Source organism: Herpailurus yagouaroundi, unplaced genomic scaffold, assembly GCF_014898765.1.
Source record: "Herpailurus yagouaroundi ecotype Mexico unplaced genomic scaffold, PumYag 141, whole genome shotgun sequence".
NCBI classification, from domain to species: Eukaryota; Metazoa; Chordata; class Mammalia; order Carnivora; family Felidae; genus Herpailurus; species Herpailurus yagouaroundi.
The window spans coordinates 10727820-10871998 of record NW_024412396.1 but is presented as its reverse complement, the minus strand read 5'-3'; the positions used below and the strand labels follow the sequence as shown (position 1 = coordinate 10871998).

The following is a 144179-nucleotide window of genomic DNA, read 5'->3' as shown; positions in this document are numbered from 1 at the left end:
AGGTACACTTGTATTACATATGTCACTGATAAATCACAGAAGACATAGCTGTTTTTATTAAACCAAATTATAAAACTAACCAGGTGTGCCACAAGTATTTACCTAAACTATGTGAACTTGAATTCTTAAAATGTTTCTGAGCTGGTTTCCCTTTTAAAATACTTCTTAAATCTAGAATTTTTTATAATTTTTTTTAATGTTTATTTATTTTTGAGACAGACAGAGTGCGAGCAGGGAAGGGGCAGAGAGAGAGGGAGACACAGAATCCGAAGCAGTCTCCAGGCTCTGAGCTGTCAGCACAGAGCCCAACGCGGGGCTCAAACCCACAGATTGTGAGATCATGACCTGAGCTGAAGTTGGCCGCTTAAGCGACTGAGCCACCCAGACACCCCTTTAAATCCACCACTTTTTAAATCTTAGAAGTTATATTTTATTTTCTGAGAATTATAGAAATATTATACTTATATAAGCGCTTATCTCATAAGCCAATCAGAACAGGGCTCCTTTAATTTTGGAGATTTTATAATCTAATTTATTAATACCACCTAGATTTAGAAAAACATTATACATTCATACAATGAGAGGGAAAAGCCTTTCTGAATTACAGACACACATCCACAAAGATACAGAGCTTATAGCTTTAGTTCCAAATTTTCAATTGTCAAGAGTAAACACGGAAGCACAAAAAATTTACTGGTTCAGATTATCAGAGACTCTTTTCCTTCCTGGTGGAACACAACATTCTTAATTGGTTTGAGCCCAAACAGATGAACAGGAAGACAAAACTAACAAACTACTTTCTCTGTTTCTCTCACCCACAAGGACTAGATCTCTACAAATCTTTAATCCATGCACACAGCTCACCAGACAGTAATACTATATTCCCAATCACTCTACCAACAGTAGGCAATGACTTATTGCTGTAAGCAAAACAAAGACAAATCAAAAAATTAATAGAGAACAATATTAAAGTTTGAAAACACAGACACTCAGCAAAGTTCTAGTGGCATTTTGAGAATATATATATATATACATATACACATATATATACATATATCCCACAAGCTACACTTACATGGTAAAAAGTATACCTGGTTTTGTTAGGTAAATCCATTGGGCATCTCAGTAGAAGACCTACAAACTGTTAAAAGATGATTTAAAAATTTTAAATACATCTAAATGACAGACAGCCATATCCTGCAAGACCTAATTTCATAGCAACATATGCTACAGACATCTTCCCAAAATGTACAGTGGTGGATGGTAGATTGTTAAATCCTGCCATTTAAAGGAATGTTCTACACTTGAGTTTTAATGACTGGAAATGTGTTACAAAGAGCTCATCTTTGGAACTAACTTGTGTGCAAGACCAGCCAATTGAATAACTTGGCCTGTTCAGACACGAGAATACTGAAAATGGCAGAATTCAAAGATGAACTCAGGAAGTGCCATTCAGATGATACTCTAGACCCATCCCACCACAGTGTGGTGAAGAGTTCCAGAAGCCCCCTTTTCACTCCTGGTGAAGAATTTAACTTGACAACAAAAAAGTGCCCATATTTGGCAGGTGTCCTGCCTGCATATGTTACAAGCCTGCAGTATCAAGAAGACCCAGATGGTGACACTGTTCAACATGAGGTCTTAGGTAACTGGTTCTTAAAATACCTGGAGCACAGAACTGCATCCAGAAATTACAGCTGGGAAAAAGGAAAAAGGAAAAAGGAAAAAGGTGAGGTTTAGGAAGGATTTTTTTTTTTTAAAAAGGTAAAAATCATGCCTTTCATACAGATATAAAATGAATATGTACTAAAGACATTAGAGTATATTAATCAATGAAGGTAGATGTTGTAACCCTTTCAAAGGAGAAATTAAAAATCACAAATATGTATGAAGTAAATGGATATTGAAATGAATGTGCAAACGGTAGCAAAACTAACTTCTTCCATAGTGATTGAAACCAGAAGACAGGAAATAGAGATGCCTGTGTATTTAGGTAAATTTGCAGTAAGGACAAGAAATTAAGGAAGCTCATCTCTGATAGTCTCTCTTGTTGTTTTATTTATTTTTTCCTTCAGTGAAGCAGAACATGAGGTTATCTGCTACAAATAAAAGGAACTGGCTGCTGTGAAAGGAATTCATGCATAAAAATATCTCACGTCAGCCTTACCACAGTGACTTTCTCATTTCATTTAAAGTAGCCTGTAAAACACAGATAAGTCATCTGGAAGATAGGCCGGATCATCCTTTTGATGCGTCGGCACAGGCTAATCCTCTGGACACTGTTAAGAAGTTAGGTCTAGGAATCTATCACTAGGCAAGTTTGGGAAACAGTGCTCTAGCATAGTTTACCTTATCGGGTTCACTAGCAGAGCCCTGAAGAAATAAAACCCAGGAGTGGTGAGTTTTGAAAGATCCACGGAGTTCCTTCCAGGTGAGACATTTAGGAGAAGTACTGAGAAATACTGGGCAGTCAGTGAGTGCAACATGAGGGAAGGGGGTAGAGCCATAAAAGGGAGGGAGTAGCAAAGGAAGGGGCCTGGCGGGGAGCTCACACAAGCTTCAGCTGATGCACAGTGTGTCTGCTGGAAAAGAAAGGAGACAAGAGGCAAGAAAGAAGGGTGCTGATAAGCCTGAAGCAGATCTGTGAAGGCTGAGATCTCACAGTAGAGAGAAACGGAGAACAATTAAATCAGTACCTTCAGGGGAGGGCTCTGGCACTGGTATTTAAAAAGCTCTTTGTGGTTTATAACCTGCAGCCTAGGTTGATAACCCCTGTCCCCCAGCTGGAGTTCACCAAGTGAAGCTGATCATTGATGCCATGGTTCTAAGTGATTTCTCTGTTCCCTACTCAAGAGGATGTGAGGATTTGGGTTGAGTTTCTTCTTGATAATTAGAGTAAAATTCCTGAAGAGGAAATGACTTGTGGTTTTTTCCCTGTGATTTCAATTGTGTCATATCACTGAATGTTCTCTTTCTGTGAATAAAAAGAAAAAGAATAGGTCGACTTTCCATTTATCAGTGTGTACTATCCTATTGTTGCAGTCAAACAAGAATTCAGAAGTGTGGCTGTAAAATGGCAGGCTTGAAGTCTTTTACTCTTTGCATTGTAACCTACTGCAAACAGTATGGCCTAGTAATACGACAAGTGGTACAGTGGAAACAGCAATGGGTTTGGCCTCACAAGACAGGGCAGCCAGTGCCAATAATGCCCAGAGAAATCACTACACACTTACCTCAGCTTCAGTTTTCTTTTCTCAAAAATGAGATGCTACATCTCTTTGGATCTAAAATGCTACTGATTATAAGACACACCATAGTTTTACATACCACTTAAAAAAGGAAAGATAATCGTTTTATTCCACTGCTAATATATACACTTGGAATGATTATGACAACAGTTTGGGTAATAAATCCCAAATGTTCCAGAATATAAAAATAAAACTCATTTTTCTTATTAAAAAATTCAATGAGCTGAGAAAAATCTTCACTTTTAATTTTTTATAAGAAAAATGCTTTAAATCAATCTCTCCTAAAGTCAATTGGTTAACAACACCTATTGAAACTTTCTTCTTTTCTTAATAGTCAATTCTTAAGATACAAAAGATATCTAACTAAAAGGCCACCTGCCTTCTAACTTTTCTATAGAACTTCCAAAAGATGTGATGAGGAACACTATCTCCCCCTAAGAAAGTGACTGGACATTTACACATGCCAAACCAGTGAAAAGAGCAAGAATTGTTTTTGTCAAAATGTAAACATGGGATCTTAAAGATTCTTTGGTTTAGCAGAAGCCAATAGTGTTAGTGTTACAAATTTGTATTGTGATGACATGAGAGTGATTACAAATGTATACATGAACTGGATAAATGTGTTCAGTTAGTGAGGTATGCAATGTAGATGGGAGGAGTTACGGGGGAAGACGAAACAAGAGGAACAGCACTGTAGGGGAACACAAGAGTTTGGGGGGAAAAGGGCAACTGTGTAAAAGAAACAAGAGAATAGAGTAAGGAAATCGAAAATGTTAAATTTGAATGTCTTTAGCACATTATTTACTGGATGAGGCTATTCAATTAATGGATAGCCTGACAGAAAGCAATGTTCAGAAAATAAAAACACATTAGGCTGCGTTCAAACAGAGATGAGGCTCGGTAGAGCTGTATCTCTTAATCCAACTGATTGTACACAAGAATCCTTGTAGCTGACTGTGAGGAACAGACACCTAGAGACCCAGCACTCAGGACCAACATTAAGTGGTTCCAGAAGAGTCTCTTAGGAAACAAAAACACAACTTGAGTTTAGCCCAAGAAAGGTAATTTGTTGGCACACTTAAATTATGGAAAGGGTAGAATGATCCAAAGACTCAAACATCAATACTCTTCCTTCATGTCTTCTTCCAGTCTCTCAATTTTCTTCCTTGGGGCATATAATTTGGACACCAGGGGCCTGGGGGTTATTTAGATCCTTACAGCTCATGAGCCAATGGTTAAAAACAAACTGACAAACAAACCACCAGACCATCTAACTGGACTTTCATCACGGTACTCTAAAATCATGACGTAAAGATTTCTGGGAAACCATCATGGAGGGTCAGGCTGAAGACCTCCCCTGAACCCACTGGTTCAGCCAGGCATTACATACCTTAGGCTGAGATGCAATACGAAGTAAACGCCAATGAAGACCACAAGATTAAAAAATGGAACCAGGATTTAGTTAGGCCTTTATATCTAAATTTTCAAGAAACATGGAGGAATGAAATATGAGTTAAACCACTTCATCAATAAGAAACGAGCCAAATGCAAGAATTGTGACGATCCCCAGGGTAAATATCCCGTTTCGCCAATAAGTAATGGCATGAAGAGAAATGGGGAGTCCTTGGGATAATAAAGACCTAGAAGCATAGCAACCAAATACAATGTGGGATGGGGCCTCCTTTGGGTACATAGGACAAACCAACTATAAAATGCATCATCGAAAAAGTCAAAGACATTTGAACCTAGAATGGATATTAGGTAGTATTAAGGAATTACCTTAACTTTCCAGGTGCTCCCTTTTTTTTTTTTTTTTTTTTTTTTTTTTTTTTTTTTTTTGAGTATTCTTCAGGGAAGTTTAAATGGGAAATGTGCTCTAAAAGTGTGACGCCGGCACAGCCCTGCCCAGCCCACCCCACCCAACGCACCACGGCGGCCTCACGGCCCGTTCGCCCGCCGCTCGCCCGGCCCTCGAAGCGCCGAACGCACAGGGACTTTCTTCGTGCTCGCCCCTCCCGACATGCTCCGCGGGGCCAGAGCGACCGCCACAGGACCCACGGTCCAGGGCCTGGGTCCCACGAACGGCCCCCTTACCCAGGGTGCTCCGGGCGCGGCTCTCATTTGCATGCCCCACCCGGCAGGTAAACTCGACAGGTCAGTCGCGGCCTAGCCAGCAAAGCACCAAACGTGAGAGCCTCACAAGTGGCTCCTGTCATCACATTTCCCCCAAACGTCCCGAGGTCGCCGGGAAGACGCGCACATCAGTCACCCTAACTAAGAGAGGCTTGAGGCTGCCGTGCCTTATATAACTGGTGGACGAAGGCTGTAGCGTGCTCGCTTCGGCAGCACATATACTAAAATTGGAACGATACAGAGAAGATTAGCATGGCCCCTGCGCAAGGATGACACGCAAATTCGTGAAGCGTTCCATATTTTGCGCAGTTCCCTGGCGAGCTTCTACTCTGACGATTAACCCTGAGGAAACGGTATCATGTCAGAAGACAATGTACGGCACTGAATGATAAAATTGTGACATTTCACTAAAAAAACACTCCTGTAAAGCAGTCTATGACTTGTAAACGAAGCTGGGTTACAGCTGGAAATCTATGTGCAAATATGTCGTTTCTACATATCACGGAAACAAGATGTGAATTTCTTTATAGAACTAAAAATTCTGAAATTGGCTTATGTATGGTCTTGTCTCCTTCAACAACACAAATTCCAGAAGGCCCAAGAGTATTGGCTCCGGTGGAGTAGAACACTAGCACATAAATTGGTCCATGAATCCTTACCAAATCATTCCTAAATTATTAAGCTGCTAAATCAATGAATCCTTACTAAAGGAAGTAAGCAACATCAGCGCACATTTCTTGCGCCTACGTTGTGACATTCTTCAGTCGTTTTATAACTGAGTCCATACACCCTCTGTCACGAGGAGGTGCACTAAGGCAGGGACTGTTAACTGTTTTACAAGGGGTGGTTACACCGGATTAGATCAATGTTGGCTGCGGCCTGTGGATCCTAGATCTCCAGGACCAAGAGAACTGGCTAGAAGCAGCAAGCCCACTGGGATCTGCTTTCACACATCTGTCTGAGACAGCTTTGTATACCTGTTAAAAAATCAATGGCATCTAAGGAGTATTCAGAAACGCCGGCTTGTCTAAATCAGACGGATTCTGTGATGGGAACTTTGATTCAGAGGAGAGTTAATTACCCAAACCAAAAGCAGACTTTAACCAACGAGAACAAGCGTTTGGATGCAAGTACCAGGATTACCTAGGTAATTCAATAATAGTAAAGTGGTGGGCGCCCACAGAATGATGTCAGAGGGCCATCAAGGTGGCCTCACCTCCAACCACACAGGGTTCGGTGGAACGGCAGAACCTCGAAGGTGTGCTGGGCTGGTAGCTGCTAGCTGCAATCCTTAAACTCCGAGCGGGCCTCCAAAGCTACCCTCTCATCCCCCATTTTTGTGCCGGTCTTCAAAAGGATATCGATAGTTCGCCGGGGAACTGCGCAAAATATGGAACGCTTCACGAATTTGCGTGTCATCCTTGCGCAGGGGCCATGCTAATCTTCTCTGTATCGTTCCAATTTTAGTATATGTGCTGCCGAAGCGAGCACGCTACAGCCTTCGTCCACCAGTTATATAAGGCACGGCAGCCTCAAGCCTCTCTTAGTTAGGGTGACTGATGTGCGCGTCTTCCCGGCGACCTCGGGACGTTTGGGGGAAATGTGATGACAGGAGCCACTTGTGAGGCTCTCACGTTTGGTGCTTTGCTGGCTAGGCCGCGACTGACCTGTCGAGTTTACCTGCCGGGTGGGGCATGCAAATGAGAGCCGCGCCCGGAGCACCCTGGGTAAGGGGGCCGTTCGTGGGACCCAGGCCCTGGACCGTGGGTCCTGTGGCGGTCGCTCTGGCCCCGCGGAGCATGTCGGGAGGGGCGAGCACGAAGAAAGCCCCTGTGCGTTCGGCGCCTCGAGAGCCGGGAGAGAGGGCCGTGAGGCCGCCGTGGTGCGTTGGGTGGGCCGGGCTGGCGCGACTGAGGTTTCCCTGAGAGACTGCGAATTGGTTGACTTGCTGGGCTACCTTGGTGTAGGGTGGAGCACGGGTCCTCCCAGCAAAGTACGTAACTTGTCACCGATATTTCACCCGTGACACAGGGACCTTGTGCCACTTTCCAGAAGGGTTTGTTGAAATGAGCCCAGCGTCCAGCCCTCGGGGAGATTACCGCCAACGATTTGACCACTCACTTCGGAACACGGAGCACCACACTCTAGCTTGTCCTGGGGCTTGTGAGAACCAGCACGTGTCTTGGCCCCAGTCCATTCTGCGCAGGCGCCAGTGGGAACCGGGAAGGTGGTGCGGAGGAGCCCGGATGGGTGGCCACGCCCTTCACAGGTGCCTTCCTCCTAGGTCATTTGCAGCCAGCAACCCGATGGAACGCTGAAGAATGCGGTTAAGCGCACCTGTTTGACCTCAGAGGCGGATTCGAGGAATCACACTATTAGAATTGAACTGGAGAATCATTCTTGTACTTACTTATACTTCACCGCACCTTAGCCCTAGCCCTGTTACGACAAACAAGCGCAGCAGAGCTTTTTGCAGGGAATACTGGAATGTTAGTGTTAACTATTTTGATTTGAACTACTGCAAAAGCCATACTGCAAAAACCATACTGCTCAAGTCACGGCCTTGTGAAATGAGGGCCAAAGGTCTTGAAATGGCCTCAAATGGTTACAGTACTACATATATTGAAGTAAAATGAAGGGCAGAGGTTTGCCTGCATTGTGTTAAAATGGCATCCTTAATAAGGATTATGGCATATTTATATATAATAAGTGGAGTTTTGCTTCTTTTTTAAATGTGTTTATTTTATTTTATTTTATTATTTTTGAAAGAGAGCGTGCGCGAGCGGGGGAGGGGCAGAGAACGAGAGGGAGACACAGAATCTGAAGCAGGTTCCAGGCTCTGAGCTGTCAGCACAGAGCCAGAGGCGGGGCTAGAACTCGCAAACCTTGAGATCATGACCTGAACTGAAGTTGGACGCTCAACGGATTGAGCCTCCCAGGTGCCCCCTTGTTTCTTTTTTCTTGCCTATCGTTGTCCTACCCTTCCTCTGAAAATATGACACAATATTTTGAAGTACAGACCTGAGAAAGATCAGTAATTTTGAGAAGTTTTTTAATTGGTACCCAATTTTATGATGTACAAAAAGAAAGTAGTGTGAAACCGTATGAAAGTTTCTGGTATTTCTGAGACAAAAAATAGAGAAGAAACAGAAAGCCTACAGAGATTATTGGTAAACCTATTTTTCCCTTTGTCCATTGTAATTCTTTTCTTTAACAGCTTTTGAAAAGTAATAAAAACACTATGTTCTTCTCCCCCTCAAAAAAAAAAAATAGGCAAAAACGACATGCTTATTGAGTTAAATTGCCCAATTACAAATAAAATATGCTTTGATATATTTTTTCTAATGGCTTGTCTTTCCAATAAGCCATTTCTGATTTCAAAGCTATTAAAAAAAATTGTAGATTGGGGGCGCCTGGGTGGCGCAGTCGGTTAAGCGTCCGACTTCAGCCAGGTCACGATCTCGCGGTCCGTGAGTTCGAGCCCCGCGTCGGGCTCTGGCTGATGGCTCGGAGCCTGGAGCCTGTTTCCGATTCTGTGTCTCCCTCTCTCTCTGCCCCTCCCCCGTTCATGCTCTGTCTCTCTCTGTCCCAAAAATAAATAAAAAACGTTGAGAAAAAAATTTAAAAAAAATAGTAGATTGATGTTCAATTATATGATTTGAAGAAATATATCAAAACCCTTTCATGTTCTTGCTCTCTTTAGAAACCTTACAACCAATTTAAGAGATACATGGTTAGAGGAGTCTATATTTGGAAGGATGGTTCCAGAGTCATGAACTTCAGGTCTCTACTGGTTGTAAGCTCTTCAGTCAGGCTACACTCCTGGATGACCACGTTTAAACCCTTTATATTCTAAAAAAAGAAAAAAATATTTACTTTTACAGAACGAAAAAGTTGAAGCTATACAAGACATCAAATCTTTTGGGAGAAAAAAATCTTTATAATGGTTTTAAATTATCAGATGTCATGGCACCCCTGCACAACGTGCTGTCGAGCTACAGCAGAATTTCTCACAGGTGATTTATGTTTGACCCCTTTTAAAGCAAAAAATTCTAGACCGCTAGCATTGCTGAAATTACTTCTATTTTTTTTTTGTCATTTAAATATGTATAAACATAAAACAGGGTAGAAACCACTTATTCATATAGCTGTTATAAACTCTAAAACCAAAGCAGATTTACATATTAAATACAAAACTACAAGTCACTACAAGTCAAATTAACAACATTAATTTATTGCAGTAGATGATGTTTGGCTGAAACAAAATCACCACTGTTGGGTTTGATAGTGGAAAGATGTAGCCTCAGGTTCAGTTCTCTACTTAGTCTGTTTCTGTGCAGTTGCAGAGAATACCAAGAACATACATATGTTCTAAAAACACTAAACCTTTATTTACTACCAAATTATATAGATACTGGAACAGACATTTTGTTCTTATTTTAACATCTATGAAATCAGGACACAATAGACAGTACATGGGCACTCAGAGTCTATGAAATAGCATAGTTCAAGAAAATCAGACCTCATACTTAACACTCTGTTAGTGAGAAATCCTTAAATGCCAATATATTACTTGATGACTCTGTTATTTATTCCAACTTGGAGTTAGCATAATAATATAATTGAAGTCACCACTAAATATATCATCAAATTTTGCTGAAATTTGAAACAAGAAAATAATATCTGAAGTTATTTTTAAATTCTTAGAAATATTTTTTAAATATTTTGTTTGTTTTGCTTGTTTCAGCCCTGAGCTCATAGTCAGACTGTTGAAGATAAAGACAGAACTAGGCTTCTCATAGTGTTTTATTTTATGTATGCCTGGGACTCTGGCAAATATTTCAACAATTGCTGGCAAGATAGTAAAGAATTAACAGAGAATTTGTATAATCAGAAATGCCCTCTCACTCCCAAAACAAGGCAGACAGTTTCCTAAAGCAAAACAAGCCTAACGCAGGCATCACAGGCCTTGTGGTTTTTCAAACACGCTCCATGTTTGCCATGAATGAGGCTTGAGAACGAAGAGTTTCACAGAGGCAATTAGTATCTCATTTACACCATTTCAAAATTGATCATAAATCAGATTTTATTATTATTGCTTCCACTGTTTTCAATTTAGAATATTCAAATTACCATTAAATCTTTATTTGTATAGAATGTCCTGAAAGCATTTGGCTTTCGCTTGGTACAAATACATCATTTATATTATTTAGTCTGCCTCTGTTCATTTCCCATTAGCCTCTACAAAATAGTGCATTACTCAGTGGCATGTCATTTTCGTGATGTGAAATCAAAGTATTGATTTGTTAAAAACATAAGAAACTAAAATCTTGGTCATTTAAAATGCTGTTTATATGAATATTATCCCTAGGAACTAGAAACATTGCCTTCAATGTTCAATGGCCGTTGCTGTCATTTAACTAGTAGGACACAACAACCAAACAGCAGCCAGTCACATTGATGGCCCCTCAGCTCAGTATGATGAGATGGCAAACGGAAATGCAAATTCACATTGGGATCTCATGGCAATGCTTTAGTTATAAGCTGAATATAACTTATTCCAATGTGTCATACTCTGCTTATTTCAATATTTTGAGACAAGCATCTCAAAAAAAATTCCCGTAGAAAATCCTTTGATCCCTAAGAATCTGTCTGAAGAATCCAAGAGGTTCTAAATACCACTTTGGGAAACACTATAGGCTGATATAGAAAAGTATAATTTCTGGAGTTTGTGTAGTTTTATATGTGTTCTTTCCTTGAAATAATAAGTCAAGAATTTGAAGTTTCTATATTCTCAAATCAGTCAACATGACACATCATGTCAATAAGAGAAAGGATAAAAGCTATATGATCATTTTAATAGATTCAGGATAAGCATTTGACAAAGTACAACATTGATTCATTATAAAAACACTCAACAAAGTCAGTTTAGAAGAAACATACCCCAATATAACAAAGGCTTTAGGTGAAAAACCCATACCTGTTGTGATCAAAACAGTATAAGAATATGCAATGGGAAAAAGACAGTCTCATACCCCTCAGAATGGCTTAAATAAAAAACACAAGAAACAAGTGTTGGTGATGACATGGAGAAAAAGGAACCCTTGTGCTCTGTTGATAGGCATGCAAATTGGTCCAGCCACTCTAGAAAACAGTATGGAGGTTCCTCAAAAATTTAAAAATAGAACTACCCAATGATCCTGCAATCACAGTACTGGGTATTTACCCAAAAAAAACAAAACAAAACAAAAACAAAAAAAACCCATTAATTCAAATGATACATGCACTCCTATGTTTATTGTAGCATAATTTACAATAGCCAGATTATGGAATCAGCCCAAGTGTCCATCAATACATGAATGTATAAAGATGTGAGAGATATATAAATACACACACACATGCACACACACACTGGAATATTATTCGGTCATAAAAAAGAATGAAATCTTGCCATTTGCAACAACATGAGTAGAGCTAGAGACTATAATGCTAGGTGAAATGAGTCAATCAGAGAAAAATAAACACCATATGATTTCACTCATATGTGGAATTTAAGAAACAAAACAAACAAGCAAAGAAAAAAAGAGAGACAAACTAAAAAGCATACCCTTAGCAATAAAGAACAAACTGGTGGTTGCCAGAGGAGAGGTGGGTGGAGGAATGGATGAAATAGGTGAAGGGGATTAAGAGTACACTTACCTCAATGAGCACTGGGTAATATATGGAATTGCTGAATCACTGTATTGTACACTTGAAATTAATATAACACTGTATATTAACTAAAATGAAGTTAAAATAAAATTAAAAAAAAGAATTAGAAACAGAAAAGGTAGGAGAGGGGTATATTTATTGAGCACCAACTACTTGACAGGCACTTTACATACAAGATTGCATTTAATATTTGCAATTATTCTGAGAGGTAGGAATTATCCCATTCTATAATGAGGAAAATAAAGCTCAAAGGAATTGTGTACCCTGCCTAAATTCATATGGGTAATAAAAAATGGTTTGGGGAGAGACAGCATTCAAACTCAGGATCCTCAGAATCCACATCCATGCTGCTTCTATTATTTTGTAATATGATTTAACATTAGAGGTATTTTTACATAGCTTTAACCAAGAAAATCTTTATGAACTGTGTTGAAATTCTTGGGCAATCCATACACAGAACATGAGAAAATGAAAAACTTCAGATAGTTCTAGATATACTGTTTCTAGATTATGAAAGAAAAACAGTCAATCTCAAACCAGATCACTTCTATCTTCCAAAATGCTTCTGGGGTACCTCTGTTAGACTACTGAAACTTACTAATGAAATAAAAAGTAATACAATTGTTATAGTCAGAAAACAAAAACAGAAGAAAAAAACCCATGACTTTAAAAAAATAATACAATGACCTGAGAGAGGATTTCTGTGCCCATGTTGTCCTCCATTAAAACAAATGATTCATAACAATTTAGTGTTTGTGTCTTTAATAAAAAAAATTGATAAGTTAAAATGTAGTTCTTGAAAAATAATTGGACAAAATAAATACTAATTCACTATTTGAATGCATGTTTTGTCAACTAAAATCAGTCAAATAGTTTTCATTAAAGAATCCCAGTTGATTTTACACAGAGTTCTAGCATTTCTAAGAGCTCTTAAAAACGTAGGTCAAACTCAATTATTGTTTTTAAGCATGCAAAAAAATTAATTAGAGATGAAGTTTCTAAAAGGAAACAGGAAAACATTTTTGCAACTTTGGGATTAAAGATTTCTGAGATAGGACATAGAAAGCAGCAACTATTAAAAAATTGATAAATGGACTTCATCAAAATGATAACCTGCTTATCAAAAGACACCTGTGGGGTTTTTTTAAATGTTTGTTTGCTTTTGAGAGAGAAAGCTCATGCACACGTTGGGGAGGGGCCAAGAGGGAGGGAGAGAGAGAATCCCAAGCAGGCTCTGTGCTGTCAGTGCACAGCCTCATGGAGGGCTCTGTCTCGCCAACCTTGAGATCATGACCTGAGCCAGAATCAAAAGTCAGATGCTTACCCCGACTGAGCCATCCAGGTGCTCCCACCTCTTTTTTTTTTTTTTTCAATAGGCAATCCAGAGACAAGGAGAAAATAATCAGGAAAATTTCACAATCAAATATCAGGAAAAGGATGTACATCTACAATAAATCAGGAACTCTTCACCTTGACAATAAAGTGAACAAAATCCCAAATAAAATATGGGTACAAGACTTGAACAGGCACTTCACACCCAAAAAAAAGATACGTAAATGGCTAATAAGGAAATAGAAAGATGCTCAACATCATCAATTATCAGAGAACTGATAGTTAACACACAATTATTACTATTTCAAAACTATTAGAGTGGCTAAAATTTAGAAGATTGACAATATCAAACATTGGCAATTATGTGGAGCAACTAGAGCTCTTACATTGTTGGTGGGAGTGTAAACTTGTATAACTTTCATATAACCGTTTGGCAGCTTCTTATAACGATAAACATACACTTACACTGTGACCCATCAATTCCACTCCTATGTATTTGTCGAGGAGAAAATAAGACATGTGTCTGCGGAGATTCATATGAGAAAGTTTACAATTGCCTTATTTATAATAGTTCCAAGTTGGAAACAGTCCAAATGTCCATCAACAGGAAAATGGATAAGTTGTGGTATATTAATACAATGAATACTACTCAGCAATAAAAAAGGAGCACAGTACTAAAAAGCACAACAACCTGGATGCACTTCACAGGCATATTGCACAAAAGAAGCCAAACACGAAAAGGTACATACTGAATGATTCCTTTCGTATGAAGTTCAAGAACAAGCGGTAATGATAGAAATAAGAACAGAAGTTGCTTAGGAGAGAGGGGGAAATGGGGAACTCTCTAAAAGATGGTTCAGAAGGACTTTCTGGAATGATGTAAAGATCTATTATCTTGATCCGTGTGTGGGTTATATAGGTATATGCATTTGCCAAAACATCAAATATACACTTGAGAAGCATATCACCATTACAAATTATACTGCAACAAGACAGTGGGCTTCAGTGAAAAAGAAAAAAGCATTAGTAACAAAAGACCCGTTGCTGAGATCTAATGCTGAAGGGCTTGCTGTTTCTAACAAGTGCAGCATCGTTCCTGGAACTTTATACCCTAGCTATACTCCTTTACTAAACATGTTAATTCCATCTAATAACAAGGCACTTAATAAAGCTGGTAGCTTTTGCCACTGTGGAGGCTTCATCAAGTTGATTCGAGAAATTCATAAATATACTTCTGAAGTAGTACATTGAATGTTTTCAACTTATATTAATTCCTTCACTTAATAAACATTTATCGAGCACTAATTATGTTCCAGGCAATGTTGTAGGCTGCGGGGATACAGCAGTGACCAAAATACTACACACCTTGCTTCATGGAGTTTCACTTGAGTGTGGAAGAGACAAAGTATACAAATACATAAATGAGGTGATTTCAGGTGGTGATAAACGCAATGAAGAAAATAAAATATTTGACCAAATTTTATTCATTTCTGAAAAAACGTGTATTACGTATTTACATGTCAATTACATATCATGTTTAGCTCCATTATGATTTCAAAAACCAATTCTTGAATGCTTTTGTGCCCACTATATGATGAGAACACATTTTTAAAACATGAAGCCCTATTTCATCCACCCACATTTATGTATATTTTAATTTCTTACACACTCTTTTAAAAAGGACAGATTGGGGCACCTGGGTGACTCAGTTGGTTAAGCATCCACCTCTTGATTTTTGTTCAGGTCGTGATCTCATGGTTCATGAATTTGAGCTTGTATCAGGCTCTGCGCTGACAGTGCAGAGCCTGCTTGGGATTCTCCTTCGATCCCTCTCTCTGCTCTTTCCCAGCTCATGCTCTCGCTCTCTCTCTCTCTCTCTTTCTCTCAAAATAAATAAACTTTTTTAAAAAGGACAGACTGACAATTCACCAGATCATTACACACAAATAATAGAGCATATGGACTGTGCATTTAAGTAAAGTATACCACACTGTTAAGATCCACCATCATAATTTCACTGGGAACTCACTTTCTCCTTAAGGCTTGATTCTTTAAGGAATTACACTAATAAGTGACTGGGAATTTTGTAAACCTACAGGCTTGAAGTGACCTGTGAAAGTCAGACCACTTACCAACGGCTCGTTCATCATATCAAGCACAGTATAGAGAGTAAACGTTTCAGACTCTTAAGTCAATTAGCATCTCGTCCCTTGGAAGTGTGGCACTCAGGCAGTTGTGCCACATGATTTCACCAGGTGTAAGCATGGTGCCATACAATGGTATTGTTACTGTTAATCTTTTAAAGGTTATTTTGGTTCTCATAAGTGGAGGAACAGAAAGAGATGCTAACTATTACTGTTTTAGCTTTGTTTGACATCGATGAAACACTAGAATTGGAGTAGTCTCACCTATGGCAGATCAACTTCTGTCATAGAAACAGCTCTTGCAAAGCCAGGTAGACCTGTGCACCAGCCAAAATGTGGGTGAGACTATTTCCTTTATTTTAGTTTCTACAGTGGTTTATACCATTTTGAGAAGTGGTGTTATCTTTCATTAGCAAACCCTATCAACACTTTAGGGAAAACAATAGGTGAAACCATGGTTAGGCGTCATCTGCTTAGAAACAGAAACGGTGCCAGAAGGCAGCGTGCTCTCTCTGTCCAGTAGCTTGCTGGCAGAACTGAAATTAAAACAGAGAGCGCCAAAGTGTTCATTTTTGGCTAATCTTCTAACATCCCTCCATACCCCACAATTCATATGGAAGAAAAACCCTGATTGTCAGCTGAGTCTACCTACACTTGATGAAAATCTATATTTATGTTCATTCACCTTGCAAGATAACAATGATAACAGTGACAGCAGCTCTTGAGCAACTATGGAGCAAGTATTCAACTAAAGAAAAAGACGACCAGGGCTGCATCATCACCTGAACCAAGAAAAATAATTAAGAATCAAAATAATCATTTATACAAATAGTAATATTAAGAAGAGCGAAAATGGACCCCTACAATTGATACGATAGAGTTGAGTACTATTTTTTCCTAATTTATGAAAATACATGCACGGTATTGGCACCCACAGGAACAATACAACTCAATTAATTTTATCGTTTAAAAGCAGGTTTTGAGGAAGATTGGCAGAGACAGGAGAATGCCTGTTGATTAAATCTTGTTCTATGCCTTCCAGCTGAAGTGCTTTATACTTTACACTAAGAAAATATCCAAATCACCTTTGGATGGTGTATATAATGTTATCTGACATCATCCTAAAATGTCTCATCCTCCTGGTTCCTTTTTTATCATTTGAGACACATGGTCAGTAAGGACCTCTTTTCTATAGGTCACATGGCTCTTAACCTGTGAGGCTGTGAGGAATATGCTTCCAGGCAGGCCTATCTGGATTTGCATTTCAGCTATGCCATTTACTAGTGTGATCCTGGGTTAGTTCTCTGAACTTATCCAGTTCCTTGAACTGGGCATAATACCAACCTCTTCATGTTATTTTAAGATTAAAAAATGATATATGGGGGCACCTGGGTGGCTCAGTCAGTTAAGCATCCGACTCTTGATTTTGGCTCAGGTCATGATCTCATCATGGTTTGTGAGTTTGAGCCCCACGTTGGGCTCAGCACTGAAAGCATGGAGCCTGTTTGGGATTCTCTGTCTCCCTCTCTCTCTGCCTCTGTCTCTCTCTCTCTGCCTCTCTCTCAAAAATAAATAAATAAACATTAAAATATATATATATATATATATATATATATATATATATGCCTGGCTAATGAAAGGTACACCATTACTGGTTCATTTGTTTTCTGCTTCTTTCCCTAGACCTTATAACACATGGTTCATATAATCAGTGATCTGTGTATCTCTTATAGTTTACCCCTCCTTAGACTATAACCTCCTTATTAAGGAGGATGGCAGATCATTCATCTTTGTGTCCTTTAGAGCCCACCATACAATGCCTTAAACAGAGTAAGCACTTGAAACTATATATTCAATTTTACTTCTTGTAACTCATATATACTCAGCAATTTAATGAAATAAAACCATACTAAAAATGCCCAGTGATGTTTCTTTTCTTGAATAGGCAGGCTGCTTTTATTTTTAGACATGTCCTTCTGTAGCATTCACTTAGACTGATGGCCTTTTCCTTCAGGTGGACAGAGTCTTTGTAGGTTAGATGGGCTATCTGTTTTCACGATTCAGCTGAGGCTTTGCTTTTGTCCTGAATTAGTTTGTGACATATATGGTTAGATGAACTTCCCAGTGAAACAAGAGGAGCCCAAGGAATAAATCTGCCAAACTATTCCAGTTTTTGTCAACTGAACATCCACTAGTTGCAATTTACAGCACAGTTGACCATATACATATATAATACATAAAATATATAATATGTATTACATTTTTAATGACACTAACAAGAATTTTAGTGAGCACTAAGTGTATTCAAAATGCTTTGATCCAAGGAAATTTATTTTTTCAAGTTCTCCACAAAGTACATGCCAAGTATATAAAATTTTTTAAAAGGCAAATCCAATTAGTCAGATGAAGCCATGCCTTGTACATTTTACCTTGGAAAAAGTGTACGTAAATTAATAGTCTTGAATATTTATGAATTAAGGGCAACTTTCCTTTATCTTTCTCTTTGGCCCTGCGACTTTAGAGAACATCAGTTTTCTCACCTCAAGTGGCTGTTTTGAGGCTTAAATGAGGTAAGCATACACAATGCGCAGTGTAGTGCCTGCTGTACAGCATGGGCTGAAGTGAGGACAGTTGGGTAGCTGGTATTGACATTCAAGGCACGGCATAACCCTGGGCTTCCCTTTCAGGAAGATGGGACAATCCAGCAAGGAATTTCCCAGTCCCCTTTTCTCTGAATCCACAGGCATTCCAAAGATCTTTGACTCAAATACTGTTTTCACAGTAAATTTCATCAAAAACATTAATTGGAGGGATGGCTCAGTTAGTAAAGCATCCTACTCTTGGTTTTGGCTCATGTCATGATCTCCTGGTTTTGTGAGTTCAAGCCCCGCATAGGGCTCTGTGCTGACAGTGCAGAGTCTGCTTGGGATTCTTTGTCTCCCTTTCTCTCTTCCCCTTTCCCACTCGTGTTGTCTCTGTCTCTCTAAAAATAAATAAATAAACCTAAAAAATATTACCTTGAAAAAAAAAAAGCAAGGAAGTGACTACCATATTTGGAGAGGAGAGAGCACTGGGCGGTTTTCTGGGAGCTGGCAGTGTTCTGGATCGAAGTAGTGGCTACCTGGTGTGACTTTAGGATAATTAAGCTATACATCAAGGTTTTATGCACTTTTCTACATGTGTGTCATATTTCAATGGAAAAAAAGGTTTAAAATGTGTATGTGTATGTGTCTCAAGAAAACAGAAAATAATACCTGCTTGGATTTTTAGAGTGTTGTTTGTTTTTTTTTCAGATTGCTAACAGGTGACACACTGTGAATCCAAAGGACTCCTTCCATTTGATCCAAACATATTTAAAAGTTTGTCTGAAACTGGTGCAGCTGCTCTGGAAAACAGTGTGGAGCTTCCTCAAAAAATTAAAAATAGATCTACCCTATGACCCAGCAATAGCATGCTAGGAATTTACCCAAGGGATACAGGGGTGCTGATGCACAGGGACACTGGTACCCTAATGTTTATAGCAGCACTTTCAACAATAGCCAAATTATGGAAAGAGCCTAAATTTCCATCAACTGACGAATGGATAAAGAAGATGTGGTTTATATATACAATGGAATACTACTTGGCAATGAGAAAGAATGAAATCCAGCCATTCATAGCAACGTGGATGGAACTGCAGGGTATTACGCTAAGTGAAGTAAGTCAGGCAGAGAAAGACAGATTCCATATGTCTTCACTCATATGTGGATCCTGAGAAACTTAACAGAAGCCCATGGGGGAGGGGAAGGAAAAAAAAAAAAAGAGGTTAGAGTGGGAGAGAGCCAAAGCATAAGAGACTGTTGAGAACTGAGAGCAAACTGAGGGTTGATGGGGGGTGGGAGGGAGGAGAGGGTGGGTGATGGGTATTGAGGAGGGCACCTGTTGGGATGAGCACTGGGTGTTGCATGGAAACCAATCTGACAACAAATTATATTTAAAAAAAAAAGTTTGTCTGAGGTTTTGTTCCTGTCTTTTTACTTCCCCAAACTTTTTTTCCAAAGCAGGATGTGCAATTTACACCATGTTGATATCAATATGCAAACTAATTAAATCTTAACTTTTAAAATTATAAAATATTTCAAATATATAAGTATTGAGAATAAGAAAAACCTATATATAGAATCTTAATTTGCCCAATTTGCTTCAAACTTTGCAAAAATAGTAAAAATTACAGATATACCTTAGGCCCATTATGTGCCTTTCTCAGCTGTCATTCTTCTTCCTCTCTTCCCAAATACCAATTTCCATGAGTTTTAAAATAAATTATGTATACACACACACACACACACACACACACACACACACATATACATCCATAATCAATATATAGTGTTCTTTTGTGGGTTTAAAAACTTGGTTTAAACTGAATCATATCGGGGCACCTGGGTGGCTCAGTTGGTTAAGTGTGTTTTGGTCTCAGCTCAGGTCATGATCTCACAGTTCTTGGGTTCAAGCCCCACGTGACGCTCCATGCTGACAGTGCAAGCTTTCTTCAGATTCTCATTCTCTCCCCCTCTCTCTTCCCCTCCCCCACTTGTGCTTCTCTCTCTCTCTCTCTCGAAATAAATAAATAAACTTTAAAAAATGTATCATATTATGCTTCTGCAACTTTTTATTTTGGCTTAAAATTATATTTTTGATGTTCACTCATGCTAATACATGTAGTTCCTGGCCAGTATTCTTGCCTGAACATACCACTAATTTTTTAATTTATTTACTCTCCCATAAAAAACACTTTGATTTCATCAATTATTTTGCTACTGAAAACATTCTTATGGAAAAAGAATTGGCAAACTACCACCATGGGCTAAAACTAGCATTCATCTCTTTATCTTTTCTTTTCTTCTTCTTTTTCTTCTTCTTCTTCTTCTTTTAACGTAATCTCTATGCCTAACGTGGGGCTTGAACTTACAACTTCAAGATCAAGAGTTGCCTATATACCAACTGAGCCAGCCAGGCATCCCATTACTACCTATTTTTGTATGGCCCATGAGCTAAGAATGGTGTTTACAATTTTTAATAATTGAAAATATCAAAGAATACTAATATTTTGTGACACATGAAAATTATATGAAATTCAAATCAGTGTCCATAAATAAAGTTTAATTGAAACATAACAATGGCCATTTATTTATGTATTTTCTAAAGCACATACAGCAAAATTGCATAGTTGTGACAGAGACCATAATATACTCCATAAAGCCTAAAATATTTACTATTTGTCCCTTTACCAAAACAATTTGATGACCTATTACAAAGGTCTCTTCATGTACATATGTGAAATTTTCTCTAGGATTTATTTCCAGGAGCTCATATAGTTCATAGAGTGCTAAGTTCTTCAGTCTTACCAGATTTGGACCACGAACTGTGAGATCATGATCTGAGCCGAAGTTGGATGCTTAACCGACTGAGCTACCCAGGTGCCCCTATATTTTCTTATGTTATTATTATCTAAAAACTTTATTATCTTACTTTTCATATTTGGATATAGATTCTATGGAATAAGATTTTTTTAATGTAAGGTGTGAGGCAGAAATCAAGACTTGTTTTCTGTATAGATACACTAGCAAACCAACAATATTTATTAAACAAGTCATCCTTCCTTCTGACCTTCAACGCTACCTTTGTGTATAGCTTTGACCTTTAAAGCATGGGTCTCTCTTTTGGCTCTTTTGATCTATTGGTCTATCCTTTGTGCCAATACCACGTGGTCTTAATTAAAAATGTATAGTTTTTAAAGGCAGAGGAGAGCAGGAGAGGTATCCCCAGCAGGAAAGGTGTGTAAGATATGGATATAATTTGTTCATGTACAGAATCCAGAGGGAACAGCAAAATAATTTCTTTTAAATTGTCAGCATGTTGAATTCACTTTCCAATGCCCTACCGAGGAGCCATAGTTTCATGTTCACTAGAATAAACACCCTTTATCCCTCATTTCAAAAAATGTTTCTATCCATATAGGAGCTGTGAGACATCTGCTCTAAGATCTTTTTCTCTAGTAAGGCTGAAAGTTTGATGGATCTATTTACTCCCTCTTGCCTAGGCCCTTGGTTGTCACCAGGCACGTGAATTTACAGGCAATCTGATCAGGGCTAGGATAAGTTAAGAAGCTTCTGTGGCAAAGAATTTATCTTTTTGCTCTCAAAAACAACTTATCCCAATTGATCAAATCAAATCTTGTTAACCATGGAGCTTTTTTTTTTTTTGCACCAACCTGGTCTTCTAGGAGTCATCCCATTTTACTGGGTTAGGTGACCTTTCCTGAGCCTTCGTATTCCCTGGGGAAATTGTCTTCAAAGCTCTTGTAACACTGAGCTGTAATTGTTTCTTTACTGATCTGTCTTCCCCTGTAGATCATGAAAACCTTGGGGTTAATATCTCAGTTCTTTTTCTTTTCTTTTTTTTATCTCTACTTCCTAGAAGAGCACCAGGAACAAAATTGATATATAACAAATATAACAGAATTACATATTTAAATGAAAGAATTATTTTCAGGCTCAATCAGTCATACACATTACTGACTTAAATAGGCTCCGTCGTTAAAATTTAACCATGTCTAGAGGTTAACTATTAACTCACAAATCTGAATTTGTGGTGAGGAGTTTGCTAGTACAATTAAACTGAATATCCTGGAAGCAAAACATCAGAGAGTATTGACTATTAATTGTATAATATGATTTCTGGTAATATGAAAACCAGATACCCTGAGGAATTGTCTCAGTGTATCGCACATATTCACACGTACGCATGCACACATGAGGGGAGAAAGAGGGAGGGAGATATGGATAAGTCTTATTTAAAAGTCTCCACAAATGCAGAGCTGGGCCGGCAAGAAAGTTACCTCCAGATAATGAGCACTGGGGCTGAGAGCTGCCTGAAGCATCTGACAGGCCCCAGTGGTATACAGCTTTTGGTTTTAACTGGTTGCATGCAAGAGGCAGGAGATAAAACTGAGGGCTTATGTAAAGTGGCAAATCAAAATAAGATAGTGGCATAAAGCTAAGACTCTGAGAGGCATCATTCTTTTTTTTTGGGGGGGGGGGGGGACCAGAGAGAGACAGAGCATGAACGGGGGAGGGGCAGAGTGAGAGGGAGACACAGAATCGGAAACAGGCTCCAGGCTCCGAGCCATCAGCCCAGAGCCGGATGCGGGGCTCGAACTCACAGACCGCGAGATCGTGACCTGGCTGAAGTCGGACGCTTAACCGACTGCACCACCCAGGCGCCCTGAGAAGCATCATTCTAATGGAAGGATGAACTTGGGGCAAAACCCATCTACATAAAGGGAGATAATTAAGAAACATGCCAGTCTCAGCTTTATTTCTGAGCAGAGTGGGGAAAAATGTTCTCTTGAGATTTCCTAATCACAAATCCACCATCCTCTGGGTACAGGCCAGAATTGACATTAGATAAACTATAGTTTTAGTTTCAAGTGATGCCAGATTGTAGTGACTTGTTTAAAAAACAAGAGAGTATCAACAGTTCTGCCCAAAGAATGAGAGACTATAAAAAATGATCAGGTTGATCTGGTACAAAAAAAAAAGAAAAAAAAAAATCAAAGGCAACATCTAAAGATGAAAAGTGTAACTAAGATAAGAAATTCAATAACTGGGTTTAAATATCAAATTGTCCATAATTAAAGAGTGAGTTACTAAAATGGAAGATGGAATTAAAAATCACACAGAATATAGGGGCAACTGAGTGGCTCAGTAGGTTGAGTGTCCAACTCTTGATTTTGGCTCAGGTCATGATCTTGTAGATCGTGGGAATGAGCCCCACGGGAGTGAGTGACAGGGTGAGGTCTGCTTGGGTTTCTTTTTTCGCCCCCTCCCCATTTCAAAATAAATAAACATTTTTAAAAATTACATAGAATATAATTGTGCTGGTTAATTTTGTGTATCAACCTGACTGGGCTACAGAATGTCCAGATTAAACATTATTTTCAGATATGCCTATGAGGGTGTTTGGGATGAGCTTAGCATTTGAATCTATGGACTCAGTAAAGTAGATTGCCCTCCCCATGTGAGTGGCATCATGCAAGCAGGCAAGAACTTGAATAGAACAAAAATCTGAAGAAGGTAGGATTTGTCCCCTTCTTGCCTGCCTCTGCGCTGGGACATTGATCTTCTCCTGCCTTTAAACTGGGATTTACACCACTGACTCCCCTGGTTCTTAACCTTTGGACTCAGATTAGAATTACCACCAACTTTCCTGGATCTCCAACTTACAGATGGCAGATTGCAGGACTTCTCAGTCTCCATAGTCATGTGAGCCAGTTCTTCATAATACATCTCTCCTTTTCTTTCATTGTCTCTCTTGATAAATATAGATATGGACATAAGTATATCTTATTGGTTATATATGTAGGGAAAGATAGATACATCTTATTGATTCTGTTTCTCTGGAGACTACTGATGAATACAGATATTAAAACATGTAAAGTTTTGGAGGCTAGAAGTCCAAGATAAAGGTTTGGTTTCTGGTGGGGTCTATCTTCCTGGCTTGTATATAGCTGTCTTCGTTTTGTGTATCTATAGCGAGAGAGACCATCAGTCCCGGTCTCTCTTTCTCTTATAAGGACAAGAGTCCTATTGGATTAGAGCCTCACCCTTTTGACCCCATTTAACCTTAATTATATCTATAACAGCCCTATCTCCAAATACAACCATACTGGGGGGCTTGGGCTTTAATGTACGAATGTTGGTGGGACACAGTTCAGTCCATAACAGTAGTCCATAAAAGTAGGCAAGACTAGGGATGCCTGGGTGGCTCAGTCAGTTGAACATCCACCTCTTGATTTTGGCTCAGGTCATGATCTCATGGTTCATGGGTTCAAGCCACATATCTATGCTGTTAATGCAGAGCCTGCTTGGGATTCAGTCTCTCCTCCTCTCTCTACCCCTCCCCCATGCTCTCTCTCTCTCTCTCTCTCTCTCAAAAATAAATAAATAAACATTTTTTTAAAAAGTAGGCAAGACTAGATAGAAGGAGGAAGAGACTATTCAAAGACATAATAATTGAGAACTTTTAGAACTGATGTTCAGTAAACTTAAAAAATCCAAAGCAGAGGGGTACCTGGGTAGCTCAGTGGGTTAAGCATCCGACCTTGGTTCAGGTCATGATCTCACGGTTTGTGGGTTTGTAATTTTGAGCCCCACATTGGGCTCTGTGCTGACAGCTTGGAGCCTGGAGCCTGCTTCAGATTCTGTGTCTCCCTCTTTCTCTGCCCCTCCCCTGTTTGTACTCTGTCTCTCTCCCTCTCAAAAATAAATAAACATGAAAAAAAATTTTTTTAATCCAAAACAGTATAAATGACAATACATACATACTCAGACATATCATACTAAAATTTCAGAATACCAAAGACAGCAATAATGTTAAAGGCAGATAGAGAAGATAGATTATCTACAAAGGAACCTCTATTATACTGAAAGCTAATTTCTCAGCTTCAATGGCAGAAAAAGATAATGGAATGATGTCTTTAAAATCAACTATGGGGGCGCCTGGGTGGTAAGCGTCCAACTTCGGCTCAGGTCATGATCTCACAGTTTGTGAGTTCGAGCCCCACGTCAGGCTCTGTGCTGACAGCTTGGAGCCTGGAGCCTGCTTCAGATTCTGTGTCTCCTTCTCTCTCTGCCCCTCCCCAACTTGTGCTCTGTCTCTCTATGTCTCTCAAAAAATAAATAAATGTTAAAAAAAATTTTTTTAAATCAACTATGAACCTAGAAACATTTATTTAGTGAAACTCTTTTTAAATAATAAATTCAAAATAAAGATGTTTTCTGAAAAATTTAGACTGAGAATTCTCATTAAAAAAAGTCATACAGAATGTATTCCAGAAGAAAGAAAACAAACTCAGAAAGATCTAAGATGAAGGAAGGAACCATGAGCAAAGGAAATAGTAATAATGTGGATAAGTAAAACCAAATGTTTACTGTATAAAATAATAATACTGGGAATTAATTTATTGGGCTATAAATTAAATTACTGGAAAACAATAACACATAGGTAGGGTGGCGGATAATCAGAGTTATAAAACAAACATTCAAGCTCCTGTGACAATCTAGAAAAGGATAAATGTATTGGCTAATTTTAGGATTTGTTAAAATGCATGTGAAATTTTTGAGAATAACACTGAAAGAATAGAAATAGACTACAATTTCCAATTAGTAGAGGAGGAGAAATAAAATAAAAAACTCAGTTAAAGCCAAAAAAACAGTCAAGAAACAAAGACAAATAGGGAGAGAGGAGGTGAATCAAATGGAACACACAAAATAAGATGGTAAAAAGAAATCCAAAGATCTGTATGATTACAAAGGGCCACTCAGGTGGCTCAGTCAGTTAAGCTTCTGACTTTGACTCAGGTCATGATCCCATGGTTTGTTGGTTTCAGTCCCATGTCAGGCTCTGTGCTGATAGCTCAGAGCCTGGAGCCTGCTTTGGATTCTGCGTCTCCCTCTTTGCTCCTTCCCTGCTTATGCTCTTTCTCTTCTGTCTCTCAAAAATAAATAAACATTGAACAAAAATTAAGAAATATGGTAGAACTTTCCAACTGAAATGCAAAACCTGCTCTCAGATAAAAAGAAATCCATCTCTATGTCATTTACACAAGAAGTATCTATAGTTTGAGATAAAGAGTATGTGAGTCTTGATCTCAGGGTTGTAAATGCAAGCCTCATTTTGAGTGTAGAGATTATTTAAAAATAAAATCTAAAAAAATAAATAAAGGATTAAAAAAGAGAGACACCCAGTAAATGCTAACCAAAAGAAAGCAGCAGACGTGTATTAATGATAAATAAAATAGATGTTAAGGCAAAAAGCATAAACAGAGATGAAAGACATTCTAAGATGATAACATTATCCACCAAGAAAGTTTAATAATTATGAAGTTTTATGTACCTAATAAAAGGACTTTAAATTATGTAAAGCTAAAACAGACAGGACTTAAGGAGAAACTGCCAAATTTAACATCATATGGAAGGTTTTTTTTTAATGTTTATTTTTGAGAGAGAGAGAAAGAGAGAGCAAGCGCATGAGTGAGGGAGGGGCAGAGAGAGAGAGGGACAGAGGATTTGCAGTGGGCTCTACCCTGAGAGTAGACAGCCCGATGAGGGGCTGGGATTCACGAACCATGAGATCATGACCTAAGCCAAAGTCAGATGCTTAACCAACTGAACCACCCAGGCTCCCCATATGGAAGATTGTAACACACTTATCTTAGTAACAGAGAGCAAAAGATCCCTGAAAAATCAGTAAAAGTATTAAAGATTCAGGCACCACAATTTAATAAGCTTAGTATAATGGACACATACAGAATATGAGTTGTACCCAAGAATTAGAGACTGTGCAGTCTTTCTAAACACCTATGGAAAGAAAACTCATACTGTCCACAAAATAGATCTCAACTAATTTCAAATTAGTGTTATTAGAAAGACTATGATCTCTAATAAATTCAATTAAATTGGAAATAATACAAAAACATAACTATACATATTCTGTATACAAAATATTAAAAATACTTCTAATAACACATAGATTAGAAAGTATTTCAAAACAATGATTAAAAACACTGTACATCAGAATGGGCAAATTTCCCCACACAGAGAAACGTATAGCTTTAAATGCATATTTAAAAAAGAGGAAAACTAAAAATGAATGATTTAAGCAACCAAGGGGAGAAATTAGAAAAATAACACAACAAACCCAAAGAAAGTAGAAGGATATAAGAGATTAAAAGTAGAAAATGAGGGGCACCTGGGTGGCTCAGTCGATTGAACCTCCAACTCTTGATTTCGGCTCGGGTCATGATTTCACGGTTCATGAGTTCGAGTCCCACATCAGGTGCTATGCTGAGTGTGGAGCCCACTTAAAATTCTCTCTCTCTTTCCCTCTCTACCTCTGCCCTTCTCCCCTGCTCACACACTCTCTCTCTGCAAAATAAAAAAAATAAAAGTAGCAAATGAAACAGAAGACAAACACATAATAAAAGAACCAATAAAGCAAGAAGTTTTCTTTGAAAATACTAACACAACTGATACACTTTGGACAAGAATAATCAAGACAAAAAGTGAAGAGGTATAAACAAGCCATGTTTGGAGTGGAGTGGGGGGCACATTACAGATAAAGCAGGAAATAAAATGACAAAAAAAATGTGAATAACTGTGTCAAAAGATTTGAAAGTTTAGATGAAAGGAAAAACCCAGGAAAACATTAAATTATATCAGACTGATACTTTTACAGAATGGTATAAATTCGAAATTCACTAAGAATTCTCAGGCTCACATGAAACAGAGATGATATTTTTGATGATCTTTCCAAGATTGTTTGGATATTTCCTGACTAGAGAAAGGAGGACTGCCTGAATTCTCAAATTACATGCTAAATCTGTGATGGTAGAGTAAAAAAACAAATTAAGTATTATTTAAGGGTGGGAATGGGGTGCAAAAAGGCTTAAATACCAGAACCCTATAGACCACGGAAAGCAATATCAAGTGTGGAATTAAATGAGTTCCTATTTAAAAAATGCCTCTACAACTCATTTTCTGTTCGTTATTTTGTGCAATCTCACAAATTCAAGTTTTAGGCGATAGAGCATTAACTTTGGAGTTGGATGTTTTCCAGTTTGATCAAAACTGGAGTAATATCAACTTTTCAGGCTCCCCCTCCACTTCCTGGTGCAATAAGAACTCATCACACTATATGGACTTCTTCATCACCTGACCGAGAGTTTGCACCATCTTCGCTCAATTAACTAATTAAATGACTGAGAAATAGATGAGACTGTGCAAAAACATGGGCTCTGAAGTTACAACAACCAGGGTTCAAATCCACCATGGAGTTTGCATGATCTTAAGAAAATTACATTAATATCTGTGCATCTCATTTTCCTCACCTGCCAAATAAATATGAGATTGTTCATAGATGGATTTAGTACAGGAAGTGTTTTTATGCAAAGTGTTTATTGTGGAGTTGATAGGTACTCTATAATGTAGTTCTCATCCCTGACCCTTTCTCAGTATTGGTGGGCAAAACCTATTTCTAACTAGGTATAACTTATGTACAATGAAAATGCTTCCCCCTAGGATGTGGCTTAGGGAGTTGTATGCATCATGTGTTTAATAATCCTACTGTTTGGACCAAAATGTTCAATTTTGAGAAATTTTGCATTTTGGGTTTTATCATATTTTCTAGGGGGGCTGATTAGCGTTTTAAAGTCTGGATTAGTACTATAACAGAGAATTTCCTGCTTTGAAATGGCCGTGGGAGGAGACAAGCAAAGTCATAAGGCTATCTGTGAAGTGGCTGGCTGTCCACACCAATATGCCGCTGTACTAGTGTCTTGTTCGTGTGTATAAATATATGAAAAGAAACTTTTGTGAACTGGCTTGCTTGAAACTTTTAAAGATATGTTCCCCTGGTGGGAAATCTATTTTCTGTCCAAACAACTGACTTCCACTAAGTTGTTCATATTTGACAAATTAATCTTTGAGTATATATTGCTATCAAGCTATATTTCAAGTCTAGAATTCCTAGGACAGTATCTCTCAACATTGATGTTTTGGGTTTCTTTGCTTTTTCAATTTTTTCAATTTTTTAAATGCTTGATTTATTTTTGAGAGAGAGACAGAGAGACAGAGCTTGAGCAGAGAGGGGCAGAGAGAGGAAGACACAGAATCTGAAGCAGACTCCAGGCTCCGAGCTGTCAGCACAGAGCACAATGCAGAGTTCAAACCCGCGAATCATGAGATCATGACCTGAGCCAATGTCAGATGCTCAACTGACTGAGCTACCAAGGCACCTCTGGTTTCTTTTAAAGATGGGGACCTAACCTATTACTGGATTGTGAAATCACCTGCTCTGAAGGACAGCAGTGATGGTTAGTTGGTTATGATCAATATTGAAAACATATATAGAGGGATATTTAGGAAACTTTCATTTCTGTGTTAAATGTTTGAGTGTGGATGTGTGGATGTACATACACACAGTGGGTCATGATGTCAAAAGTATTTCTTACCCTGGGTCATGGTCAAAATGAGAATGAAAGCTGCTGTTCCATGTGAACTGGCAGAAAGGTATGAGGCAGGGGTGGAGGGTAAGATTCTCTCCTGGTTCTAAAATCTGAGACCTCACAGCTCACCTCATACACATACCCACACACACAACAGACCATTCCTGGTGTTCAAGTTTGCTTTGGAAGCCAGTTTTTGAGGACTCAGAAGGCATCATGTAAAAGAAAGATTTATCAAACCAGCCTAGAAAATCTTTCACCTGCAATGTACTATACTCAGAGTACTAAATACCCCCAAAATTGGGTGTAGCAATGTTCCATAGGGAAAATGAAATCATTTTCATTTTATGAAGTGAGATACTTACTAACCTGGAGTAAAAGAGACCTAACTTGGTTGCCATAAACCTGATGATGACTTGAGTAAAGTAGTCACATCTCTGGATTCAGCTACCTCAGGGATAAAACATCGAGGATCTTTACGGTGTCTTCTTGTTCTGTAATATGAAGTTCCAATATCTTCCTTAGCGTCCCACCTTCGTCTGTGCAGCAGAATAGTAGTGGGTCGAGGGAATAGCACAAAATTTACAGTAAGAATAACCTGCCCAGTCTCTGGCTCTATGACATCAAGCATGTCACCAAATCCCTCTTGGCCTCCATTTCTTTATCTATAAAATATAAATAATAGCTTTCACCTATAAAAGATGAAATGTAAAAGCACGTAATAAAATATTCAATGTTTTCTTCGTTACTTCTCGAATGCCTCCTCTTTTCCACCTGCTAGCTTGTGGAGGTTGACTTTTGCTCTCCAATATGCCACCTGTACTTAAGCAGTGACTCTGTAGTGAGAGAAGGGGCTTGGTGGATGGGGAAGAGCAAAAAGGAAGGAGGAGGGTGAGGGCGGGGTCCTGTCCCAGCAGAACTGAGGGGAGCTGGGGAATCCTAGTTGTCATGGAATCCCTTCAGGGCCTGGCCCTGCTGCCTCCCCAGGCTCTTTCTTCCTTCAGGACTACTCACCACCCCAACCCCACCCCCTGCATCTGAAGGGCCTCAACAACCCTGAGTAGGAGAAGGAGGACTTGGTGGAAACAGGAAAGTGAAGGAAGGCTCCAAGCTGCAGTGTTGGGGAGGGTGTCTATGGCAGCCTCTGTTTTTAAAGGATGGAGTATTTGTTGTCTCCATCCTACAGTCTCAGACAAAACAAAACAAAACAAAACAGCCTCTCCACCAACACCAGTGAGCAAATGAGATTTTTATTGGTCTCATTGAGGGAGATATGTAAGGAGGCTTACCTCACAGTGTACATATTACTTGGATGACAAAAGTCGCCAGCAGACTTCTAGGTTCTTGTCTGAAAGCTCCACGGAGGCCACCGACCACTTAGTCTCGTTCTCCCTCACCCCCCCGCCCCCCACCACCACCCGCAGTGTCCATTGAGGCTGCTTTTACCTCTCCAGGGCCTCTGTTCACCACTCTCCTTTCCTGACACAAAGCATTTTAGTTCCTCCCATTTTGTCTTCTCAAACCTATCACTTGACAGCATCCTCAGTGAAAAAGTAAATAAACTGCTCCTGTTGTCCTGAATCATTCTCCTCAGAAATTATAAATAATAAACCAGTTTTTTTCCTTATCACACTTGTATACATGTCTGCAAAAATCATTTGTGGGTGGCATTGTTGTTGATATTGCACATCAAAGATATATGCTGGATGAGAAAAGGGATATGGTATGAGAAGAAGCTCCAAGTACCTGAAAAGCTGATAGCAGGTCCCAGATGGATGCAGTATGGCTGGTGGGCTATTAGTATGGAAATGACAGAGGGCACATCCTTTGTAATGGTCTCAACCTAGATGATCCCCATGCCCAGACTACCACCTAAAGTTATAGTGAAGTTCCATTACCCAATTCAACTTCTTACCACATTTATTTCATCAAGTCTTCATCTGCTAAAAATGAATGGTGAATCTCAATTCCCTTTAAAGGGATGAAGAATCAGGCTTGATGCTTAATTTCACCTGTTGTCTATTTTATAATAAGGTCTTGAAGGACAGGAGCTATGTGGTACTCATTTAAGAACAAATCCCATAGGTTTATCATGGTGCCCTCCAAATAAAAGGCAGCCAAACACTCTGTGTTGAAATGCATAGACTTTAATATCATAAAAATACATAAAAATGCTTTTATAAATAGACTTCTATAAAAACCTAATTTTAATCAAATATTTTCTTTGCCATTTTCTACCAAGCTGTAATTCAGCTTCTAATCTAACTCATTATATGATTAAAGAATGCTGTCATTTAACACTTGTGGGACTAGAGATTAATACAGAGAATGTTGTTTAAAGGGCTTTCTCTTGAAACATGGCCCAGATTAAAAATGAAGCACATTTGTACAGCTATCAATGGCATTGACCATGAGCCTCTTCCTATATTCACTCTCACTAGTTAGTACTCTTCGCTCTTTGCTCTTCCACAAAAATCCTGAGTTTTCTTTTTACCAATATAAAATATATTTCTGACTCAAGAGACTATTGCCTAATATGGAGAATAACCAATTTGGCCATATTATAAAAAACTTTTGGATAGCGATACTATAAAATTTTCCTTGTATTTGACTAAAGTTACCATTCTGGACCGGGAAAATACAAATTAAACTGTCAGGTATCAAGACTGGAAATGCTCTGTTAGCCAGGAGCTGGGAAGAGGAAGATGAGAACAAAGAAGATGAAAGAAAAATTTGCCCACCTTCTAGGCTGGTTGGTGTTTCCTGTTCGAAGATGGTTGTAAAGAGATTACAGACATACCTCCTGGATTTGTTACAAGACAGAGACATCATTCTGGTTTGGTCATGGCCTCACTGTCCTAGATGACAGACTTGGATTTTTGATATGAATTGTGTTCCTTATAAACTTGAGTCCTGGGCTCCAGACAGGGTCTGGACCTCAGACACTGTGTCACCCTCACTCTCGTGGACTAGGTACACTTAGTGCTCAGGACAAAAAAAAAAAAAAAAAAAAAAACAAAAAAAAAAAACAAAAAAACTTTCAATACTCAGTGTTAGTAGTTACCCAAATAAAGCCCTCTAAAGCCTACAGCCAGGGTCATTTAGTTTGCTCCTACAGGTGCAGATTTGCCCCAGGCTCAAAGATGAATTAAAGAACCCCATCACTAACTTACAGCAACTGTGAGTTAATCAAGTTTTATAGATTTTACTACCCCCAATTCTCCACACCTTGTAGAAATGAGGCCCATACTTGGTTCTCTGTGATTAAGCTGTGAATTCGAGTGGTATCTCAACACAGGTGTGTACCGTGTTTTGAAAGTTAGAGTTAGGCCACTTCACTTTTATCACAGACCCACCTTACCCCCTATTTTTCTAACTGAAAGAAATGCAAGGAGGACTTTTGCTTTTATGAAAAAGTCTGAAAGTAAAAATATTGCATTCTGCATTTGTTTTGCAGTGATCCATTGTACAGGCACCACGCACCCCAGCAGCAAGAGTGGTCCTGCCAAGCTCCTTCCCCTGAAACTACACTCAGCCTGTCAGCATCGGACCACCATAGCTTTGAAGGGTGTCTGTGAGCATGTGTGCTTTGTCCCAATGTATTTTGTGCATCCCTTAGCAAGATGTTTCTTAAGGGATCAGAAAAGCCTAAGAGAGGTGATTTTTGGGGGGTCTGAGAACGCTCCAATAATTTTCCTAATAAATTCATGGTAACTGCTCACTTTACACCATCTATTTTCAGACAGCAGGGGAATCGCTGCATTGTGTCCTTTCCTTCACGTTCTGCTCTCTCCTCCCTGACCAGAGTACTGTCTTACCTTCACTAATGCTCTGGGGTACTAGAATCCTGCCCTCAAATCCCAGATCCATGACTGCATCCTTGTTTTAGAAGCCTACGGCCTGCTTGATCAGATCACCATCAACAACCATCCCTGCAATCCCCAAAAGTAATCCCCAAGTAATGTGCTTACTGCTGGCTCCGCACTAAAACACCTGCCCTAACCACCAAATTGGCCCAATACCTTAAGCTTAGCCTTTTCTGCTCTAGATTACCTACTTGTTTACTAGTTAACCAGCCATTTTGGTATGCCTGGGACTGAAATGTTTCCTGAGACATGAGACTTTTCATGCCAAAACCAGGGAAGGCGCTGGGAAACCAGGACAAGTTGATCACCCTATTTTCTACCAAGTACTGATTAGAATTCGTGCCTTGACTCAAGTACTTCTTGTGCTTCGTTTCTATGTACTAGGTTATAGAAATAAATTAAAGATCTATCACTACCTGATAGATCTACATCTTTCAAGTCAGATTTCCTGGAAAGCAGATGCAGACACAGATTCATACGTAGGAAATTTAAAAGGGAACACTCTGATCAACACCTGTGGGTAGTGTTGTACTGGTAAATACTAACTTGTTTCCCTGGGATGGCATTGGTGGGAAGCCCTGATTTGTAGAGTTTGCTGATGTCTATGGTGTAAATACTCCCACCATGACTGATTTTAAGCTGACAATCTGACATCAATAAGCTTGCGAGATCTCTGCAAATTTATTTATTGGCTCCCATAATCCAGTACAAACTCACTCCAAGACACCACTGCCAATGGTGGAAGAGAAGAAAGCAGAACTGAAGAAAGGGAAGTGGTGGGCTAAGATATACTCACAACAAAGACCTCACTGAACTGCATTGTGAGCTCTAAAACTGACATGGCCCTTCAGAGTTATCCCAAATTGAGGTAAAAAGGCTGGGTATTTATACCTGCATATTTACCAATAATTGGATGCTGACTACTCCCAGGAAAGGGATTGCAACATTAGGCAAAGTAGTCCTCTTTAGCCAAGGATAATTCCTGGAGAGGACTGACGGCTGAAGCCTGTCATCCTGCATTACTCTCAGAAGTTGAGTCTTTCGCTGCTATGAGGAGGGGTGGGCAGTGTGGCAGAGCATCCACTGTAGTCCACACTTTTCACAGCTCAGAACCACTCCTTATAAATTCTAGAACCATTTTTCCTTTTCAGTAGATCTCTTTCTCTGGGAAAAACTTACAAGAAGAACGTTAGTGGGCCCTATGTACCCCCTATCCTAACAAAGAGTATAACGATGCTTTGGGATCATTAGATAACAAACATTAACTCAGACTTTGTGTCTAATATTCCTCAAAATGTAAGATCCTCCTTTCCCCCAATGTACAATCAATCATCTACTTAAATAGCCTAGGTCATTTTGGGAAATTACGGGGAAAATCTTATATACTTGCTGGGGTATTGTAGGGTCTTTCCTCCTGGAGATTTGTTCACCTTTTTAGTCAGTTGGTTTGGTTTTGTCACTGGCTCAGGTCAGGGAATTGAACAGGGATTTTAATTTTTATTGTAAGGTTGCCCTTGGCCTCTTCCTTCTCCATAGTTGCTCTTTTTTTTTTTTAATTTTTTTTTAACGTTTATTTATTTTTGAGACAGGGAGAGACAGAGCATGAATGGGGGAGGGTCAGAGAGAGAGGGAGACACAGAATCTGAAACAGGCCCCAGGCTCTGAGCTGTCAGCACAGAGCCTGCCGCGGGGCTTGAACTCACGGACCGCGAGATCATGACCTGAGCCGAAGTCAGACGCTTAACCGACTGAGCCACCCAGGCACCCCCATATTTGCTCTTTAAGAATATTTTAGATGTTGAGTAGCACCATCATTGAATGTTCACCCCCTTTGCCCAGAGGGTTAAGCTTTCACGGCTCTCTCTCCAACTTTGCAGATCATTATGGTAAGTATGGCTCTGTGGCTTCTAGAAGTTTAGTGTACCACCTGCTTTGAGATAATATTATCCCTATTGCTGTTAATGAGCTCAGTTCTGTGACCACCTTTCCTACCACCAACCCCAGCCTACACATGACAGAAGCCACCAATAAACTCCCTTTGATACTGGTGTCCCTCTCATAAAAACATTCCTGATGGTCTTGTGAAATGCAGGGTCAGGGAGTCTTTCTTGGTGAATACAGAAATGTCCAGTTCCTAATGTCTGTCCACATCCACCCACTAGTTGATCATTGGCTACAGGTGCCCAGGAACAGTGTGTCTTGAGTTTAAATGTTGTAGTGAATTCTGAAAGTACAGCAACTGAAAACTAACAGTTGATAGGGCAACAGTAGTTGATGAGATAGGGGTCAGGAATACTTGCTCATGCAAATTAATGGAGTCCTCTGGCACTAATGCCCAATCACAGACGTACCACTTCCATCTTACAATAGATTGCTGTTGGGTCCATCTGACTTATGACCTGATAGATCTGATGGAACCTACCTTATCGTAGTTCTGGCCACATGGCCACTTGATAGCCATGGTCATGGTGTCTTTTCCAGGGTGTAGAAGCATACCAAGAACTTCTTGAAAGGTATATAATTCTCTGTAGGAATGGTGTGGATTGCTCCAAAACCCTAAGAGTCTATGTTGTAATTCTCCCATTGGGGAATTTCATAAACTCCATGTTGTCTTTTCCCATTATAGATTCCTCCAATACCATTGAATGTGCTGTCATAAGGGCCTTTCTAAAAATATAGGCAACTACTTATACAAATACTTATTTGTATTATCAAAGATAGGAGTTATGGTTTTTCTCTGTACATTTTTTTCTACTTCATTAATTTTTACTTTTTTCTCCCTGATGACAATTTAGGCTTCCTAACGGATGATTCAAAGCTATGAAATTCTGCTTATAATATTTGTATGCAAAGCCATAAATCTCCAAGCATGGTTACCTCCCACAATTCAGCATCCCTCAAGATTTATCTTTTAGTTCAAAATATTTCCATTCTTTACTTTTTTTTTCACCCATGAACATTTTTACAAGTATACACTTTATTTCGAAACATTTGGAGATTTTCTTATCTTGCTATTAACTTTTATCTTAACTTTTACTATAACCGGAGAACAAATTCTCTGTGATTTTAATCCTTTGAAATTTGAGATTTCCTTTGTGGTTCAGCTTATATTCAATTTTGTAATAGTTTCATGTAATTGTCTACAGTTATCAGGTGTGGCTTCTAAAATAGGTTCCTTATGTCATGTTTGCTTATGTTGAAATCTTCAATACTTTTACTGATATTTTTTATTTGCTTGTTCCATGTGTTAATCTCCTACTTGGATAGTGGACTTTTCTATCTCTCCTTGTATTTCCAACATTTGTTTTGGTTTTATTTATTTTAAACTGATAAGAACAGATACTACACTTGATCTTAGCCAAAAGGCCGAGAAGCGATTTTTTTTTTTTTTTAATGCTATGGTACTCGGTGCTTACAAATTTAGAATTGTTCTCTTCTTGCTGAATTAAACCTTTATCATTATTAAATGTTCTCTATCTCCAGTAATGCTTTTTGCCTTACATTTTACTGTCTTATAATAGTATGGCAACATCAGCTCTTAGTATTTGCATGATGTATCTTTTTTTTTTTTTTAATTTTTTTTTTCAACGTTTATTTATTTTTGGGACAGAGAGAGACAGAGCATGAACGGGGGAGGGGCAGAGAGAGAGGGAGACACAGAATCGGAAACAGGCTCCAGGCTCTGAGCCATCAGCCCAGAGCCCGACGCGGGGCTCGAACTCACGGACCGCGAGATCGTGACCTGGCTGAAGTCGGACGCTTAACCGACTGCGCCACCCAGGCGCCCCGCATGATGTATCTTTTTTATAAAGTGCTTTATACTTATCTATTGATATAGCGGTATATTTTTCTTATTCTATAAATGCACATTACAGTGACTGAATTTTGAAATTTTGTAAACCAAATATGTATGTTCCTTTAAACATTTTGTGAAACGTACTTAAGATATTTAATTTATATTCATGACACAGCCCTATAATTATGTCCTTGTTGAATCTATCAAGATTATATTAGCCTTCTAAAATCAAGTGTTTTCTCTTTTTCAATCCTACTGAAGACTTTATAAAAAATATGTGCTATTTCTTATTTAGTAAAATTCACCAGCAAAGTCATATATGGGCCTATGAATGCATGTAAGCTTTGAAGTTATAGATTCGTTTTAATACATATCAAGCTAATGTTAGTATTTCCTACTCTTTTCATATAAGTTTTAATATGTTGTACTTTGGAGGAATTTTTCTATTTCACTCAAAGTTTCAAATATATTGGCATTCAGCTGTTTATAATACCATCTTTATCCTTTTAATCTTTCTGTATCCTTATGACTTTTGGTGGCCCTTGTAAATGTGATTTTGTCATTTTTTGAATCCAGTCGGACTTCCTGTATCATTTACTTAGAACATTAATTTTTTTTTAATTCAATGTACTTGTTATTATGTTTGGATCTAAATGTACTATAATACATTTTTGTCCTATGTGTCTCTGTTCTTTTTTTCTTTTTAAACATTTATTATTATTATTCCATTTTTTCCTTTCTTTCTTCAATGTTACACTCTTTTTACTTATCATTAACATTAGATTTACCCACATACTTACCATTGCTATTGCCTTTCATTCTTTCCTACATATCAACATTTCATCTGGAGAGTTTTATTGTCTGAAAAAGTATTCAGTACTTCATTTTACAATCATTTTCTACTTTGTCTGAAAATATCTTTGATTTTACCTTTATTCTATAAGACTATTTTTTTTTTTCTATTGAATGCTAGGGAGGTATTTCACTGCTGCTTGGCTTCTAATATTTTGACTGAGAAAGCAGCTTTAAGTGGTACTCTTTTGTAGGGAATCCTTTTTCTATTGTTGCTTTTAATTTTTTGTTTATTTTTCAGTTGTATTATGGTATGTTTCAGTATGTGTTTTTTTTTTTTTTTTTTTCTTGCTTGTCATTGATTCACAGCCCCTGAAACAGTTGTTTGTAGTCTTGATAGCTGTGGAAAGATCTCAGCCATTATCTAGTCATATATTGCTTCTTTCTCTCTCTGCTCTTCCTGGGAAATTCAATTAAATTTATGACAAGACTTTCTCTTCACTGCATTTTAATTTTTTCAGTTTTTGTTCTTTTATTGTATTTTCTATTAACCACTTTCAATTCATGAATTCTATTTTCAGCTGTGTCTAATCTGCTATAAGTCAATCCTTTGAGTCCTTAAATTCAGCTAATATATTTTTGGGTTCTTTAACTTCCATTTGGTACCTTTATGTATTTTTGTAGTCATCTGCTGAAATCCTCTATCTTGACTTTTATTTCGTTGGGCTTATACAGTCTGTGTTGTTTGTTAGTTTTAATTCAGGTTGTCTGCACACATGCCTTGTTATTTTGGGTAGGACATCAAATTTGCGAAACTGTAGAAATACTTTGAGGTCTTCAAATCCAATACCTGTCCACCTACACCTATGGCAGGCCATCAGAAGTATTGTTCAGCCTCTCAGTTACCCCTTAAAGAATTGTGGTCCCAAAGGAGAGTTTTATCTATCTGGGCCTTTTTTCTCCCCCTCATGCTGGCTGTAATCCTTCACCATCCTGTTAGCTTTTTTTTTTTCTTTAAAGGTTTTTTTTTTTTTTTTCAGTAATCTCTACACCCAACATGGGGCTTGAACACAAAACTCTGAGATCAAGAGTCACATGCTCTACCAACTGAGCCATCCAGGCATCCCAATCTTGTTAGTTTTTTGATGGCCTTCAAACTGATGTTTGGAAGCAATTTTGTCCATCTTTTTTCTAGGTTTCCTAAGCTGGAGGATTGGTCCAAATGATATTACCTGGCAATACTAAAAATGGAAATTCTTTCTTGTTGCTTTAAGCCATTTCTAACTAAATGCTTTAAGCCATTCTAACTAAATAGGATTCTGACTTCCTGTAAATGTAGCATAAGAAAGGTGAAGATATGTGGGAACTGTGGTAAAAACAAAAAAACAAAAAAACACCTTGTATACTAAATTTGGCTCCTTTCAAATTTCATCTTATGTTCATATAAAATTCTTGACTTATCTTTCTTTTGTGGAGAGATGGCCCTTGGAGCTATCTACTGTGCCAATTTCACTGAAGTCATTTATAACTCATTTTTGAATGTGAAACTAACTCCGCATCTTTGTTCATAGCATATTATCCTTTTTGTATATTGTTATAGTTTCAATTTGCTAAATTGCTGGTAAGACTTTTTTTTAATCTATATTCAGGAGACATATTAGTCTATAGTTTTCTTCTAATATAGTTTTGGTATCAGGGTAATGCTGGCATTATAGAATTAGATGACACAATGCTCCTCTTCAATTTTCTCGAAGAGACTGTAAAGTTAACATCTGGTGAGTTAATGAAATCATGTTTACAGCAGCCTAGGAATTGTGTCCAGATGAAAATTGTTAAGGCTATTAGCTTTTTGGTGAGAATAATTGCTTAGTTTAGAGCACTAGGTGACATCAATTTAAATACAATGCAAATTATTCCAAGTGGTTTTCCTTGAGTTTTGGGTTTGAAGATATTACCAAGACTGCTCAGTTGCTGTCTGCTGTCTACTCAGTCAATGCTGAGTTTGAATTGACTGAATAACCTCAATGGATGTATTGTGGAACAACTAAAGAGAGTTGAGAAAATGTTCAGTACAACCTTAAATGGAATCTGATCTTACAACTGATGGTGGCAAAATATAGGTGTAGAACAGAAAGAAGCTTTGTCCAACAAATTTATCAAGATTTTCAATATTAAGGCTTCAAATATGTGGTTACTCATTGTATTATTTATCAGCAGGTCCGTTATGGAAAATATTTGAACTATCATGTGTTAGCAGTATCAATGGTAGACTTCATCAATTTTTATAGACTTATCAATTGTAAATTCCGTGACTTTATCAGAAGAAGCCAAATGTCCTGATTTGCCCTTCCACACAGCAATTCAATTTCTTAGCAATGATAAAGTTTGGTTGCACATTTTTGAGCTCAGGGCCAGGACTGAAACTTTTCTGAATGAGAGGACCCACCCCAACCACCATTATTGAACACTGAATGTTTTTCAAAATTAGCTTATTGTTCTTGACTTGATGGTTTGTAATGAATTCAACATATTACAAGGCAAAGTAGATAACATGCAAAGTCTATGCTGCAGGGAATGCATTTCATGATAACTAACATTGTTTGAATCACAAGCAAATGTTCAGTTGCTCTATACATTTTCTGTACTATCAGAAATTAAAACAAAAAAAATAATTTCATCATTTCCAAATTTGTATTAGATGTACTTTCCAAGCTCATCCTATACTTCCAGCAGCAGTTTTTGGACCTTGATAAACTTACAAAGGAAATTTCTATATTTCAAAATATATTTTAATCATATGAATGTGAAATTTCCACACAACCTTCAATTGGAAATGATTAATTTGCAATGTAATAACACTTTAAATTTTTGCCAATAAAAATTTTATGGATTTTCCCCCCCAAGTATCTATAGAATATCCTTGCTTTTGGCCTCTCAGGCTGCAAAGCTTAAAACATTTACCACCTCCTAATGTAACACTGTTTGTCAGCTATATTTCAATTAAAAATATAATAAATATTTATCATCTGGCCCTTTATATAAAGTTTGCCAGTCCACATCCTAATATTTCAAACTGGCAAGTTTTTCCTGTGAATTACTTAAGATGCCCTTTCCTCAACACATTCTTAGATGTTCTCTTCAGAATTTTTCTCACAAATATATCCATATAATTTCTGAGCTACATAAAATCTATAATGTGTAATTACACTGATTCTGTGGGAAGCTTTCTTACTTTGAATAAATAATTTTCTCTCATTTATGAACTCTTGATATATACTGGAAACTACTGCCAAGGTCTCTGCCACAGTAAATAGTGGCTCAGGTACCCTGGTCATATCAAACAATCTGTTGGGGAAAGCTTTACACACACACAAACACATAGTTTTTTCTCCTTTGTCAATCTGCTGATGCTACTGTGGCATTTTCTAGAGAAGTTACTACAGTATGTTCTCTGACATGTATTTAAAACAAGATTTTTCCATGAAGGCACTCTTATTTAGTAGAAGCATAGTTTTTCCTCCAGTGGGTTTTCTGATACTCACATTTAATCTAGCACTGTTTTCCAACTCACTACATATATGATTTCACTGTGTGCAGTTTCTGATACACTTGGCATTGTGACTTGGAAATTAAGAAACACATAGTAGCCCCCAGTATGAACTGCAATGTGCAACTGTATTAGTTATCTTTTGCTGTGTAAATTACCCCCAAACTCAGCAGCTTAAAACATTTACTACATTTACCAGGGACGAGAATTGGGAGAAGGCTAGTTGCACAGGTCTAGTTCTGATTATCTTGTGATGTTTCATTCAAGGTGTCAGCTGGAGGCTTCCAAGCTCATTCCCAATTGCTGGTAGACTTCGGTTCCTCACCATGTGCACCCCACAATATGACAATTTGCCTCCCTCAGAGCAGGAGATCATTTAGAGTGGGTGCCCAAGAGAGGAAATCACAGTCCTTTATAGTCTAGTCTTGGATCTAACATACCATCACTTCTGCTGTTTGCTACTGGTCACACAAGACCAATCTCGGTAGAAGGTACAGGACCATACAAAAACGTGAACAACAGAAGCCAGGGCCATGCGGGCCATTTCAATGGCTGGCTATCACTCAGTAAGCCAGTTTGATTTGTTGATGGACTTTTCAAACTCAGTATGTATTAGTCTGTCTCCAGTATGAAACTCTGATGTACATGGAGTTGTGACTTCTGGGTGAATGCTTTTCCAGTTACTGCATTCACATGGCTTCTTTGCCAGTGTAAATTTTCTGAAGTGCAACCAAGACTGACTTAACAGGTGAAGGCCTTTTCAAATTTCAATACATTCACAGGTTTCTTGCTAGTGTGAGCATTACAGTATGCAAAGATGTGTGACTTTTGGTAAATGTCTCTACATATTTAATGCATGTATAAGATTTTTGTTCTGAATGGCTGCAGATATTAAGACTTGAATTTCTCAGTTACCATGTTTCTCTCCAGTATGAATTGTCTGATGTTCAAACGGCTTCTGATTGAAGACCTGCTCACATTCCATATACATATAATTTTTGTACACGAATTCTTCAAAAGAACCGGAGTACTGATTGGTGGGCAAGGTCTTTCCTACTTTATTTCATCTTGGCCTATATTCTTAACTGTTTTCCACAGGAGATGAAAGGTTAGGTTGTCTTTAAGTTCTGATCAGAGTTGCTAGAAGAGGGGTTCGAGTTTCCAACTGATCTCTTCAGGCTCAAGTGCTTTTATCCAAGACACCAAAACCTCCAAAGTTTGTGGGTTTTAGAGGGAACTTGATTCAAAAGTCAGTCTCCCAAGTACAGTTGGAAATCTCAATGACAATACTAAATTGCCTAAGGACCACTTTTGCTTTCCTTGATTTTTATTTATTGCAGCCCTACTGGTGATGAAGTATCTTTGCTTTTGTTTGCCTTTTCCTTGGCAGATACTGTATCTGCCCCATGTCTGCATTTTGAAGATGTCATTCCATTGTCTTCTGTCCTTGATCATTTCTACTGAGACATCAACTGTCAGTCTTATTGGTGTTATACTGAATATCTTTTCTCAAGCTGCTTAAAAAACATGGCCCATTTTGGATTTTCAATAATTTTATCATGGGTACCTAGGCATAGTTTCAAACAGTTCTCCTGGACTGGGATTGTCTGAACTTTAGTCTGTGCTTTTTATCAGTTTTAGAAAACGGCTGACCAGAACATCTACAAGCATTGTTTCTACCCCAATTGTGCTCTCCTTTTGTGACTCCAAAATACATGTCAGACACTTTGAACGTATCCTGAGATTATCCAGTGATAATCTAGTCTTCTGGGTCATGGGGAGTTCTAGATGTCCTTTCACACAAAACATGAATCATTCCTTGACATATTTCATGTATCAATCCTCTCCATTTTCTTCCACATTAAATCACAATCGTTTAAAAGTAAATAGCCTTACTCCACAATCTAGATCATTTAGGTTCAATTGTACATTTTTTTCCCTCTTGGTTGTCATGATTTTGCTTCACATACCTAGTAATCATTAAACAGTATGCTGGATACTGTATACAAAAGAACTGTAGAATCTCAAAAATTATCTCCAAGACAATTTCTTCCTCTGAAAATGGTTCCCCTTTGCTGTTAGGCAGTTTTGGTAAGATTTAGTCCAAAGTCCAAATTTATCCATTTCTAGGGTGTGGACCTAGAAAGTTTTCAATTGAGAAACTGGAGGGACCTTTGTATCCTCTTCAGCTTTGCCTTTCAGAAATTTTCAGCTTAGATTTTTAGCCTAAGCTTCAACATTTAACAAATATCTTGATAGAAATAAACTGGCTATTCTTTTAAGGCTTTCAAAACCTCGTTTTGCCACTCCAGCCCTGTGTAATCAGTAAAAGCACAGCTGGTTTCTCTTAATGTGGCCCTCTGCCTAGGCCATATCCAGACCCCCAGACTGAGCCCAGCTTCTACAAAGGAAACTGGAGGGTAAAAGTTTCTGATCTTCTACTAACCTCTGAATAGTTCTTCCCCTGATAGGAGTGAGTCTAGTGTAAGCATTTCCGTATCACACTGGTGCTTTTAAAAAAAGGCTTTTGAAAATTATCCTGCTTTAATAGGTTAGATTGTGTGTTGACCTGCTGTGGGCAGTAACATCTCATGTAAGAACCTGTACAGTGTTTATAACGCAAATATTTAAAAGTGGTAGAAAAACAAAAATGGTGACTTTGGTAATTTGTGAGATGTATAAATTTAGAATACTAAAAACATTCTTCAATGCAACTCACTCCTCCAATTCTTTTTATCAGTTTCTTCTTTGACAGAACCCGTTTGTTCACAAAGTTAAGACATCATAAATAGCTGAATTTTTCTAAGAACACTATAACTTTCCTTAGTAAAATGGCTAGCTCTTTGCCAATAAAATACTTTTGACTGGTTTATTACAACTTATGATTACAAAATTGCTCAGTAACTAGGGAGTCTGCATATTAACTTTAAATTTGCTTCTTAATTTTTTTAATGTTTAGAGAAACAGAGCACAAGTGGGGGAGGGGCAGAGAGAGAAGCCATGAAGCAGGCTCCAGGCTCTGAGCTGTCACCAAAGAGCTCAACGCAGGGCCTGAACCCACTAACTTCAAAATCATGACCTGAGCCGAAGTCAGATGCTTAAACCAACTAAGTCGCCCAGGTGCCCAAAGTTTAAATTTGAATATCAAGGTTTTTTCTATGTAATGAACCATTCTCATGTGAACTTCTTTTTTAAAAAAAAATTTTTTTTTCAACATTTATTTATTTTTGGGACAGAGAGAGACAGAGCATGAACAGGGGAGGGGCAGAGAGAGAGGGAGACACAGAATCGGAAACAGGCTACAGGCTCTGAGCCATCAGCCCAGAGCCTGACGTGGGGCTCGAACTCACGGAGCGCGAGATCGTGACCTGGCTGAAGTCGGGCGCTTAACCGACTGCGCCACCCAGGCGCCCCTAATGTGAACTTTTTCTTCCAGAAACTCCCATTCTGTCCTCCCCATATGGAATATATAAGCACATAACTGGGAATAAATATCTTATTTTTGCACCTCAAAGATTTGTATAGTTGGATGCCTTCTGGATAGTTTTGAGTCTTAATTTCCACTAGTGATTCTGAGATTTGGGAACCATGCCTTATAAACAGAAAAATACTCAAAACCCGGCACATTCTTAAAACTTCTAAGATTATTTTTACTTGAAGGACCTTGCTTGAATTTCAGACTGAATTAAGATTTGCTGCCTGTATGCCTCATATGGCACTTACATAGACTAAAAACAGCCAAAAAAAGGTTTCAGAAGCAGAAACCTACTATTAAATAGTGGTCACATACTTTTAGATCCATTATAGACATGATTTTGGTATTTAAGGGTATTTCAAAAATAATCACTTCATTAATGTCACAATTTACTGAACTATTTAACATTTGCTCATTAATGTACAGTGTGTGGAGATGCAATTACCACCCTCAAAAATACTAAGTCATCTTTAAGAATAGAAGGCTGTGAAAGCAAATAAATTCTTACATATATAAACAATTACTATTTTTTCAAGTTTTATTAAGTAACCTCTACACCCAATGTGGGGCTCAAACTCAAGACCCCAAGATCAAGAGTCACATACTCTTTCAAACTGTGCCAGCCAGGTGTTCCTGATATATACAATTGTATCACCAATCCTACCTACTGGATACAATGTTTTAATAATTTACTACCATCTTTTAAAGAACTATTCCACATAGTCATTTATTAAAACTAAGAAAGATGATTCCTTTTGGGGAAAAAAGGGTGGTAAAACAGGACAATTATCATCACCCTCTGCAAAATATTTCTTTGACTTGTATTATTTGGAATTAATCTATCATAAATTATTCCACCTAGTTGGAAACTTGAACTTTACTAACAATCAGGGATCATCTGGTCTGTGAGCCAATTCTAGTCTGCTGCTTCTTTTTTGTAAACACGGTTTTACTGTAACACAGTCATGTTCATTTATTTCCATACTGGTTATGGCTATTTTTGCACTGCAACAGAATTGTGTCATAGATCATATGGCCTGCTAAGATATCTACCATCTGCCCTTACACAGAAAACGTCTGCTCACCTTAATCTACATGAAAATATTTAAATACATTTTTAAGTAACTTATAACTGCCATTAAAAAAAAAAGATTTTATTAAATAATCTCTACAACCCAAATTGGGGCTCGAACTCACAACTCGGAGATTAAGAGTCACAGGCTCCAAAGACTGAGCCAGCCAGGCAGCCCTCTACCATCATTTTGAAACTAAAGAATTGGATACATTTTAGTTTGTATTTGAAAAATGCATCACTGGTAATGGTTTCTCTCTATAAACCAAAAACATTTGGCAACTAAACTTCTGAACACCAACAAAAATGAAAAATCTGAAAATGAAATTTCTAAGAGATCAATTTAACTGAGTATCGAATGACTCTGTTCTCATAGCTTCGGTTTTTGTTTTGTTTTTAAAATCTTTTCACCTACACATTTAAAATAACTCAAGTCCTACACAAATAATAACAGAAGGGATAGTGTGGATTGCTTCTAATTTTACTTGTAATTTTAGGGTATTACATATAAAGTGGCTTCACTAACCCCTACAAAGACAATTATTTGGATAAAATGAAATACCAGAATCTGAAGAGAAGAGAAAGAAAATAAGAACTCCACGTTTAAAATGGTAAGATCTTTTAAGAACTACAAGTACCTAAAACATATTAAATGATTAGGACAAAACATTTAGTTTATTAAGGTCACAAGAAAATGATCTGGTGAGTGGAGACACATAATTACAACTAACTTGTATGAACTAGTGAAGCAATGAGTAAACAGGTCAATTGTTAAAGCCCACATCACTTGTATTGGAATAAAATATAATACAAAATAATTTTGAAAAAATAGGTCACAACACTAAGAGAATCTTAACTAAAAATGAGGCAAACTTTTAGAACAGAAGAGCCATTATTAAAATGTTCATAATTTTTACACGAGGCGAATAAAATTGAATAGAAAATCAGCACTGTGGGAATTAAGTGTTTCTAAACTACAAATTCTGTGACAACTACTCAGTGTGTTTACTGTAGATCTTAGCACTACTTGTAAAATGACAACCAAAATTGCTAGCACTGTATTAATTTTAGGGTTTATAAATTTTATATATTAAACAGTAATGATTAAAATCTTAAAACTTTGACTACCATTAGCCTTCCAAAATCATTTCTATTGCCTGAAAAATTTCTATGAAATACTAATATTAAACACTTTAAGATTTAACTGATATGACATCTGTGGATCCCCCCACCTACCTGCCCCCACACCCACAGAGATAAAACTAATATTGGGGGTGGGGATGGAAATCATGCTTATAGGATGATGACAAGATTCAACTTAATAGTAAATATCCCCAAAGTTTGTTAATTAGATTTTAACTAATGTAAAGAGATCACAGTACTTGGATATCTAATGATTGGATATTGGGTATGAGATATTAATGCTTGTACAGTTTTCTCAACTACACACCGATGTTACCATAAGAAATCCATTTTGAAGAGTGGTTCCTTCCCCTATTAAATCTTAGAAAATTTTATTTTCAGACATTTGATAAACTGAAAAGGCTGCTGAGAATGTCAAGAATTCAAATACAATAAAAAAGTAAATAAAACCCATAACTGTTGAAACAAATCAGAAATTGTTCAGCCTAAGAAGTAAGGTAATTAATTAAAATTATCAATTTCAAGAAAAACAAAAAGTCAGACTTCATCAGATCCACAGAATATGAGAACATACATCCATAAAGTTTGGCTTAATATTCATAAACCAATTAAGAGAAAACAAAAGTATATTTTTCAATGTTAGCAGCTCTGCTAATAAACTAAAATAGGCTTCAAAATATTTCCAGTGGCTCAAAAGAATGTCTAGCCACAGCTCAAAATTCAGGTCCAGGTAACAGTGGAATCAGAAATCTGTGCAATCAATCTTTTCCCGAACATTTAAAAACTACATTTTCACCAGTATGTGTACATCCAAAATGAATTTTGGATCTCCTCTCATGGTATTATAAAAGCTTAGTAATATACCTCCCTACTAAAACTTTCATCATATTGAAAAATTTATTTTTATTTTCCTATTTTACACAAAAAAGAAAATAGATTTTACCAATGAAATGGTAAAATTAGAGGCAACTATAACTTAAAATTACACAGCTTCTTAATGTTTTATTCAGAGCATTCTTTATACAGAAGAAGCTTCACTGATATTTAATTTACTGCAGCATCCTGTGGGTGAAGCACAAAATTACATTAATTATAAACAAAGAAACAAAGCACTTTTGACTTTTTAAAATTATATATATATTTATATCCAGTTGACAAATAGCATCACAATTATTACCGTATAAAAAACTAAAAATCACCATGGAAGCTAAGGCCTAAATCTTATTCCAATTGTTCCCTTTTGTTTATATCTAAGAGATATTAGAAATTAAATTCCAGTACCTAAAAAAAAAAAAAAAAAAAAAAAAAAAAAGGGTCTACATTATTTACACACAGTATGGAAAATAAAAGCTGCTTTTTGGCTAAGTTAGATTGTGGTTACCTACACAGTATTTACATCGTCAATGTTGGGGGGGGAAAACACTAAACAAATACCATTTCAAATGGAAATACATTATGCCTGGAATTTTGTTCTAAAATTAATTGTATATCCTAGTGTCTGTTGAATAAAATTTGACTTCCAATAAATCTATTAAAAATTTGAAAAGGAGTACCACTATGCATCTTTATATTGCTAACCTAACCACTGTTAAGTACAATATTGTAGTAACTACAAGCACTGAAGCTTAAATGAAACAATGGCAACATGTGTGTAGATGGAATTTTATTTAAAATTGTAAAATATAATGCCTTAATGTTTACCCATAATTATGAGACTATCTATTATCCTTTTCATCCTTTAAGTCTCATATATAATATGCCCCTAAACAGTGAGACCTTCCAGTAACTTACCAAAGCAAAGTTTAATTATATTATTCTGTTCTTAGAATTATTTTTCTAATATTTAAAAACATATCTAAACCCTTGGCAAAAACAAACGCAATCAATTCAGTGTAACAGACTGAGCTTTAAACTGTACTTTAATTTTCAATTAACTGAAACCTATAGGTTAATTGAACCAAATGTAGAATTTTAAATGACCCACTACGAAGCTTTTCAATCAATTATAGAATGCATAGAAAAGTGGAGATAAGTTTTGGGGAAGGTGTAAGGTAGTTAATGTGGAAAATGATAAATGCTAGTTTTAATAACAAAAATGGTACTTAATGTACATGAAAGTTAAATTAACAAAGTATAAAAGAGAATAGCTTAAATAAACTGGGATTCACATATTACAATAGCAAAGTCATGACCAAATGAACTGAAGACAAGAACAGTTCTGAAAATTCTCTTTTCAGCCTACTTCCAAAGAAATAGTCAGGCTTTTTTCCTGTACATAGTTTTGAGCTTTGTCTATACCATATATAGTAGAAAAATAAATTCTTTAGCAACCTAGAAACAGTTTATAAAACTCTTAAAGTTTAATTTTCTTTGCCAGACATGCCAATGTTAAACTGACAGCTATAAATTAAAGCTATATAGACAATAGGTTATTAAGTAATATAGAACAAGTTAAGAATACTACATTTACCGGATTTTTCTTTTTAAAAATTACTGTACTTTCTTAATTCCTGTGTGCTTTGCAATAGGAATAATAGGGACTTTGTTTTCTTAGAAAAGATAATAACATGTAAGAGTATAACACAAATAAGATAATTTATAATATACATGTACTTCAACAGCAGCCTGGTTGATGTTGACATCTTGATTCTGAAGTTAAAATTAGAAGTACAATACCTAGGACATAACAGTTGGGAAAGACGGTATTTATTTTAGGGAAAAATGGAGCAAATCAAACTCTTAGGAGCCTCCAATCTCAAAATCATCTATTTACTATAATACACATAAGACAACCTTAAAATTGTATTATGAATGAGGATTACAACACGGACCAAAGAATTTCCTCTTTCCTACAGGAAAAGATAACCTAACAAGGAAAAACAAACCATTTTTTTTTTCCTTTCCAGAAAAAAATGGCATGGTTTGGTAATAAACAAATTTTGAATAAAGCCTAAAAAAATTTATGCCACCAGTTCCGAAATTTTTATCCATAATTTAGTGTTCTGGTTGGATCTTTACTAACATAATGTTTAACCCCCAAAGCAGCAATCATTTACAGCAAATCTGGTACCAACATCAAAAGAAAAAAATGTTTTAAAAAACGGTGCAAAAGCATTTTGGATTTTAGTACAACATATCACAGAAAAGAATATGAATACAAGTTTGCAACTTTATATATACACACTCCAAAGAGGCTGTCAGTACCCAAAGTATTTTTATTGCTATATTAGCAATGGATTTTTGGATATGTTTTTAAGGGCCACATAAAAATAGATTCAAGGAACAGATTAAATTGAAGTCCTAGATTAAAATGTTTGGTTTAAAGAATTTTCTACAACAAATTTCATGTTTATGTACGAAAAGTTATATAACCTTATATGAAAATGTCATGAAGTATTTTCTACACTATACTAAATGTATTTCCCAAGAGGGAAAAAATTAAAATATCTAAAATATATTAGATTAAGATTACAAGACCATCATAGATCTTTTGAACATGCATCTGTTTACAGAATTAACAGTATACAAGATGTTTATTTCATTATGGACCATAAAGAAATGAGTTGGTGACAACTATCCTTTGCACAATATTATCAACTCACTTTAGCCACAAGTATATCCTTGGTATGCGTGTACAAGAAATATGTTCATTTACCCCTCATCAAATCATCCACAGGTTTATTTAGAAGTAAAGATGAAGGTGCAGAAATATGATAAGTGTATTTTTCTTTCTTTCAAACAACATCCCAAGCATGGCATAAGTAGCCTGAAATTATAAAATACTTAACTGGGCTTTTAGTTATCTACACAGACTGCTAAAATGTAAATTAAGTTGCCCAAATCAGCACATCAAATAACAAAATCAGCCATAAAGCAGGCTGAAAAGCATTAAATGTTTCATATATGTGAGTTTTTAAATCATTTAATTTCTATAGAAAAATTTTATTCACAATATAATGTGACAAAATGCCACAGGAATGATATACTGATTGCAATAAGGTTGCATGCAACAGCAGCTTTGTATTTTATAGCTATTTTTGTTTATAAAAATTAAACCTCTCCAGTCATGCTTATCACATGTTAGATTTGTAATGTAAATGACTAAGGAATTATACCATATAGTTCAAAGAGAAAATGTCTCATCATTTTGACTGTGAATTACCTGTAAGAAAAATCAAGTATACTACTGAACCCTGAAACATGCATGCCTAGATTTGATTTTTGTCCAAATTCAGGCTGTCTGCAATCAATTCGTACTTATATAATACCAAGAGGATCTGTCTGTAACTGTGGTTGAATCAGCTGAGGTTGCAAAGGTGGTGGCAACTGAAGCGGTACCATTGGTTCCACCAACTGTCCTGGGTTTGAAGGTGGTGGAGGAGCCACAGTGTTCACAGTTTCCACAATTTCTCCATTATAAAAGAAAAACTGACACTGCTGAATGAATGTTTCAACAACAGACTGATGGATCTTAGTAGTAGACAGAAACTCTCGATTTTCAAAATCGGGTCTCATCAAGGTTGGCCAAAAACAGATGGATAAGTTGTCTGCTGTCATTAGGTTGATTTTGTTTTGCTGACTAACCCTGAAATTATGATAGGAAAAAACAATTAGAAACCAATCAAAATTCATGGCAATTTAAGTATCAGAGATCTCAGATGATTTAGTTTTAAAAATTTTTTATCTTAACTTCAAATTTAAACCATCTTTCTTCTTGTGCATTCTAAGATTTTCAACTACATTCTAGTAACAGGAGACAGCAAATCCATTCCTTGTGAAAAATCAAAGTCTTTAAAAAACGTGGTACCAGGGGTTTTATAATTATGTATAGAAACCTCCTTAATGTGTGTGGAAAAAAAAAAAACCTTTTTCTCACAGTAAGGAGGACACGTGACAAATTTTAATGAGTTTCTGGCAACAGAGACCAAAAATTCTAACTGCATATCCAAATTCCTTGACTATTATGAGAGATGAAAAGACAAACCGTGGTATTGTCAGCTCGTTGATCCTTGGAAAAATCAAACTTTAGAAAAATTACTCTATCATATCCTCCAACCAACATACTTTTCAACTTTCAAAAAACTTAGTTTCTAATATTGCAAAAAAGAATCTTTTCCATCATTAAATATATTGTACCTTGCTACAAATTTAATTTGAAAGACAACAGTTCACAGAAACACATTCCACCTTAAAATTCTTAGTTAGAATTTTAATAAGAATTTATCACTTAAGAATTTACTTAAGAATTTATAAATGATTATACATTGTATTAACAGATTTACATATAGCTCTTTAAATATGTGAGCAAGCACTTCTACCATTGTAATAAGAAACCAAAGAGAAAAATCTTAAATTATAAATCAAAATTATTGAATTGGGGAAGAATCTTAGTATTTTTATCTGATGCTCTTCCATACATAAAGAAATAATCCAGGATGGAAGGTAGTGGGAAAATCTCGTAATTAAATTTGCACATCAAAATATTTTAAATATAAACCAAAGAAACCCCTTCCCCCAACCACAGGAATTGTTCATCTGAGGTAAAGTAATATGCCCTAAAAATATGTGTTCTATGGTAAAAGTTATTACTATTTGTTAAGAGACAAAATTAGAATATTCAGAATAAAGTTAACTAACTATAGTGGGTCCATTCAGGTGTTTCTATGCAGTAGACAAGTGTAGATTCTGAAAAAAGAAAACCGAACAAAAAACGAAAGGCAAAAAACAAAAACACCTATCAAGTTGAAAGACATTACAGCATGGGCATCAGGTCTACAAAAGAAAGGTACCAAGTAATAGATGAGGGTGCCTAGGAAAGGCTTCCTTGAAGAGGTAATGTCTGATGTTTGAGTTAAGAGTGATGGGCAATTGGTAAAATGGTAGGAAGGGAAGGTAATCCAGTCAAAACAGTGGTTCTCAACTTCAGTGTGTATCAGAACCTCCTAGAGGGCTTGTTAAAACAGAGACCGATAATTATGTCTGGGGTGGGACCTGATAATTTGCATTCCTAACAAGTTCTGGGGTGATGCTGCTACTGCTGGTTTGAGGACTACATTTTGAGAACTGAGGCAGTCCTATTAAGATGTAATGACAGGCACAAATTGATACCTCTGATTAAATGCTATTAATCCAGCTACTTGCTGTGTTGTGTACTTAGAGGAAATGGAAAGAAGGTGTAACTGAGTAAGTTAGAACTAGACCACTTAATGTTGAACATTTTTTTCTTTAGGATATAGGATGTTATTCAATTAAAAAACATCTTTATAGAAAGATCATTCTTAGATCAGGATCACAGGAGGATCAAGAGGAAAACTGGCATGAAGAGAGCTTAATTACAATGAAACTAGAGTTACCTAAATGAGAAATGATAATGGCTAAACTAAAGCAGTGGCACAGGAACAAATAGGAAAAATAATTAGAGGAGAAAAAAGTGATTCAACACAGGAACTGACTGAATATGGAGGCTGAAAGAGAACGTAACAAAAGAGTAACTCCATGGATTCATTTCTGCAATTTGCCAATCATCTATTATATATTTATTTATCATTCATTTCTTATACTAGAACTTAATGAGTGACTGCTTTATTCACTTTCTATGTCCCTAGCACTCTTCAGAATACTTAGCACACAGAGTTCCCATTACAGTCTGGTTGACCAATCCTTTTAAAATTTAAGTCTGATGATATTATTTCTCTGCTTTACTCTCCAGTGGTCCCCCTACCACTCAGAGTGACAGGCATGCAATGCTATTTTCATTAAGAAAGTCTCATTCCTCACCTCCTCACAAATGTCAGTTCGAAGTCAACAGTGTGCTTAGCGACATACACTCATAAGCAACTTCCTTGTCAGTAAAACATTTTAAAGATTAAAGTTAGACATATTACACTCTGAGAAGTACTGTCCTATATAATCTCACACTGTCTCTCTTCCCTTTCTGACCGTAATTACCTCTTACTATGTTCTTCCTTCTCTCTACTGGAATCACAAAGTCCTCTGCCATTCCTCAACACATCATGTATGCTTCTGCTGCTGTATGGTTGTATTACTGAAGCCAAACATGGTACTGTCTAAAATAATATTGCTAGTGGACTAGTACTATGCTTCTTTGACCATGCTTTTCCCCTTGGTCTTTTTTCCCTATTCTTTTCAATAAAGTGCAATTCTGGGGTGCCTGGGTGTCTCAGTTGGTTAAGCATCTGACTATGGCTCAGGTCATGATCTCAGGGTTCATGAGTTCAAGCCCCACATCAGGTTCTGTGCTGACAGCTTGGAGCCTGGAACCTGCTTTGGATTCTGTGTCTTCCTCTCTCTCTGCCCCTCCCCTGCTCACACTCTGTCTCTCAAAAAGTAAATAAACACTAAAAAAAAAATTTTTTTTTAAATAAAGCACCAATTCTTACTTCAGCACTTTAAAATGGCCAAACAATAATATGTTCACAAACCATCTTTACACTCTATATTGGGTAAGGTCTCTAACAGTACCATGTACACATCTGTTATCATTTCAAGAACCATTTGTATGATAATTTTCAAAAGATGATACTCCACTAATTTTATGACAATACTAGTATGCTGGTATTTTCTCAAGGAGGGAGACTTCAGAGAATAGTTACTAGAAACCTTAATATAATTTTATACTACACTGACTGCAACAATAAAACTTTAAACATTTAAGAGATACAAAACTGAAATGTACTTGGGTTTCAATATTGATGTTATAAGTTAAAATAAAAAAAACTTCATTAGTGTCAATAGAAATTATAAGGAGCAGACTTTTGAAAAACTTAGCACAAATACTAGTAATTCTATTTAGTCCTAAGAACAACTTTGTGAGGTGTTATATTTCTCATTTTTATAGTTGAGAAAATGAAGACTTAAGCAAGGTTAAGTAATATGCCTAAGGTCACATAACTAATAAAAATGTTTCACATCTGAGCCTCTCTGACTCAACAGTCAGAGCTTTAAGCTATGACACAATACTGCCTTTCACTTAATAAATGGTATTGTGAAGAGAGTTATCGCTTTACAAAAAAGGATACGCTTGAAGTTTAACATATTTAAGATTTTAGTGCAGGATTAATGTCCTGCATTTCAGGTTAACAGGATGGACGGTAATATGAATTTAAGTTTCTGATAAAATTTCACTTTGTGGGCTATACCCGAACAAAACAAGCAAGATATACAAAAGCAATAGAGTGTCATACAAAAATGAAGTGAAACCTCTAAGAGACTTGGGGTCTTACTCATAAGATGTGTCACTTATTAATTATGTGACACTGAGTATCTAATTTCCCTCTTTAAACCTCAATTTTACCAACTTCAAATAGGTTCATTTGGTTAAGAGTCATTTCATACCTAAAATTCTAAGTCTATAGAAGAGAACTGTTGAATAATAGCAATATTCTTACTACTTATATAATATACTTACTATACTATTTATATAATCATTACATGTACTAAAAGAGTCACAATCATATACCTTTTTTTTTTTTTAATTTTTTTTTTAACGTTTATTTATTTTTGAGACAGAGAGAGACAGAGCATGAACGGGGGAGGGGCAGAGAGAGAGGAAGACACAGAACCAGAAGCAGGCCCCAGGCTCTGAGCCATCAGCCCAGAGCGCGACGCGGCGCTCGAACTCACGGTCTGTGAGATCGTGACCCGAGCTGAAGTCGGACGCCCAACCGACTGAGCCACCCAGGCGCCCCATCATATACCTTTCTTTAAACAAGTTGTGAAAAGTCTATTTTAAAAATCCAGAGAAGACCCAAAATTCAACTATATTTAAAATTAGTTTGTCTCCTTTTCTCTATCTTATTATTAACCCAATTTAAAATTGAAGTTTAAAATTTACAGTGCAACTGCATAAACAAAAAATAAAAATACCTGTTTAGATGTGTTATTACATATCTGAATACATCATAGTTTACAGGATGAAATTTCTTAACAATTTCTTTCAATGCATGAAGACGTTCTGTTTTATCTGGGATTTCTGTAAAATCAAAGTAGGAAGGAATTTGTTGAAACACATATTTAAAAATATTTGATAAAGCTTCCTGCTTTGCTTACTGTAAAAGACAATGAAGAATCTGTTTGAAGCATATGAGAATAAGTAAACAAAAACAAAATGTTCTAAGAAACCTGCTAAATACATTATCTATTACAATAGCCTTTTTGCATGTAAAGCTAATCACAAGGTCAAACTGACTCAGAGATGATAAAATTTGAAATGGTTATACTGAATAAGCACCTACTTTCCTACCTTACTTTTGCAAAAAATGACTTAAGATATGAGGCCAAAGTTAATTTGACTTTAAAAAACTTAAATACACATGGGTACACACCATACAAAGGTTAATATTTTACTGAAATATGTTAGAGATACATTCACATGAAGAGTTCATTTAATTTTCTTACACAGCCTCTAAGTCTGAAATAAAAATACAAATCACAAATTTCTAGTACAATGATCTTCAAATTGCTAGAAGCACTGAGTCACCTGAGAGACCAGCTACAACTAAATATTTCTGGGGATCACTCCCCCGGATTCTGATTTTGTTTACTTGCAGGAAAATAACCTTTAAGAAAGAGTCTTATAAGCTGAATTTTTATTAGCTACACATTCTAGTGCATGGATGATTTTAACACAAAGCAATCAGTACATTAAACCTACCATCATCATCTCTCTCCAAAAAAGGAGGCTTACAACTTACTTGCTGCTTCCAATAGCTCTGGATGAAGAGAATATGGAATTAACGGGTCTGGCAGATCTGCAAAGAAAGCTTTAAGAGCTCCAGCTACAGCATTTACTGTTACTTCCATTGATACGAGACTGATATTATGATCTACAAGACAAAAATTTAAATTTATAATTTATATAATAAAATTTTAATTAATTATAAGAGAGGTAAGCTAAATATAGGTACTTACAGATCCAAATGTATTAGAGTCTTCTCCTCAGCCGTGTTTCTTTACAGGCTGATTCACCCCTCCCCAAATGTGTTTGTTTTTTTTTTTTAAGTTTATTTATTTTTTAGAGAGAGATAGAGAGCACATGGGGCAGGGGCAGAGAGAGAGAGAGAGAGAGAGAGAGAGAGAGAGAGAGAGAGAAAGAAGTGGGGAAGAGAATCCCAAACAGGCTCTGCACTACTAGTGCAGCCTGATGAGGGCTCCATCTCATGAACTGTGACATGACCTGAACCAAAATCAAGAGTCAGATGTTCAACCAACTGAGATGCTCAGGAGCCCCTCCTACTCTGTTTTAATAAGTTTGCCTACATAAGGGAAGAGAGAACCAAGCAGGAAGCATCTTCTACTACAGCAAATGTAAAAGGCTGTTAGGCTTATTAGTATGTTATAGAGCATTAGCATTCACTAATACCTACCTTTTAAAATATTTTGTTTACATAAGCTATTTTACAGGGGCACCTAGGTGGCTCAGTCAATTGGGTTACCAGGATTCCCTTTCTCTCTGCCCCTTCCCCACTCTCTCTTTCAAACCAAACTTTTAAAAAGGCCATAAAAAAACAGAAAGACAAAAGATAGGAATTAAGCATATAAATTTTAGTTTAAACCTTCTACTTCTACTTGCTGAAATCAAGTGAGTTTACACCTTCTAGCTTACACTTGATTTTGTATGGAATCAAGTGTATGGAATTCCATACACTTGTATGTATTACAAGTATGTATACTTGTATGTATTACAAGTATGTAATACAAGTATGTATTACAAGTATGTAATACAAGTATGTATTACAAGTATTGTATGGAATAGTTTCATTTCAACCCTTTTCAGTGAAGTTCTGACTTAAAAAACAAGACTGGAATATACTAAAGGTGTATCACAAGGTTAATTTGCTATTAAAAGAATTATTTTTTCTTTTTATAATTTTGATTATTTATGATATCAAATTTTGATATTTATGACAGAAAATGTAAAAACACAGATCAACAACAAGAAAAAAATTACCCCCATCACCTAGAAACAATCACTATTTACATTTTATTTATTCGGGCATGTTTCCTTTCATCCCTTTGTATTCATTAAAAAAAAAAACTAGAAAAATCATAAATACATTTTTATACTGGATTTTGTTTTCAAGGCATTATCTAAGATGATTAAAATTTCACAAGCAAACGTTTAAAACCTTTCCTGTGTGTACCAGGTAACATTTAATTGTAACATAATTGAAAATTTGCAAGAACAGTACTAAGAATTCATACATCCTTAACCCATTAATAACCTTTTGCCCTAAATGGTTATAATGACCACAAAATATTCCCCAAGATTTAACAATTTACGTAATATTTTATTACTGAACATTTAGATTTTATTTAAAAACATTAAAGATGCTATGATAAACACTATTATATACTAAAGCTTATTTTCTTAGGCTACATTTTCTATAACAAGAGCTATCCGATGAATATTTGATATGGTGTGTGGCACAGAAAACTCTTCATTATCTCATTATTCATCCCAGTTCCTCTTATCACTCCTAGTCTAGATATGAAAAAGTTAGGGTTTAGAAAAATTAATTGCCCTAGGCACAGTAAGTGACAGAACGAGAAAACAAAACCATGAAGTATAATTCAAGAGGCCATAGTATTGACTATAACCTATTCCTTAATTACTGTAAGTGAAATTGCACAAATTTAAAATGAAGTCCTATATATAGAAAATACTTCCAAAGCTTTCACACCACTCAACAACTGACATTTTACCATTTTAACACACATAAATCTACACTATTTTACACAGGAATCTAGTATTCCACTTATAAAGAACGTGGATAGGTCCCCTCCTCTTTTTAAAAAAATCTGAGACAACACTGCTATAAATGCTCTTTCAAGTATATCTTGGTAAGCTTATACAAAGACTTCTGTAACATAAACATTTATAAGTGGAATTTCTGGAGCAAAGTATCTGAATTTTAATAGTTATACATGAACTACCTCTCAAAAGGTATCCACAACCAACAGTGTACAACATACCTGCTTCTCTACACTCTGTCAACAATCTTTTCACTCTGATAATAAATCAAAATCAACTCTTTTTATTTTAGTGTTTGTATCTACAAATCATACAGACAGAGCATATTTTCATATACTCTTTGGTCTCTTTCTTCTGATGTGAACTGCTTATTCCATCCAAGATTATTCCACACCTCCCTCAAGTTTATAGTTTGTCTCCCGGTTTTGTTTATGTTTTATCCACTATCTCACACAGAGATAGCAGTCCACGTTATCATCCTGTTTAGGATTTCTACATTTCATATCAAGTTTAGGCCTTGATACTCCAAGATTATAAAATATTCACTCATTTTTCTCCATAGTGCTTACAGTTTTTTTACATTTAAAACTTTGATTTCTTTTTTTTTAATTCCTAATGGTTAGCTGGCCCTAAAGCATGGAAAAAAAATTAAACTGCACCTTTAAATAAGTATTATATCTGACTTAGAAAGATGCTGATTTGTCCTAAGTCAATTGATTGCTTTTCTAATTCTGGTAACAGATTTATAGCTCTCCTATTCTTGACTGTGGTAAATATTCTATCACACATTTAAAATCCTACTTCAAGACTCTTTCCTCCCCAAAATCCCACTTCCTTATAAAAATCAGTCTTCCCACCATGAAATTTCAGTAAGGAAAATAATTTAAAAATGATTGTATTTTATATACCTCACCTTGATCAAACTGCTTTTGAATATTGTCTTGATCAGTTTTGTTCCCACTAACACGGTAAAGTCCTTCAGTACATAATCCTATAAGAATAAAGAAATATATAAGCTTTTATACATACACGCATACATACATACATACATATATACAACAGAATACACTCAACCTTAAACACATCTTAGTAACTTAGAAAAATATGGTGGTAAAATACTATTAAGAATTAAAAATTTTGGGGCATTTGTTTTGAAATTCTTAATGGACCACTTTTTCTCTTAAATCATTTTGGACATCCAGTTCCATGCAAAATGAAAAAACATGTTTCTTCCTATTTCTTCCACTAATTATAGCTAAAATTCCTGAGCACAATATATAAAAAGCAAACATCAAGATTCTGAATGGTGGAGAGAAGACAGACTGTCTAATGACACTGGAATTTGCAGAACAAAATGATAGTGAGTTCTCTGGGGTTTCTTTTTGCCTCATACATACTGGACTGGACAACAGAGAAGCTTCAACCCAGAAATATCACATAGCACAGGCAAAAAAAGAGAAAGAAAAAATAAAAGAAAACCAACCACAAGAAAAGCTTGCTCTCTCAAGTGGAAGGACTGTGAAAGGTGTAGCCTTAGAAAGCAAAAACAAAACATTTTTTTTTATTACAACTGCCTTCCTCTAGCCGAAGACCATGAAACCCACTCCTCACACACAAGTGGTAACCCAGTAGGGAGATCAGAATTCCACTTCTACCTAGCGGTAAAAATGGCATACACCCCCCCCCCCTTCCTCTTCCTGGGGTGTCAATAGGGGTGAATAGAGACCAGAATCTAGAGGTAAGATGGAAATTACCCTCCCCACCATGGTAGTGTCAGTAGAGGCCTATGGAGACCAAGTAGGGCATCAGGGCTTTCATCCCCAACTGCTGGTGCAGTCAGAAGAGGTTCACTAAAATAGAAGATCCAAAGTCTCATAGCATAATATCCAAAATGACCCGGATACAATAATAAAGCTAAAATTATTCATCATACCACAAACCAAGAAAATCTCCAACATGAAGGAGAAAAGATAATTAACAGATACCAATACAAAGGTGCCAGCTGTAGAATTATCTGGCAAGGATTTTAAACCAGCTATCATAAAATATTTCAATGAACAATTATAAACACACGAAAAAATTGAAAGTTTCATAAAAAATCAGAAATATAGTAAGACCTAGAAACTTTAGAACTAAGGAAAAGAAATAGAATGGAGATGACAGAGCAGTGAACGAGTGACCTTGAAAATAAATCAATAGAAATTACAGAGACTAAACAACATAAAGAAATTTATACTGGAAAAGGAGGGGGGAAAAAGAATGAAAAAAGAAAGGCCTCAGGGAATTATGGACAATAAAAAAAGACCTAACATTTACGTCACTGGCCAAAAGTCTATACCTATTGTCTGTGCTCAACAGGAAGTTTCTTAAAGTACTTCTAAAAAAGACTCAATTTCATAAGGAATTATATACTCTTCTGATCACAGGAGTTACAAAAAAATAAAAACAAACCAAATCAATGAAAAAGTATATTATCTCAAACTTATTCCTTGACCAATGTCACAGCTTCCATGGGACAATGTATTTTTAATTCCTTCTAATTTCTTACCTAGTTATTAGCATTATTTTAGTCTTTACAAAGAATACGTAACAATATGAAAGAAGAATGAAGTATATCTCATGCTGGGAGGAAAATGTTAATATTCAGAAATTCATAAACATATAAAAGGAAGCAAAAATCCAATCTGACAAAGTTTCATGGGCTAATGTTGCTATATTAAAAAATTTTTAATGTTTATTATTTATTTTTGATAAAGAGACAGAGGGTGAGCAGGGGAGGGGCAGAGAGAGGGAGACAAAGAATCAGAAGCAGGCTCCAAGCTGTTGGCACAGTAGGTGACATGGAGCTCAAACTCAGGAACTGTTAAATCATGACCTGAGCCAAAGTCAGACACTTAAAACCGACTGTGCCACCCAGGCGCCCCTAATGTTATTTAAATGTTACAAGGTTTTACTGACATAGCCAACATGAATTCACCTGTGATTACTGAAAGAAACCAGACACAAAAGAATTTATTTATGGGATTCCATTTATGTCAAGTTCTAAAAAAGGTAATACATATCTATAAGTGGGGGCTGGGGGAAGTTAGACGAGTTACCTTGGGTGGTTTGGAAAAGCAATTGGAAAGATACATAAAGGGTCATGAAAATGTTCTGTATCTTGACAGGTGTGTGCATTAAACAGGGGAATGAGTTTGTCACATGTCAATCTAAGTGTACCCTTAAGTTTGGTGAACTTCACTCTATGTAACTGGACCTTAAAAAATTTTGAAAAATTGTGATAAATTATTGAACTCTACTTAGCAGGTTTCAAATCTAGAGTAGTATGTATACTTTTTGCATATTTCAGACTTGAGCAAATGATTAAATATGTGAAGAATAAAAGGAGCATGGATTCTCACTGTTCAAGAAGGGAATTAATAACAAAAGGGGAACTAGAATTAAATGTACTGTATGGTGTTATATTAAAATTGAAGGTAACAACATAAATTCATGGTTTTTAACAAACTGCTACAGAAATAAGTATAGATACATACATACATATATTTCTTAGCTTTCTTAGCTTTTTTTGCTGAGATGGTCCAGAAGTAGCCCCAATATTGGTTTCTAAATACCATTCTCTACCAAAACAAACCAGAGCGTTTGGAGAAAGGTGGATTCCAAGGATGAATCAGGGAAAGTATAAGCCATGCCTGGTACATCTTGTGCCAGAAAGTTGAGGAAGTACTTAAAGAATTATAGAGATGTATCTTCAAAGGACATAGAATTCATGAAGGAGTCTAAGCTAGGATGATCTGAGTAACATTAATGCATTATAACTCATCGAATACAAGAACAGGTGAACTCATACCAATATAAATAAATAAAAAGTTACTAAATTAAAGTTTTAATTTCAATGAAGAAATATGGCAGACACCAACAAATAATCAAAATTATTCGGACAAATTGATACACTGTCTCAACAGGTTATGACATACTTAAAAAGATACAACAACCTGGATGGTATTTCTAACAAAAATGCATAATTCAAATCTAATAATGAGGAAACATGATATTCAAATTGAGGGAGACGAGTAGTTCATTTATATAGTGAAATGTCAACCAATAAACACAGGAGAAATTAGATTTAAAAAAATCAATGAAGTCTAAAACTAGTGGCTAAAAGTCTGAAGATAATCTCAAAAATTCTTTTTAATTAAAGGAGCTGAAAAAGGGTAGCCTGGGTGGCTCAGTCAGTTAAGCCTCTGACTTAGGCTCAGGTCATGAACGTACCATTCACGAGTTCAAGCTCCACACTGGACTCTGTGCTGACAGCTCAGAGCCTGGAGCTGCTTCAGATTCTGCGTCTCCCTCTCTGCACCTCCCCCACTCGTGCTCATGTGTTCTCGCTCTCAAAAATAAATAAAAACATCTAAAAAATTAAATAAATGGGCTGAAAAAGACATGATCACTAAATGCAATACACCTAAATTAAATTATATCCTGGACTGCTCCTCTCATGAAGGATTAAATAGCTCCAAATGTCATTAACTGAGGTTGACAATTCCTAACAGAGATAAGCATTTAGTATTACTTGTTTAGTGAAAATTTTAAGGTATTTAATCATCTACACTAAAAATCTTGTCTTCCATTTACTAATAATTAAATGATGTAAAAAAAAAATTAAAAAACATCCCCAACTCAATTATCAAGATGTGAATTATCAAAGTTTTACTTGGACTTAAAATCACCCAAGGTATCTATCATGAGTCTCCAAGCAATAAATAAAGGCATTAGAAATATATTCCAATATTCTGAAACTATATATAAAAATGTAGAAATTGAAAATAACTTTAAGCCAAATCCTTTTTTTTTCTTTTATTAGAAAAGTAACTAACCCTTGTGCTGTACAAACTTATTGGTATCTGAAGTTCTAAAATGGTCCAAGCTCTATCTGAGATGCTAATGAAGAAAATGGAATAAGAGTTTCAAAGCCTGTTTCTGTACCTTCAGGATGAAATAACACTAAGTCACAAAATAGATTACAGTGTGTAAGAGAAAAAGTAAAATGTGTAAATAACACATAAATTAGACAAATGCGTCCATGTGGAAATGGCATCAGTAAAGAGATGGAAATGGGAATTTCAGGGCTTGTTTCCCTCAAAAAAGCAACTAATGAGCTGTCAAAAAGTGTATCAATTTTTGCAAAAGGATGAAATCTAGTAAAAGAAAAAAAAAAAAAAAGAAAATCACAACCATTAGAAGGCTTGGTGAAGAAAGCAGCTTTTAATTATCCACCCACCATACCCTTATACTTCAGATTAGCAACAACCATGATGATGGCAGCCTGCACTCTGGGCAAAGGTTACAAGTGCCAGAGGAAGCAATACAGATCTTATTCTTAAGGAACTATGGTGACGGGTTTTGACCAGTCTCCTAGATGGAACAACACAAGGGCTTTTTACATGTTTCACTCAACTTGAAGTGTTCCCAGGGCTGAGGTGGCTTCACTGGCATGTAAAGGCACAAGTACTGGCTGCAGCAATGTGGAGACAGGAACAACAGGATCAGCGATGGGAGGGAAAGCCTATCATGGAAGATGTTGGCAAAAGGAGACAGTGGGGGATTACGGAGTTTAAAAGCGTCTACGTATATGGGGGGAATCAAGAAGCCCACATGCATGCCGAAAGCCAGATACATCCTCAGAAAATGCCTGAAAAGATCAGAAACTTTCACCTCTGGCTAACCACAAGCTCTGCTCAAGCTGGAAGTGAAGGCTCAAGCAGAGTTATAAATGGCCTGGGTAAGTGTTAAAAGAGTAAGCGAACACAATGTGCAAAGACTTGGAAAGAATTTTTTTCCCAATGACTTCAGGCATTTAAACAAACTGTCAAAACACTAGCTAACCACTAAGCTAATGGAATACAGACTTCAGTGGCCACAAATGACAAAGAATACAGACTTTAAAATAGTAGTTTAGGAAAGTCTCCAAACAAGCAAACATAGCCAATAAACAGCAACAAAAACCCTGGTAAGGGAGGGGAATCTGATATCCAGAGATAACACAAAATTCAAAACCCCTTATTTTCAACAACATATTAAAAGGCATAGAAAGAAACAAAACTGGTATGCTCAGAAACAATATGGTATGCTCAAGGAACAAAAAGAAATGAACAGAAACTGTCTGTGAGGAAACCCAGTCTTTGTACTACACAAAGACTTTAAATCAACTCTTTAAAAAAATGCATGAACAAAGAAGTGAAAGGAACCAGAGGGATGACAATAAAGTGAGTATCAATAAATACAAAGAAATTATAGTAAGAACTAAAGAGATTCTGGAACTGAAAAGTAGAGTAACAAAAATGAAAACTTCACTGGCAAGGTTTAAGAGCAGATTTTAGCAAGCAGAAGAAATAACCAGTGAACTTAAAGACTGGTTAACTGAGATTATCCAGTCTGGGAGCAAAAAGAGAAAAGAATGAAGAAAAATGAACAGAGCCTAAGACATTTCTGGGACACCATCAAGTTTACCAACACATGTGCAAGGGCTTTCCTAAATGGAAAGGAAAATATTTAAAGCAATAATGGCTAAAACTAAATATGGAAAAAAAAAAAAACCCAACAACCCACAAATGCATACATCCAAGAATGTCAACAAATTGCAAGCAGGATGAACTCAAAAAGAGGTACACTAAAAAAAACAAGAGAAACTTAACCATATCCTAGGAATCCACATTAAGATTAACGCTTATTTCTCTTCAGAAACCAGAGGCCAGAAGGCAGTAAGATGATATAAAGTCCTGAAAGTAACTATCAACCAAGAATTCTGGCAAAACAAAAATGAAGAAAAAAATTAAGACATTTTTAGGTAAACAGAAGTTGACAAAGTTTATCAAGAAATGCTAGAGTCCTCCAAGGTGAAATAATGCAGACACTAACCTGAAGTCACACCAAAAAAATAACTAAAATAAAAGTAGTTACAGATAATTTTTTTATAAACCAGTAGTATTGCAATTTTGATTTGTAGCATCTTTTTCTCTAGGATTAAAAAAATGCAAGAAACAAGAATTATAAATCTATGTTAATAAGCAGACATGTATCTTAAAATACAATAGGAACAAAATAAAAATAAATTTTATGAAAATTTACAACTTCATCAGAAACATTTACCAAGTTCACAACTTGCATCAAAAACATTATGAAGAAAGACAACCTATAAAGTGGGATAACACATTTGCAAATCATTTGCATGATAAGGGTCTAATACCCAGAATATACAGAGAACTCTCATAACCAAACAACAGAAAGACAACCCAATGTAAAAATTGGCAAAAGATACATCTTCAAAGATATACAAATGGCCAACAAGCACATGAAAAGATTCTCAACATTATTAGCCATTAGGGATATGTAAACCAAAATCACAAAGAGGTGTAACTTCATACACAGGAATGAAGGAATTACGGCTATACTAAAAAAAAAAAAAAAAAAAAAAAAGGAAAACAACAAGAGGTGGTAAGGATGTGGAGAAATGGAAACTCTCATACACTGGTGGCAGAAATATAAAATGGTACGGCCTATTCCTCAAAAAGTTAGACATACTCCTAGGCATATACTTTAAAAGAACTCAAAACAGGTATTCAAAGAAATACTTGTACACACATCTTCATAAAAATACTATTCACAAGAGACACAAAACAGAAGTAACCCAAAGAGCCATGAATGGATGAACAAAATGTGGAATATGAGGAATAACTGCATACTTAATGGGTACAGGATTTCCTTTAGAGTGATGAAATATTTTAGAACTAATTAGAGGTGAATGGTTACACAACATTGTGGATGTACTAAATGCTACTGAATTGTACTCTTCTCAAATGGTTAAGTTATAGGTTATATGATTTTTACCTAAAAAAAAAAAAAAAAAAAAAACCCACCCTAAAAAGCTCCTGTGGGGAAAAAAATGAATAATTGGTAGGATATAAGCTTATTCAAGCTTATATCAATACAATAAAAAATGTATTCTTATTGCTGGATAGAATGTAAAAACCACAGAGGGAGGTAGATGGGTCAAAAGTAGTATCAAGGCAAAATTGTATTTCAAGAAAACTGCACAATGCAATATACATTTAGACAAAACAACACATATTCTACATTAATCAGTTATTTTATTTATTTATTAAAGTTTATTTATTTTTGAAGGCAAGAGAGACAGAGTGTGAGTGGGGGAGGGGCAGAGAGAGAGGGAGACAGAACCTGAAGCAGGCTCCAGGCTCTGAGCTATCAGCACAGAGCCCAATACGGGGCTCGAACTCACAAACTGTGAGATAGTGACCTGAGCTGAAGTTGGATGCTTAACGGACTGAGCCACCCAGGTGCCCCTGGTTATTTTAAAAAATTAAATAATTTGATTATCTGGTAATGCTAAACCAACAAACTAGTCAATATAATATGCTATGTTGTACTCACAAGATTCTCTCTTCTGAGAATTTCGAATTGGCGACTAAAAGATATCTGGTTAGGTTTAATATGTAATTAAAATTAAAACAAAAAATATAGGATGTGTAAATAGACAAGGTAAGTCTAAGAGAGAGAAAAGGACACAGAAAAACAGATAATACTATTACCTGAATTCTAGTCCACTGGGGTGGACTCTTGGCTTCCACAGATGAGTATGCTTTCAATTAAGCGTATTTTTTGCATTTAGTTTCTTGCACCAAAATAATTTAAGATTTTAAAAGCAATTCTTAGGCTATGGAATTCAGTTGTTTTGATTTCTCCTAAGGGCTCAATATTTTTAAGTAGAAGAGACATCTGGGGGTAGGGATTGGAAGCAATAACAGTATACATGTGATTTTTTAAAAAAGATCTTTATATGGTAGTGACACTAGAGAAGAGATGTAAGAAAAATACTAAGGGCAATGCTTAGCAATTAATGGCATATGAGTGGGCACAAAGGGTGAAAGAGGACTCAGATTAATGAAATGCCTTCGCCCATAAAACTGGGAAAAACAAACTGGCACTATCAGAAAAAAGGAAATTAAGAGAAGGAAGTGGCTTGGGGGAAAACTAACTAAATTTTAATAAAACCCAAGATATTACACCCAAATAGAAATGTCTAGTAGGCAGTCAGGAATACAGGAAACACTGGGATGTGAGAAAAAGATCTGGCAGTTATTCTCTTAGACATGATGCCCCAAGCCTAAAACAAAATGTCTAACAGAGTATGCATAAATGAGATGAACACTAAATGGGACAGCTATATCTTCCTCAAATTAATGGTGTACTTCATGAATGCAGAAAAAATATGAACATGTGGACACCTACTATGATATGTTTTGATTTGAAACAGAATTTAATATCCCTTAATACAATGCCTACTATGTGCTATGTATTAGAATATGCATGTAACAGAAAAAATAAAATAAGACAGTATATAATTCAACATGTCAGTTGAGTCTTAAAACAAATGCTGAGGTAATATGTCCATTAATCTCAAGCTGATTTTTTACATGCTAAAAAACTTATAAATCCAAAGTATTTTAAGAAAATAAAACTGCAGACCAGTATCTCTCATGAAAATAGATGCAAAAATCCTCAACAAAGTATTAGCAAACTTAATAAAAAAATGTGTAAGAATTATACACTATGACCAAGTAGGATTTATCCCACATATGCAAGGCAGGTTCAATATCAAAAAAATCAATTAATCAATCCATTAAATCATTAGACTAAAGAAAAATCACACAATCATACCAATATTCAGAAAAAGCATTTGATAAAAATCTAACACTCATTTATGATAAAAACTCTCAGTAAACCAAGAATAGACAACTTCCTTAATATGATAAAGACTGTAAAAAACCTACAGCTGAAATCATACTTAACAGTAAGAAACTAGAAACTTTGCCATTAAGATCAGGTACAGGGCAAGGATGTCTACTCTCACCATGCCCTTCAACATTATCCTAGAAATACTTGCCAAAGCAATAAAACAAGAAAAGGAAATCAAAAGCATAAAGATTGGGAAGAAATGACATGATCATCTATGTAAAAAACCAATAGGCAAAAAATCTGGAATTAATAGTGATTACAGCAAGACTGCAGGATACAAGGTTAATATATAAAAGTCAATTGTTCTCTTTATATATCAATGAACAAATGGAATTTGAAATTAAAAACATTATACCATTTACATTAGCATTCCCCAAAATTATATAAAAAATCAACAAACATGAGTAAGATTTATGTAAGGAAAACCACAAAACTCTGATGAATAAAACTCCAAGAACTAGGTTAAGTGGACAGATATCCTATGTTCATAGATAGGAAGCCACAATACTGTCAACATGTCAGTTCTTCTCAACTTGACCTACAGATTCAATGCAATCCCAAATTCCCAGCAATTATTTTATAAATACCAACAAATTGATTCTAAATTTTATATAAAGATTAAGTCAAAACTTAAAGCAAACACAATATTCAAGAGAAGAACAGAGTTGGAGGACTCACACTACCTGATTTTAAGACTTACTATAAAGCTACTTTAGTAAACAAGACAATGTATTATTGAGGAAAGCACCCGCAAAAAGATCAAGGGAACACAATAGAGAGCCTAGAAACAGAAATCTATTAAAAGTCAACTGATCTTCAACCAAGGAGCAAAGGCAATAAATACAACACAGCAAAGATAGTCTCTTCAACTAATGGTGCTACAAAAGTTACACATCTACATTAAAAAAACAAAAACGAAGCATCTAGACATAGACCTTACAACCTTGACAAAAATGAACTCAAAATGGATTACAAATGTAAAAAATTAAATGACTTAAATGTAAAACACAGAACTATAAAATGTCTAGAGGATAGCAGAAAACCTAGATGACCTTGGTTATGGTGATGCTTTTAAAATACAATCCCTGAGGAAAATACTGATAAACTGGACTTTAATTTCTGTGCTGTGAAAGACAGTATATCTTGAGAATTAGAAGACAAGCCACAAACTGGGAAAAAATATTTACAAAAGATACATCTGATAAAGGAGTATTATCCTAAATATACAGAGATCTCTCCAAACTCGGTAATAAGAAAACTCTATTACAAAACAAACCAAAGACCTTAAGAGACACCATGAAGAAGGATATGATGATGGCAAACAATGTATGAAGATAAGTTCCACAGAATACATTACTAGAAAACTGCAAATTAAAATGAGATACCATTACATACCTATTAGAATAACACCACTGACAACCCCAATTGCTGGCAAGGATACAGAACAACAGGAAGTCTTATTCATTGTTGGTGAGAATGCAAAATTGCAGGCACTTTGGAAGAGTTTGGCATTTCTTACAAAACATGTATCATACCATCCAACAATCACACTCCTTGTTATCTATCCAAAGGAGTTAAAAACTTAGGTCTACATGAAAATTTACAGACAATGTTCATAGCATTTGTATTCATAACTGCTGGAAGTTGGAAGCAACTCAGATGTCCTTCAGTAGGTATGTGCTAAACAAACTAGCATATTATTAAGTACCAAAAGAAATGTTATCAAGCCATGAAAAGACATGGAAGAATCTTAAATTGCATATTATTAAGTCAAAGAGGCCAATATGGAAAGCCTACTTACTATATGATTCCAACTATATGATAGTGTAGAAAGGCAAAATGATGGAAGGCAATAAAAAGATCAGTTGTTGCCTACGGTAGAGTTAGGGATAGTGGGAGAGAGATGAAGAAGAGCACAGAGAATTTTTGTCCAAACCCATAGGATATACAAAATCAAGAGTGAACTCTAATGTACACCATGAATTTTAGGTGATTTTGATGTGTTAATGTAGATTTATCCTTGGTAAAAAAAATGTGCTTTTTGGTGAGTAAAGGTGGTAATGTGCGGTGGGGGTGGGGTTCACATGTGGGAGCAGGAAATATATGGGAAATTTCTGTTGTAAACCTAAAATTCCTCTTTAAAAAAAAAAAATCTATGCATCAAGCTTATAAAGAAGAAGTAACATCAATGGAGTAAGAATCTTCTAGCAATGGTAAGTAACATTTTAGGCACAGGCTACTACAGGAATAATAAGGCTAAAGGCAGTATTTATTATTATTTTATTATTTACTATTTAATTATTATAACTTCAATCTACTGAATTAAAACGTCACTATATTTCCTAGCCATTAAATCTTTAATATAGGAGAAAAAACAACAATAGTTTTCTAATCTTTCATTTTGTTACTTTCTTTACTATAATGATTAAACGTCGGAGTGCCTGGCTGGCTGAGTCGGTAGAGCATGCAACTCTAGATCTCAGGGCCGTGAGTCTGAACCCCATGTTGGGTGTAGAGATTACTTAAATCAAAAAAAAATTTAGTTCAGGCATCATTTTCATTCCATGTTCAATATAACTGACTAGAGGCCTTAATGTCAAAGGAAACAAGCTTTGAAGAGTGAAATGACTTTCTCAAGGTCACACATTAGACAAGTTACAGTAATTAGTTTGTCACATTCAATATATTATCTCCCCATTTATTTTATGTTACATACTTTCTACCATTAGGGGTTGCACATAGAAAACTTGTGTCTTAACATTTTTTCCTGAAAAAACAACAACAACCCAGAAATACAAGCATATAAACATGTATATATGAAAGGATAACTGCCAATAGTGAATGTTTGTGGAGACTTAATTCAGAAATATAGGATAATTGAACAAACTATGATTATCAAGATGTTAGAATATGACAGGTCATAAAAAGTAATTCCAAAGACAACTATCTTATTGCATGGAATGATGTTGCTTGTGTACTAAAAACATTACAGGGGTGCTTGGGGTGGCTCAGTTGGTTAAGGATCTGACTTCGGCTCAGGTCATGATCTCACGGTTTATGTGTTCCAGCCCCACACTGGGCTCTGTGCTGACGCTCAGAGCCTGGAGCCTGCTTCAGATTCTGTGTCTCCCTCTCCCCCATTGCCCCTCCCCCACTCGTGCTCTGTCTCTCTCTTTCTCTCAAAAATAAACATTAAAAAAATATTACAAAACCTTGTTTAATTATCCCCTTTTGAAAAAGCTACAGTATGTTTAAAAGTGTATTATATATTGTAAAAATATGTACAAAAATAAAACTTATCTCATGATCATAAAATTACAAGTGTTTTTTTCAGGTTTTTTTGGACTTATTTGTATTTTTTTCTGGCTATAATGAAAGAGATAATTCCTTTCCTTAACAATAAAAAACAACTCTGATTATCAAAAGTCACTTGTAAGCAGTAATTTTAAGTGGAGCTAGAATCCAATTGTGTGACCTCATATACATTAATTAATTTCTCTGAGCCTGTTTCCAACTCTGTAAAACCTGTTTCCACCTCTAGATACAGTAACTATACACACAACTCATAGAGACATGAAAATTAAATGAACAAGTTATTTTATAGAATACTAAAAATTTACTATACATATAAAGCATTTGAAATAGCTTTCACCTAAGAATAGTCTCCACAGAAAAACCAGAGAACATCTTGCACACTGTGTATCATATTGATCATGTTATTATTACAATGCAAAACTCGTGTTTTCAGGATATTATAACTTAGTGGGGGGGTTCTGCATAATGCAAATTATTCAGTTGATACATATTTAAATTAAGAAATCTCACTGTAGCACAAATGCCTCCATTTTCTCATCTTTTGCACTTATCATGCATTCTTTGTATGGAAAAACAACAAACACTAATTGTAGCTTAGAAAATAAAGACTAAAATATTATTCATGTATAACTAATGTCACAAGGACAAATAGTTATTATGAAAAAACTGTTTAAACATTAAGTAAGGACTTAATTATATGTACCACAGCCATGGGTTTTACGAGCTCAGGGTCCTTACATCAAGATTATTATCTAATGGCTATGGTATAAAAACCAACAACAACAAAGCATTACTCTAAGGCCCAATGACTAGCTACTTCAAGAAGACAAAGTTCCAGCTAACAGATAAAAACATATTCCAGAGCCATAAACCATAAAAAGTAGTATTAATATACCAGAAAATCTTAAGGATAAATGCCAATATTGAATGTTTGAAGACTCAAGGAGTTTCTGCTAGATACAACATACTAAAACTAAAGAAATTCTTTAAGGGACTACTAACTTATAATTCCTCCTTGCTAGATCAAAAATAAACAGGTCACACTTGAATCATTAAATTCAGATGTCAATGATACCAACTTTTAGCATTTCGTCAACACTACTGAGGTTAATAAAAGCCTAGACTTCCATTTTTAAAAAGTTTATTTTTGAGAACATGCATGCACAAATGGGGGAAGGGAAAGAATCCCAAGCAGGCTCTATGCTGTCAGTGTGGAGCCCAACGCAGGGCTCCATCTTGATTTTCCCAACAGAATGAGCCACCCAGGTGCCCTGAAAGCCTAGAATTTCAAAAGCAACATAAAAAGTCCTTTAGGAACTGACATCATGGGTCTCCTAGAATGATGTGTTAGGAAGGATACATCAGCCCTATGTAGCCAAAAAATGTTTTAAATTAAACCTGACCAGGCATTAAAATTTAGGAACAATCTATAAAAATAGGCTTAATGTCTTCAAAAAAGGTGTCATGAAAACACACACACAAGTCTAGGGAACTTCCTGACTTGATCTGAACTGAAAGAACAAAAAAGCTCTTAGGAGGTAATATCCTATTATATATACATATATACATACACACACACACACACACACACACACACACATATACACACATGTATATATGTATATGTATATATATATATATATATGGGTGTATATATATATGTATATATATATGCACACACACACACGACCAAATATAATGGGATATATATATGTATATATATGGGACAACAGAGGAAATTTTATCAATGTTAAGTTTCCTGAAGGTGACACTTGTGGTTATGTGGGGAAAATGTCCTAGTTCTTGGGAGATACGCACTAAAAGATTCATTAAGAGTGAAGTGTGATAATCTCTCATAACTTACTGAAATGATTTGACAAAAAAAAAAAAGAAATGTGACAAAAATAAGTGTGAAAGGTGTATGAATGTTTAGCCATACTATCGTTGTAACATTTGTGAAGATCTAAATATGTTCCAAAGTATGAGGAAAAAAATGAAGACAAAATACTTATTTAAAAAAGAAATAATCCTTTAGGAGAACAAACTAAGGAATTGTAGGATTTCTTCAGATGTGCATTTATATACTTAAAGTGAAATACATGGTTTATGTTTATCCATAGCCATAACCCACTTGCTGGTCCAAGACAGAGTAGGCAGGGGGTTAGTTTAACCAAGGTTGAGGTTTTGACAAGTGAGTAACATGGTGGGGGCTGAGGAAGTATGCAAGCAAATGAACTTAAAAATGGACTCAGAAATGTAGGCAAGTCAAAAGAGGAGAGAAGACATAGGGTAACAATATTTGTGAAAAAATGTTCAAGTGATGAAAAAATGGGAGTTCTTCCAAACAGCAAGTAGGAACGCTGAAGTTTAAATAAAAAGGCTTTTAGTTAATACAGTTATATTCACCTCAGCAATAAAACAAAGACTCATACACTTCAATTATTTCACACATCACTGACGTGTGCAATAAAACGCAATTTTCAGACCAATATTTAGAGAATCTCATTGGCTAACCAAAAGCACAACTAAGGCTAAGTCTGCCACGTTTTCCTGACTCACAGTAGATTTCTAAGCATTTCCTCCTCCCCCCCCTTTTTTTTCTTTTTCATCTCCTCCTTTAAAATGGTATTTTAATGAAAATTTTCTCTGGTTTTGAAAGTGTGCTACCTTCAGAATCTGTTGAGGCATTCCTATTAGAGACTGTGGATTTTTCCTACATTTTATAGTTTTTGAATTTCCTGCTTTATCAGTACACCTCCTCCTGCTGATAATCTTATTTCGCCTTTCCCATTTGCCAAGAATGTGGACAAATTTGAACTCTTGTGCATTGCTTGTGGAAATGTAAAATGGTGAATCCACTGTAGAAAATAATTTGACAGCTATGCAGAAAGATAAACAAAGAATTACCACAGGACTCAACATTCCACTCCTTGGTATGTACCCAACATAACTGAAACCAGGCACTCAAACAAATGTTTGTATATGGATATTTACAGCAGCGGTATTTACAAATGCTAACTGGTGGAACAAACTAAATGTCCACCAACTTATCAATGGATAAACAAAATGTGGTATATCCATACAATGAGAAATGCTACAACATAAATGAGCACTAAGCAAAGTAACAGAAGACAGACAAAAAGTCACATATTGGATCCCATTTGTATGAAATATTCAGAATAAGTCAATCCAAAGAGACAGAAAACAGGTAGGTGGGATGCCAGCCTGGGCCCAATTAAGAATAGGGAAAGGAGTGGGGCGCCTGGGTGGCTCAGTCGGTTAAGCATCCGACTTCAGCTCAGGTCACGATCTTGCGGTCCGTGAGTTCGAGCCCCGCGTCGGGCTCTGGGCTGATGGCTCAGAGCCTGAGCCTGCTTCCGATTCTGTGTCTCCCTCTCTCTCTGCCCCTCCCCCATTCATGCTCTGTCTCTCTCTGTCTCAAAAATAAATAAAAACATTAAAAAAAAATTAAAAAAAAAAAAAGAATAGGGAAAGGAGTAACTACTTAATGGGTATAGTTTCCTTTAGGGTGATAAAAATCTTTGAAACTAGATAAGGAGGTGGTTGCACAACACTGTACATGCACTACATGTCACTGAACTGTATATTTTTACATGGTTAATTTTGTGTCATATGAATTTTACGTCAACAAAAATGTTTTAAAAAGTATCATTCTAAGTCGCCTGACTTTATATTCAATGTTAATAACGATGCTTCTTTATTAAAATTTTTCTTCTCTCTGGAGTTTTAGAGCTCCATTCTTTTGCACAGCTTATTTGTGCTGAACTTTTCTTCTTACTCTGTATGTTCACCCTGAATTTCATAGCTTACACATAACTTACATTAATATCTATACAATGACAATTGCCAAAATCTTAAGATTAAACCATTTTCCAAAGATCCATAGCCACACAGCCAGTGGAGTCTTGGGGCTTTTAAATGGATTACCCAGAGGCAACTGAAGATTTAACATGTACATAATATGAATCCATTATCAAAATATCATTTCTACTCTTCATCCTACAATTTCTGTTTTCATTAATGGTACACCTACAGTTGCCCTACCTGCAATATGAGGGGCACTTTTGAGTTATCTTTCAAGCTCATTATCTATCAGGTTATCATACTAATCCCTGAGAGAAGTCTATCATTCCCTTTCTTTTTAATCTCTCTCCTCCACATACTTTTGTCTACTTTCAACTTACACTCATACTTCAAGGGTCATTCTCAACTAGACCTTAACACAACTTATACAGTACTATCAAAAAACTGTTATAGAAACATCTGATTCCACCATGAAGGACTTTACTATGCAAACTGCTCTACTTCAGCAAAGAACTAAACTGGAAAAATTACATAAAACAAGTTTTCATACATTGAGACACAGGCAATTCAAAACAGTGATCTGTGGGGGAAAAAAACAGCTAATAAGTTAAACTGTCTGAATAATCCAACTTAGTGCCTGGAAAAAGCTTTCAGATAACATACAGAAAGGTAGAATCACAACAGAGCACAATGGTCTACCAGAGTTGAGAAGACAGGAGACGGGAGTTCAAAAAGGATGAGAAGGCCAAAATTTAAGGGGTAGAGTACCAAAAAAGAAGCTGAGATACACAGAGAAAGACCCTCAGATATGTGCAGAAAAATCTTTGGTTGAATACTCCAAATGTAGGAAAGGAAATTTCCTGGGGATGGGGCAGAGAATAGTTCAAGTTCCATTCTCAGAAAACCTTTAATATACAGGATATAGGGTCAAGTTCTCACCTTATTGTAGATCTAAATAAACAATAGAATAAAAGCTGTTCTGGATTCACCAAAACAAACTTACATATATGAGCCTAGAAATTATCAAATTGATTCACAAATACTTAACACATGACAAAACAATTTAAACACTCTTTAAAAAGACCACTTAGAAAACTCACCACCCAATAATGTAAGATTCAAAATATCTGTTATCAAACCAAAACTACCAAGAATAGTTACTCATAATCAAGAAAAAAACCAACAGAAAAAAAATATATCCAGAAATGAAATACGGAAGAGTAGTAAAACAAGGACCTAAAACAATTATTATAAATTAAAAACAAAAAACAAAACTTCTTTTAATGTTTATTTGAGAGACAGAGAGACAGAGTGCTAGCAGGGGAGGGCAGAGAGAGATAAGGAAACACAGAAACTGAAGCAGGCTCCAGGCTCTGAGCTGTAAACACAGAACCCGACACAGGGCTCGAACTCACAAACTGTGAGATCATGACCTAAGCTGAAGTTGGGCACGTAACCCATTGAGACATCCAGGCATCCCTAAATTTTTTAAGTATACTCAAAGCTGTAAAAAAAACAAAAACAAAAAAAACCCCACCAACATGATGGGTAGAAAAATGACACACAGTAAAAACAGACTTAAATGGAACTTCTAGATTTGACTATACAGAAAAAAAATCAATAAACTAGAAGACAAAACAATAGATATACAGTCTAAATGAAACACAGAAAGAAAAAAAGGCTTAACAAAACAAACAGCTTTTAGTTAGCTGTGGGAAATTTTTAAAAGGTTTAACATACATGTAGTTGAGAGTCCAGAACAGAAGTAGGGGGAGTAAGACAACAACAAAAAAAGGTATCTCAATAAACATTGGCCTAAAATTTTACAAATTTCAAAATTTCAAACCAAGAGGATCCAAGGAGGTCCAGAAACCTCAAGTAGAAGTATTTTCTTTTTTTAAAAAAGCACATGTTAAGGAACATTTTAAATAAAATTGTTTGTTTAAAAGCATCTGTGAGTTTTAGGAGAAAGGAGAACACATCACACACAGAGGAACACAGAAAAGAATAACAGCAAACTGTTAGATATCATGAAAAAGACAATGAACAGTCTTTAGAAAGCTGAATGAAAAAATCCATTAGCCTATAACTGTATACTTAGAAGAACAAAGTGGGAGGACTCAATATTTCTTGATTTCAATACTTACCTACAAAGCTACAGCAATGAAAATAGAGAGGTACCAGCATATATGGATAACCATATAGATGAGTGAACTATAAGGAGAAGCCCAAAAATATTCACATTTATGGTCAACTGATTTTCAAAAAGAATGACAAGGAAATCCAATACATGGTGCTTGGATAATGGAGATCTGAGTGCAAAAGAATCAAGCTGGACCTTTTCTTTTACCAGACAAAAATAAACTCAAAATGAATCACAGACCTAAATGTAAGAGCACTAGCAAGTAAAATTCTTAGAATATACAGGAATAAAAATCTCTGTAATCCTGGACTGAGGAAAAACTTCTTAGACATCATACCATTAACAGTGACAAAATCATAAAAAATTGGGTTTCATCATGGGGCACCTGGGTGGCTCCATCAGTTGAACTTCTGACTTCAGTTTAGGCCATCATCTTGTGGTTTGAGTTCAAGTCCCTCCTAGGGCTCACACTGTCAGCGCAGAGTCTGCTTTGCATCTTCTGTCCCTCTCTCTGCCCCTCCCCCACCTGTGCTCTATCAAAAATAAACACTTTGTTTTTATTTTTAAATTTTATTTATTTGAGAGAAGAGAGGAGTGCAAGCAGGGGAAGTACAGAGAGAGAGAGAGAGAGAGAGGTAGACAGAGGATCCGACGCAGGCTCTGTGCTCACAGGAGAGAGCCCAATGAGGGGCTCAAACTCACAAACCACGAGATAATGGCCTCAGCTGAAGTTGGATGCTCAACCGACAGAGCCACTGCAGGAACCCTTAAACAAACATTAAAAAAAAAAAAAAAAAATTGGGCTTCATCAAAATTTTTGACTTTTGTGCTTCAAAAGATACCATCAAGGAATGTGTTTTTGGGAAAATATTTTTGCCACTCATACTTCAATGCAACTTGTATCCAGAATATATAAAGAGCCCTTAAAAGTAAGATAAACAATTCTATTTAAAAAGGGGCAAAAGATCTAAATAGATATTTCTCCAAAGAAGATATGCAAAGATATGAAAATAAACACTTGAAAATATGCATAACATCATTTGTCACCAGGGAAATGCAAATGAAAACCATATGAGATATCACTTCATATTCACTAGGGTGGTTATAATCAAAAAAGAGGAAAATAAGTATTCGCAAAGATGTGGAGAAATTGGAACTCATATATTATTGGTGGGAATGTGAAATGATACAGCTAGTTTGTATGACAGTGGTAGTTTCTCAAAAAGTTAAACACAGACTTACCATATTATCTAGCAAATCCATGTCTAGATATATACTCACGTGAAAAACATGTCCACACAAAAACTTATAGAGGAATGTTCATAGCAGCAATATTCAGAAAGTATCAACAACCCAAATGGAAAATTTTCACCAATGGAAAATTATTGAGCAATAAAATTTAAGTGTTACTGGATGTTATGATATGGATGAGCCTTGAAAATATTATATTAAAAGAAGCCAGTCACAAAAAGACCAGTACAGTTAAATCAATAAAAGACAGAAAGTTAAGGGTGGGTGGGTATGGGCAATAGGAAGTCATGGCTTAATAGGTATGTGGCTCTTTTTTAGGGTAATGAAAATGCTCTAAAATGGGTTGCACTGATAGTTGCATAATTCTGTGTACTAAAACACCAATGAATTGTACATTTTATTTATGTAGGTATGTATGTATGTATTTAAAACAGTAAATGGCTGCATTGAAACGTTGGAGATCACTTTTTTTATTAATTCTTTAAATACTTACTTTTGAGAGAGAGAGCGCAAGCACGTGTGCACTTGTGTGAGTGGGAGAGGGGCAGAAATAGGGGAGACACAGAATCTGAAGCAGGCTCCAGGCTCTGAGCTGTCAGCACAGAGCCCAATGTGGGGCTGGAACTCATGAACCGTGAGATCATGACCTGAGCAGAAGTCGGATGCTTAACCAACTGAGCCACTCAGGCACCCCTGCACTGTACATTTTAAATGGGTGAACTATAGAATATATGAATATTTCAGTAAAGCTGTTAAATAAAAAGATTTATACTGCAATATTTTCTTTCTTTTGAAAGAAAATATCTTTTAAAAATAACAATTATTATCTCTTCAAAGCAAAAATTATAAATATATACTGTGATGTTTAAAACATACTGTAGAATTATAGAGCAATGGAACAGAATAGAAAATCCAGAAATAAACCAATCATATGGTCAATTAATCTTCAACAAAGGAGGAAAGAATATGCAATAGGAAAAATAGTCTCTTCAACCAATGGAGCTGGGAAAACTGATCAGCTATATGCAGAAGAATGAAACTGGACCACTTTCTCATACCATGCACAAAAATAAACTTGAAAGGGATTAAACATCTAAATGTGAGACCTGAAGCCATAAAAGTTCTGGAAGAGAGCACAGGCAATAATAACATCTCTGACATCAGCTACAGCAACACTTTTCTAGATATGTCCCCTTCGGCAAGAAAAATAAGAGCAAAAATTGGGATTTCATAAAAATAAAAAGCTTCTAGACAGCAAAGGAAACAGTCAATAAAACTAAAAGGCAACCTACAGAATGGGAGCAGAGATTTGCAAATGACATATCCAATAAAGGCTTAGTATCTAAAATATATGAAGAACTTATACAACTCAACACCCCAAAATACCAAATAATCCATTTAAAAAATGGGCAGAAGAAATGAACATTTATTTCTCCAAAGACATACAGATGGCCAACACACACATGAAAAGAAGTTCATCATCGCTTACCATCAGGGAAATGCAAATCAAAACTATAATGAGGTATCACTTCACACCTGTGAGAATGGCTAAAATCAGTAACACAAGAAACAACAAGTGTTGGGGGAGTATGCAGAGAAAAAGGAACCCTTTGTGCATTGTTGGTGGGAATGCAAAGTGATCCAGCCACTCTAGAAAACAGTATGGAGGCTCCTTGAAAAGTTAAAAATATAACTACCCTATAATCTAGCAATTGCACTACCAGGTACTTAACCCAAGAAATACAAAAACACAAATTCAAAGGAATATATATACTCCTATGTTTATTGCAGCATTATCTACAACAGCAAAATTATGGAAGCAGTGCAAGTCTCCAGTGACAGATGAATGGATAAAGAAGTGGTATATATATACAATTGAATATTAAGTCATAATGAAACCTTGCCATTTGTAATGCATGAATGGAGCTAGAGTAAAATCCTAGGCAAAATAAGTCCGAGAAAGACAAATTCCATGATTTCACTCACAGGTGGAACTTAAGAAAGAAAACAAACAAGCAAAGGAAAAAAAGAGAGAGAGATAAACCAAGAAACACACTCTCTCTTTGAAGCTTGCTCATTCATTCATTCATTCATTTAAAGAGAGAGAGAGAGCAGAAGCAGGGGAAGAGCAGAGAGAGGGAGAATCCCAAGCAGGCTCTGCACCATCAGCAGAGCCTGACCTGGGGCTCAAACTCACAAAAACTGGGAGATCAAGACCTGAGCCAAAATCAAGAGTTGGACACAACCAACTGAGCCACCCAAATGCCCCAAAACAAGCTCTTCACTATTGAAAACAAATTGATGGTTACCAGAGGGGAAGTAGGTAGGGGGATGGGTGAAATAAATGATGGGGATTAAGTAGTGCACTTGTCATGAAGAGCATGGGGTGATTTCTGGAATGGCTCAATCACTATAGTGTACACCTGAAACTAATATAACACTGCATGTTAACTATACTGGAATTTAAAAAAAAGAATAAAAGAAAAAAATATATAATTAAAATGTGTAACAAAAGAAAAAGGGATCAGAAGGTTAAATATACTGTTACAAGGTTCTTAAATTATAAATGATAGTGGTGTAATATTTGATAATGAACTGTGTTTAAAGATACATATTTCAAATACTAGTACATCACTAATATAAAGATACAAATAGGCTAAAAGGATGGAAAAGACACACTACACAAACATTACTCAAGGAAAATACCATTGGCTATATTAATATTACACAAAGTAGACTTCATAAGTATTATGAAGCATAAAGAGAGTGCTTTATAATAATAACAGCTCAGTTCATAAAGAAGACATAATCCTAACTAAAATTTCAAAACACATGAAGCAAAACCTAAGAGAACTGAAAGGAGAAAGACCTATACAATCACAACTACAGGTTTCATTAGTATTCTTTAAGTAATTAAAAAAAAACAAGTCAACAACAACAAAAACATCACTAAGGATATATAAGACTTGACCGGTACTCTCAAAGAATGTGACCTCTTAACTTGCATTTACAAAACCCTTCACCTGAAATCTTAATGAACATTCTACTCAAGGTCCCACCATACACAGATTATATTCTGGGTTATAAAGCAATCTCAATAAATTTACAGTGAAATCAAACTGCTGTTTTCCAACTGCAAGAGAATTAAACTAAAAATGAGTAACAGAAAAATACCTGGAAAATATTCAGAAATAAAATACTTATAAAATAACCAATGAGGGGCGCCTGGGTGGCGCAGTCGGTTAAGCGTCCGACTTCAGCCAGGTCACGATCTCGCGGTCCGGGAGTTCGAGCCCCGCGTCAGGCTCTGGGCTGATGGCTCGGAGCCTGGAGCCTGTTTCCGATTCTGTGTCTCCCTCTCTCTCTGCCCCTCCCCCGTTCGTGCTCTGTCTCTCTCTGTCCCAAAAATAATAAATAAACGTTAAAAAAAAAAATTAAAAAAAAAAAATAACCAATGAGTTAAATTTAAAAAAAAAATCAAAAGGAAAACTACAAAGTATTCGAAACTGAATGCAAATGTAAACACCAAAATTTGTGGCATGCAGTTAAAACAAGGTTAGAGGAAAATGTTTAACAGAAAATATTATAGTAAATAAGATTGGTCAAAATCATTAATCTAGGCTTCTACTTCAAGACACTAAAAAGAAGCCAAATGAAAGCTGAAAAAGGGAATTAAAAGCAGAATTCACTCAATTAAAAAATAGACAAAAGGAAAAAAAAAATCAATAAAACCAAAAGCTGGCTCTTTGAAAAGATCAGTAATATTGACAAATCTCTAATACGAGGGGGGAAAAAAACGCAAATTAGTAATACAAAATCAAAAGAGAAGCCATCACTACAGATGCTACAGGCATTAAAATACTGATAAGGAATGTTATAAACAATCTTCTGTCACCCTGGATGAAATGGACAAACTCCTTGAAAACCAATGCTTGCTCAAGAAGAAATAAAAAATCTGTACATCCCTGTATCTATTTAAAAAATTTAATCCAGGGGTGCCTGGGTGGCTCAGTTGATTAAGTATTCCACTTTTGATTCTAGCTCAGGTCTTGGATCTCATCATGACCTGATCATGAGTCAAGCCCCATGTGGGCTCTGCACTGATAGTGTAGGGCCTGCTTGAGATTCTCTCTTTCTCTGCCTCTCCCCCAACTTGCACACATGTGTGACCTCTGTCAAACATTAAAAAAAACTTTAATCCACAGTTAAAAACCTCTTCAGAAATAAAAATCCAGGTCCAAACAGTTTCACTGGTGAATTATATCAAATTTAAGAAAGAACTATTACCAATCTTGTACAACCTTTTTAGAAAATAGATTCAAGTCTGTGGTGTCCGTTTTACTACTCTGATACCAAAACCAGACAAAGACACTTCAAGAAAACCATAGACCAATATCCCTCAGGAAGCAGAAATCCTTAACATTTTAGCAAACTAACTCCAGTGACATATAAAAAAGACAAAACATTATAACCAAGTTGCGTTTATCTCAGGGATGCAAGTTTTTAACATCTGGAGATCAATTAATATAATTTACCATTAAACAGACTTTTAAATTTTTTTTTTTTCAACGTTTATTTATTTTTGGGACAGAGAGAGACAGAGCATGAACGGGGAGGGGCAGAGAGAGAGGGAGACACAGAATCAGAAACAGGCTCCAGGCTCTGAGCCATCAGCCCAGAGCCTGATGCGGGGCTCGAACTCACGGACCGCGAGATCGTGACCTGGCTGAAGTCGGACGCTTAACCGACCGCGCCACCCAGGCGCCCCTAAACAGACTTTTAAAAGAACCATATGATCACCTCAACAAAGGAAGAAAAATCACAACAAAATCAACATCGATTTTGGACATAAGAAAAGGGAACTTCTGAACCTGATAAAGAGCATCTATGAAAAACCCAACAGCTAACACCATACTTAATGATAATACACTGGATGATTTTTGGGGTGATGAGAATGTTCTGTATCTTGCTTGTGGTGGTGCTTAAATGACTGAAGAGTTATCAAAACTCACCATTCTATTAAAATTGATGAATTTTACTGTACGTAAATTATATCAATAAAGTTGAATTTTAAAACTACTGTAATAGCTTCTTCAAGATTGTTTAAAAAGTTTAGTTCTTTAAACAAGACTTAATTATAACAATAAAGTACTGCTCATTTATATTACTATGCCTAAAGATCTACAATCAAGTTCAACTTTTAAACAGTAAGTATCTGATATATATTTACATTAAGTTGAACCTTCAACAGAAGATGGTTGTGCCACAGTGCATATTGAGAATTTGATATTGAATTCAAACAACTGAGAATTTCTAAAACTGATCAAATCAATTAGAACTACCACCACCACCAACACAAAAGAAGTGGACTTGAAACTTCTATATAACTATTCTTGTGATCTTACAGTACCTCAGTATACTTCTTTTTATTTTTTTAATGTTTGTTTACTGATGAAGGGAGAGAAAGAGCAGTGTGCAAGTGGGAGAGAGACAGAAGGAGGGGGGGAGGGAGAGGGGGAGAGAGAAAGAGAGGGAGAGAGGGAGAGAGAAAGAGAGGGAGAGAGGGAGGGAAAAAGAGAGAATCCTATGCAGGCTCCACACTGTCAGCGGCAGAGCCCTATGTGGGGCTTGAGCTCACAAACCCGTGAGATCGTGACCTGAGTCGAAACCAAGAGTCATATGCTCAACCAAGTGAGCCACCAAGGAGCCCCACCTCAGTATACTTCTAACAAAGCACTTAAATATATAAATTATCTGTCAGTTAAATGAAATAATTCAAATTATGCTAAAATATGGGATAGAGTTTCATTTTATCTTACACTTGGAACTCGTTCATTTTCCTCAAACCAAATCACTCAATTACCATGAAGATATTCAAGAAATGAGAATTTTTAATTATAAAAATAAATGTACAAAAGACTATTACTTTATTATTTTCTAATTTCTAAAGAAAAATATTTCCTAATTTCTCAGTTATTTCCATAAAGCCTAACTATATTATTAGAGCAAATAAGAATTCTTTAAGTTCAGAGCAGAAAGCTAATATTCTAAGAACCTTTACATTTCTATTATACTAAAGATGGATACAAATATAGATAAGAAATATGGCTAAAACTACACTTTGTTGAAGGAAAATACAAATGATTAAGAGTATATCCAAATGTATGCTCTATAAATTAACACTTATTAAAAGAAGGGAGAAGATTACAGGCTATTTCAACTCTAACACTAGTGGATAACAGTTAATGCCCCATATTCCACTTCTTTTTTACAACAGGAAGTCAGCATTTCTCACCAGACAACCCAATTAGTATAGAACTTAGCTAATAATCAGACTAAAAAGGCTAAAATATACACTGAAGTAAAAATGAGCCTGACATTTTAGATAGCTCAGACATCCTAGTTTTGTCTTTAAACAATGCTTATTTATCAAAGAAGATCATTAAGATCAAATAAAGCTAAGATGGGATTAGTTCATATTTTCAAACCATCCAATTTTATACTCCAGTCAATTACTGAGGTTTCATGATTAACTCATGTTCACTTTAAATGCAAATAAACATGATAATATTCTACCTTTATTCCTCAACTTTAGACTACTCCAACCCTCAGCTAATAGTTTACATTGGGCAAAGTAAACATACCACAGGCTTGTTTTTAAAATAGTGAGGATATAAAAAAATTAAAAACAAAAACAAAAAAATAAAATAGCGAGGATATCTGCACACACCTGACTTCAGCTCAGGTCTTGATCTCTACAGTCCCTCCTGAGTTCAAGCCCTGCATCTGGCTTGCTGGGGTCAGCGCAGAACCCGGTTCAGATCTTCTGTCCCCCTCTCTCCCTGACCCTCCCCACTCCCATTCTCTCTCTCTCAAAAAATATTTAAAAATACAGCATATAAACCACATAGCTAGTGCTAACAAATAAATGGTAACATCTCAAATCAGCAGTCTTTCATACGTTTATAAATATTGCTATGAAATTTAAAACAAATATTCATATGTAAAATGGGTAATAAAAATAGTACTAGACTTAAAAAATATTCAAAACTTTCAAATTACCTGTTTAAATCGTTAACTATGATTAAATAGTAGCATAATTTAATCATCAACTTATTCTAAATTCCAGAGAGAAGTTTAACATTTTAGCATTCAACTTACCCATTTATTAGACAGAAGTCCAACAAAAGCATTAATGGCTAAGAACAAAGTTTTCTGCAAATATCAGATAGTTATGTCTAGAGTGAACACTCCACACAATCAATCCTAATGAGAACTACACATCTGTTTCAAAACTTAGCTTTTATGAATCATGAACATTTGACAAACTGTTGGTACAGCAAAAGTGAAATTTTAAATTAAATCTCTGCAATGATACTTCTATCCTACCTGTATCTTCAATAAATTCCACACATTTTTCAACAAATAGTGGTATGGGCTTCTCAGCTGTCACCAGATCCTGGAGGGGCATCCCAAAGTAATTACTCTCCCAATTTCTACGTGTTGGTGGATTGAAGTTCTTAGTTTTCTTTTTCTGCTATAAGAAAACATATTCAAGTTAAAACTATTAAAATTAATTTCCTTCAAAATAGCATGAGTATTAAGCAATGTAAATAAACATTTTGTATCAAAAGATTTATTTAAAAGCCACATCTAACTAAAATGACCATCAATATGGGACTCAGTTAAATTCTGCCAGAAGCATCAACCTGAGCAACGGAAAGAGACAAAAAGTGAACAGAGGAAATATGACTAGAAAAAAATGTTCCCTCTAGAAAATAATAGGAAACTGGATAGGTAGGGAAATTAGAAAAGGTCATTTTTCTTTTTTTTTTTTTTTATTTTTTTTTTCAACATTTATTTATTTTTGGGACAGAGAGAGACAGAGCATGAACGGGGGAGGGGCAGCGAGAGAGGGAGACAAAGAATCGGAAACAGGCTCCAGGCTCCGAGCCATCAGCCCAGAGCCTGACACGGGGCTCGAACTCACGGACCGTGAGATTGTGACCTGGCTGAAGTCGGACGCTTAACCGACTGCGCCACCCAGGCGCCCCGAAAAGGTCATTTTTCAATACCAACTCAAAGGAAAAGCTCAAAGTGAGCAATGTTTAATTCAGTTTAGGTGTGGTTTACTAACTCTATTTGGTCTTTAGGGCAGGTCCAAGCGAGTTTTTCGCATATAGGTATATTTATAAAAACATAATATAACTTTAATTATTGATTATACAATGAAGCTATGTAACTTCATGACTTTTAGTCCCATCATTTGTCTTTTCTCATTTTCCCATTTTCTTCCCATGTACTGACTATATCTTAAACGTTAAAATAGTTTTCTTAAGTAACTGATAAAACACTTTCACAATAGTAAAAACAAAATGAAATACTGATTTTTAGAGTTTAACTTCAATATAGCACTGGGAGAAAATGGGTTCTTAACCAAGAAGTGAACATCTGAAAAACCTATGGAGGTTTAGAATTGCTGAGGAGATTCTGAGTCAGTTTTTCTGGAGTAGGATACTACAGGCATCACCAAAGATAATTCTATTATGCATCCCCCATTGAGAATCTCTAAAATATATGAAGATAAGTAAATTTTCAGAAATCCAAGATGTCAGAGCACTTCTATTGACAGCCCTTGTTCCCTTTTTAGTTTACCTACGAACTTTTATTTTCTGTTATAAATCATAGATCTATTCAAATTTGTCATAAGTATCATTACTGACTTATAAATAGGATAAAAACATAACATTTCTTATCAGAAAAGGGGAGAATGGCAGACGTAGGAGAGCTTTCTATCCCTAAAGCAATACTCCTCATCTTAATTTCCCATTCCTCCTGGAGGAGTCTCTCCTTTGGATGGATCCCCCAATGTATTCTTCCAAGTCTCTGGCTATTTAAATAATTAACTAAGTCCTTTCTTCATTTCAATTTTAGGCTGTTCCACCTAGCAAACTTCCAGAGCTCATGAAACCCAATTTGTAAATCCACATGTACTATATCTCAATGGTGATAGGGATTATATACAAACCTGGTGTGTACAAATCATATACAATGTAACTAGGTATCTAGGATATTGCCAAGAAAGCACTGGAGTGTTTGATCTGGGTCAAGACCTAAACCCACCGGTAGTGTAGATCCTTACTCCTTAAATAATCCTTCCACTCCCACCACCACCAAAGCAGAACATTATGCAAGGAAGTGGAAATGAAGACACTGTAATTTCAAAAATGAGATAGGATAGTGGCAGAGTCCTCTTTCTAGCCTGCAAACTATCAGCTGCAAAATTTGATTAGAAAACTGAAAACTGAGGCAAAAATGAATGTATTTTCTTTAAAGAATTAATACAACAATGAAAAAGATTATACTTAGGTAGATTAATGAAAATAGCAATGTCTAGCCTATGGTAGGAGCAACAGGAATGAAGTGATACAAAGATCTTAATACATCTTGGCCACTTAAAGAACACAGTTGTAAGAAAAGTAAGTTGGTTGGTCCTAAATGTTCCAGTCAATTCTTAAGAAATCCTCTTTTTAATACTGCCCTTTAGGAATCAATCTAAACTTTCAGATGACTCTAAAAATATTCCACCCCTTATCCTTGGAATCATAACAAAGGAGGAAAAAATGAAGTGTAAACTTCATCTAGTAAGCACTGAATACTTGACTGAAATTGGGAGGGTGAAGACAGGAAGCAAAGTAAGGTAGATTGATTCTGTGGCTTATGCTCAGGGAACATCCCCCAAGGTCTGTAAAATTTCAAGGGCAAATTATTTAATTCTGTAGTTATACCAAGATTCAGGGATAGTACTCTAAGGTAATGAAAGGCTAAATGTCTTATAGCATGGAATTTCTGGCAAACTCTAAAGGGATAATTTACTAACACAGAACTGCCCTGACAGCTCAAGTTTTAATTCATATACATTAGGAGGAAAAAGGGGTAAAAAGTTCTGTGATTTTACTAATTTTTCTACTAACTGACATGGATATAAAAGGAAATTCTATGCAGAAAAAGTTTTGGATTAGACATTCCTGTGTTAGCTTTTATGATAAATAAAAATATATACAATTCCTTTTTTCTAATAGAGATAGTTCTTAATCGTCAGAATTCAAGGATTTCTTTTAAAACATGTGAATTTTAAAAAACTTTACATAATTCTGATATACACCCCTTGGTTAAGAGTTGCTGATCTATAGCGATAAATTTATACCAATTCAAAAACGAATGTTTTAAGTTAAACTAAGGTTAGATGATTACAATTGCTATAAAAAATGCCATCAAGATTCTCTGAAATGCAAGAAAAAAAAGAGGAGTATGGTTATTTGCTAATTTATTTCCACAGCTATTAAAGAAGCATTGTCAGAAATGGCAGCCCCAATTAAATAATTACGCCAGCAGGAAAACATCTAATTTACGATAACCCAATTTTTAATTCATACTACAGTCACACATATCCTCATTTCTGCTTAAATGCAAATGCCCACCATCTTTTTTTTCTGGCCACTTAGGCAAATCTCATGTCATGTCTGCTACAAATGAATGTCCGCAATAAAATAAATATCCCATTCACAAATAATGTAAACAATGTTATCAATTAAATGTCCAGCAGATATTAAAAACTATCATTAGTGTAAGAAAACAGGACCAGGAAACGGTATATAAATAGCTTCTTCCAGGAGCTGTGCTCCCGCTTCACGAAGATCAGCAACACAACAAAGAAGGGCATCTAATAAGCAACACTGTCAAATAACTACTGTAATTAATAACACTTAAAAAACATAATGCCTCAACTGCTTCATTTGTAAACAACCAACCAAAGAAAAAAAAATAGCAAAAAGCAGTTAACTTGGCTTTCAAAGAATGAATCCAGGAAACAAGAATATCTGGTCTTCTCTACTCTCTTAAGATGGGATTCTTGGGAGGAAAACAAACAAAAAAACACATCAAGAAAATGAGACAAGAGGAAGCAAAATGTAAAGAAACTGAAGAAAAAAACCCATTAAAGAAATGAAAACCTCTTTAGTGAAGATTCAATTGAAAAGATCAGAATAAAGTGAAAAACATCATCAGAGATCCCTCATCTACTGTATCACTCCTATGACACACTCCAAAAACTACTCTTGCTTCCATTGTATTTTATTTTTTAATGTTTATTTATTTTTGAGAGAAAGAGGGAGGGCAGGGGAGACAGAGAGAAAGTCACAGAATTCAAAACAGGCTCCAGGCTCTGAGCTGTCAGCACAGAGCCCCACGCAAGGCTTGAACCCACGAACTATGACATAATGACCTGAGCTAAGTTGATGCCCAAATGAAGGAGCTACCGAGGCACCCCTTCTACTTTCACATTAAAAAGTCTCAATCATCTTCTCCTATTTGCCCCATAATGCCATTTTCTCTTACAGACAAACTCTGCAGAAGTCATATAGACTAGAGGTCTCCAATTCCTCTTTCATTGCCTCTTTTATGTACTCAAATTAGTCTATCACCCTCATTACTCCATAAACCTGTTCTTATCAAGGTTTTGTTTTGCAACAGTTAGTTCCCAACTCTCACCTTCTTTGACCTTTCAGCAGTCACTCTCTTCACTGGACTTTCAGAACACCACCTGTATGACCTCACTCACTCTCCCCTTATTTGTGTCCTCTGCTGGTCCCTTTCAGCCAGCCTTGTAATGCTGTGAATATCCCAGGCCTCAGTCCCTGACCATCTTTTTTTTCTCAACATCTGTCCCAGCCCTCTTCATACTGTCATCCAATTGCTGATAACCCAAGTACTTCCAGCTCAGCTCTTTCTCCTGAACTCTGGACTCCTCTAAAACATTGTACTGGACATCTTCACTTGAATTTCTAAGAGACATATCGTTCTTCATATGTGCAAATCTAGAAGCACCAGGGTGGCTCAGTCAGTTAAACATCTGACTTAGGCTCAGGTGACCATCTCACGGTTTGTGAGTTTGAGCTCCAATCTGGAGTTCTGCTGTCAGCATTGAGCCTGCTTTGGATCCTCTGTACCCTGTTCCCTCTGCCCCCTCCCATGCGCGCATGCTCACTCTCTCAAAAATAAACAAACATTAAAAAAATGTACAAAGCTAAACTTCTGATTTCTTTAAAATGTTCCCCAAACGCAGCCTTATCCCTCAGATACTGACAATTCCAACCTTTCAGTAGCTCAGGCTATAAAAATCTTGGTCTTAGCCTTGATCCCTCTTTTTCTCTCATACTCTACTTCCAACTGTCAAGCACATGTATTAGATATAGAATCTAACTATTTCTTAAAGCTATCACTTCGCACATCTAGATTATTATATCAACTGCTTCAATCCATTCCCCCTGGTCCTATCACCATCCTCTCAGACCATTCTCAACAAAGCAGCCAGAATGATAGTGGCTACACAAACAGCAGCCTATAAAGCCATATACAAATCTGCATGCCTTGAACTTGGTCTCTTATATTCTGAATTCATTTCCCTCTACTTTTTTCATCACTTACTCCCTTCCTCCATCCACATGGCTAACTTGTTTTAATAAATCAGGCATGCTCCTGACCTAGGACTCTTATACTGGCTGTTCCCTTTACCATCTCAATGAGGCCTACCTCTACCTACACTGTATTAAAAACTGTAATTTTAATGCCTGTCTTCTACCTCCTGCCCAGTATTCCCAATCCCTTATACTGATGTTTCTACCCACAACACTACATACTTTACTCATGTATTTTTATTATATTATTATTATATCTTTTGGTGCCCCCCTGCTATAATTTCAGCTCCAAACAAGGGCAGGGGTTTTTATCTGCTCTGTTCATCAACATACTCCAAAGATCTAGTATAGTGCCTGTAAAAAAGAAAGTACAAAGGGATTTGAGATCTCTTCTGAAATAATGAACACCAATGTAGATTAAATTAAATGATCTCATCATGTAATAACAACGATAAAAAATAGGAATGAACCATCAAGTTACAGATATATCATATTCAACTCAGTAAGCTTCAAAGAATCTTAACATCCAGACAGAAGAAATCAAGAACCAACAGTACAGGGAAAACATCAGGCTAGCTTTAAAATTCTCAGGAAAACTAGAAGTCAGAAGATTCACCTATAGGAATGTTAACAGGAAAAAGATTGTCAAGAATTCTTTACTTAGCTAGTATGCCAAATCAGATGTGCGTAACAACCAACAATAACCTTTTTTAAAGTTTTCAAATATGTAATAATTAGTATTTAAATTACAGCAAACTCCTGAAAAATCTTAAAACACATGATGAATAGCACTGATAATAAAGAACTTATATGTGAAGAATTTGTGTTCTGGAAAAAAGAATGAACACTGTATATAGTTAAACACACAGAACTAATTCTAAGTTACAGTGGTGTGGCTATATAACAAAACATTACCTACAATTCTGTGGCTAAAGCTACAAAATGTAAAAATAACTAGATAATAGGCCAGAACCAAAAGCCTCAACATACTCTAAAAGATAAGGGGAAAAGATAAGAGATCATGTAATCGTGCTAATGCATGACAAAATATTATGATAGACTATTAGGAAAGGTAAAAAAGATAAGTAAAATAGAGGTTCAATATATATTTAATGACAAAAATAAGTGGCACACTAACAGTTCCTTCATTTTTCTTTCTTACCCTTTTTTCCCTACTAATGTAGAATAAAAATAGGAAACAAGAAAAAAAGCAAACTGAAACTTACAAAAATAAATATAAATGGAGTAAGATTAACTATAAAAGACTCTCAGACTTGGTACAAAATTAAACCCAATTACACACATGCCACTGAAACAAAGGATCTCCTAAGAGTTGAAAATAAAAGGACAGGAAAATGACTTTTTTTTTTTTAAAGGAGCAATGTTAACATTGGAGTTGTCTTCAAGGCTAAATTCTTTGAACTATACAAAGAGTTACCACTAATTCTCTACCCCTTCTCTTCTATAACATTTGTCCCTCCCCAGGTCATTCTTCTGAACATATAAATACTCTAATACCTGTCATTTTTATTTTTTTAATTATATATTTTTTAATATTTATTTTTGAGAGAGAGAGAGAGCGCAAGCGAGTGAACCTGGAAGGGACAGAGATAGAGGGAGAGAGAGAACCTCAAATAGGCTCCGCACCTTCAGGGCGGAGCCTAACTCAGGACCCATGAAAGGTGAGTTCATGACCTGAGCACAAATCACGAGTCAAGGCTTAACTGACTGAGTCACCCAGGTACCCCCTACCACCTGTCATCTTTGAAAACAAACATGAAAACCCTTTTGATTCCACATTAACTTCTAGCTATTACCCCAATTTTGTTCCTTTTCTTTTTCTTGGCTTTTTAAGTTATGTTAATTTCAGTTAATTAACACACAGTGTTATGTATTAGTTTCAGTTGTCTTACTCCCTTTTACAGCAAAACTTCTTGGAGATGCCATCTACGTCTACTATTTTTCACATCCCATTCTTCCATCCGGTTTTCTCTTCCATTCTGTTTTCTCTTCTATTCTATGTAATTTCTTGTTAAGATTAGATACTTCCACACTACCAAATTAAAAAGAAACAATTCTCTTCATCCTTGTTGAGCTCTAAGTAACATTCTTTCCTGACTACTTCTTTAAACACTTGCTCTCTTAGCTCCCATTTCACTACTGTTGGCTCAAAGGATTCCTTTCTCAGTTTCACCTGCCAACAACTCTTCCTGGTTTACTCAAACTCAGTTCTGAGTTCCCCTTTCTTCTCTGACTATACTGTACCCATAGGTGAATTCATCTAATCCCTAGCTGTAAATCTCCTTACATCCTGACAATGACAACTTTTCTTCTAAGTACCAGATTCATACATGTAACCTTTATAATTTCACTGAGATCTCGACCTAGATATTTTAACATAAAACATAAAAAGCACAAAACAGACATCTTGATTCCCTTTGGTCTGAAACCTTTCACCCTAGTCTTCACTATCTCAGTAAATCTATCCACTGGTTTAGACCATAAATCTTGGAGTCAATCTTGATTTTTCCCTTTTCCCTTACTCTCCATAGCAATTGCACAAGAAGCCCTGTTGGTATTACTTCCAAAATACTATGGAGAAACTGTCCATTTTTCCCTTTTTTGGTACCTGTACTGACAAAATACAGTGATAGTACATGATAAATAGATGCTCAGTAAACACTGACAGAAGCACACAGAATTACAAACAGGAACCAAAGAAAGCTTTTACCATATAAGATTTGTTAGTAAATACACAAAGTACTGTTTGTTGGTGTACTTACTAGTTTATGCGAAGTTTCATTATACCTAATTCCGCAGATCTATTTATAAAAGTCACTATATGCATGTACCTAAGCTATAAAATCAGGATTTGCACAGAATAATTATTACACATCATAAAATTACAAGAAGAATTAAACAGCCAACTCTATAGGAATTCATTTGGATGTAAGGTGATGTACTTTCAATAGTGCATAAGAACTGAGCACCATGTGCACAGCATCATGCTAGGTATTGTGCAAAACACAAAAATTGCTGCAAGTAAGGTTAATGCTCTCAAGAAATATGTTATTATAAAGAAAACAAATCTAACTGCCTATCATTTAATAAACAGCACATAAAAAATAGTATGTGACTAAGTGTCAAAATAATTGGATGCAAGGCTTAAATTCAGACTTCAAAAGGCAGAACTTAAAAAGAGATGAAGTTCAGGGATATTTCAGGAATGTAGAAAAGAATCTGGTCTGTAGGTCACTTACTTTCTCATCTGAACATTTGGGTGCCTACCATATGTCAGCATAAGAACTCAGAAATCACTAGAAACTGCCAATTATTTACTGCTATACACTATGTACTTGGTAATATTACATGTATAATCTTAACTGTCACAATAACTCTAAGACAGCTACTGTTTTGCATCTATTTAACACCTATTTCAGTACACCTGGAATGTGCCGGCACAAATAATGTGGATAGAAAGGAAGGTAAGGACCACACTGCAAAGGGGTTCAGGTATGTCCCTAAGAAATATGAACTTTACACAGAGGCCACAAAACATATTTTGCAGAGAAACAGATTAGGCATTTCTATTTCAGTATTATTCCTCAGAAAGCAACATAAAACAACAGTGTGAAGCAATGGGAAACAGGAGACATAGAAACGTAAGTTACTGTACCACCTATGCTAATGAAGCTGTGGAAAAACTGGATCCATCACACACTGCTAGTGGGAATCTAAAATGGTACACCCACTCTGGCAAATAGGCTGGCAGTTTCTCCTAACACTAAATATGAAAATACCAAATGACCCAGTGTAAACTCTTGGGCATTATCCCAGAGAAATGAAAACTTGTATTTATATAAAAATTTGTACAAAATTTGTATAAAATTTTACAGTTTACAGCTACTTTGTTCATAGTAGCCCAAAACTAGAAAGAACATATATCCATCAACAGGTTAAGTAACTGTGGTATATCCACACCATGGAAATATTACTCAGGAAAATTTAAAAAAAAGGAAAAAAAAAAAAAGGACAAACTATAGATTTATGGCAACAACTTGACTGAATCTCAAGGGAATCATGGTAAAAAAAAAAAGGTCAATCCCATAAAGTTGCATATGGTATGATCCTATTTATATATAATATTCTGGAACTGGCAAAATTAAGAAATGAGAAAGTGTAAAACAAATTAGTGGTTGCCAGGGGTTATGGATGGGATTGAGGAGAGGGGAGGGCATAGCTATAAAAAGACACCAGATCTGTTGGTGATAGACTGTTTTGCACCTTGCAGTAGTCAATATACAAACCTACCCCATGTGAATAACTGCACAGAACTAAACACACACACACACACACACACACACACACACACACACACACACAGTACAAGTAAACTCAGGGACAACTAAGATTTGTGAATCATATTAATGTCAATACCCTGGTTTTGATACTGTATTACAATTTTTGCAAGATGTTACATTTGTGGGAAACTGGGCAAAGGGTGTATGAGATCTTTTGGCATTATTTTATAGGAGCATGTCAACCTATAATTATCTCATATTAAAATTGCTATTTTGAAAAAGATCATTAGTGGCTCATTTGGTTCAGCAACCGACTCGATTTCAGCTCAGGTAATGATCCCAGGGTCATGGGATCAAGCCCCACATTGGGCTCTGTGCTAAACATGGGGCCTTTTGGGATTCTCGCTCTCTCTGCCCCTCTCCCCTGCTCATGGTCTCTTGGAAGAAAAAAAGAAAAAGAAAGAAAGAAAAGAAAAGAAGAAAGAAAAGATCACTGCAATAACCCAAGTAAGAAATTATGACAAATTTAAGACTGGGACAATGGGGGCACCTGGGTAGCTCAGTCAGTTCAGGGCCCAACTTCGGCTCAGGTCATGATCTCACGGTTTGTGGATTGGAGCCCCGTGTTGGGCTCTGTGCTGACAGCTCAGAGCCTGGGGCCTGCTTTGGATTCTGTGTCTTCCCCTCTCTCTGCCCCTCCATCTCTCTCAAAAATAAACATTAAAAAAAATTTTTAAAGACTAGGACAATGAAATGTAAGCAATGTATTTTATAGCAGAATAAAGATCAGCTGAGTAGGATAAACAGCAATTGCATGTAGCTTTGGCCCACAGTAGCTCCTTCCTGAAAATACATTCTCATCCAATCATGTTAAGGAGAGGGAAGTAAAATCTATGACCTATGAGGAAATCTTGCCTTTCATAAAGAGCAGGTACAAACATGCCTTGAATGACTGACTTCTAGAATCTCACAGGAATTTCCTTAAAGACCACATTCTGCTACACAGGATTTCTCAACTTCCATATTATTGACATTCTGGGCTGTATAACTCTTTGTTGTGGGAGAGTGCCACAAACATTAAGACGTTTAGCAGAATCCCTGGCTTCTACCCAATAGCTACCAGTAGCAACTCCCTACCCCAGTTGTGACAGCCAAAAATGTTTCCAGACATTGCCAGATGTACCCTGGAGGGCAAAACTGACCCTGGTTGAGAACAATCGTGCTAGGCTAATAAAAACAAGGATGAAGGACTCAAGTTTGGGAGATAGCTAGAGACAGATTTCTGGGAAGTGTGAGAATTTTAACTTTAAAAAAGGTCAATAGGTAACTCAAGATTGAGAAATAGTACTGTAAGGTACACAGAGATGAATGATAATCAGAACTTTCCTCAAAAAGCTTACAGTGTAGTAAGAAAAAAACTACAAAGTGATAAAACTACTACAAAGTGATTACTTTAGGTGACAGGAGTAAGTATTATATCATATCACACACTAACGTCAGTATAAGAAAGAAGCCTTAGGGCAGCTCAGTCAGGTAAGTGTCTGCTCTTGATCTCAAGGCCATGAGTTCCAGCCCCACATTGGGCATGGAAAAGGAAAAGGGAAAGGGAAAAGGGGAAAGGGAAAAAGAAAAAGAAAAGAAAAAGAGAAGAAAAGCCTTAAATGGAAGCCAGGACTCCCCGAACGCTTCTTCAATCCTTTTTCAAAAAGTCTATAAAAGCTGTAGGTGCTAGCTGAGAGTATAAACACACTTTGGAAATCAGGGATATTGTGAAGGCTCTTTCACACCCTTTAAGCTACCACTCAGCAAAAAGAAGGAAGAGACAGTAACTGAGGATAAATAAATGTGGTCTGGGTTCTTGTTCATACTAACAGACAAACTGGTTTCTAGCAATGATTCATCTCTAAGATGCCATCTTCCTATAAAGCATTTCAATATAAATTATCTACCTGGTAGTTATTTTATTAACGCCATTAACAACTTCAGCAACCAAAAAATAAACATGGAATCATCTGGGGAGGGTCCTAGCAAAACATCTAGCTATTTAAAAGAAATAATGGTTGGGGCGCCTGGGTGGCTCAGTCGGTTGGGCGTCCGACTTCAGCTCAGGTCATGATCTCGCGGTCTATGAGTTTGAGCCCCACGTCGGGCTCTGGGCTGATGGCTCAGAGCCTGGAGCCTGCTTCCGATTCTGTGTCTCCCTCTCTCTCTGCCCCTCCCCCGTTCATGCTCTGTCTCTCTCTGTCCCAAAAATAAATAAACGTTAAAAAATTTTAAATAAATAAATAAATAAAATAAAATAAAATAAATAATGGATGGCTTTCCTCCCAGTTTCCTCAAACACATATTATTAACTGTATTCACATAAAAATATGTTTTCTATTATATCCACCACTCCATTATTTTTAAATTTTTATTTATTTTGAGAGAGAAAGCACAAGAGCAAGCAGGGAAGAGGCAGAGAGACAGGGAGAGAGAATCCCAAGCAGGCTCCACAAGATCATGAACAGAGCCGAAATCAAGAGTTGGGACACTTACTGACTGAGCCCCCCAGAAGCCCCCCAGCACTTCCTTTTAAAACCACTGATTTTTCTTTTGCTTCACAACTAATCTGTTAGGTACTTTGTTACTCTCACGATTGTCAATCAGAGCATCAATAGATAAATTTTTCAGTGTGTCTTCTTCCTTCCTCATTATCAACAGAGGTTCTTTTTTTTTTTTTAATTTTTTTTTTTAACGTTTATTTATTTTTGAGACAGACAGAGACACAGCATGAACGGGGGAGGGGCAGAGAGAGAGGGAACCACAGAATCGGAAGCAGGCTCCAGGCTCTGAGCCATCAGCCCAGAGCCCGACGTGGGGCTCGAACTCGCGGACTGCGAGATCGTGACCTGAGCTGAAGTCGGACGCTTAACCGACTGAGCCACCCAGGCGCCCCTCAACAGAGATTCTTAAGCTAGAGTCCACAGCTTTAGAAAATATATGAAACCCTTAAAATTTTGTGCATGTGCATTTTTCCAGGGAAAATACCCAAACCTTTCCTCAAATTTTCAAAGGTTAAGAACAATTCCCCTGAAGCTCAAAACAATTACTTTATAAAAAATGTTCGAAGTTTACCTTCCACATGGATAAGGTTAGATACTCTCACATCACTTTTGTTACACTTATATTTTGTCCTTAAAAATTGGAAACATCAAAAATTACTATTTTTAAAAAGCAGTCTTTTGGGGTTTTTCTTTTCACACTCATAAATTAAGTCATTTTTACTCGAGGACTCCTTTACAACATCAGCTGAGATGACAAGAAAACATTAGAGTTAGAAATCATAAAACTATATCTATTACAGAAATAACTCCTCTAGGATTAAAGTGGGACAATTTGTAGTATACCAAATTTTGGAGTACATAAAAATGACAGCCCTGTAAAATTACCCGTAAGTCTTAGAACAGTAACAACGGACCACGGATAGAAAATTATAAGCTTTAATTTTCTATGTTAACAGAATTAAGTGACTCCTTGATATATTAACATATTCTAACAATTACAATCAGTGTGCTGTAGAATTAAGAGTAATTTCAATACAGGGGTGCCTGGGCGGCTCAGTCAGACAAGTGTCTGTCTGACTTCAGCTCAGGTCATGATCTCGCAGTTTGCAGGTGTGAACCACGCATTGGGCTCTGTGCTGATGGCTCAGAGCCTGGAGCCTGTTTCAGATTCTGCGTCCCCCCTCTTTCTCTATCCCTCCTTTGCTCGCACTCTCTCTCTCAAAAATAAACATTAAAAAAATTAAAAAACAAAATTTCAGAATTTGTGCTATGCCAGTTTTTGCTAAACATTCAAAATATGCTGTTATGGGGCGCCTGGGTGGCGCAGTCGGTTAAGCGTCCGACTTCAGCCAGGTCATGATCTCGCGGTCCGTGAGTTCGAGCCCCGCGTCAGGCTCTGGGCTGATGGCTCGGAGCCTGGAGCCTGTTTCCGATTCTGTGTCTCCCTCTCTCTCTGCCCCTCCCCCGTTCATGCTCTGTCTCTCTCTGTCCCAAAAATAAATAAACGTTGAAAAAAAAATTTAAAAAAAAAAAAACAAAAAACAAAATATGCTGTTATGAAAGCAAAGAAAAAAAGTTTGAAAAGAATGCCACACTGGAGAAATTTACGTTTTAATTTTCTTAAATTTATTTATTTATTTTTTGAGAGAAAGAGTAAGCATATGTGAGGGACAGAGGGAAAGAGAGAGACAAAATCACAAGCAAGATCCACACTGACAGCACAAAGTCTGACGCGGAGCTTGGGGACTCAATCTCACAAACTGGGAGATCATGACCTGAACCAAAATCAAGAGTTTGACACTTAACCAAATGACCAATCCAGGTGCCATTCCATTTGCTTCTAAGTTAGTAAAAAAAAAAAAAGCACACCAATGATACAAGTATTTAAATTAAGCCTCATTAGAACACATGAGTAAAATAAATATACTTTAAAAACTGACCCGTATAGGGGCTGACCCTGGATGGCTCAATCAGTTAAGCATCCTAACTTCAGCTCGGGTTATGATCACACAATTTGTGGGTTCAAGCCCTGCATTAGGCTCTGTACAGACAGCTCAGACCCTGGAGCCTACTTCAGATTTTGTGTCTCCCTCTGTCTTTCTGCCCCTCCCTCACTTATGCGGTCTCTCAAAAATAAACAAACATTAAAAAAAACAAAAAAACAAAAAACCTTACCCATCTAGTTACTTTTCAATATGAATTTGAAAAGTTAAAAATCATGGTCAAATGGACAGCACAAATAAATAGCAAGCTGTAAAACATAAACAGAAATACTCACATAATATATCCACACCTATGTAATGTCATAAATTGATGTATCTGGCACCAGAAACGTCACCAACTTTATGAGAAATTTTAGGAACTTCATGTAAATAATCAGGCATAGACCAATTTAGCCAGTAGCCAGTAAGAAAGCAATTGAAATGGTTACTAAAGAACACCTCACCAAATGCTTTCCAAATGAGAATGGAAATATTAAAGAACCATAGGTTCTGCTAAATCTCAATGTAAGTATAAAATGTTTAATTTTCAACAACAAATTTTACTAGACTGAATTCCTTGACAGCAGAGCCCACACACCAATTCATTCCTGTACCCTTAACTTCAAACAGCGCTCAAGCATAGTGGGCATTCAATAAGATGTTCATTGAATAAATTGACAGTTTCCTTAAGTCAAAACTAAATGGTAATTACTTAAAAAAAAAAAAAAAGCACACACACATAAAGGGTTCTTTTTCACCACTACAAAAACAAAGCCACATACTCATACTGACTTCAACTGACAACAGTCAACATACTGTATCAGGCCATAAAAATGTATTATAAACAAGATATAAATCTTCCTTGTAACAGATATTATGGTTTTCATCCCTTAACAAATTACCCAATTTGGGGGAAAGGCAACTCCACCCAAAGTTCTAGGGATAAAGGCTCAGGCCTATATTTAGTACCATAAACTCTATTCTCCCGGCCAGAGTTCCCTGGCTACAAATGGGTACAGTCCCAAATCAAGATACATAGTCTAGAAAAGATGCTGATTGAGGAGAGTCTGGGAAACCAGCTTTCCCTTTCTTCTGAATATATCACCTTTACAAGAGTGACCGACACTTTCTCTCCCCTAAGGAATATCTGCAAGATAATAATCAATATAATGGGTACTCTGCCAACAAGAAAACTAAGGTACTTTCCCAAAATATGTATAAAATAGAAAACCTGAAACTTTCAAGCAGTTCAAGGCTCTGTTAAATGACCTTGCTCATTAAACAAAGTCTAAGCTTACTCTATCTGTATCTGATCTAAAAGTATTGTTCTTTCTACAGTAAGCTTTTTAGCATCCAATTTTTATTTAGCCTTAATTAAAATTCTTTAAAGAATTTCAGTTTTTCTCAGATGTGAACACTGATAGTCCATCAAATTAACTGTCAACAAGTTAAGGGATACACACTAGAAGTGAAAGGCAAACTTACCCTGTAACTTATGCATTTTGATACAGACAAAACAGTTCAATGCAGATATATATCTCATTCTTATATCTGGAATGAACAATTTATAAATCAAAAAAAAAATTCTGGCCACCACTGTTTGATTAACAGTATATTTAAAAGTACTTTATTTAATTAAGACAGATTCTACAAGTTAGAAGTAAAAACTAAACCTAAGATTCATTACATTCAAAAGAATCTAAAGTATTAATAGCAGGTATCAATTCACTATTTATTAATATTAAATTAACATTTTGTGACTCATTACATACATAGGCATCTACCTCTTTGGTTTTTTTTAAAGGTAACATGCCTATTTTGGTATTCTTCCTCAAACCGTATTACAAGGGCTAAAGCAGCAGAATCTTCTAAGGCATTATCTCAGAATCAGGTTTAGTAAGAAAGAAGCAGTAAAATACATGGAGAAGAATATAGACTAGAAGCAACATTTGAGAATAAAAGAGGAATTGGTAGTCACTAATATAATTAAGAGGATGAAAGGACTCAGGACCTGGAAACAAGACAGAAAAACAGTATTAAAAGAAGCTGAAATACCAACTCACTCTAATGCACCATAAAATTCAACAAATAATTTACTATTTCCGATCTGAGTCAAGCTAGCGTAACAGAAATAGATACTGAAGAAAAACCAAACTGGCTTGATCACAGGTATACCTCATTTCATTGAATAAGTGTATTAAAAACTGGCAATTTTACCAATGCAACTCAAATTTCTCATTCAGTTCACGGTCTTAAAGCACTTTTTCAAACACCTGTAAGTTATGAAATCAATTCAGTAGGTCACAACCAGCACCTCTTTATTTCACTGTAATGGACTAGAAAATCAAAATAATGTATACAGTATTGTTTTTTGAGATTTCATTTATGGAGAAATATTTATGTGTATGATATAAATTCTGATGGTTGCAATCAAGAAATGTCTTAAAAGGTTTTGATTTCATAACTAACACTAAACTCATTTTGGAGCAGAGAATAAAGGACGATCAAACATAAAGCCTTCTTTGATTGGCAGGAATGACAAATAAGTCCACTTTAAGAGAAACAGATCTTCCTTAGATGCCACTAACGCCCAAAAGTCGTAACTTTTTAGGTATTAAGGAATCTGAAAAAAGGTTTTTAAGACTACAGCTCCCATCTTGGAATCAAAGAACGAAGATAAACAGAATGACCTCTCCTCTTAGAGGGGGAAAAAAAACAAAGAAATGTATAAACTTGGGTTCAGAATTCATAAGAGTATTTAATTTAAAAATGAATATAGAAACTAATCCACCATAATGGAACAAAAGACTAGTCATTCAGCACTGGCAGTTCCTCAAGGCTCTGGTAGGCGCTCCTCTGTACTCCCCAAGGTCAATTTCATCTGCCATCTCTACTTCAGTGTGTCCTAAATATGTATCTCCAACTCAGACCTCTCCTGTGAGAACATCTAACTGCCAAATTAACATCTCCACTTGAACTCTAAAACCAAAGTTATAATTTCCACTCCCCAACTCTAAACCTGGTAAATCTCTAATGTTCTACATCATAAACAGCATCAACACTGTTAAAGCTGCATAAGCCAGAAACCAAGAAGGTATCTTTCCTATCTCATTTACCATTCTCACTCTTTCTCCCCAAACAATACACCATCAAATCTTAGAGATTTTAGGTACTCTTAAATCCATCTCATTCCCTCCACTGCCATCATTCTCCCTTCCCACTCCAACTACTCAAAAGTTTTCATCATGATTTATTTAGATTACTGTAATATGCTAGTTGGTCTTCCATGGCTCAACCCATTCACCACATGGAAACCAAGTGATTTCAAATCCATCCACTGTCTAGTGTATCACTTCAAAGCTAAATAACAGAAATGTCTAACAATGCTAAAAAGGTCCAAGTCTAGTCCCAACTAGCGAGTCTCTCCTTGTACTACTCTTTCCCACAGAACTAAGGGTCAGCAATTCAGCCTGCTGCCTGTGTTTATACTGCAACAGCAGATCTGAACAGTTATAAGAGGCTACATTACCTGCAAAGCCTAAAATACTACCTGACTATGGAAAGTATGCCAGTACCTTCCTTAGATTAATGACCACTTACAGTGACCTCTTTAAAGAACATACCACATTCCCTCTCACAACATGAACACTCTATTCATTCAGCATTAAATAGTCTTCCAACCATCCAACAATTCCACTAGTTAAGTCCTATTAACCCATCATATCTGACTTAAAATGACACTTCTCAGGGAGGCCTTTCCTCACCCTCTATACTAGCACATCTCAATTCAGATAAGCCACATTTCAATAACCCCGTTGGCTACCATACTGGAATAACAGTTCCAAGACAGAAGACTAGATGTTTTGAGGTGTACTTTTCTATTCTATTGGTCAATATGCCTATCTCTGTGCCAATACCAGTCTTACATGCTAAAGTTTTACATTATCTGATAAAATAAGCACATACACCCATCACCACCACTCCACCTCTGCCTTTCTTCTTAAGTGGCCTATTCTAGGAGCACCTGGGTGGCTCAGTTAAGCATCTGACTCTTCATTTCCGCTCAGGTAATGATATCGCAATTCATGGGTTTAAGCAGAACCTGCTTGGGTTTCTCACTCTCTCTCTCTCTCTCTCCCTCCCTCCCTCCTTCTGCCCCTCTCTTGCTCTCTCTCAAAAATAAACAAACTTTTTTTTAAAGAAGTGTCCTATTCTAGGCTCTTTACTCTTCCATACATGGGTTAAAAACACTGTGTGAAGTAACCTGAAAAACTCTGACACTCTGAATGAAACACTGAATCCAGAGATTAGTCTGAAAGCAATGACTTCTTCATAATATGCTATATTCATGGACAGGAAAGCACTAGAGTTCCCCATTTATTTAGATCTTTTTCACTGTTTTTCAATACCTTTCCACATAGTGGTGTGCACACGTTATAATTACTCCCAGGCACTGGATAATCTACCATGCTTCTGTAACTAGTATCTTCTCCAATTATTTTTACTATTTATTCCCAATATACAGAGAAGCAACTGACTTTTGGTAACTGATATTACTCAAACTATTTCTGTTAACTCCTCTACTACCATTAATTTATTTGTAGATCCTTTATGGCTTTTACATAGACAATCACATCAGCCAATAATGACAATTTTGCTTCCTCCATTCTAATATTCATGCATTTAATTTTTTTATTTTATTGCTTTGACTAGCACCTCCACATAATACTGAATAAAGTGGTGACAGTGTGTACATTATCTTGTTCCTGGTTGAAAAGAGAGTCCATTTCCCCATTTAGGGCAGATTTCAATTGTTTATTTGTAGAAACCTTTTTTCCAAGTTAAGGTTCTTATCTATTCATAATATAGTTTTCTATGAATTTATTAAATTTATAAAATGCCTTTCATACACTGTTGCTGCATGTTTTTTGCTATTATATGTCCAAAATCCCTTATCTAAAACCCTTGAGGAAAATATGTTTTAGCATTTGGAAGTTTTTAGTCATTAGCCATAATGTACAGTATAAAAACTGTCAATTATGTAACCCCATTAAAGTGTGGGTCAGTTCTGCAGTGAACTGTATGGATATTTACTCTAAATAAGATCAGCAATGATTAAAAATAGCCTCAAATAAGATTCTGCAACCAAGAGCAGGTCAAATCAGATTGTGTCGCAAAGTTTGAAAAAAAATAACAAAAACAAAAAACTTGGTTTTCAGAAGTTGTTGGATTTCAAAACTGCAGTCAAGGGCCTGTGGACCTGTATTTGTATTTCATTTAGGATTTTTGCATGTACACTCCCCTAAGCAAAACAGGACTATAATTTTCCTTTCTTATACCATCCTTGTCTGATTCTGAAATTAAGACTAGATGACTTCAAGAAAATGAATTAAAGAACGTATTCTCCTGCTTTCTGTTTTCTGGAATAGTTTGAAGAACACTGAAATCATCCATTCATTGAAAAGTCTCCTATCAAATGATCTGAGCCTGGTATTTTTGTGCAAGATAAAACTATTACTCCACAACTTATGGGACTGGGGTGCCTGGGTGGCTCAGTTGGTTATGTGTCTGACTCTTGACTTTGGCTCAGGTCATGATCTCAGAGTCGTGAGATTGAGCCCTACATCATGTTTGAACTGGATGTGGTGCCTGCTTAAGATTCTCTCTCTCTCCCTCCCTCACCCCCCATTGCATTCACTCTCCTTCTTTTAAAAACAACAAAAATAGTTATGGGATTATTCAAAGCTTTCTTGTCTGTATTTTTCTGAGTTTGTGTTAATTTTGTTTAAACTTTCAAATATGCTGACATAAAACTGTTGATAGTATTCTATTATCTTTTTTTTAAGTATTTTTTTTTAATGTTTACTTTTGAAAGAGACAGAGAGAGAAACAGAGCAAGAGCAGTAGAGGGGCAGAGAGAAGGAGCCACAGAATCTGAAGCAGGTTCCAGGCTCTGAGCTGTTCGCACAGAGCGCGACACAGGGCTCAAACTCATGACCTGTGAGATGATGACCTGAGCTGAAGTCAGACACTTAATCAACTGAGCTACCCAGGTGCCCCAATGTTCTATTATTTTTTAATCTATCTGTGATTATGTTCCCTTTTTCATTGTCAGTATTTAATTATGCCTTCTCTTTTTTTCTGATTAATCTTGAAGGACATTTGTCTACTTTTCTAGTCTTCTTAAAGAGTCAACTTTTAGCTTTATTGACTTCTCATTTGGTTTCTGTAGCTCTCTAACTTCAAAAATGAATATGTAAGGAAGCTCAGTCGGTAGATGACGTGACTCCTGATCCTGGGGTTCTAAGTTCGAGCTCCACTTTGGGTATACAGCTTACTTAAAAAAATAAGTAAAAATAAACGGAGTATATACATCAGCTTCCCACCTAGACTATGTGAGGCCAATCACTTCCCTACCTGCAACCTGAAATCCAACACAACTTTCCTTACTCCTCAGGCCTTGCTTAACTAACTGCTTTTGGATTTAAACTAGCTCTTCAACTTAGCAGATTTTTATAAATGCAGTGTTATTTCACAATATCCCCAAAATAAGGGCAGTTTCCTATCATCTCTCACCTTACTTAGTAACAATTTTATGCCTCTGTAAACATGATTTTCCCCACCTAAAATCTTTTCTCCTTCTTTAAAGCCAACCAAAATACCCCAAACTGGTGACGTACCTCTTTCTTCATGAAGCTTTGTGAAATTAACTATAAACTCTAGGGTAAAAGCTCAGCCTGTATTCCTTTAATATTTATATTTAAGTGCTACTATCAAAAAATAGAGTACATACTTTATTTAACAAATTTACTAATGCGTCAGGCACTGCTATAAATAAATATGAACTGATTTTTCATAGCAGTCCCAAGAAATATGTTTATCTCCATTTTCCTAGTTGGAAGTGCAGAATGATTACACACTTACACAGCTAGTAAATGACAGAGCCTGGATTCAAATCCCAGAAGTCTGGCTCCAACAAACCATGTGCCCTTAACTATGCTTCCTTAAATTGTTCTAGTAGTACTTTCTTAACACTGCCCCAAGCACAAGGTATGGTCTCTCTAACTACCATTTAAACTCTTTAAGGGGATGTGTGTTCTTTTTTTTATATCCTTCAACAACTTTCTGCACAGACTTTAAGTGTTTAGCAGGTTATTAGCTAATGCTTACTGAACTGAAACATAAGACGACAATTACTCAAGTCCAGCTTACACAATGAAAATAATTTTTAGGAAAATTAAGTTGCACTAAAGTGCTCCAGCCTTGCTTGGAAAAAAAAGATATTATGAATAACTTATATAAAGTTAGCTTTGGAGTGAGCTAAGACATATACTGTGCATATATACACACAAATCCATAAAGTATAGCTGTGGTCCAACACTGTTTCTGTAAAATTTCACTGTAAACTATGTTTATCTTTTTAAGATCACAGGTATAGAAACTAAACATTTAAGCGATAAATTAAAAAATTAAAATTTACAGACCTAAAAACTTCTAAAATAGAATTTCTTCAATTTTCTTAGAGTTCAAATATTCTAATACATGAATCTAAAAACTAAAGCAATGTTATATGAAAGTACAAGGAAATTCTAAAATAGCTCTAAAGATTAAAATAGCTCAAACTACCGTGAGTTAAGTCAACTGAAAGCAGATTATAAATACGACCCAAAGCCAATGCACCACTTCAATAGAAGTGAGGACAAGACTGACACCAAATGAAAAGAGGTACATTATACAAAAGGCTGAGTAGAAGCAAATATATGAACCATTGCAAGTGAAGAAGAAGAGAACCTAGGCCCATGTTTCTCTGTGGAATAACAACAAAAATTAAAGACAAATTACTGTATTTAGTGATTTTAAGATGTGGTGAATGTAAATACCACCATTACTTTATGTATCTTTAAAAAAGAAACAATAAAATCCTGTATTAATTATAATATCAATTAACATTGGATATTAGATTCAGTAAAATTCTTATCTTCCTGAACTTCCTCAACTTAGGATGGGGTTATATCCTGCTCAACCCATTGTAAGTTGAAAATATGTATCATTAAATCAAAAAACCACTTAATATACCTCACACGTCTAACATCATAGCTTAGCCTATCCTACCTCAAATGCTCTCAAAACACATTAGTCTACAGTTGGGCAAATTCACATAACACAAAGACTATGCTATTAGTAAGTGATGAATATTCTGAAATGTACTGAATACTGTACTGAAAGTGAAAAACAGAATGATTTTGTGGGCAAAGAATGGTTGTTTACCCCTCATGACTGCATGGCTGAATGGAGCTGCAGCTTGCTACCATTGCCCAGCATCACAAGAATATTGTACTACATCTCACTAGCCCAGGAAAAGACCAAAATTCAAAATTCTAAGTATGGTTTCTATTGAATGTGCTACTGCTTTTGCACTATCATAAAGCTGAAAAATCTTAGTCGGAACCATCCTAAGTCAAGGACCATGTGTATAATTAAGTGACTATGTAAGACAAATCATGTATGAGAAACATTTAATTCAAGGAATATTATTACTAAACTAACTGAAATCAGGTAATGTGCTAAAATTTCAGAATATAAATACAAATTTGGTATATTCCTTCCTCACAGTGCTCATAGTTAAGAAATTAACACTAAAATAACTATAGTAATAATAAATATCGAGTCATTTAAGTCTTTGGAATTCAATTGTTGAACATTTTTACCCTAAAGAAATGACCTAGGGGTGCCTGGGTGGCTCAGTATGTTAAATGTCTGACTTCAGCTCAGGTTATGATCTCACAGTTCGTGGGTTTGGGCCCCACATCAGGCTCTGTGCTGACAGCTCAGAACCTGGAGCCTGCTTCAGATTCTAGGTCTCCTTCTCTCTCTGCCCCTCCCCGTGCTCACTCGCATGCTCTCTCAAAAATAAAACATTTAAAAAAGAAAATAATCAAAAAAGAACAATCTTTCATGCAAATTGGCCACTGCAATAAAAAAATGATAGCAAAATTAAAAACCTAGAAGCCTAGCCACCCAGTTTTAAAACAATTTGTTAAATGGAAAACAATGTAATAAGTAAAGGTATTAACTGAAATACTATGGAGCAATATGGAAAAATTCAACTAAGTGAAAAAAATAAAAAAGCACTTATACACTACTACTGCAACTAAATAAAAATTAGGAATAATGGGGAAATATAAAGAAAACTATTGAGAAAGACGTTGAAAACCTAAGTGTTTGCTCATAGATTGTATATTAAATAATAGTACTACACCATCATTAAATTTCCTCATTTTGGTATCTGTACTGTTAGTATTTAAGAGAATGTTCTTGTTCTCACAAAATGAAGTATTTAATGGTAGAAAGAGTCCAACATCTCCAATTTAATCTCAAAGGGCTCAAAACAATAAACCTCAATACACACACACACATCAAATAGATCAAGGAAGCAGGACAAAATGCTTCCTGAGGGTAAATCTCAGTAAAGAATATACAAAAGCTTTTATCCTTCCTGCAACTATCCTCCAAGTTGAAATTATAATAAAAAGTTACCGGGGCGCCTGGGTGGCTCAGTCGATTGAGCGTCTGACTTCAGCTTGGGTCATGATCTCACAGTCTGTGAGTTCGAGCCCCGCGTCAGGCTCTGTGCTGACAGCTCAGAGCCCGGGGCCTGTTTCAGATTCTGTGTCTCCCTCTCTCTCTAACCCTCCCCCGTTCACGCTCTGTCTCTCTCTGTCTCAAAAATAAATAAACGTTAAAAAAAAAAAAAATTAAAAAAAAAAGTTACCAAAACAACTAAGTAAACTTATGATCAAAAATAGAAAAATAACACACATATACACAAAAGCAATTTAAAATGGAAAGGCTGTAAATGCTTTATTTTTGTTAATATGCATTAAGTAGTTTTAATAACATAAGAAAAAATGCTGAAGTCTTTTGGTGGTGATAAAATGTATAGTAAAAACTAGTGATTAATAGCTGAGTATGAAAGATCATTAGCTAGTAGCATGTGTTGTGAGTACCTGCAGTAAATATGTACTAAGATGATGGACATACATAACTGATGAAAAAATTATCAACATGGACAATGAAAGCCTGCTGAAAGACTATCTTAAAACCATAAAAAATCTGAAGAAAGTTTATGCACACTCAAGAGTCAAAGAAAAGAGTACTGGAAGTAAAGGTGCTAAGGTACCACTGTGATAAAGATCTAATTAAAATTATTAATTATAACTTTAATAGCATACATATTTAAGCTTTTAATGCTTAATACCATCAGGTAAATTAATATCTACTGAAAATGGATACTGTATTGCTATTTGGTCAGAACGTTACAATTCAAACTTCAGAAACCTTTCTGCATGTCTTTAGGCATTACACCACCATCCACAAAGAAGCTTCCTGGAACTGTAAATTCCAAAATTGCGAATAATTTCCAATATTACAAATTATTAATTATATTTTAGTATCTTTGAACCTGGTAGGTCAAATTAATTTTGCAAAACTGCTAGGTCAAGAAGGCAAAAAGATAAATGGGATACGTAAAAACAAAAAAAAGAGCGAAATCACTTTATATCTCCGTTTCTAAAAGGAAAATAAGCATATTCACCTAGAATAATTACACTGAAGATTAAGAATTCAAACTTCTACACTAAAGACACAAGTAAAAAATAATGCAATTTAAAAAGTAATGAAAATAATTCACCCTCACAAAATACTAAAAACATTAAAAAGAGCTAATTATTTACCGAATGACCTAATGCAGCCTAAGTTCTCAATAATATTCATTACCTTAAAAAATATGTATTTTAAAAGGCAAAACAAACATCTTCATAAACATTATTAGTGTTTAGTAAAGTTTTATAAGTTAAACTTACCTTTTTATCTTCTTTTACTTTGTGGGTTTTCTTCTTCATTTTCTTATCATCTAATTCCTGGTCTGAAGTGATTGCAGGATTATCAATACCACCTTTCCAAGTTTCAACAGGAGAAAGAAGTGGATCTTCTTCACTTCCACGATGTCTTCCTTTTCTTTTTGTTTTAGAAGTGGTGAAAGCCTCATCATCACTTGCATCTGAATGTGTTCTTCTATAGTACGACTTGGCTTTACTAAACAGGGTTTTAGATTTATATTTGTATTTTGAAGGCCTCCTTTCCCCATGACTTTTTGAGGTTCTATCAGAAAATCCATTTTCTTCATCTCCTTGGGTGTTATTTACAAATGAATTTCGAATTTTAATAATGCGAGTCTGACTATCATCTGGGACAACATATATCTCATCAGAATAGCCCTTCTGTTTGAAAATTGTGTCAATGGGTTCCGCATAGTTATCTGAAGGATCCATATCTTCAGGATGTGCCAAAGGTACCCGAGAAGTCTGTTTTCTTGGATTTTTACCAATACCAGCTTCAATTGTTTTTAAGAGGTTTGGATCCAGTTTTTTCACATTTGTCTTAGGTACAACTGGTTTAGGTTTAATAGGTGGAGGCACTTTATGGTTGCGTTCATGGTCATGACAGTTTGGGGTGCTATGAATAGGATATTCATTTCCTTCTAAATCTAATCTGTATCTGGAACGGTCACTAGGTGTTGGAAGCAACTGTACATCATCCCCAATCGGACTATAAGGAGGTGGTGCTTCTGTATCATCATCTGAATCAGGGTAGTTGTTATAGGGGAAACAGTCTCTGGGAGATGGTAGAAAAACATCCTCACTTTGATGGGTTGATTCCCTTGTATTATCAGATAAATAGGAATTTTCTATCATATTTTTTTTCTCTAGAACATCACTGAAAAACAGTGTAAAGACCTCAGTTTGTCGATGATATTGAGATAAAGAATACAGTGCTGTAAACTTAGCAGTGATCTCAGTTGCAATGTGTTCTCCTTCAGTCATTAACTCCTTGATAGCCTCATTTTCAAAAAAATCTGCTTGGCTGTCAGTAACTGCCACCAGCTGTACAGGAATGGTGTCTTGAACTTCTGATAGAAATGCTCGAAGCATTCCCATTGACGCTTTCCGTTTGGCAGAATAAACTAATATATACCCATGAACTAGTTCATCTTTCCTTACCCCAATTGAAGAATGGTATGATAATATTGTGATCTGTATTCGCCTCCTTTTTTCACCAATGATTTTATCAAGCATTAGGGAATTATTCTGTCCAGCTTGAGCAGCACTACAAGAATGAGAATCAAGGAAGGGTGAAAGAATAAGATCCACACTAAAGGGATCACCACACATGGCACACATGACAATTCTCAAGTCAGCTTCTGATACATCCTTACTGGTGGGAACTGGGCTCACCACATCTAAATTATGCTTAACTGATTCTAATACTCCTCTTAGAGCTTGCTTTATTTGGGTTTCATTAAATTTACGAGGATATGTACCAGGAGGTACATCTACAAAAGGACATTGTAACTTGTTTGCCAACTGTTGCCCTTGGTGCCTGAGAATTGGTAGATTCTTACTCATGGAATCTCTCTGATTAGCCAGAATTAATGTAAATGGAAGATTTGCCATGTATTTATCTTTTCTGATCTGAGAAGCTTCAGTTCTTATTTTTCCAATAAATTCCCCAATAAAATTCAGTGACTCAATGGAATTAAATACACAGAAGCACCCATGTGGTTTAAAGGCAGCAGTCCACAATTGACTTAAGAAGTAAGGCGACTTGGCATCAACTGGCCGAAGATCAAGTTCATAAATTCTTCCATCTAAGGCATACTCATCATCAGTGGATTGTGTTCTTATCTCATTTGCTAGTTCTTGGGCAAGGCCATCCTTCCCTAAAATGAAAAGGTTAACTTTATCTATATTGGTACTATCATGATACAACCGTAAGCGGCCATGATCCAACTGCAAAAGACTACTGGCAAGTAATTGCTCTACTTTAATGTCTGTACAATTTTGGCCACTAAGACAGGTTTCTTTAGTGGGGTGATAAACAAACCCTATGTGCTTAAGTAGAAGAGATTCCCTATCAGGTGCAAGTTTCTGTAAAGCTTTATATCTAGGTTCTTCACTCAAAACTGTATGAATTTCACTCATTTTATCTGAACTAGGTGTTGCATTAAGATCTAAATCATAAAAAAGTTCAGAGTGCTCAAAAAGCATTTCCTGAAACTCTTCTTTGGCTTTTTCAACTATTTCTCGCTGATGCCTACCATACACCTCTTTGCTATCAGCCTCTGTGATGTACTTGAAGGCTTCATCCTCCATAACAAAGCACATAACTTCTTCCCACGGCTGCCCAGGTGAAATGAACTGAATTTTTTCCAAAGTCTTTTTGAATTTTTCCTTCATTTCTACCCTTCTTTTCTCTGATATTAGATGTTGTACATGGTTCTGATAGACTTTCTCAGCTTCTAAAGTGCTCAGGAGGTCAAATGGGATTCGTCTATCATTAATTTTGTCTATATGGTCAGTTTCATCCCAAGGTGTTTTTTCTAGCACCACAAAACATAACTGAAAGTCTGCTCTCTTTTCCAATAACTTCAAAGCTTCTGACCAATTCAAATGTTCAATCTCTTCTAAGTTTGGCAAAAGAGTATTAAAAGCTCTTGGTAAAGTATTTATATATTCTTCTCTCCTTTTTCTTATGTGTTCTTGTTTAAGTTGTTCTATATGTTTTGAGAATGTATTTCTGGCCTTTCTTGTTCCCTCTAAGTTGATGTATTCTTCATAATCAGGATGATTTTTTAATTTATTACTAACAGTTTTCCAAGTTGCATGATAATCTCTCACAGTCTGCACAAGTTTTTCAAACTTATCTGTTGCTGTGACAACAAGTTGTCGCTGTGTTTTATAAGCATCCAGATAGGGAATAATTTTAGGTTTGCCACGAGTTTTATCCAACATTTGTACCAGTGCAGTGAAACATGTCTCGATGTTGACATTAAATCGTGCTGATGTTTCCACTACAAGAAGGTTCTTTTTGTTTGAAGCAAATGCCTGAACTTCTCTAAGATAATGATCCACGCACTCATCACATTTAGTTGCTGCTATTATTACAGGCTTTTTTGATTTTGATAGTTGGACAAAAAGATTATTCACAAATTTAAGTTGATCATCAAACTTCCTATTGCATCCCTGACTCACATCAATGCACAGTAAAAACCCATCTACATTGAGCTTCCCTTCGGGCATTTGCTTCTGCTCAAAGTCTTGTTCCAAGCCCAGCTGATCAGTGCAAATGTACATTAGTTTTTCTGCTGACTGCAATTTAGAGGCAGCTGCACGTTTTATATATGGTTGCAAATTCGTACTCCGATGAGGCAAGAAAGTCTGGTCATCAATGAACTCTGTTTGTTCAATGACATGAATTTTGCATTCTACTCCATCTTCACCATTTTGTGTTATGTCACCCCAGTACAAAAAGTGATCATTGTTTACTACTCGTCCTCCAAAGTCAATGGTGCTAAGCACAGAAGTATGCTCTGGGTAATATTCATCTGCTTTTGAGCGTACAAATCTATTGCACAAACAAGACTTTCCAACTCCACAGTTACCTTTGTCTTTTTCAGTCCCAGAGAGTCCAACTACACTGATCGTATAGGATGGGGGGCGAGGCTCTTTGTTTTTTGCCATCATAACTCTCTTCTCATGTCTCTACATTCATAAAGATAACCAGATATACTTCTCATTCTGAAAATAAAATCATCTCAAAATACAGATCCGAAAGTTCAGAACTATATTTGGTTCTTTGTACTTCCCTCATTTCTATGCAGAAAGGTCTTCAAGATCATAACGATCATCTTCCTAGAAAGAGGAGAAAAAGGACAAAACTTAATCAGGAGTTACATATTAAATTATATACATACTACAGATGTTCGTAACAAAGCACTATGGATATTAATGTTACATGTATTTTAGGTTTGAAACCACCATTAAACACTGCTTATGATTTACCATTATAAATGCAACCGGACTTCAAAAATTTAAGAGAAATCTAATAATTAAAATAATTACATACAAAATTTAATGTTTCACAAGCTTTAAACTAAGCCCCTACTGACCAAATGTGTGTTTTGTCTCTATTCCTTCCTAGAAGTTTGAAGAAACAACTAGTCCTTTCCCCTCCCTCAATTTTCCTGCCTTCTGTGACTGGAGGTATGTTTGCTGATAACTAAAGCAACTAGTTGCCTTAACAACTCTCTCACAACTTTCAAAACAACCTGCTTTCTATTACATTATTCCCCAAAACTTGTTCCCTAAAATGGAATTTCATACAAATTTAGCAAGATGTTAGAATTAAATAAAATTGTTCATGAAGTTTCAACATGCTCCTGTGAAATCTATAAAATGTTATGCCCAAAAACAAATTTAAAATATTCACACACTTCAATAGGTAAGTAGAAATGGACAGTTAATACAAATACTGAGAGTATTTAACCAGACCAAAGTTTCTCAAACTATCAAAGGATCAATTTTTATTTCATATCTGCATGTTCAATTTTGCAAAATGCAATAAATACAGTTTTTTAAAAATCCAAGCCCCAATTATTAGATTGAAGAGACATAACATCACTGTCAAATTATTTCTAAATGTTCTTGATTTCTGTATTTATTTCCTCTAAGAGTAGCTACAAAAAGCTCATGGACCACATTTTAAGTAGCAGTAAGATAAAGAATTTGGAGATTATATATTTGAGATAATCTTCTACAAGTATTTGATACACTAGCAACATTAAATAACCTGGAAGAACTACATGCAATTTAATTTAGGTTATTTATGTGGAAGCAATGAATCAGTCTTTTAGAATAATCTTATTTATAGATTCCTCATTCTTCTGAGGTTGAATTAAAAGCAATATATCATTTGGACATCAACATATGTGAAAATTATCTTCAGTTCAAACAAACTAAAGAACATAGAGAAAAAATACAAAGAAAAGAACCACCACTTGCCCCAAATACCTGGCTTCTACACTGACCTCAAATGCAAGTAAACATTTATTCAAAATATACTGTACACTTACTATACTAACAACTAATGAGTAACAGAAATTGTAATTCAGAATTATGACTAACATTTCTGGTAAAATAATATTAAAAAGTAAAATTTCAGACTTTTGTATTCATGTACTTTATTCTATTAGCCTCAACTATAAATACTAGCATCTGCCATATGACATTCAAACAAAGCATTTACTAGATTCACTTTCCTAATAAAATAATCCTATGTAGAAAAAGCAACACAAGTAGTTAAAGTTATTTCAAATCTATTTGAGTTTATGACAACAGTAAAACCAAAACTGCTTTGATACATGTTTCCCCATCTATAAAATGGGGCTGTGTATCTATATAAATTTAAGAAGTAAATCATTTTTTTAAATGTTAAGCACCTCGCCAACAAAGGGTTTAATAAGCATTAGTTCTGTTTATTAATTTGATTCTTAGAACCAGTGAAACAGTCAAGTATTTTTTCAAAAAAATGATCTGGTCAGACCTGTGACTTAAAAAAATTTATCTGGCAGCAATGTATATGATAACTAGAAGTAAGAGAAATTGGGGCAGTCCCTCCAATCCTATTAACTCTTTTTAATTAATAAACCTTTTAAAAAATCTTAATCTGGTCAAATTGGGTATTTACACCTAGCACAAGTTTAACTTTCTTTACCTAAACTGTGTAAAAGAATATTTGTATTTACTGGTAAGAAAACACAATGAATGAACTGGATAACAACATTATATACAGTGATAAAGAGGCAAAAGGAAATTAGTTTGGGAAAACACCACAATGATTCCATAACTAACAATTAAGAAAAAAATCGAAAACAAGGAATAGAATCCTTTCGTCTTACTAGAAAAGCAGAAAACTGCAGACAATACTCTTTAAAATGTACATCAAAAGAAAACCTACCTAGTGATTACTTTGGGGAATTTTCATGTTCAACAGCATAAACACTAGCACTACATATGGCTCTTTATTAAACAAACATCTATTCTGAAAACTAAGCAATTCAAAGCATGTTAAGACTGTCCCCTGCCTTCCAGTTTAAGAGACACAAAGTTAACAGAAAAGTAACAGTACATTGTCATATGAACCTAAGTATTATAGAAAATTCTCAACTACAAACCTAATCCCTTGCGCCTTAATAGTCACTATTCATTCCTCATATATGCTTACCCAAACATTAACAGACACGTTTCTGCTCTCCTACAGCATGTACCTCAAAATACTGAGGTAGCTTTCTATCTTAAGCTATAGAGTGTAAGCAGAAATGAAAACACTCTTATCGTAGAATGTATTTTAAAAGTTTCACAGGGACATCTGGGTGGCTCAGTTGGCTGAGCGTCCGACTTCAGCTCAGGTCATGATCTCGCAGTTAACAAGTTCAAGCCTTGTATGAGGCTCACTGCTATCAGCACAGAACCAATTTGGATCCTCTGTCCCCTTCTCTGTGCCCCCCACCTAAGCTCTCCCTCTCAAAAATAAAGAAACATTAAAAATAAAAATTTCAGAAAGAAAAGGGTCTTAAAATTAAAAGAAGATGAGTGAAGGCATGAAGTTACCACCCTTTCACAGGTCAGTGAAAAATGGAAAGCTTCTTATCTAAGGAGAAATAAAACTATTATATCAAATTTTATAATGAGGCTTCTACACATCCTAATAAATTTGATAGTGGCAGGCTTTGAATCATGAATATTAAAGTTTAAATTAGAAATAAGGTAGCTCTACATGACATTTATGGTTTTCACACCAAATTCACAGTAAACTATCAATTAGACACTTAAGTAACATCCATGTTCTTCTTTCAAGAAGGCTACCTGCTGGTATTATGAAGTCAGCTGCAGAGCTTTATGTCATGAGTCACCATAGTGATTTTCAAACAATGATGGAAAATTCTTTCACCTACAGGTAGGAAAGAAGAATACCGGGCAAATAGTTGCTCTCTCCCTCCAAATCTCTCATCAAAGCAGTGCACTCTTTATCTAATTTAGAAGTTTACTTAACCCAAAAGATTTTTTTTTAATTTTTTTTTCAAAAGCCCTAATTTAATAAAAATGTTTTCTGGGGCACCTGGGTGGTTCAGTACGTTAAGCTTCTAACTTCAGCTCAGGTCATGATCTCACGGTTCGTGGTTTGTGCTGACAGCTCAGAGTCTGGAGACTGCTTTGGATTCTGTGTCTCCCTGGCTCTCTGCCCCTCCCCCACTCACTCACATTCTCCCCCTCTCTCTCTCTCTCAAAAAAAATGAATAAATGTTAAAAAATAAAATAAAATATAGTAATAAAAAAATGTTTTCAGATTTTAAAAAAGTTTGAGAAACCATAGACTAGGGGAAAAAAAAAAACTGTCACCGGTCATCCAAAACATTTTGCTATTTGTTTAGGTGAGTATGGTATTACCACCTCATCAGAGAAAGATAGCTTTCATGAGGTTGACTGTAATAGGTTGGTTATAAGGGCATTTAATTTCAGACACCTGGATAGTATATACTTACATGAATTACCTTCTGGCCCTCAACATCCAGGTCAAAATTCCTGTCCATTAACCAACTGAGGCAGTTTTTCTTCTGTGCTTAAAAAAAAAAAAAAAAAAAAAAATCCTTTCTTTTTTTGTGTGCTCCCAGTAATAAACTAATGGCTAATATATATATATATGCAGATTATTCAATTTAATTTGAAAATTCCTTTCAGATATGTGTAATGGTAATATCTGATAATGTGGATTCCTACATCTTTCTGATTTTTGGTGTGACTTTCATATAACTTGTTCTCATTTTCTCATATTTTTACCCATGAAGGAACCAAGACAAAAGTAGAAATGACCTACTCAAAGCAATCCAGTTAAAATGAGTCTCTGGATGACCCATCTTTATTTTCTTAAGCAGGACTACTGCTTTTTGTTTGCAATGCAGTTTCTTTCTCATTCTGCCTTTAAGTTTACCTTATAACCATTTCAAGGAAATGTTTAGATTAAGTATCCTCACAGAAATTAACGAAAAATGTTTAACTTCAGTGGAGCTACAGTTGATGAGAGAGTTGGAGGGAGAGAGCAACTATTTGCCTAATATTCTTCTTGAGTGGTCCCTACAATTGTCTCAGAAATGAAGCGATCTATACAACTAAGTTTTCAAAGATATTTTACTAAGTCATTCAAACACAACTTGTTCCTCTTAATCGAGTTTTAATAACATGAAGTGGCTTTCCATGAAAAACAAAAACAAAAGCTTTTAAGTTCTACAAGGAATCTAGGAAACTGAAAAAAATGAATTCTTAGTAATTCTGGATTTAAACTAAAACTTTGTTTTCTATCTTCTCACAAAACTTCTGCATTCATAGATAAAAGGTGTGATATCTTAATTATTTTACACTTTTAAGTTATTACACCATGTCAGGAAATTCCTGTTGGTCCTATCTTCATATCTAGAATTTATCACTTTTCATTACATTTAGTGCTCTAATCTGACCCATCCACCATCATATCTGGCCCTAGATTATTCCAAGGCTTCCCAATTAATCTCCGTGCTTCCACTCCTGCTCCCCTTCCCCTATCACTATCAGAGCAGCCAGAGTTTCTTTTAAAACGTAAGTCAGAGCTTCCCATTCTTAGGTCCGAAAACCTCCAGTGGCTCCTAAAAGTCAAATCCTTTCTATGGCATAAGATCTGCCTTCTCCAAACCTATCTTATTCTTTGACCTACTCTCATATATTCTCCCACACTCATTCTGCTCTAGACACAATGAGGAACACTAACACAATTTCTTAACATGCTAAGCATGCCTCTGCCTCTACACTTACTTTTCCTAGTAACTTCCAAAGTCCACCTTACCTCCTAATTTACTTGCAACTTATTTACTTGTCATTAGACTCTATCCCTCTCCCCACCCCTACTCCAGATTTAACAAAGATCCACAAAGGCATAAATCTTTATTTCATCAATATATTCCACAAGATTCCAACAGTGCCTCCTACTTAGTACTCAATAAATGCATGAATGCTAATAAATATTAAAATCAAAATGTTCTTAATTCTTTGGTCAAAAAGAGGAAAGCACATTTGTTTACTGAATAAGCACTGTAATATATTAATCTAAAGCTACTAATGGAAGAAATGCACATTTATTTCAAGATTCCAAAAACAGTCAAAACTTAAGCCACCAGAATAAAGACTATGATCTATAATACATTTAGCCCTAATTTTTGAAACTTTTAGAATCAGAAATATTATAAGAAATTACATTTTCCAGAACTAAACAGAAGGATCTTTGTAATTACGTGCTCCAGCTTCTTTAAGTCAAAGTTATCTCTTACATAATCAAATATTTGACAAAAGACAGATCGGAGCCCGAAGACTGTCATATATTTCAGTCTCAGGTGATGTAACCTAGCTTAATAAAAGTTATCAACTGATTTACTAAAGATGAATATGGTACAATATTGATACAGTAGTACTTAATTCTTATTCTCAGTAACAAATTTATTAATTAACAAATTTATTATTAGCGAAAAACTAGAAGAGGAAATGAAAAAGCCATTTTAACATATACAATAGTTAAGTCATTAAACAATGTAATACTTGTAGAAGAGTCAATTATATTCCACAACATTTTCTTTGACCAAGAATTCTACCACATAAGCACATAATCTTAAGGTTGAAAGGAACACTAAAGACATTCCAATGAATTGGTCTTTACACAAGATTATAATCAAGTGAATGAAGAGAATCTATTAAAAATTTCAACAATTTATGTAGTGACTAAATAACCTGGAAGCATATCCTGGTTAGGATTTAGGATTAAACTATGTTAGAATGGAGATTTTGTTGCTGTTGTTTTTACCACATTCCCAACACCCTAAACAGTGCCTGACACAAACTGGCTACTCAAATATTTGATGAGTAATTGGGCCAGTCTCCAAACTCAGATCCTAAACCACTGAAGTCGTATTTCTAGTCAAAATTAACAAAAATTGCACAATGCTATGGGCCCTAAGTCTATTAGTATAGCATAATATTCTAATATAAAAAGTCCAGATTTGTCCAAGACCAACAGTTTGCTGGTTAACACAAATTAGGCAAGCCTGAAGGCTCAATGGAAGTATTTCCAGGAGGGTCCAAGTAGGCAGTACTCTGGAGCTCCCTCCCCAAGCCCTACTCAGTAAAGATAATTCTGTTTTCATTCATTTTTATCTTCTGATATTTCAAATATTTATTCTTTGAAAAAAGTTTCACTGCATAAAATATCTGAAAACCAATGACCTAAAATATTTCCAAACAGAATTACTGCCTACCCTATTATTTAATCGACACTTTCCTCTAACAACATGTTATGTCCCACGCCTTGGTATGAAAGTTATTCTAAACTCTTTCTAGACCATTTCCTCACTCCGGTGAAAACAGAAGAACCAAAGGTCGCCTGATTTATATCAACCTATGTAAACAATCCATTAAGTATTTACTGTGGTTACCACTATCTGCTCAGCTTTATGTCAGAAGTTTTGAGGGTACAAAGGTATATGCAGGAAAGTCCACTAAGCTGGCACTATGAAAATGTTCACCTCCCTTCCAGAGTCTGAGTCTTCTCGCTTTGGAGAAAACAGAGAAGTGAAGGGAAGGGCATGATTTCACATTCAAAATTATAATGCTATACCAGAGGGAAATCATTATTTTCATGATACAAACTACATTAAATAAGGCTTAACAATTTTCTCCGTGATGGGAACATTAAGTGGCTGAATAAGAATCTCAGGAAGATGTATAGACTAAAAAGAAGGTATATATTGGGGTGGGGAGAGGCTTAAAAGTACCTCCTCCACTATTTTTAAAGAAACTTTACAGCACCATAACTGAGAAGACAATGTGCTATACCATGGAATTGGTAAGTGCAATAGGAATTCAAAAAAATGAAAGATCAGTGCAAGTTGGAATAGATCAGGGTTTGGAAAACTTTTTCTGCACAAGGCCAAACAGTAAATATTTTAGGCTTTGCATCCATACGGTGTCTGTTAGAACAATCCAACTCTGTGGTCATAGCGCAAAAACAGCCATTGACCATACTTCAATGAATGACCATGGTTGTGCCTGAGAACTAAAATTTGAATTTCATATAACTTTAACATATCACACATATTATTCTTTTAACTGTTTTCTTAACCATTTCAAAATGTAAAAAGCCATTATACAGAAGCAAAAGACCAGATCTGGTCCAAAGGTCATAACTTGGAAACTCCTGGAATAGATTAAGTTTCAGAGTAGAGAAAGGACTGGAGGCAACTCTGAAAAATAGACTGGATTTGAATTTTAAAAAGAAGTAATTCTAGGTGTGTGATTAGGGTGGAATGGTTGAGCATAGCTGTCATGATGAAAAGTAGACTTATTTCTTATTTCACTTATTTCTGAAGATAAAAGGTACAACAATAAGAAGGTCTTCAAGGGCAAGCAGGAGTTAAACCTTGTAATAAGCAATAAGAAGCCATTATAAACTAGCAGTGGAATACAAAATTAGATTTGCTGAGGCACAAAGCCCAAGAGATGGACAAATACTGGAGACTTGAAACACCTGAACTATCACAGAAATGAAAAGAGCAATCCAAGAAAAAAGAATTTGGTGACTGGCTGCTAATGATAATAAAGACAAATGAGTCAATGTTTCTTAATGAAAAACTCAGTTTCAGCAACAGACGGTAGTATCACTTGAGTTTCAGGTGACAGTATTTCTGAAGAAAAATCAAAATAAAGAAATGAAATAAGGCAACATCAAGATTAGCAACATAAATTTGAAGATCATAACCTTAAGAAAATTATGTAAGAGATCATTTACTACTCTTATAAAAAACATCTAAGTAATTACTTAGTCAACAAAGAAGAGTAGCAAATCTGGATTTTTCAAAGCTCAGATCATATAGGAATGTTAATTTTCCACTAGTTCTATAAACTGTCAACCAAAATAAAAATAAGTAAATAAAAAGAGCTATTATTTGGCTTTGAAAAGTTAAGTATGGAAAGAAACAAAATTTTGGATCAGGAAGAACACATGATAAATGGGAAGAGAACTAACAAACTATCAGAACCAACGTACAACTTCTTTCAAGGCTGCTGGTAATGCCAAATACAGCAAAGAGGATAAATAGTAACACAAAAATTGTTTCTTTCCCCATCACTCCTTCTATTAACCTTCTATCTAACCTATTAACTTTTCCCCACATCTTTCAGTTTTTCTCAAGGTACAAACTGATGCTCTTACATTTTTACCTTATATTTTCCTCTCACCTGCCAACCTATCCTCACTTCCCTGTGCTTTTGGTCTACAAGGTCATTAACTTATCTAGTTGTTTTTTCCTTACTTATTCCAATCCTCTTCAATTTCCAAATCTTATCTTTTTTATCTAATTCCTTTACACTGATTTTTAAATCAGTATGTCCTGCCTTCTATATGGCTCCTTCTACTCTATGTTGAGCTGGCATCTAACCATTGCTAAATTGTCCAGCTCTCTTTCCACCAAAGCTATAAGCTCTTTTAAGGGAGTAATATTTTATATTTCCTTGTATCACTTACAGTGCCATAGCTGCTCAAAAAATTATTGTTCAGGAATAAAATATGCTAAATCTAATATGAAGCTAGAAAAATGAAAATTCACTTTTGTCATTAACTCTTCATGATGAAAGCTGTAGAATCTAACCAAGAGACACATACGGGTCATATTTTAACCCTAAAATTATAAAGTTATTCATAACTCTTATTCCCAAGTAATAGTTCTAAGGAGTCCAACACAAAGACATGGCCAAACATTAATAATCTATTTTTACTGCAAATCTAAGTATTGTGGACAGGCAACTTCCAAAATACAGGGGGAAAAAAAAAAATCAACCTTGCTTACCATCTCAAACTTCTATTTGCAGTTAATATATCCAAATTCAACTGATTAATTTTTCTATAAACGATTCCCAAAGAGACCCCGATAGAAATAGTTGTTCTCTTTTCTGCATCTCTTAGTACTTGTACGTATTTACTCCTTTATAGTTACTACCTTGTCAACTAAAGCTCAAGCTACACAATCTCTAATTTATCTTGGTATCCTCAAGGCCAGGCGCACAGCAAATGCTAAATAAAGATAATATGAATTAATGAATAACAAATCAAAGGCCTTCTTTTACACATAGATTTCTTTTTTCAAAGGAATTTTCATATTTAAGTACAATAGATTTACCAAAAATAGAAGTGACAGTGGTTTGGGAGGGTGGGTTGTCAAAGGAGGTCTCATGCCATCCAGGAAAAATCCGTAAGGGGTTCAAGTACCAGAGTTTTAAAACCAATTGAGTTAAAGTTCATACTTAATATTTTTAGCACTGAACTTTTTAAATTTCTAATATGGTTTTTCCTGGTTTGATAAAATGATTAACTACAACCTGCATTTAAACAAATAGAAGCTTGCTTACTCAAGTCACCATATGATGAATGACTTTATCAAGGTTTCTTCACCATTCTTAGAAAACCAAATTTTCTTAGTGTACTTTAAATGTATTGTACAAACATTTTTTAGAAACATCGATACTACTAAAGCAGAGCACCTGAGTCAATTATATTCTCTGCATACCTTCTTGTGTGCAAAGAAAAAAATCATGGGTCTTACAGCTCTAATACTTTTTAAAATTTCTAAGGAACCTGAAGTTGCAACAAATGAAACTTACTCTGTAGCTATCAAGAAAATTTGTATTATGCCATTTCATACTTAAATGAGGAATACTAAAGGCAACACTTACCTGAAGTCCTGCTAATGTTGAAAAAGCTTAGTAATCTTCCTGAGACATAACTTTTCCTTCAGTATTAAAAAAATGAGTTAAAAACTATTATTCTAAGCTGTACAACTTCCAAAAAAGGAATGCAAACACAGTATTTTATTCCTCAAAAAAAAATCTTAATTTTCAAGGTCAAAATAATTTATTTTCTCCAAAAGGGTTAAGTGTACTAACTCTGCTTTACAACAGGAAAAAAAAAAAAAAAGTGTGGGGCTTAAAACATTTTACAGATGTGACAGAATTAAGATATTAATTTTGGAATACATTTTTTAAATTGCTAAAGTGGGGCACCTGGGTGGCTCAGTCAGCTGAGCATCCGACTCCTGATTTCGGCTCAGGTCACGACCCAGGGTCGTGGCATGGAGTCCCAAGTCTGGCTTTGAGCTTAGTGTGAAGCCTGCTTATGACTTTCTCTCTCTCCCTCTGCCCCTCTCCTCCGCTTGCACACTCTCCTTAAAAACAAAACAAAACCAAAAAAAAACCCTAATTTAAATGAGAGTGGGGTACTAAAAAATGACAAACATATCAGAATTCTGCAACAATTCTTTCTTATAGCAAAGTATAACTGATCCATTCCCCAATGCTCTTATAACTAACATATACAAAGAATGGTAAAATAATATATGCTAAGGTGAATTAAAAAAATGTAGCCTACACATGACAACCAAATCAATTGTCATCTAGTCATCTGTGTCCTTCTGACTAAAGACTGCTTTAAGTCAGTCAGATCAATAGTGCTATTTCTTGAAAGTTAAATACATAGGTATACGCAGATTTTTAATCATGTACATTTAGTCTCATAAAGTGCTCCAAGGCCTGTGCAAGTTTTTTGGTGATCAACACAACACTCTCTTCCTCTGCTCTACTACACATATGGGAAATGTGGGTCAATTTGAAAGAGCCAAAAATGAGAAAGCAATTTAAAATGAAAATAAAACCTTAATTTGGCAACTGTCTAGTAGATTACCTATATGGTATGTATATCTAAAAATACTCATTAAGAATACAGTTTTATCATAGTGAAGTCAAGTGAAATTGACAGTAAAACATCTCCAAAACACATTTTACTAATATATCTTAACCAAATATTTTTCCAAATGTTGCATCTGGATCAAATTTTTGTGAAAAGAACCATTTTAAACGAAGATTTTGAGAAATATTTCCAGAAGTGAATACAAATGAATTCAATGCAAATAACTCCTCCGCCCCCCCCCCCCATATGCTTTCAAACTGAGTACTGATTTTGGGTGTTTTAGGTGAAGCCGGCAAACCCCTCCCACACACACACACACACACACACACACACACACACACACACCTGTAGAAGGCAGCATAAGCAAATACCAGTAAATACAACGACGTATTCCACCGTTTTACAAATGAGTAGTTTTAAAAAATGACATCGTTTCCTATCTATCACAAAGAAAAAGGCAAATTATATTTAGGAATTTAAACTTAAAAACGGGCGTACGTAGGTCTATTTTGGTCGAGACTTAGAACACTTAAAATTCCCATTTATTAAGCATGAGCCAAAACTGGATTTCTATCGTATGGCAAAAGTATAAGCGTCTCCCTACAACTTTGTCGGAATTGTACCAAACGTCCCAATAGTTTGCCTTTACTTCCGAGCACCTTTCGGCGTCAGCTACACCCACAGCCTCCACCTCACTTGCATTTCTAATAACGCTGAAGAGGGAGGGTGTGAGGGAGTGAGTATTTATGTGTGGATAAGTGCGCGCGCGCTCCCGCGCGGTTCCCCACCCCCACCCCGATACTTTTCTTTAGTGGAAACAGAGGAAGAATCTAAAGGTTATTCTAGCAAGCACTCAGTATCAAAGCCTCAAGCCGGACGCAGTCAACCCAGAAGACTCCCGTGTTTTGGTTGCGCAGTGCAACTTCTCACACCCTTGCCCGAGCTTTCGCAGCAGATGGGAAATTGGTGAACAGAACCCAGGGAGGAGTGGGGGAGATCGGGGAAAAGTGAAAGGGCCGATCCCCCTGAAAAGCGCTTAAGTTTGCAATGAAGATTGTGTTTCCGTGAATATGCGCCCACCCCCCGCCCCCCCTTCCAGGTGGAACTCGTTAACAGCAGCAACCCAGCCAACAGACACCGCCACCTTCCCTCCCCACGTACCATCGGAGAGCAGGGCAAGTGAGGGCGGCGGGCGAGAGCGGACGCCTGGCGGGGCCGGCGCGATCCCCGGCCACAACCAGGCCTCCAGCGACCCCGGCCGCGTCACCTGTGGAGAAAGCGCCCCCTCCCCCGGCCTCTCTGCCCTTCACGCCGACCGTATCTCCCCCCCCCCGGGGCAACCGCTCCCCGCTCGGCCTGCGAGGACCGAGCGCGGCGCCAGGCTCCCCTCCGTGGCTGCGGGGCCCCAGCGCCTTGAACTGGTTACAACCGGCGGCGGCGACCGAGCGGGGCAGCCGGTGGCGGGAGGGTCCCGGTCGGGGAGGGGGCGAGCGGGCAGGCCCGGAGGGGCTGAGATGGCAAGGTCCTACCTAACACCGTGGGTCTCCTCCGTCTCCTCCTCAACGGCAGCGGCCCCGGCGGTGGCGGCGGCAGCGACATTCCTGGGGAGCGCTCCCGCCGCCGCCGCCTCCTCCTCCACTCTCTGCTCGCCTCTCTTCCCCGGCGCGCTCACCCAGCGCCGCGTCCCCTCAGCCACCTCCCCCCGCCCTCCCCAACACACACGCCCCGAAACCTTAAGCCCTACAGCTCCCGCTGCCGGGTAACCCACCCTCCCTCCCTCCCTCCCGCCACCAGCGGCGGCCCCGTCCCTCCCCCCTTCCCCAGTGCCCGCCGCCGCGCCGGGCTCAGTAATGGCGGCCACTCGGGCTCCCTCGCGCTGACGGATCTCTCTCCCTCTCTCCCGAACTTTACCTCAGCATCTCTCCCGGCGCGCACCGCCGGAACGCACGCGCGCGCGCGCAGCCACACACCCGGCCGGGGGCGGAGCGGCGGCGCAGCCTCGACGGGGCGCGCGCGCGCGCGTACCCGCACCGCCCTCCCCACAATTCCCCGCCCCCGCCGCCCTCACCTCGCGGCGCCTCCCGCGCCGCGCGCCCGGCTGGGCCCCGCCCCTGCCCTCGTCTCCGGGGAGCCTGGGAAGGCGCGAGCGCTTGGGCCGGAGGGAGGGGAGCAAGCGCGGGGCCGCGTCCTCGCTCGCGTCCGGGCTCCTCGATTGGCTTCTGCCCCTCCCCCTTCTTCCTCCGCCTCTCCCACCCATTGGTTCCCTCTCCTACTCCATTCCTTCTCACCTTTTCCCTTTTACCCATTGGCGTGGGTATTTTTCCTCCGCTTTCCCCTTTCTCCGTATTCTCCTCCTCCGTCCCATCCTCCACACTTTAGAAGCTGCAGACCATGCAGCCCTGAGCGCGGTAGTCTCCGAACCTTCCCTGCGTTCTCCCTTTCCTTCTGTTCCGGTTTCTGGCTGAAACTGAGAGCAAACCACAGTACTGCAAAAGAACCTGATACCGTGTTAGCCGTTGCAAAACCTCGCACGGGCACTGAAAGATTTTCGGTAAATTCCCCTACGGTCTCAGAGCATTAAAGAATTGAAGAGAGGAAAATATGCGCCCTAACACGTTGGCGGGGACCTGCTCGCATGGATACTTCTGCATGTGCAGCCAGTTTCCTGTCTGGGGATCGCTCGCTTACTACAGACATCACCCGCCCGGGACCTGGTGCCATACTCACCCAGAAGGCAGAACTCCATGGGAGCAAGAATCCCATTCTCCATCGACATGGCAGAGACGCACAGGCCCGTAGTTTATTCCATTCTTAATGGAAGTTGAGCGAGATACCAAGATTTAGGGGTTTAAGGTGGCCCCAAAGACGCCAGCTCCACACCACTACCAGCCTAATCTTAGGAAACATCGGCCACCAGGCTTCTATTATACAGCCTTAAGTATATTCGATATTTTTTTAAGCTTACAAAATTTTACAAGTTTGGGGGTGCCCTGGGCTTTCTATGTATTTCTCTTCCGGGCATTGGTACTGAAAGGTGGAGAAAGGACGGACAGTAGAAAAATGCCTTTCCTTTTACCATTGAAGAAACTGAAGTCCTGCGACTTTCCCAAGGTCATCAGAATCTTAGAGATCTGAAAATAGTTGCCAGCAGATAAAAAATGAGCAAAAACATGAATCTACCCCAATTTGTTAAGTCTAAAAGAAGTAATTTGGGGGAGAATTTCTCTTGGGGGAAGATTTGTTTTCTACGCTGAAAACAGTTAATCATCAGTAAAGTTAACATTTAAAAAGTCTTTTAAATTCAAGTTACTCTTTATTTCTTACATAAGGTACTGGAAGTAGCCAAGGTTGCTTTTTTGTGTTATAATGATGCAGCTGCTGCCAACCAGAAGTACATTTATGGTCTGTTACTAAACTAGAAAAACAAAAGTGCCTTTTTGTAAAAATTACAAAATTTGTCAGTAAATCTATTCCAGTATTCCAGCACAAGTTTGTTCACACCCTTGCCCCTCTACTCTGCATTATTTCTCAAAGGTAAACTTAATAGACAAAGCAGAAGAGAGGTGTTTAATTCCTCTGTCTCTTACTCCCTAACTGTAAAAAGGCATCACTAAAATTCCTTACTGTAGCCACTTTCTTGCATTTGAATGCTGCCAAAGATGTTAAGTAGTTAAGGACTGTAGGTACTTATTTTCTATCAAACCATACACAGGGAAGGATGCAAAAGAAAACTTAAAGTAAATATAGAGGGGAGGAAAGGAGAAAAAGAGAAGAGGAATAAATTGGGGAAGGGAGTGGAACCATCAAAGTGAGGTACTGATGCCCTAAAGTATCCATACCACTTGTACAGGTAGGAGAGTTCATGCATTTAAATGCATTTCATTCACCTTTGTACTAAGAGTCCTTAAAAATACAGTAAGCTGATTCAGAGTCACAACTTTGACTCTGAAATGTTAAGTGTTATAAGGTGTCCACCTGAAAGATACTTAAAAAATTACTCCCTAAATAATCAGAAATGTCCTAACCATGGACATGTATCAACATAAACCAAAGTCAAATAAATCAGGGCTTTTAAAGGAAACATCATCATATAAAGAAGGTGAAAATTATACCTTCTTTATATGATGATGTTTCCTTTAAAACAGGACATGATACTAAAGAATCAAGACCTGATTCTGGAGGGAAAAAAAGACTTGAAATCTCATTATCTCATAATGAAGACCCAGAAAATGTAGCAAACAAACAAACATAGCCATAGTTTTCAAAGGATAATTTTCAGAGCTGACATTACTATTAGTCCATCATCCATCTTGATTTAAGGGGTATAGAAATTTAGAACTTTGCTCCTTATTAATACATAGTCTAAAACTGCTTACTATTATGAAAAAGTTAACAGATTTTTATTGTTTTTATATTACTCTTCTCAAAAAATGAAGCATTATAGTTTTCTGTACAAATAAAAATCTGAACATGAGGATTGGGGGCCAAAGTCCTATGGCTGAAAATGCTTAGTTATCTACAAATAAAAGGCAATAAAGAGGAAAAAATAAAAGACAAAGAATAAGATGGCATCTCCTAAAGTTTATCAGGAGCCAGGCCTTCAGATAAATAGCTTTAAACACTCACCCTCCCCACCCAAAGGAGAAATTTTGAGAAAATAAGTGATTTATTCTTTACACATGCACACGAGAGAGAGAGTGAGAGATGAGTAAATATTACCAAGCTCTCTCAGACCATCTACTCTTCTTATCTAAAATAAAAAATTTAACCACTTATTCCACTCTACTGGATAATTAAAATTACCCGAAGCTTTGTTTGTCATTTACTTTGAAAAAATTAGCAGAATAAGATTTCAGTCAGGCATTTTAGGTTTTTAATCTAAATATTCTCCACAAATTTCTAGTTCTTTAACATGTCCTAACAAAATATTAATATGCATGGTTTTTCTAGGATCAAAAGAGAAGACAGCCATAAATGTTATCAAAATTCCAGCTCTACCATCTGCAATATTCAGATGTTTGATGTGATTTGGCTTCAAAAGAACTTACCCTATAGAAGTGGCTGCACCCCCTGCTGGAAATCTCTGATCATAACCACTTTCGCTTTTGTAGCCTCCACCAAGAACATACAAAAAGCCAAATAAAGGGCCTTTGCATTCATGACAAAATTGACCAATACCTTTTGCCCTTCTGATACAAGACAGGCAAAGTAGTTTGAAGAACAAACTACTTAACAATGTCGCCTGATTACACACAAAATACACAAAGAAGTTGGAGAATAAGGAAGGAAAATTAACCAAATAATTAAAGCACTGAATGATTGTTTATTGTGTAATTTCCTGTTGAATTTCATAACTCATTTCCACCTCCCACCAACCCCCACCTTTGAAAGAGAAAGTTCTCTCTTTCTCCCTGTCTCATACAGGTAGAACTTCCAGACAAACAGAAGCCAGAGTAAGATGGGGTGCTATTCCCACTAGTAGGCAAATCGTGATATACCCAATAACCCCTGTAACCATTTGCTGAGTTGGGTGCTGAAAGCCTTTCTCCAAATTTATTTATGTTTTATGGCTACCAATGATATTTTCAGCGTGAAGAAAAGGTGCTAATTATGTCTTGGCTGTTACTGTAGAAAATATTTTGACAAGAGTTAAGGTAATTGTGAGCATGGGACTGGAACAGTAGGAATGTAATGCATTGACCTTCCTGGCATTTTGTTCCACAGAGCCTTGTTCTGTTGATTTTCCAGAACTGTATTTTCAGACTGAAATCCCAAAGATGGTATCAGAGTCTAGTTTCAAAATGTCATGTTCTTGCCACTCTGGTCCTAGAACATAACTGAAATAGTGAAAGCAGAATTCTGTTTTTTAATAATTAGTATTTTATAAAAATTATTTGTAATGCAGACTCCTTTTAAAGGGATAACAATTCATTCAGGTCCCACCAGCACAAATACCTTAGACAAAAATCTTCAAGTTATTTTCTCTCACAAAAGGAGGTATTATTGGGCCATCTGGACCCTCCATTGAGTTTTTATGAAATATCACAGCTTGAATTTAATCAACCCCAATAAGGTTAACCCCACAAAGCTAAAAAATAATTGCAGAGGTTGCTAACGGAATTGTCTCTTTGAGATTGTTACCACTGTCATTCATAAATCATTATTACAGTGAGAAACAGGAAATTGTATTCATTGACTAACCACAAGAACATAATTTTTTGTAAATATCTCTTATTCCTGCTCTCTTTAGGCCAAATTTGGACTGTGAGCCCCTCTAGGTAAGAATCGCAAATGAACATTTGGCCCTATACAATACCTGGAACATAGTCAGAAAGCTCAAGGAATGTTTGATAATAATAATAACATGAAACACTCTAGGTCTTATGGATTTCTGTGGATTTATTACTAACAGAAGGATTTAGATTATATTTTGAAATACCAGCTGAGATAATCACTTTGGAAAATACAAATCACTTAAAGCAGTCGCTGAATTAGCCGGTGAAAGTCAAGTTAGATGCCCTTCCCTGAGTACAACCCACATTTCTCTAAATCACATCTCTCTAGAAGGTAAATGTGAGTTACTAGCAACAAATAACTGTGGATCTGAAATATCAGGGAACATTGTAAAGACCTGGTGCAGCATAAGAGTTTCTGAAATCAATGAAAAGCTGTATAATCACTTCATAATTAAGGCTTTGTTATTTTTCCCTGTTATTATAAGTTGCAAGTAGATGATAAATGTTTGCTTTGCCAATCCATGCTTCTGCATTTTCTTCAAAAAGCTTCTCAAATAATAATGTGGTTTTTCTGATGGACACACAACTTCTTTCAAACACATCTATTACATAGTAAGGAATAATAATATTCCTCTTTCCCCAAATAAGCTTCCAATCTCTCTTCAGCACAGTCTAGTACAGGACTTCAGCATATAATTCATTTATTTCTAGCCTTAGTACCCACAAATAATTCTTTTCTTCCCTCAAAAAGTATTTACATTAGAAATTCTGAGATTTTACAAACATGGTAACAAAGTAAAAGTAAAGTAGCAAAAATTCATAACGTGTACTGTAGATCAAATTCTTATGAAATTACATTACGATGCAGGCAAATATTTCAAATATTTTAGGAGCACCTGGGTGGCTCAGTTGGGTAAGCATCCGACTCTCTATTTCAGCTTAGGTCATGATCTCACCAGTTCATGAGATTGAGCCCCACTTCGGGCTCCACACATAGGGCTTCACGCTTTCAACACTATCAGAGTGGAGACTGCTTGGGATTCACACTCTCCCTCTCTCTCTCTCTCTGCCCCTCCCTCTCTTGCATGGATAAGTGTGCACACACAGGCACTCTCTCTCAAAATAAATAAACTTTAAAAAAGTAATAATAAAATATTTTAAAAGTATATATTTTTGAGGTAGAAAAATATCTATAATGATTTCTGTGAAAAAAAATCAGGCTACAAAGAAATAAAGGTAGTATGATTCCATTTTTGTAAAAAGAAAATGTTTTGAAAATAAGATGACAATGTTATTGACTGACATGTTGACAGTGATTTAATCTAGATGGTGGAATTATAGCTAATGTTAATTTTCTTTTTGCTTTTCTATATTTTCTAATTTTTTTTACAACAAACATTATTTCTTCTGCAGTAAAATGTTGGATTATGGTGGTGTTGAAAATGGAGAGAGAATATATAAAGCAGGATGAGATAAATTCTCTTGAAGCAATGAACTGCCTACCACATATATCTCTATTCGTTTCGCTTTTATTATTTCCTTTACTTCTCTCTTTTTTCCCTCTTACTCCTATTTTAGATTGTTTCCTCTTTCTTCCTTCCTTCCTTTTTGATTCTCCATCTGCTTTTCCTACTCTCTTAATTATCTCTTGTGCCTTTTACAGGCCACCTTGGGCATTGACTGGTTCCATCTGTAGCAACCTCTGATGTAATGGAATGAAATGGCCTGGATAAACATATTGCCACCACTGGATTGTAGCCTGTCTTTGATGAATTTTTTTTAAAGGTCCTACAGACCAAAATATATCAAAGAATGTACATTTTGTTATATTTAATGACTTTATTTTTAATTATATAAATCTGCCCATATTATTGCCTATATTGCTGATGATTTCATGGCACAGATTCTATTTTTAAACTGTTTCTACACTAAGACTGTTCAAAAGCTTTCTGACTTAGACAATAGATAGAATTTCTACTGCTGATAAAGCCGAACTGATCTTTCCACATGCTCTGGTATTCCCCTTTGGACCACAAAGATTATGATAAAATGTGTTCCATTTGGATGGTTTCCCATGTGGATTTCCTGATACTTGGAAGTTACCTTTGGCTTCCATCACCCCAGGGAACTGAGGGTTGCTGTTTTCAGTCAGAGCATTTATCTTGTAGTACTCCTCCTTCACTGCATCCTCCTCAGCACAGGATAATCAATTACCAGTTTAAAGAACAGGCAAAAATGGTCTTACTACACTGCAAAGAAATGCTGGGGCACAAATTCATTTGTAGTAGAAAGACCCAAACTGGGAGTCAGGAGACCTGAATTAGTATCTCAGGTTCTGCTTATGGTGTGACCTTCAGAAGTCATTGAAGCTCTCTGAGCTGAAATTTCTGCATCCACAAAATGGTGCCTTTACCACTCTAACATTATTAAGTTTGAAATTATTTTGCAGGGTTAGCCCAGGGACCACTTTATTCTGGTTTGCACTTAAACACCTACCCATACCCACCACCACACCCAGACAAGGCTGTTACTCTTAGTCTCCCTACTGGTTTTGTCTAGGGCCCTTACCTCAACTCTCCCTAATAAAGAGAAAAAAACAAAACAAAAAAGCCTTTATCCTAATGAAAGAAAGTTAATACTAATACTCTAATATTCATCCCTAAAATCTATTTCATTAGGTTTGAACCTCTGGATTTCCCAGAGAAAGACTGCCCCACCCTTGTTATAAGGTCAAGTGCTCTGAACCTTCCTTGACAAAAGGTTGCCTTGTGGTTTCTAAGTCCACAACTCTCCCACAATGTATTCATCACTTTGCATACTCTTCAAACAGTATAATCCAAATCATCCAAGTAGTCAATACTGGGTCCCGACAGTCCGTGTCTTTTCTCCCTGCATCCATATAGACAATCCTGTTTCCATCTTCAGCCCCAGACAACTGCTAATCTTGTTTGTTTCTTTCGGGATTTGCCTATTCTGGACATTTAATGTAAATGTAATCATACAATATGCGTCTTGTGCATCTGGCTTCTTTTACTTGCTATAACATTTTTGAGGTTCATCCATATATTGGCATGCACCAATAATTCATTATTTTTCATTGCTGTCTAGTACTCTATTATATGCATATACCACATTTTATTTATCCATTTACTAGTTGGTTGACATTTAGATTGTTTTCACTTTTTCGCTATTATGGGTAATGCTGCTCTGAACACACAAATATTTGTGTGGATATATGTTTCCATTTCTCTTAGAAACCTATGGATGAAATTAATGGGTCATATACTAAATTTATATATATTTTTTAAATTGTTTAATGTTTTATTTATATTTGAAAGAGAGAGCATGAGCAGGGAAGGGGCAGAGAGAGATGGAGACAGAATCGGAAGCAGGCTCCATCCAGGCTCCAAGCTGTCAGCACAGAGCCAGACGCGGGGCTTGAACTCACAAACCATGAGATCATGACCTGAGCTGAAGTCGGACGCTTAACCGACTGAGCCACCGAGGCGCCCCTATAGTAAATTTATATTTAGTATTATAAGAAAATTCCAAACATTTTCCAAACTTGCTGTACCATTTTTATAGTCTTATTAGCAATGTATGAGAGTTCTAGTTTCTCCACAACCTGGCCAATTCTTGTTATTGTCTGCCTTTTTTATTAAAGTTATTCTAATGGGTATGAAGTAATGTCTTACTGTAGTTTGACTTCACATTTCCCTAATGACAAGTGATGTTGAGCATTTCTTATGTGTTTAACACTTACGTGTTTATCACATAGTTGCAGGTGTCCTGCAACTATGACTTTATTTTAATATTTCCCAATACTTCCCAAGAATCACTTCCTTGCATGTTTGTAATACTTCTTTTTCCCAACTTGCAAAAAGTTGGAAAAGATAAAATGTCATTGAGTGAAATACTTACCCTTCTAGGGAATTCTTATAGCCAGTTTATTTATTTGGCAATACATTGTTTATCAAGCTTTCTTTCCCAATTCCTCCTTATTCAAACAGTATAGCATCAAGCCAATTATCCCATTTGATCTTATTGTTGGAAACAGTATATTCATTCTATCAGAAAAACTGGTGTAGGATTATTAAACAGTGAGCTCCCTGATCCACACCAATTAGGATCTCAATAACATGAGCCTTGAGCAAGACTTTTGAGTCTTTTCAATCAAAAGTGAGTAACTGCAACTAATCTTCTTCTCCATGGTGCCTAATTCGTTTTCAGTTGTAAGTATTTTTGAAAGTGAGTTAACTCTTTTCAGCCAAAGGAGTATAATTTTAGAGCACTTCAAAGCGATCTTTTCATTTGATGCCTCAAAATACTGCCATGCCTTTTAATATTTTGCAGTGCAAGGCAACTTCTTGGCCCTAAAGAAATCATGTGCCACAGTGATTTAGGGATTAGAAAGAAAAGAGGCTACTGCAGTTTCAGTCCTCCCTTCTGATTTACTATGTGTACATCCACGGTGTGGCCTGTGGGTTCATGTTACCGTGGTATGTATCCCAAGTGTCATCCTAATCCTAATAAAAGAGCTCTGGCTTTGACAGTGTTCTGTATGTTCACCTTGTATTGGAACAGGCTGCTGACAATTCTTTGATTTTACCTTAGGGTAAAACTCTTCACCTTCCCCAGTCATCTCATCAGTTAACTCGGCTGTAATCAGCTGCCACAGCCCATGCCATTCAGATGAGTATTTTTAGCTAAATCATCACAATAATAGATATTTGTGAGGGTATTTTTAGATCAGATGTTACCAAGTACACATACAACTTAGAGGAAAGACTTGCCCATCAAGCTCTGTTAAGTCATAGAGAATAAATACACAAAGTTACTAAAATGAAATGTCCTTTAAAAAATAGAGGAATCTTCATACAGGTGGAAACACTTCAGGAATGCAGACCATCTAGAGATCCAAGAATCTCCTGAGTCTCACTAGTCCTGTTTCAATGATCCAAATCCTACTTGCTTTAAGTTTTTAGATTAATTTTGTTGAGAACTCTTATTGTTTGAAAGTGATATATATTAAGTGCATGCAGGTTATAGGGTAGTTATTTTCAGTTTACTCTGGATTATTTTATATATGAAACATATTTGGAGTTTGATATATTCTGGAAATTTGATGTTATCCCAAATTTGTTCTAATATAAAAAAATATGAATACTTAAGTAGCCTGGGGAAAAATATGTGAAAACATTAACAGTAGCTATCTCTGGGTAATTTTCTGAGAAATATATTGTCATATATTCTTTCTTACATGTGCATCCTATATACTTTCTCATATATACTTTCTCATATATCTACATTTTTTCTTAGAATTTAAAGTAGAGAATTTTTTGTAATGCTGCACATAATTATACCTTCTCATTCACAACATTCCTTAAAATGACATTGACTGGCAGAATATATTGAACAGGAGTTTTGAAACTTAGGTAGACTATCTCTTTGAAATACCATTTTTTTAATGTTTATTATTATTATTTTTTTTTTTGAGAGAGAGAAAGAGAGAGAGAGAGACTGTGAGCTGGGGAAGGGGCAGAGAGAGGGAGACACAGAATCCAAAGCAGGCTCCAGGCTCCAAGCTGTCAGCACAGAGCCTGATGAAGGGCTGGAACCCACAAGCCTCAAGATCATGACCTGGGCCGAAGTCGGACGTCCGACCAACTGGGCCACCCAGGCATCCCTGGAATACCATTTTGATATGCCCTCTAATTCAATAACCATCAATATGTACCATGTGCCAAAGACTGTACTCAAATCAGAAATATAAACATGAAAGGCATGGTTCCTATTAGCTCATTTTCAAGTCAGGATGGGATCATGTCCTAGAAGTAGGCCCACAGATTGCATCTTCTAATGAAGAGCAAATAAGTATTTCAATCTCTATTATCTGATAATAGCTTAATTACTTATAATTTCTTATTATAAACATAACAAGCATTGGGGCGCCTGGGTGGCGCAGTCGGTTAAGCGTCCGACTTCAGCCAGGTCACGATCTCGCGGTCCGTGAGTTCGAGCCCCACGTTGGGCTCTGGGCTGATGGCTCAGAGCCTGGAGCCTGTTTCCGATTCTGTGTCTCCCTCTCTCTCTGCCCCTCCCCCGTTCATGCTCTGTCTCTCTCTATCCCAAAAATAAATAAACGTTGAAAAAAAATTTAAACATAACAAGCATAGACAGGTAGGTAGGTCATAGATATATAGATGATAGGTAGATAGGTAGATAAACTGCTGAAGAATGACAAATTTGAATGGGCAATAATTTCTTCTTAATCAAATTAAACAACTAGCTTGCTCAAATTACTTTTGTGATCAGGATATTTTCAGACTTACATGCTGAATGTTAGAGGCACTTTGAATCAACTCATGTTTCTTTTCCATTGTCAATGTTGTAGTCTTGTGGCTTTGTTTTGCAGTCTTTAGGTTAGTGCCATACCACCAAATGACACAGAGGCTGTTCCAAGTCTGAGTGAAGTCTTGTTTTAACTGGCATATAACTGTTTTTATTTGGGTTTCTATGGAATTTGGGAGTCTGCAACTCATCCAAAATAAGGGCATTCCACAAATTCCATTTCATAAAAGCCATCCCTCCTTCATATACTGTTTCCATTTCCTTCAATGTAACTAAACTTTTGGCAGGACATTCCAAAAAAAAAATGAGAAAGGGAGATGTTTAAGACAAGCAAAACAGAATTCTTATTCAGCAAGTCCTTTTGGTAGTATGTTAACGGTAGTAACAGCAAGACCAGTAGTAAGAGTAGTATAGAAAAATAATTCTAAGATAGTTAAGCACATAAAATGTCAACCCTTTTAAACAAATCTAAGAAATCCAAGAGTTAAAAATGTCATTTTGTACATGTATTAGTTGATTCAATACAAATAATAGTCGCAATTCTTCAGCAATTTGTGCTATTTCTCAAATTGTTGAAATGAAAACTAGGTTTTTCCGGGTTGCCAAATTTGTAGCCTAAAAATCTTAGTTTCTCTTTTAAATGCAAAAGTTTATTTGGATTCCAAGCACTTTAAATACAAAGAGAAACAGGAACAGATTCTGTTATGGAGAGAAGACCTTAAGGAAGACTGCTACTATCATACCATGTAAGATTACCCCTGTGGCATCTTGTTTCCTGAGAAATAAAGCCTATGGCAGTTCCCCACATACAGTGGGTCAGTCTCTTTTGATGTGCGGGTAAAACTCATTAAAGTTAATGGGAATGAGGCGCACTCATCAAGGCGAGCATGGAACCCACAGAATATAATAGCAGAGGAGACTCTGAGAACATTCTGACTGTGAATGAGCAATTGGTTTGTTGAATTGTAATAAGGGTTGTGTTCCGGGTCCTCATTTCATCTGGGAAAGGTTTGGCATATTTTCTCAAACCCTGCCTTTGTGCAGACTCATGGCAGAGTGTTTTGTTCTAGGGATGTGCTGCTCACGGTCTACTCACAGAGCGAAATTTTATACAGATACTTTTGAGTGTGCTAATTTGTGGGAAAGATGCTTTATAAGAGCTGAAGTAACTTGGATTCTTTTGCTTGAGAAAAGGAATACTACTTTTAAGCATAAAGAATGCAATGAAGAATGAATGAACAAAAGGAAATAAGCTTACCCTGCCATAAGGTTAAAAAGAAGGAAGACCTGCCAGTGCTGATTTTAAAAATTAGATACCCATAGGGTTTTGCAGGTTTCTCTAGAGATGTTTAAAAATGAGAGAGAGTCAGGGGTGCTGCTGTTAAGTCAGGATAAAGGATTAGGCAGATATTCCTATGATGCTACTCTTAAGTGGAAAATGCCATTAAAATCAAATGTTCCATGTATCTTAACAAGTGTGTAAAGATTATCTTTCACTTGATATGAGCACATGGTAATAATGCTCCAGTGGCCTGGGGTACATACCAATATCAGAATTACTATTATCTTCTACTGTTTCATTAGTTTCAGACTTATCTTTTGATCAGTACTACTGGTCCTCCATTCCTTCAGTTCATCATCATCATCATCATCATAGTAATAATAATAACAATCGGTAACAAATAAATCATTATCCCTTTCCCATTTTTGTGACATTTTGAATCATTATGAGTTTCAATAAATAGGTAAGGAAAAGGAATATTGGGTTGTGGTTGCCCAACTTCATATTCACTTCAAAATTTTTCAATGGTTTCCATGTGATATTTTGTATTTTGAGAATCTACTGATGAAACTAATACAAAATGACAACAACAAAAAACTCCCACCAATTTTTAAAACCATTTTAAAATGACTATATTTTGTTGGGGTGCCTGCGTGGCTCAAGTGGCTTAACTGCCTGACTTCAGCTCAGGTCATGATCTCACAGTTTGTGGGTTCAGGCCCTGCATCAGGCTCTGTGCTGACAGCTTGGAGCCTGGAGCCTGCTTCAGATTCTGTGTCTCCATCTCTCTCTGCCCCTCTTCTGCTCGCACGCACACTCTCTCTCTCAAAAATAAATAAACATTTTTTTAAAAGAGTGTATTTTGTTAATCCCAGTGGCATATATACATTGGAAAAGTTGCACCTGTGGAAAGTTATGTATTAATTTTCCAGACAATGTTTGGCATACATATTCAAAGTTCCCAACAAAAGTCAGCCCTCTAAGGGAATAACTACCCCACCTAGCCAAGGACACCTAGATCTGCAGTAACTCCTTGGACATATGAGTGAATATCTTCGCTTTTTTGAACCATAATTTTTTTATCCATAAAATAAGGAGGTTGGACTAGCTGCTCTCAAGAATCCTTTGAGCTCTAAAACTTCTTTGATTGTATCAGGTCCTTTATTTAGCAACCATATGTAACTGGATTTAAATGTCATATGTGGATGTAAATGTCAATGTGTGGCACTATTAATATGCTTTTCATGCTAGGGAAGTTGTTCTTATAAAAAATTTGTCAATATTCCTATGTATTTATGTTTAGTGAACCCATTATAAATATCCAGTATACCTGTACTTAAATACTGCTTTATTTTTTATATTTCATTTAGTCAATAGATCTTAAAAATTAGGTTTCAACATGTTTATCCTTATTGATGGAAACAATGAAGGCTGTCCAAAGGATCACATAAGTCAGTGACATGGTTTAGAGTGGAGCTGTCATTTGATTATTTCTGCAAAGAACACTAAAAGAACGGTAAAAGAATCTGTTTATGCTCTGTTCACAGTAATGAGTAAGTTATTGAAATAATCATGGCAGATGATTTTCTTATCCAAAATTGTCACTGTCCTAATTAGTGATGACTATTAACTCAGTATTTTTCTAGTTTATGCTATTTGATTGTAATTGATTAAAAGATTATAATGCTGCTATCTCAGGATTTGTGTGTTTCTTAAATGTTGAAGTTAAACTCTACCTTAAATATTTAATATTAATGTTATTGCATGTAAATAGTATTTTCAGGAAAATTTTGAGAGTGAATGAGTTACTGGAATCCTATTAAGTGCTGTTCTTAGTAAATTTCAATAAATATACTATAGTTAGTTTGTTATTTTTAAGTGCTTATTTTGAGAAAGAGAGAGAGAGCAGGGGAGGGGCAGAGAGACAGGGAGAGATAGAATCTCAAGGAGACTCCATGCTGTCAATGCAGAGCCTGACTTGGGGCTCCATTCCACGAACCTGTGAGATCACGACCTGAGCCAAAATCAAGTCAGATGTGCAACCAACTGAATGTTGCCCCAATAAGTGTACTTTAAAAATTTTAAATATCAAGTCACATTTTAATGTTTATATATCTGTTTGATATGTTTACTTTTCTTCAGCAAATTCTAGTGTTATTTTTAGCATTTATTTTACTCTTCTGATTATGTTTTTCCTGAAGTGAGCTTATATACAAAACTAATATGACCTTATACACCATTATGCATATGTACTATTTAAATGCCATGCACACATCTGTTCCTCTTCTTGATCACTTTGAACTCTCAGTGGATATTTCAGGTAGCCATAGGAATAACTTTTATTTGTAATTGCACCATCATTTTAAAACCTAACTACAGGAAAATATCTTGTTTTAGGATACTAGAAGTTAAGAAATAAAGATATTTCTCCTTCAAGAAACTTGGGGTAGCCAATGTTTTAAGCTCAACTGAGCACCTAATGTACTTGGAAGAAGAGTAGCTTTCAATTTGGAGCAAGAGAACTCTGTCCAGAATAAACTAGTACCAGTTTAACAAGGGTTTAGTATGTTTACACTTCACACAGGCATAAAACATTTTATTAAGAATCTAAGGAATCATATCAAGATAGGCATGATAAAGAGGCAGGAGTTTAGCTGGCAGTGGAAAGGAGAAAAAAATAGAGCCTAAATCATAAGGAACTAACACCCAGAAAACTTCTGTAGAGCCAGGAAGTATAGCACCTGAGACTTCTGTCAACTCAACTCTTTCTTCTTTTTATCTTTCTTCTTCCTCAGTGAAGTAGGATGATGGGTCCACATTGCAAGTCCCTGTAAGGGGTTGGCCCCCTGCACAGTCACTCTGCTGTGTGGATTTGGATGCATTCAGGACACTGACTCTGCAAGCTGGAGCAAGTTTGTGCTCTGATTAAGCACTTGCGAATTCAAGGCTGCTGAGCAGTCTCTTCATAAAATTTTCCCAGGATTGCTTAGCAGGGTAAAGATCTTCCTCAAAAATATACTGATTAAGGAATGGTTCAGATACAACCTGGAAAGTGCCACATGAGATAAATAGGGGCAGAAGCAACTGCTCAGAAACTCATAAGGGTAAAAATAAACTCTTGATTGGCCACTGCATGAGGGGAGGACACAAGATGGGAATCTAGACACAAACACAAGTAGAAAGTGGAGAGACACTACTATTATTTCAAGCCTAAAAAAAGTTCAGAAATTAATTTCAACTTTACGTAATCACACAGGAAGCTATTAAATGAAACAAGACAACCTGCTTGTTCAAAAATTAATTTCTATGCTAATCTTGAACCCTAAATTTTTGCTAATCCTGTTTCAGTTTAATCACTTTCACAAAAGCACACACCATGTTTCCCAAGTGCCACTGTTTGGCAGTTTTCATGACATATTTTGTCTTGTCAATCTTGCCCTCAACTTACAAATTAAAAAAAAAGGGGGGGTGGTGGGCAATCAAACCTGGACTTAATCACACACAAATTTTAGAATATTTCTTGGTACAAATGCCCCCTAAAGATTCAAATTTGTATAAATTAGTTTGGCCCAATCCAAACGATCAGAAGTCTCTACGACAAACCTCTGGAATCACTTCCATTGCCTAAGAATCCAGGAAATTACCAAATGATGGATGGACAAATGCTGTCATGATGCCTTTTGGCACATTAACAAACACCAAATCATGCGGTAGTCATTGTCCAAAGTGAGTGGTTATCATCTTCACACAAAGACTTTAAAGAGTCTAAATAAGAGGATTATTGCTTTAACATGGACTCAGAAAATAAAGAGGGACCTCTAACCCATCTTTCTTCCTCTAGATTGAAATACATTTACGATATCTAAGGATGG

The 144179-nt window shown here is 36.3% G+C and overlaps 1 protein-coding gene, 2 non-coding genes and 1 pseudogene across 7 annotated transcripts; 1 reads left to right on the top strand and 3 right to left on the bottom strand.

Annotated features, from left to right (window-relative positions):
* The first annotated feature begins 5578 nt into the window (after positions 1-5578).
* LOC121032552 (U6 spliceosomal RNA) lies at positions 5579-5685 on the top strand. Its single transcript, XR_005791362.1, has one exon. It is a non-coding gene; the product is annotated as a U6 spliceosomal RNA (small nuclear RNA).
* Positions 5686-6765: 1080 nt separating this feature from the next.
* LOC121032551 (U6 spliceosomal RNA) lies at positions 6766-6872 on the bottom strand. The gene has a single exon (XR_005791361.1). It is a non-coding gene; the product is annotated as a U6 spliceosomal RNA (small nuclear RNA).
* Positions 6873-36742: 29870 nt separating this feature from the next.
* On the bottom strand, positions 36743-36859 carry LOC121032536 (uncharacterized; annotated as a pseudogene).
* Positions 36860-46819: 9960 nt separating this feature from the next.
* On the bottom strand, positions 46820-128446 carry ARHGAP5 (Rho GTPase activating protein 5). Of its 5 annotated transcripts, none has more exons than XM_040476888.1 (7): positions 128350-128446; positions 111594-115481; positions 86816-86963; positions 59993-60070; positions 57020-57151; positions 56193-56298; positions 46820-51891 (listed from the first exon to the last, which is right to left on the bottom strand). In XM_040476888.1, the coding sequence occupies exons 2-7, from the start codon at positions 115311-115313 to the stop codon at positions 51564-51566; spliced, it is 4512 nt and encodes a 1503-aa protein (XP_040332822.1). In that variant the 5' UTR covers positions 115314-115481; positions 128350-128446; the 3' UTR covers positions 46820-51563. The 5 variants fall into 5 exon arrangements, with proteins under 5 accessions (XP_040332822.1, XP_040332821.1, XP_040332823.1 ...); XM_040476887.1 differs by lacking the exon at positions 128350-128446 and adding an exon at positions 127968-128125; XM_040476889.1 differs by lacking the exon at positions 128350-128446 and adding an exon at positions 127968-128125 and having other exon boundaries at positions 86816-86960.
* Between the last annotated feature and the right edge of the window lie 15733 nt (positions 128447-144179).

Coding starts and splice junctions, on each gene's coding strand:
- ARHGAP5 (XM_040476888.1), bottom strand. CDS start 115,313: ATGATGGCAAAAAACAAAGAGCCTCGCCCCCCATCCTATACGATCAGT. Junction 57,152..59,992: donor TCAAAAGCAGTTTGATCAAG/GTGAGGTATATA, acceptor TTTGTCTTGTAG/ATCATAATATCAGTCTCGTA. Junction 51,892..56,192: donor GTAATAACACATCTAAACAG/GTATTTTTATTT, acceptor TCATAATTTCAG/GGTTAGTCAGCAAAACAAAA.